Source organism: Megalops cyprinoides, chromosome 4 (assembly GCF_013368585.1).
Source record: "Megalops cyprinoides isolate fMegCyp1 chromosome 4, fMegCyp1.pri, whole genome shotgun sequence".
Classification (NCBI taxonomy): Eukaryota; Metazoa; Chordata; class Actinopteri; order Elopiformes; family Megalopidae; genus Megalops; species Megalops cyprinoides.
The window spans coordinates 15,104,388-15,246,721 of NC_050586.1; the positions used below are offsets into that span (position 1 = coordinate 15,104,388).

At 43.1% G+C, this 142,334-nt stretch overlaps 10 protein-coding genes across 13 annotated transcripts in view; 2 read left to right on the plus strand and 8 right to left on the minus strand.

Moving 5' to 3' along the window:
• LOC118776621 (metal transporter CNNM4) overlaps positions 1–17,516 on the minus strand; it is a 24,718-nt gene extending 7,202 nt beyond the window's left edge. For both annotated transcript variants that reach the window (XM_036527082.1, XM_036527081.1), the window contains exons 1-4: positions 16,114–17,516; positions 6,931–7,074; positions 6,554–6,688; positions 4,971–5,140 (exon numbers count right to left, since the gene is read on the minus strand). In XM_036527082.1, the coding sequence (XP_036382975.1) occupies positions 4,971–5,140; positions 6,554–6,688; positions 6,931–7,074; positions 16,114–17,506 (1,842 nt within the window). In that variant the 5' untranslated portion in view covers positions 17,507–17,516. The remainder of the gene's footprint in view (positions 1–4,970; positions 5,141–6,553; positions 6,689–6,930; positions 7,075–16,113) is intronic.
• A 5,950-nt stretch (positions 17,517–23,466) lies between these two features.
• LOC118776956 (SEC14-like protein 2) lies at positions 23,467–37,666 on the minus strand. Of its 2 annotated transcripts, XM_036527613.1 has the most exons (12): positions 37,558–37,666; positions 36,362–36,437; positions 33,171–33,214; positions 31,944–32,006; positions 31,590–31,778; positions 31,303–31,398; positions 30,970–31,030; positions 30,683–30,766; positions 30,477–30,583; positions 25,961–26,100; positions 25,688–25,857; positions 23,467–25,178 (listed from the first exon to the last, which is right to left on the minus strand). In XM_036527613.1, exons 1-12 carry the CDS (start codon positions 37,609–37,611, stop codon positions 25,027–25,029), a joined length of 1,236 nt encoding a protein of 411 aa, XP_036383506.1. In that variant the 5' UTR covers positions 37,612–37,666; the 3' UTR covers positions 23,467–25,026. The 2 variants fall into 2 exon arrangements, with proteins under 2 accessions (XP_036383506.1, XP_036383507.1); XM_036527614.1 differs by lacking the exon at positions 36,362–36,437 and having other exon boundaries at positions 37,558–37,622.
• Positions 37,667–38,773: 1,107 nt separating this feature from the next.
• On the plus strand, positions 38,774–45,692 carry rnf215 (ring finger protein 215). Its single transcript, XM_036527103.1, has 10 exons — positions 38,774–39,119; positions 39,513–39,650; positions 39,833–39,904; positions 40,047–40,132; positions 40,673–40,727; positions 40,962–41,066; positions 41,277–41,393; positions 41,483–41,626; positions 43,880–43,982; positions 44,326–45,692. Exons 1-10 carry the CDS (start codon positions 38,868–38,870, stop codon positions 44,346–44,348), a joined length of 1,095 nt encoding a protein of 364 aa, XP_036382996.1. The 5' UTR covers positions 38,774–38,867; the 3' UTR covers positions 44,349–45,692.
• A 2-nt stretch (positions 45,693–45,694) lies between these two features.
• ascc2 (activating signal cointegrator 1 complex subunit 2) lies at positions 45,695–52,731 on the minus strand. Its single transcript, XM_036527102.1, has 19 exons — positions 52,656–52,731; positions 51,891–51,996; positions 51,586–51,744; positions 51,257–51,430; positions 50,947–51,076; positions 50,685–50,752; positions 50,477–50,590; positions 50,172–50,284; positions 49,990–50,061; positions 49,797–49,901; positions 49,556–49,624; positions 49,303–49,377; positions 48,968–49,175; positions 48,389–48,585; positions 48,104–48,223; positions 47,634–47,870; positions 47,418–47,514; positions 47,228–47,322; positions 45,695–46,914 (listed from the first exon to the last, which is right to left on the minus strand). The coding sequence occupies exons 2-19, from the start codon at positions 51,975–51,977 to the stop codon at positions 46,743–46,745; spliced, it is 2,292 nt and encodes a 763-aa protein (XP_036382995.1). The 5' UTR covers positions 51,978–51,996; positions 52,656–52,731; the 3' UTR covers positions 45,695–46,742.
• A 1,112-nt stretch (positions 52,732–53,843) lies between these two features.
• vps37ba (VPS37B subunit of ESCRT-I a) lies at positions 53,844–72,359 on the minus strand. The gene is made up of 4 exons (XM_036527610.1): positions 72,165–72,359; positions 62,235–62,406; positions 58,297–58,379; positions 53,844–57,608 (listed from the first exon to the last, which is right to left on the minus strand). Exons 1-4 carry the CDS (start codon positions 72,267–72,269, stop codon positions 57,135–57,137), a joined length of 834 nt encoding a protein of 277 aa, XP_036383503.1. The 5' UTR covers positions 72,270–72,359; the 3' UTR covers positions 53,844–57,134.
• A 981-nt stretch (positions 72,360–73,340) lies between these two features.
• Positions 73,341–81,381, minus strand: abcb9 (ATP-binding cassette, sub-family B (MDR/TAP), member 9). Its single transcript, XM_036526708.1, has 12 exons — positions 81,019–81,381; positions 79,981–80,702; positions 79,181–79,295; positions 78,872–79,002; positions 78,445–78,650; positions 77,898–78,095; positions 77,573–77,701; positions 77,202–77,390; positions 76,737–76,910; positions 75,055–75,214; positions 74,543–74,679; positions 73,341–73,729 (listed from the first exon to the last, which is right to left on the minus strand). The coding sequence occupies exons 2-12, from the start codon at positions 80,639–80,641 to the stop codon at positions 73,421–73,423; spliced, it is 2,409 nt and encodes an 802-aa protein (XP_036382601.1). The 5' UTR covers positions 80,642–80,702; positions 81,019–81,381; the 3' UTR covers positions 73,341–73,420.
• Positions 81,382–82,755: 1,374 nt separating this feature from the next.
• Positions 82,756–86,747, minus strand: zgc:113436 (uncharacterized protein LOC503528 homolog). The gene is made up of 8 exons (XM_036526005.1): positions 86,446–86,747; positions 85,723–85,916; positions 85,414–85,525; positions 85,134–85,272; positions 84,872–84,926; positions 84,511–84,768; positions 84,078–84,194; positions 82,756–83,668 (listed from the first exon to the last, which is right to left on the minus strand). The coding sequence occupies exons 1-8, from the start codon at positions 86,612–86,614 to the stop codon at positions 83,417–83,419; spliced, it is 1,296 nt and encodes a 431-aa protein (XP_036381898.1). The 5' UTR covers positions 86,615–86,747; the 3' UTR covers positions 82,756–83,416.
• Positions 86,748–87,504: 757 nt separating this feature from the next.
• ogfod2 (2-oxoglutarate and iron-dependent oxygenase domain containing 2) lies at positions 87,505–90,837 on the plus strand. The gene is made up of 7 exons (XM_036526007.1): positions 87,505–87,947; positions 88,068–88,124; positions 88,221–88,331; positions 88,409–88,508; positions 89,275–89,399; positions 89,569–89,826; positions 90,353–90,837. The coding sequence occupies exons 1-7, from the start codon at positions 87,810–87,812 to the stop codon at positions 90,623–90,625; spliced, it is 1,062 nt and encodes a 353-aa protein (XP_036381900.1). The 5' UTR covers positions 87,505–87,809; the 3' UTR covers positions 90,626–90,837.
• A 1,782-nt stretch (positions 90,838–92,619) lies between these two features.
• On the minus strand, positions 92,620–113,684 carry slc4a5a (solute carrier family 4 member 5a). 2 transcript variants are annotated; one of them, XM_036526004.1, is made up of 26 exons: positions 113,618–113,684; positions 112,658–112,760; positions 112,113–112,234; positions 107,626–107,755; positions 106,110–106,270; positions 105,481–105,636; positions 105,048–105,137; positions 103,944–103,999; positions 101,894–102,051; positions 101,707–101,794; positions 101,331–101,485; positions 101,065–101,193; positions 100,577–100,751; positions 100,367–100,500; positions 99,650–99,921; positions 98,860–98,897; positions 98,207–98,398; positions 97,450–97,563; positions 97,106–97,267; positions 96,765–96,943; positions 96,536–96,608; positions 96,253–96,321; positions 94,623–94,796; positions 94,149–94,313; positions 93,299–93,351; positions 92,620–92,785 (listed from the first exon to the last, which is right to left on the minus strand). In XM_036526004.1, the coding sequence occupies exons 1-26, from the start codon at positions 113,682–113,684 to the stop codon at positions 92,620–92,622; spliced, it is 3,381 nt and encodes a 1,126-aa protein (XP_036381897.1). The 2 variants fall into 2 exon arrangements, with proteins under 2 accessions (XP_036381897.1, XP_036381896.1); XM_036526003.1 differs by having other exon boundaries at positions 93,299–93,354; positions 112,113–112,225; positions 112,631–112,760.
• An 11,325-nt stretch (positions 113,685–125,009) lies between these two features.
• zgc:110329 (uncharacterized protein LOC550500 homolog) lies at positions 125,010–137,914 on the minus strand. The gene is made up of 8 exons (XM_036527315.1): positions 137,161–137,914; positions 133,590–133,775; positions 132,836–132,910; positions 132,574–132,669; positions 131,586–131,702; positions 128,900–128,950; positions 128,088–128,204; positions 125,010–125,497 (listed from the first exon to the last, which is right to left on the minus strand). Exons 1-8 carry the CDS (start codon positions 137,245–137,247, stop codon positions 125,171–125,173), a joined length of 1,056 nt encoding a protein of 351 aa, XP_036383208.1. The 5' UTR covers positions 137,248–137,914; the 3' UTR covers positions 125,010–125,170.
• Positions 137,915–142,334: the final 4,420 nt, after the last annotated feature.

The following is a 142,334-nucleotide window of genomic DNA, read 5'->3' on the forward strand; positions in this document are numbered from 1 at the left end:
ATGTCAAAATTCCACCTACACCTGTAACTAAACCTACATTAAGGCACAATTACCATTCAGTGTTGACAGAACAGCATTTTTCTCATTTGTGAAATTTGGCTATACTGTGCTATTGGTCCCTAAGGCAATATATGAAGCATGAGTCCTATGATGACACGTGAAAGAGAAGATTTAGAGGGTAGAGACAATAAACGGGCAAAGTTCAACCTGAAAATGCTCCTAATGAGTGGCAGTAAAGTAGCATCTCTTGGGTGTTGGTGTCAACAGAAAACGGCTCTAGACTAGAGTTGGCTTAAAGTTCTAATACCTTTCAATGATCAACCGGATGTCCACATACACCACTCTCACATTCTACATCCTGTATGCTGATAATGCGCATACCCTTCACTAAACCACAGAGAAAGTTTGATACATTTAAGATCTCTGTCAGCTGTGGGAGGATGGGAACCAGACTGGTTGGTTTTAATTCAGGTTCAGTAAGTCCCCAATATATGTGTGAGTTACTTTCAGCAAATTGCTACATAACACAGGTTTTGTGTAACTCGGATTTTATTCTTGCGCCACATCCTTTACCAGCCTTACGTTCGTGACGGTTCATTCAGACCATGCAATTTTTTACATTGCCTATCTAATGAATACAGTAAGTAGTGCTTCCATATATTCTACACATCTCCGATTTTTAAAATAAAAAAAATATACTATTGCCTTTTAAGTGGGCTTACTTAAAGATGAGTTTACGTTCGACTGCTTTGTAACTTGGGGACTGCCTGTATTACGCTGGGATTATGGTGCCCCTCTTTTCTGGTGTCCATCTCACATTAGCCAGGCCAGCCACCTGACTTCTCCTAAATAATGCATCGTGGTTGAGGCTGTGGGGCCCAGGGGACAGCGTGACTTCAGCCTCACTGGAGGTGTCATCCGTTACCTGGTGGTTAATAACTCATCAGGGCTCACAGCAGGCACTGTCTCCAGCCCTCCCCACTCACTTTCCACTATACCTACTGTATCTGCTGCTATACCCACAGTATCTAGTGAGTGCGTCTGTGCCACTGTATCCATTGTATGACTGTGTGTGTGTGTGTGTGTGTGTGTGTGTGTGTGTGTGTGTGTGTGTATGCCTCTGTATCCACTGTGTGTGTGTATATGCCTCTGTATCCACTGTGTGTGTGTGTGTGTGTGTATATGCCTCTGTGTCCACTGTGTGTGTGTGTGTGTGTGTGTGTGTGTATATGCCTCTGTATCCACTGTGTGTGTGTATATGCCTCTGTATCCACTGTGTGTGTGTATATGCCTCTGTATCCACTGTGTGTGTGTGTGTGTGTATATGCCTCTGTATCCACTGTGTGTGTGTGTGTGTGTATATGCCTCTGTATCCACTGTGTGTGTGTGTGTGTGTGTGTGTGTGTGTGTGTGTGTGTGTGTATATGCCTCTGTATCCACTGTGTGTGTGTATATGCCTCTGTATCCACTGTGTGTGTGTGTGTGTGTGTATATGCCTCTGTGTCCACTGTGTGTATGTGTGCCTCTGTACCTACCGTATCTCCCACTGTATTCTCTCCAAGTCAAGTACTGAGTCCACTGCATATGTGCCCACAGTACCATATTCGCAGTGTTTTTCCCTATATTTTTTCCCCCTTGTGTTGTGTATGCCACAACACACAAATTTCAAAACGATATATCACCATTATCAAAGGGGTGGATATAATGGTAAAGCAATGCATTTATTCCCACAGCAGTAAGCACTGAATCATCCAAGATATGAGACTCACCAGGACGGGGAGTGCCCGTTTGACTACAGAACAGCCACAGTCTCGTGCACACATTCAGCTGACCCAAAGAGGAATGTGACGGGGAGTAAAAAAGACAGCCCGACCGAATGCCAGCGTCACCCAGGGGGGGGCTTGTGTTCAGGGACCGACTCGGGCCGTTGAGGAACACGGCTGTGCTTCCCCGCGCGGATGTTGCCTGAGCACAGTGACACATTCCACATTCCTTCCGTCCCCCGCGCTCCCACTCCCCAAGCCAAACGGAACGGAAGGACAAATATTTGTCTAATGATGACAGTGTTTTGGCTTGGGCAATTACAGTTAATGTTCATGCCTCCTCCGAGCGCGTTATCATTATCCTGCATTTTTCTGTCTAAATACGTAAGATGCACAAATAAATAGAGGGCTAACAATAACGTCAATTAAGAGGAAGTCGGCCCATGTTGCCATAATTGGAGAAAGATAGAGGCTGTAGCAGACGATACATTATCGGGATAAAGCCCCTATCTCTGCTGGATCGCTGCTAATCCTCCCACGCCTCTACATTCACAAACCATCATGCATGCGCACACACACACACACACACACAAACGCACATACAAACACACACCAAACGTCTATGCCACACAGACACACTACTGAACAGAGCCCCACACATACTCATAATGCCACACACAGACACCAGCACAAATATCAGACGCTCCCATATCTTGTACAACCAAAATTCTTTCCAAAGGGCGATTTCCAAAAGCAATGCAGAGTAAAAATTATCTAAAGACAGAGGGGCTGAATGGGGGGAAAACCCACAACGTGACAGAAACAAATATTATGAAAGTGTATCAACATTGACCTAATTAAATGGAGAAAGGAAGGAGTCCGAATGACGCAACACAAAGAAATTTCAAATTCCTCAAGGAACACCAGCTTGCTCAAGAGTCCCTGCTCAGTGACAGCACGCCCTGTTTACTGCTCACCACATCCTTACTCTAGCCACGTAGGAGGCGAGGTGAACCTGAGAGGTTCTGAGAGGCTGTGGTTGGAGGGAACCTGTGAGAGGCTGCAGTCGGAGTGAATGTGGGAGAGGGGAGGGGGAGCAGGCTGAGATTGCACTTAATGAGCCTGGGTTTGTTTCTCTATCTAATTACTGTTTAGGGGCCCACTCAAAAATGACATAATAGGCTTTTGGAAAATATAAAAACAGATATAATGGCATGTGTTAGCAGCTTTGCTCTGGCAAGCAACGTCTGAGAAACGTAGGGCGCACTGAGACATTACAGCTGCTTTGTAGATGGTGTTATCCACAGTGACTTGCATAGCTTAGAATTTTTCACATTATCCATTTATATAGCTGTACATTTACCGAGGCAATTATGGTTAAGTATGTTGCCCAAGGGTATAACAACAGTAACCCAACAGAGACTCAAACCAGCAACATAAGGGTTACAACCCATGTACCTTATCACTATACCACCAGTAAAATTAGATGTGGGGAAACGGCAGGTGAATTTTTGAGGGTCAGAAGCAGGAAACTGCAGCCCTGGTGGGAGAGGGATTTATGACGGACCAGCGGGATCAATGGACAACCAAACAGCCACACCTCCAGTTTGCTACCCTGATTTTATGTTTAACTTGTGACCTACAGCACTGCACAAGTTGCAGTAAAACAAGGCACAAACAGGGAGTAAAAACGGCCTGGCAGAAACTGTGTAGCTGCTGAAAAACATATATCAGAGATAATGATACTATTAAATATAACAGTACAGGACAAGAAGAACAGGTAACAAGATTGGATGCACACCTATATAGTGGGTGAGGACACATGTGCACCATGGTGTAATCCAGCATGCGTTTCTAAATGTCTGTGTGTGTGTTTGTGTGTAGGTGTGAGTGTTTCTGTCTGTTTCCATGTGCATGAGTGTGCATGTGTGTGTTTCCATATATGTGCATGCGTGTGTGTGTGTGTGTGCGCAAGTGTTTCCATATGTGCGTGCGTGTGTGAGTGTGTGTACAGCGTCCCTTGGTGGGCTAGTCCTGGGAGAGCTGGGATTAGCACGGTGAGCCACAGCTCAGTGGCAACATGCTGCTTCCCCTTCTTATATAAGTGGGATCAATTAGTGAAGGGCAGGCCTGCTGGTCGCAGCTGGGCTGCAGTCACCCCTCACTGAGGTCACAGCTGCTGTCCCCTCAACCACAATGACAGTCTCAGGTGAATCTGCCCTCATATTCTGTCCCCTGTAAACCTCTCCCTTCGAGTTTCGGTTCTGCGGCACCTTTTGGTGGAGAACGAAAAATGCCATACTCTTGCAGCAGTAGCAACTCGTGATGCAGCGAATTCAAACCATATGGGGTCATACCACTTTGTAGCCCTCCTCTGACAGGTCTCATGAGGCAGGCATGGGGAGTGGTCTGTGATTACAGCAGAAAACCAGTAGAAAAATCAAGGTCTTGCAGGAAGTGGAGAGGGTGACCCAGCAAAACACAGTGACAAAGATGCTGTGCTGTACAACATGCCCTCTATTGGATGAGGCGTGAAACTTGGGTCTTGACTCGACAGGATCACTTAAGATCCCACAGCACTTAACACTAAGAGTATAGGTGTTAACCCCAATTGCTTGGCTAAAGTCCAAACCTGGATTTCTGAAACTGGCCACCTAATCCATCCGTACAGTATTTAAACCCTTGTTTGTCCCCTCCTTGACTCCACAGGTTGCCTTTGAAAAACAAAACACCTTTCTCAATGATTTACCCTGCTTGGACAAGGGTAAAAAAATTTCCTCAGCTGACATTCTTTACACTGAGTAAGGTACAATGCTGTCAACATGCAAAGATTATATTAAACACCTCAAGGGCTGAGGAAGTGGTCTCTTCTTCAGCAACTCTACATCACCATTAAGCCAGAGCAAAGCCATACTGTCCACAAGCTAATGACTTTTAAACTGGCTCTCTTCTCTTAAAAGATGTGGCTAAAACATACTACAGTAAATCTCTCAAATTCAAACTCGTTCCAATCGATACAGGCTTTGAACTCCCCCACCGTGCCCCCCCCCCCCCCCCCAACCCCACTGCGGCATTCCAAAATAACCAACCAGACAAAGCCTCCATGAGAGAATGCGTTGGGAGTCTGACAGGAAATGAACTCACAAGATAGAGAATTGTCTGACCTATCCCATGGAGCTGGAAGTGACAGGGGCAGTGATGGGCTACCTGCAGGATGAGGATGAAGTAGTCCACGGCCTTGCCGCGCTGGTACACGTAGTGCTGCGGGGAGCGCTTGTCGCTCTCGTTGAACTTGATCTCCTGGATGACATCGGGGTGCCTGAGGATGCGCAGCAGGACCTTTTCGGAGATCTGGGCGGGGCTGAACAGGCTCACCTCTGTGCACAGCAGAGAACAAGGGCGGTCAGCCCCACACGCGGAGCACGAACACACGCGGGGAACAGGACAAGCAGGCATGCCGAGGCAGACACAAACATGCACAGAGCCACACAGCTGTTCACACAGGCAACGGCAGGCGATTCGCCACACTGTGCATGGCTCCTTTAAAAGAACAAAAGCGCGACGATATGTGGCAATGGCAGTGTAGTGTAGTGTTAAGGAGCAGGGCTTCTAATTAAAAGTTTGCGGGTTTGTTTCCCTGCTGCTGTACCCTTGGGCAAGGTACTTCACCCACGATTGCCTCAGTACAATATCCAGGCGTATAAATGAACAACATGTAAAAACTGTTACCTGTGTAAGTCACTCTGGATAAGAGTGTCTGCTAAATGACAGTATTGTAATATAGGGAGCCTTGGGTCATTGGTGTGTCACCACATAAGAAAAATGGTGTCTTTCAAAAAAGGTGATGGCCACAGGAGTGTTTACTATACTGGAAGGTAAAACAAGACTCTTCTTTTAAGGCAGTGGTGTGCCATCTTTCCAAAACATGCTCTAGACAGAAAGGTGAAGCGTGTGCTTGCTCTCCAGATGTAATCAGGTAGAAACCAACAGAGGCATGGGATTTAAGCTACTCAGGGTCTTAGGGAACTAGCTGAACCTGAGCCAGCCTGTCCATTAACCCGTTCCTCTTTCCATGTCCTCTTTCATAGTAATAGTTTTGACATTATCAAACCCTGAGAACATACACACCCCTAACCTGGGGGAATGAAGTCGGTTTGGTCCAATGCTGCAAGCTCTCATACAGTGTTGGCTGATGATACAGCTGCCTTAGAACCTTAGCTGAGTGAGCCACTCGAGAGCCCCATATACATATAATTATAAATAAATAAAGCTGGCCATTTGAATCTGATCCATTTTTACAGGAGGGGGAGAGTCTTCCTTTGATTGTGTTTGTTTGCTTAATGCTTTCACAGAGGGTAATTTGTGTGGCCCAAGACATCAATGCTTTTACATTTGCATCAGGAGTGAACAACAACCTCTCCATCTGTTCAGCACTTAACCACAGACATTAAGTCTTTCACTGAAGGCCTTCATAAAACTCATAAAACGTAAAGGAAGCCTTAGCCTAAACGATTGCACTGCCAGAAAACAGTATGTCACTAAACCAAATGGTATGCTTATAAACAACAGGTCTGGGATATTATACTATGCTACATCATCCTCTTATGCAGCAGACTGTGCAATAATGCTACGAGCTATGAAGCAGTCCAATGGGCTGTGACATAATGCCATCAAATATGATGTAATGCAGTGGACTGTGCTGAAAAGCTATGATGTAATGGAATTGGTAAATATGTAATATTGTGGTAGTGTGGTAGAAGGTGTTGTACCACGTTGCTCTAGTTTCTCACCAGTGGCCAGGAAGCGGTGTGCAGCCAGCAGCAGCTGGGGGGAGATCTTGACCTTGGATTCGCTCTCGTGTTTGAAGGCTGAAAAATCGCGCTTGTTCTTGTTGGGAGCCACTTTCTTCCTATTGCGATTGTCAGCTGGACAGACACACAAGGGCAGGCGATCAGACAGATATGCAGACAGAAACAGGTGCACCAAAATAAAATACGGCCTACGTGCACAATGACAGCGTGTTTATGGCTGTGTTGAAAGAGGTGCACTGCGGCCACTGTTCCGCGGCTGGCACATCTCGGGCATCAGCATTCGCACTGTGACAAAGTGACGTGAAGCACTCGGGTGTCTGATGACACAGCCGTGCCCTGTCGGTACGGAAACTCACTGTAGAGGTCAGACTCGTCCAGAATCTCCGACTTGATGATCTCCTCGATGACGTCCTCCAGGGTGACCAGACCCAGAACCTCATAGAAGGGGTCACCCTCCCCCTCATTGTTCACCTTCTGCACTATGGCCAGGTGGGATTTACCTGGAAGACACAGTTACATGTTGATGGAGTCAGACACTTACGTGTGAAGCCCATTCAGACACTGGATGCACACATATCTCAGCCACTTTCCACAAACACTGTGCTACACTCTAGTCGTTGAAACCATACAGCTCTCAGATATGTATAGTGCATACCTCTGTCATTTGATAGTGCCTTTTTCCACAGGCGATTACTAACCCTGACTGTTATAAATCATATTTACAATGACTATAACAATATTGCTGGGGTTGGAAACACAATATCGGATGCTAAGTGCCTGAGGGAGTCTTTACACCCAACTATATTGGCAGCTATATCTGCAGATCCAAGGACACATACACACAGATAAACACACAGTGTCCTTCGCGTCAACATTGAGCTATTGAGTTTATGTTTATAGAGCAGAGGTCAGGAGCAGAGATTCAAGTGAATTCCTAAATATAGAATGGAGAGCTACAAATAGTCTGTGTCTGTCTTAGTTACTGGTACATTTGCATTGTTGTACTTTTGAGCCTCTTTTGTCACAAGAATAAAGCAGATTTTAGTTTTATTGATATAAAAGAGATTGAAAAGGGAGGACAGAGTGTTATAAGAAGGAGAGGGAGATAAGGAAAATGAGGTAACCTAATCTATCTGCAATGCTAAGCCACACCTTTAAAAGGCCTGATTCTGTTGTTTTGGGCACGGACTGGAGCCTTACTGCCCTCTATATACTATAACAGCACTGATGAAAGGAGTGGCCATTCCGTTTCACTGTTAAAATCCCTCCAGTACAAAGGGTGGTGTGAAAAACAATCTAATTGGTCCCATTTGAAAATGATATTGTGAGTGTGGCAAAATAACTTCTGCATTTGATTCTTCCTTTGCTGAGCAGCAAAAAGCAAACCAGACTTAAAACAATGGGCTAGGCCTAAGATACGTAAAAGCTCAAATTCATTATCATTCTAAAATTACATCAATATCCGTTTTTTTAGTGAGTTGCCGTTGCTATTGGCTGCAGGGTGCGTCGTAATTGGTGCAAGGCTTGAAGGAAAGTAACTCAAGCCTTGGGGGACAGCAGTGAGAGAGGAGGCTGTACATGAGGTATCCACGGCAAGGCTAAATTACAGGGTAGGACAACAACACATGCACTGAACTGCAATTATATCCTCATGAGCATCTTCCCATCATCACTCTTCCTGCCAATTACTCCTACTGGGTCTCTTGGACACGTTCCATCACTGCCCCCAACCTCTCAACCAGCGCATCACAAGGTTCAGTCCTCGGCCCATTGCTGTCCATCTTAAACAGATTCCTCGGGCCTCTCAGCGCATCTCAGATGTTCTCATAGGTGTTCACAACTCTATAATGCACAAAGCACTCAGCCTCTTGGCCTCTGCTTTTAATATGCACGTCTCTCTGGATGCTGGCTAGCCAAGCTAGCTGACATCTCCTATTGGATGACTGCCCACCAGTTCAAGAGCAGCCTCTGAAGTCAGACAGGCTGCACCTCCCTGCCCAAAACCTTGTCCACTCAGGACCTCTCCATTTCCCTGGAAAGAATGCTTGCCCCCAGTTCCCAGAGTACCAAGAAATTTAGCCTGTGTTAGGCTACGGAGTGGGCGAAAACATTGCCTGCTTCTGGGACATTATGGCTTTGGCTCAGACAAACCAATTCTTCATGTCGTAAAGATCAGATTTATTAGCCCATTTCTTACCACCTACGCCACTGAGGTATTAGTCCAAGCCCCGGTGCTCCCCCATGGATTACAAGTCATTCTTGGCACGACTCTTTGCCAAGCCCTCAAAATCACCCCGAGCTCTGCTGATCATTTTCAGCCTCCTCTTCATTATCCTTTATTGGCAATAGATTGAAGACTCTGGTACTGGTTTACCCTGTCCTCAGCCAAACAGCACTTGCCACACCTGAAAGCCCTCATCTCTCCCTATTCTCCTGCCCACACCCTGGGGTCCTCTGACTGTCTGCCAACACCAATATGTTGGCCTGCGCTTCAACTGGAGATGCATCTGCTACCTACGCAGTGCTGACCCTGGAACACCTGTAGAGTTGAGCTTTTTTAGTTGCGCCTACTGGGAGATTGTTTTCTTTTTTCTAATAAATGAGCAGCCCAGTACTTTGCCAAATGACTTGTTTGTTTGTGGCATGTGTGTGAGGGACTAATTCTGATTCTGGTGCTTTTGTTATTGCCGTTCTGGAGAGACCACAACAAACAGTTCCAACAAATGGCGCTGATTATATGTGCATCTGGTGGACAAACTTCATAAGCAGCTAATATGCTAATATTCTAGCATAGCCACTGAATGAACAAAGTCTGTAAAAGAGAACAAGTCTGTGATTCCTAGCTAGTCATAAGCATTTGGGCTAACTGCAGCTGCAGTGGTTTAAACCACTAGACCACAGAATTCTATGACAGTGGCAACTACTTTTCCTATGTTCCTAATAGGATCAACATAGTCAAAATGGGCCAAGTGCAAAGTGGCAACCACCTCAGCAGGTTTAAAAGATGAAATTAAGGTGACTAGACCACTGAACTCCATGGGAACTGCAGTGGCTGTTTCTATTAGGTACCAGTGGTCTACTGGTTGAAACCTAAGGCCTTCTTGAGGTTGTTGCAAGTGGCTTTTAGACTATGGCATTTCACACTGGATAAGCATGCCTACTTCGGCCTGAGTCACCTGGGCTTGGGGTGAACCCATAAGGGTACCACTATGCTGTCAATCTGAAGTAATTTGCACTAGAACCGCTTTCAGCTCACGTCAGGTGCTGCCGGTTTACAGATAAACAGTGAGTCAGTGGAAATGCAGCTGAAGGGTTCAAAGTATGGAAGACTTGACAGTCATCGGTCCCACACTGCAGCCCGCTTCCACCATGTCAGCACACACTTCCTCAGGGAGGCAAGGAACAACAGCAGGTCACTAGGAGGAGTTTCCAGCGGTGTTTTATTGTGGCAGAAGCTGCTGTCAATGCATGGTCAGCGACTGTGCGCACATTTATGTAACTGTTCGCAAACCTATAGTTAAACAGTTAAAGATACTGTAGAACTGGGAAGCCTTTTTTATCCCAATATGTCTGTCTATAATCCTCTGTCAAACTGACTGTGTGAGGTCTACCACTGCTCTTTTCCTCTGGTGGTTAAGCTCATCAGCAATGGCAATAGACAGTAAGCATATGCCTGTGTGTATTCTCCTGATAACTACACTTCACCATCACCAAGAAAAAAAAATATATACCAGGAGTGTTAGCGGCATAAAAGGGAGGCTAAGGACTTAATTAAAGGTGTCCTATGAGCCTTTTTTCCAGTGCCATGAACTGTTGTGTGTAAACATGTGACGTGTTTGACCAGAAACACAAAAACACACTGAAGACAAGGCAGGTGAATGCACAGAGACACGGACACCAATGCATACACATGCGCACGCGTGCACACACACACGCTCGCACTCATACACACACACACACACACACACACACACACACACACACACAGAAAACACCAATGACCTCCCAGTGACTCAGGCAACCAAAAGTACATCATACACGTAGTTCATAACATTTTAAACAATGAGAAGATAATGAGCCAAATGTGTTTCTATGAGGAAGTAACTCAGGAGAAAATGTCTCCTTTTTCTCTTCCTCTTTGCGGAGTGTAGATTGGAAAGATTCTGATGGTGTCACATTAAATGGAGACAAAAGCCAAGAGCAGCCATCAGAATGATGCAGCAATCTGAGCAATCTTGACACAACCCTTTAGTATTTTCTACTTGCTCTCAAAATCATGGACTATTTTTTTTACATCTTGGAAGAGCAACATCTCCATTTCTGGATGAACAATTAAGGAAGTGGCACCACACGCATACACACACACACACATAAAGTATTGCAGCAATACAGGTCCACTTAGTCATCAACTTCCCACCAGACAATGTTGATACTGTAGCTTTCCAAACCTGGTCGAGACCTTTCCAAACAATTTACTCACAACTTAACTTCTTTACTCATATCCCCGAAATCACGTTTGTTTTCTGCACAGTGATGTCACACTGCACCAAACTTAGAACAGCCCAAAAAGGAAGTGCACCTACCATGACGAAATGACTGCAGCTCAGAAACTGGACCACTGACTAATGGCATTCCCGCTGCGTCCATCGTGTTTTTGCCCCACCACAACATTCCTCCTTAACCACGCAGCCTTCAAAATCCACCCTATCAAGGGATTGACTGAAGGACATGACCCCCCCCCCACCTCCTCCAAGGCTGGCCTCCAGTCTAAGCCCTTCTACTATGACAGTAGAGGCTCAGCAAACACAAACAACACACACAGACACAGATACACATCCGTGAGCAGTGACCACCAACCCTCAATCCAACGTTCATTAGACAATGATCATACCAGTTTTCAGACAGATTTTTGATTCTCAGCATCGTTATTCTCAAAAACAACACACTCCACAACAGCAAGTCTGACTCACATACCACACGTCACAGTACATCAGATAAAGACTCAACATTATGAACTGTAGTGCCCTGGAATGGACCCCAATAACAAATTACAACTGCAGCACCGTTAAGACACAGAACTGCCAACAAATGGCCTATTTTCTCTCAAATGCAACCGGTTGGAAGCAACAGACTACCGTTGTGCTCCCACACGGCAAGCACCTGTAAGATGTCAACATGAATATTGTCACTGGTTGCTGCCATTCACCAAAGTATCAAAACTCCGAGCAGCGTGCCATATGGCAGACGCACCGCCAGATATCATGACAAACAGTCAACGGCAGTGGGGAGGGAACACAACAGGGCAGTGTTCTGCCCCAGATCTGTGGAGCTGCAGCGTCAGCAGGCCTGCCACTGGAGCAAAAGACAGGAAGAGAAAAAGGGGAAGAGAGACTTAAAAGCACAGCAGAGACGAGGCTGCAGAGGAGAGACCGTTATCCCAACTCGAAGGGACTCGCGCTGAACCACGAGCCACCGCGTGAGGTTGCGTTTGTATGAACGCGGCACGAGAACAAGCACCGAAGGGCAGGTCGTTTTCTCTTGCTCCGAGGCGGCTTCTCCCTTCCCTGTTGCGTGAAGTGAATAACATGGGCACAAAATGTGTCTACATGAGCAGAGAGGACAGTGCAATCAGCCTGTTGTGGTGTTCACTTTGGAGACATCTTCCACTGTTTCTTGAGAAATCTCAGCAAAACACCTCTGGGGGTTACTTTATAAAGATTATCTCGTTCTGTACTAAAATTGACATGTGCTGGCTAGGGGAAAAAAAACCTGCTTTTGCAAAAATACTTGGCCACACCCAACTGCTCCCTCAATTAACACACAAATGGGGAAGGAAAAAAAAAACAGATCACCTGCTTTTGTGACTAGTCTTATCAGTTGGCGATTGAGAAACCTCTGCAGAGAGCAATGAACATACACAGGGCCAAGCTGCCAACAGACAGTGCAAGGAGTGGCTGCCCAACCTGCTGAGAGCAAAATGGAAATCTGAGCACGGGTGGGGTGTGCAGGGAGCAAAGGTCAAAGACTTAAGGCTGAGAATGCAGAATTTCTGGAGTAGAGAAAGCCCTTCAACAAAGCTAAACATGGAAAGCAAATGAAACAAATGCAGTTAGATGTATTTTTAAATTGCCTTACCCTAACAGACAAACACACAGGCCCTCTCACACACGTACACTTAGATACACATACACAAGCTCTTGGAAGAAGGGAAGCCACCCTAATAATTTACATGGGAGAGTAAATAGTGACAGCGAAAACCCTACATAATCCTACAGCACAGTATCGTCCTAGACACGATGCAAGTAAATCAACTTTGAAAAACTTGGTAAAGAGAGAGAAACCATATCTTTAAAGGTTTATTCAATCATAACACAACCATCAACACTCACAATCCAAAGTTCATGCCATTCCAATCCAGGGCCGTTGCCCATCTGCCTCTAACATTTCAGTGATGGATACGATTCTAGTTTCCATCTTTAGAAAGTGATAGTGAAGACTAATCTGAAACGAGCCTGAAGATCTCTGAAGATGGCAATCTTTCTAAAGACTGGCATCTTCAGAGAGAAAGCATCAGTCTCATTGTTAGTGCAGGGGATGCAGCCAATGTGCCTGGTGCGACATGAAATCAGAAGGCAAACTCACTCTTTTCCTCCTGAGAAAATCAAAGCGGACTGGCGTGAGAAAGGGACAGATTGTACAACAGCCTGCGCTGTCAGTGCTGTGGCAACTGGGCCATGAGGCATAGAGCGCGGCGCGGCGCGTGAGAGCAGCGGGGTCACGTGTTCCGCGGCTCCAGGACACGGCCAGCGCAGACATCAGCTCATCGATACGCACCGAGGGGGTCGCTGCAACCCGACGCCTGTACCCGATGCCTGTAGTGCTCCTGGCAGCAGAGAAGCTGATGCTGAGAGCATGCTTGGCATCCACTGTGCAGGGTGTCTCAGTGACTGCCCTCCCCAAGTGCCCATGCGAGTTTGTGTGTACTACGACCAAAAAAACCTAACGCTATCTTCACTGCGTGCAATACTGTCACAGATAATGTTCTTCTTTGTGCACTGCATTCATTCAAATTATCCATGGAGGCAGGTATCTACCAACCTATAGGCTACAGGTTAAAATGAGCTTTGTCTTTACTGTGTGGTAGAGATTTAAATCAATGTAGCACCGTGTGAGACACTGATACAGGCTGATGTTGTTTTGCACTGCTTGTGATATGGATTCAAATGAACTTCATCTTCACTGCGGGAGATAGCAGGCCATCAGCAATGAAACTCAGCATTTTACCCAGCCTCACAACGAGTGTATTTTAAAACCAAGGTTAAATTAACTGAAGATACTGCATATAAACTAATGATGTAGATCAATAAAGTTAGAACACATGAAAGGGGTGTAACGTGTTTTTGACAAAAATCTTGCAAAAGCTCCTCAACTCCTCAGCTTGCTCCACTATGGCATTACATGACATTACATTATTGTCATGTAGCAGATGTTCTCATCCAGAGCAACTTACACACAGTAGGTTACAATTCTATCCATCTACAGCTGAATATTTACTGAGGCAATCGTGGGCTAAGCACCTTGCCCAAAGGTACCACAGCAGTGGCCTAGTGATGAACTGAACCTGCAGCCTTTCGGTTACGAGCCCTGCTTCTTACCACTATGCTACAGTGCTGCTATGCTACACAGCAACATAGTATGATTCTGAGGCTGGAAAAAACAAGATCAACTCAAACTCAGTTTTACAGACTAATGTCTTACACTTCAAGAAACAAACTAAAAAAAGACCTTTGAACAAACGGGTCTGACAGCTGTTATCACTTTCATTGATGACCCTGAAAAGGTCAGCCAGAGCTGGGACCATGAAATTGCAGGCCCACAGGTGAGTGCCCTGTGAGATGGATCATTACCTGAGCAGGTTAAGTGAGAAACAGCCACGGGATGAGGGGACGAATCGCACACAGGAGCAGGCAGGTCCAAATGTGCGGGAGGAAAGAGGCCCGGGCCTAGCGTGTGTGGGGCTGTTGCATGGAATGGATTGGGGAAGCTGGATTTAGGCCAATCCTTGTTGTTTTGCGCACAGCCACTAAACTTCAGGAAAAATAGTCTGCAGTGATTTATCGTTGCTGGTGCTGGCGCTGCAAAGATGGGTGCTGATGTACGTGTGCAGTTGTTTGTATGCGTGTGGCAATGCTCGGCGTCAGAGACATCCGGGTAGATGATGGAGCTTTTACAGCGCAATAACGGCTACTTAAGCGCTCGCTATGGAGACAGCGCTATCTGCAACAACAACATACAAATTGATAAGATACACCCATTCAGCATACCTGTAATGGCTCAATAAATCAAAGATATACAGACATATGAAAGTCCACAGAATGGAAGATGTTTCACAATACCACAAGATCTATCCAATTTCAAGAACTGGCTGATACTGATGATAGAGAGAGAAAGCCTCAGGCTTCCAACAAAGCACAGCATTCACAGTTTCATTTAGCATAGGTCGGAGTTCAAAGGATAGCTGGCCCACATTAATACAAGATGTATTGTAAATGTTTTTCTATACTATCAAAGGTGTGGCTGTGTATGCCTCTCTGATATAACAGGCCCAACAAATAATCCCTACGACAAAGCCACTGGGTATGGGTTTACTGATAAATCTATCAACTCATCATTTCAAGACACAAGAACAAGGCAATTTAAGTACACTGGGTATGCAGTGTTGGTGCCATCATACCATGTGAACAATATGTGCTAGGCATGTTACACTAGATCATAGCCAATTATCATTGTAACTATCTTTAATACACAGCTGTCAGAAAGTTATACCCACAGCACTAGTGTCCTGATGGCTACATGCCGTTTGCCCTTGAGACAATTAAGGGCTGCCCTTACACAAGGGATGGCAGGATTTAGCCTACATTTTCAATTGTTTTCACATTTGTTTAATGTAGTTTTCCATTAATGGAGCCTAAAATTCTATTACCTTTACTTTGGTTACCCAGTTACAGGTTATAATATTTTTCTCATTCTGTCACTCTCAGATCCTCATTCATTCCTGTTTTCTGCCATTCAAACATTTTTCTGCTCTGTGATGCCATTCTTTTAGACTGTTTCTCTGGTTTTATTTGCCCCCACTTCCTCACTTTACTGCACTGCATTATTCCATTTCACCTGTTTGTATTAATAATACCACTGTACGTGACTCCCTGTAATCACTCACCTGCAACGCACATTCCACATTGCTGTGACACTCAAAATGGCAAGGTACTAGTCCAAAGTTTTGATCGATTCATCATAACCAGGTTTATGACATTGTAGCTGACCACCTTCCTAAATCTTTTTTCCGACAACAAATCAATGAACCATCAGTGACCTATTACTGATTGTAAACGTAAATGTCTATCACTGTATCACATTTAGTTACATTTTGTTTAAGTTCTAAAAAAAAACACTGCAACTTGATAGTAGAATGCAAACGACTGCACCTTCTTTATGCCTGAGAGGCCCTTCCCCAGAACTCCCCAACCCCGATGACTGACCTTTTTTGAACTCTTCCAGCATGGAATCCAACTTGGTGTCATGAAAGACAAAATGGACTGGGTGATTGTAGAACTTGGTGATGGTCTTCAGCGTGGTGCAGTCGTCAGGGTCCACGAAAGCCAGATCCTTGACGAAGAGAATATCTACGATGTTTGATCTTTCGGCCTCGAAGACCGGGATGCGCGTGTACCCGCTCTCCATAATCTCCGACATGGTGTTGAAATCCAGCACCGCATCGCTACTGATCATGAAGCAGTTGCTCAGCGGCGTCATCACGTCCTCCACAGTCTTGGTCCGGAGCTCCAATGCTCCCTGGATCATGTTGAGCTCCTCTTTAACCAAGTCGTTGTACGGCTCTGTCACCTTCAGCATCTCAACAAGCTTCTCCCGGTTGTACACAGTGCCGATCTCCTGGCCCAACACACAGTCTAACAGTTTGCTGATTGGATAGGATAGCGGAAAGGTGAGCAGCATGAAGAGTTTAGTTAAGAGGATGGTGTTGGCCCCCACCGCCAAACCATGGCGGGAGCACAGCGCCTGGGGCACGATCTCACCAAAGATTACGATACCAATGGTGGAAGCGACAACGGCACCAAGGCCTGAGCCAATAAGGTCGTCCAACAGGATTGTGAGGGTGGTGTTGACCAACACATTACCAAGCAGAAGCGAACACAACAGGTAGTTTCCTTTCTTTCGAATCGGCTCGATTTTGCGGGCATACTTCTTCTCCTTGTCGGTGCCACAGCTTTGCACAATACGTAGTTCCATTGGGTCAAGGGCCATCAGCCCCAAGTTTAGCCCGCTGAACATGCCGGACAGTACCAACAGAAAGGAGATGAGGATGACCTGCAGCCACATCGGCAGCAGCGACTTCTTCTCCTCCACCACCAGCAGCCTGCCGTCGTTCTCCCCCAGCAGGTACCACTTGCCTTCCGGGCTCTGCCTGACGCACAAGCCATACTCCTTCTGCAGCTCGCTCTTGCGGAGCGACTTAATGGTTACGGACAGCACTCCTGAAGTGCCCTGATTGCTGACGTTCATGAAATTGCTGATGGTGAGATCTTTTGTGAAATCGGCGCAAGTCCTGTTAATATTGTCATTGGTGTTACCCCCTTCTCCGCCGTCTCCGTGTTCCGTGAAGCTGATCTGTGACCAGGTCTCAGAGTTGATCTGCAGCCCGTAAAACCTGAGCAGGATTTCGCTCCCCTCAGTTACCTGGATGACCCCGTTATTAGTCGTCGAAGCCGGCTTGTTGCTTCTTTCCAGTCGCATGCCAAAGATCCGACTGTTGCTGACTCCCCCTGCCGCTGTCTCCGCTCGTCCAGCTACTACACTCCACAGAAAAATGATTAAAGTTAGAATATACCCCTGCCCACTCCAGTCTGTCGCCATGTTTGTTTCACTCTCAGCGAGACGGGAGCTGACGTCACCTACTCATTGCCCATAGCCCACCCCTTCATTAACATAGCACCTCCCCTCGGACGCCCACCAGAAACGTCAGATTGTGCCTTTTCACGTTTGTGTCATTTAAGGAGGACTGTTACTCGTTTTAAGGTGGAAAGGAGGGTATAGAGCATTGGTGTTTGCGACGTTCAGGTCTTTGAAATGTACATTAATTGAAAGTTCAGAGATATATATCCATTGTCTTTAAGATGCTATGTTTGTAGACATGCCAGTTTCCAAATTCTGTTGGTTGGCGATTTGAAATATTTAACCTGATTTCTTTTCGGGGGCGGAGGACAAAACGTCATATCTTAAAAACGTAATAAATACTATGTAGACAACAGGATATAAGGAGACAACTGGGGGTGCTGGGGTGTTGTTGTAAGCTCCCCCATGATTCATGTGCAGCGTCACCACTTGAGCTTCAAAATACTTCTTTAATAATTAGGTCGCTGACAAAGCTATCTTGCTTACGCATGCACCATCAATGTGGTAATTTTACAATCTCTGCAAATGTTATTTCAGATTACCACAGATTGTAGCCTGCACCTGTGAGTTCTCGCACATCGTTCTGCAGTCCTCTGAACTTGTTGGTAAACATTACATCATCAGACACTGGGTTTCCTCTGATTGGTTGGCGATGATATAATTGCAGTTCTGTGATGTAGTTGAATGAGCCCGGGTGGCTGACAGCTTGGGCAAAAAGGGGTGGCGGTGTGCTTTTTCCTCAAAATGTGGCGAGTTAGCCTAGTTCGTTGCAATTTCCTTTGAGGCGAAAGTAATATACCTCGAGCAACCATGAGTGACTTCACGACAAAACTTCACCATTCATTCTTTACACCAGCTGTCTGGAACTTTATTATCATAATGGTCATTCCGTTTGAGTCGCTGAAAATAAACAGCTAAACATCGTACATGAACATTTTACTACAAATATAACCACATTAATATTGACATTACAACTGACTTGATGGTGATCGGCGTTGTCGCAGCTTTTTTTTTCCAGGTGACAGTATGCATGTCCCTACTATCCCCGCTCCACTTATCAGATCCCGGCGCGTGTGCTGCAGCGAGAATGAGGAGCGCCTGAAAAAGACATTTCTTGGAACAGGGCCGTTTATTACCAGGCTGCCACTATGTCAAGTATCCGGTCACATAGAGCGATGATGCAATCTCAACGGGCGGGGTCTTTTGACATTGGTGCGGTGGTATGTTACTCATTGCCAATGCAGAGGGACTGCGGCGACACGCCGAACGAAGCTACATTGATTTAATAGAGAATCGTTTTTGGTGGAATCACAGTAAAGCTTTCCAGGGTATTAAGTTCACCATCAATCAGGAATAAAATCAAAATAATTATGTGATCACACAGGAAGCCAGTTGTGTCATACAAGAGTCAATTGCATATATGATAGCCTACTTCCAAACCAAAGTGAATCTACCATTTTCCCCTGTAAGGATTTTTTAAGTTTCTGATACTTTTTGATTTACTGCAGCAGCATGACACAGTAGTAATGAAATTCTCCTTGCTGGTCCTTTGAGCAGGATGCATAACTTTGTTTCAGCTAGCCAGTTGTATGAATGGTTAAAATATGTACGCTGTAGAAATCACAATGGATAAGGACGTCTGTGCAAATATGTAGAATGTTGTTATTTTCATCCGCGTAGGTGTACATGCAGATTTCAGTTGACACCAAGGGCAGCCTATGGACCGCTTTACTCTCTTTCACAAAGTGGTTGAAGTTGCACGGATTCGTTAAAGGTTTACATTTTAAAAATTAGTTAATCCTGGAGTCGTGCCGCTCCTGCTCTCTCCGCGCCCTCGTGTGTTTAAAACAGGAATTGCGCTTCAAATGATGCATACAGTTGAAAAAGATGTTAGAAGCCATGCTGCAGCGCAAAATTATGCGTAATTTAATTCTTAATCTGAATATATGGTCGGCGCAGTAACAAGAAAACCCCTGAAAAACCCGATTGTGTATAGGTATTCGTAAAACCCCGCCCACCACCAAATTTGGCGGATTACCTGTCTTCGTAATAACCAATGCGGATGATATTAAGGCAAGTGAAGCTACGCAGAATTTTGCCATGAAATATGATCACACACTTTGGTGTGGCGCGGTGGGGCATACCACACACTTATATGAGGTTTAGGCCCTTTTCGGGTGGTTCCTACTGAACAGCCACAATGCATCTGATGCATTGCAAACATTCACTTCTGTGCAGTCTAACCTCATTTGAACATATAGAATTTGTTTACAATTTCACATGGCTACATAATCAATGCCCAAACATGGAGCTTTTAACTTTCTCCCTTACCTTCCTCTGGTTTCTATCTTAATCTATAATGCTCCAGCCCCTCAATTAACACTTCTTACCATTTGCCTCTTCTTAGATTGCCAGGTGCTACATCTGCTCATTTTTGCCAATTGTCTATACATTGCTGCTCTTGGTAGAAAAATGATAGCCATCTTGGTTGTGCATGAAAGCTAGCTAGGTACCAACCTAGCTAACTTCACATCTGATTTAAAGTTTAGTAATAATGATACCACAGCAAAATAACCTCCATGGAAGGTCACTCAGTTTTGTACATTTTAATTGGTGAATTAAACCATATTCCTCACTCATGGTTGTACTTGTTACCCATGGCTGTAATAAATCTTGAAATGTTTTTTTCCTCATATAATACATATTCTTTCCCTACTTTATAATGTAAGGAATTATGTCAATTCTGTCTTCTTTCTGGAATTGCTTTTTGTTTTGTTCTCTTTGCCGGTTCCATGTCGCAACTTGTATTTGCTGTAAAACTCCTACTCCACCTCACTACTGTGTTAACCTGTCTGCTCCTCTTCTGTTCATTTAGTCATACCCTCTTTGGTGACCAAATCCCTGCGGGACTTTGAGGCTGAGGCATGAGTAGAGTAGAGAGAGGTCGCTCGAGTGGAGGAGAAAGGCCTGTGCCAGACTTGGCACTTCAATGGTTGGTGTAATGTCCCAGGCCAAACCTGTGCATAAGCTAACACTGCAAGCCTTCACATGCACATTTACTCCAACATCTGCCTAGCACTCCCTCTGTCCCCAGAACAAACAACGCTTAATCCATGGCAGGAGACCTGAGGCTATGTTTCTGCAGATTAGACAGAAGAGGGTGCTCTTGTGAAGTGCGCAATAAAGTAAAATAAAATCACAGAGGAGGGGAAAACAAAGAGGAATTGCACCGCCTGATAACTGTTACTGAGATCCCACTGCTTGGGTTCCAGCAGTGCAGCAGAAGGGAGCATACAACGCCTGAATACTGTATGCTCAAACTCAGGAGACAGAGTTATCCATAAGGAAGCATCACTAGAAAGGAGTACTTCTATTCTGTTGTCTGAACTCTACAACTGCTGTGAGTAGGGAGGTGCCAGATATGGGCAGGAAGGTGATGAGTGGAACTTCTACCTCAGGTTTCAAAAGAATGTTGTGCCAGGTCATTCACTGACAATGTCTAGTGTGCTGGCTGAGATTAGAGGGACTCAATACCTTTACCAGGACACTCACCACTGTGTTTGGAGAAGTAAAAAAGGATACTATTTAAAACTTATGGACTCCTTAGGGTAAAAAATAGTCTGATGGACTTCCTAAGTGGATGACTCCACATACAAGGTGCCAGCTTCACAGCTTCTCTTTAGAAACTGTCTGCAGTGTTCATCAACTACCAGATATTTATCTCCCAGGGAAAAATGTCTTATCAGCAAAAAGTGAGTACAACACTTTGTTGAAATCAAAAAGGCAGAGAACGCTGGGAGCATGTCAACAAAAGGTGCTGGACTGAGGTCAGTTTGGTCTGGAACAGTTTGGTCTTGAGCCCTCAGCCTCCATTACAGCAAAAATAAAGCAAAGAAATTAGCAGTAAGGTGAAGAACAAGGAGCACTGTAGACATAGTTCACTAGAAATTAGATAATTGCACCATAAGACTGACCTCTGTCCTCTCCAACTATACTGGCAATGACAGCGCTGCAGTTTTACATAGATGACGTAAACATTGGAACATGGAACAATATGACATGCAAATACTCACCTTCTGCATATCAGTGATGCACATAGCTACATTGCTGGTCCCAACATGGTCATTTTGTTTATTTAAATTATTTTCAATTCATCAATGTGTTCCATTAGCTTTTATAACACCAGTACCATAATCAACCTGTGCATTTGATAAATAATTAACCAGTTATACCAATAAATACATAAGTCTAGTTGATGACTGCCAAGCACCAGTGTGATTAAAGATCCTATTGTGCTATATACGACCCCTGTATTCTCAATGCAGATCACGTCCTGAAGGAGCTGTTTGAGAGAATTACTTACATCAGATTGCTTTACTGTCTTTGAATGGGGAAATTCTTTCCATTTTCTTAAAAATGGGACCATCCATGCCAAAAAGCATTGATTTTTATTGATTGAGCAAGGATTCCTTGTTTTATTGGCCGAAGTTCTGAGATTACATACATGACAATGGTGCATTCTGAGGGCTTTTAACTGTCTGATTATTATAATTGCAAGCTAAGACCACTGGATGGCAGCAACAGAATAGGGAACGAAGAGAGAAGGCGAGTCGACTCGAACAACATGAAAAAAAAATGAGCTAAAGTCAAGGGGGTATATGACATCATGTATACGTCAGTAAAAAAAGAACATGAAAAGACTGAATGATCATATCATCATGTTGTCACAATATAAAAGTCCCTAAAAATATCACAAAAATAAAGATATGAACATTGTTAATTGCATAAATATGAAGTGTCTTGTATTTAACTTACAAAAAAGTCTTTCAGTCTCACCAGTGTGGATCTCACCACGCTCTGATGTTGTAACACATTGTCACAGCATGCATTATGGTTATGGTTATTCTCTTACAATATTATGGTATGATGAACAAAGGTGGCCTGAGGAACACCCATTGTTCCAGTGCAGATAAATAGGTTTAAACATTGTGCAATATAACATTGTGACCCAGCTTACTAAGTGTATGTATAAAAGACAGAGAATTGTATGTTGTGTGTGATCTTCACATTAAGACACTGGAACTCCTATTGCCTGGCCTAACCAATTAAAATCTACATAATATGGAGGTTCCTCTCTGACATTTTAAGGAAACAGTAACAAAACATTATTGTAGGAATGATAGCTAATTGCAATGCTTAAATTAATGAAAAGGAAAAAACAAGCCAAAGTCTGAAGTGCATATGATTAAAGTGCTTCTGTGCAGATTAAAAACACCCTATTTTAATGACTACACTTTATTTCCAGCATCACACCAATGTATTCCAATATGTAGATGACTTTTATTCAATTATAAATGAATAATGATGTCGTGTAAACTATAACATGAACATGCTTTTATTACCATTTGCTGCACTCTTGTGAATAGTGAATGTTCCTGCATTAGAGGTGGCAGACAGAGGACGGAAGCTGTTATTACAAGATGCTTACTTGTACAAACATGCTCTTTAAACTCCCGGCGCTGACTAGCCAAAAAATGTAAACTGATGATTAACAAGCTGGTTCCCACAGGAATTTGACATCATTATATTGTTTATGATATTAAGTGGGCCTACATTTTTGTTTGAGGTACAATGACCTTATCCTGTCCCTTCATCTTCTCATCCTCCAGATACTGTTGTGGAACAGTTTTTGGAACAGAGAGGGTGTGGAAACTCCACAGCCCTCGGGGACTGCTTTGAGTGAATGACATAGCTATGATACTATGTCAGGAAAACATGACAGTTAAAAGGCATGCAGGCAATGAGTTCTATTTCAGGATGAGGGGAAGGAGCTCTAGGCACAGCTTTGCATTTTCTGTTCCTCATATGAATGAAAAATGCACTCAAGCAAGACAGACACATACACACGTTTGTCTGCACAGCTTATTGATATATTCAAGTATTGGTTTAATGATGCAATGTTAAGCTCACAAATTAGAAGTACACATAAAATCTGGTAAAGAAAAACTTCAGGTGAAACACTGACATGTTTTATGGTGAACTCAATTTTACCTTTTACTCCTTTTCTTTCCACCAGTTATTTCCTCAGTCTTGAGACAGGTGGTAGGGAAGTTTCCCCCTGGCAAGTTTTAATCACTGTGTGGATTTTTCTTAAATCCATGGCTTGGATAACCTTGATTGTGCCCATGTTCTGGCAACAGCAATTTTGTTGGGCCTTAGACATACACAGTCGATAATTATTTATAAAGAATTATTTTTAAAATTCATAAAATCAAAGTAACAAAGAAGTTTTCATTTCATTTACATTTATAAAAAAAAAAATCAAAATACAGACACCAGTTTGCCTCTTCACATGTATGCGAAGTATAAAATTTTCCATATTAAAACAAAAAAATTTGTTTCTGTTGAAGACATGACCCTGACATTATGTAAACTGTTTATGCCCATAATCAGGGCCCCACTGATTCTAAATACAATTTTACATTCCTACAGGGCAGTTAAATATACATTCACCAAACAATTCAAGTTTAAGACAAAATTACCAAGGCACATAACATGATAATACTGACACATTCATGTAATAAATCAGTTTTTGGATGTGCTACAACCCACATGAAGAACATCGTACACACAGCAGTTACATTTCAACAGTTACACTGGGCATGGCATGTCATTGTGTTACACTGATTCCAACAAACATTGATTTTTAATAATGTATGATTCCACTGCTCATTTTAAAGTAATATTATCACAGAAAGACATTTCAGAATGATTTTCATTAGAACAATAATGGTTGTATGGAATTATCAGTATGATACTCTTCACAATGAATCCAGCACATTATAAACAGGTATGGATAGTTAAATAACTGGACAGACTTTAATGACAAGCACTTATGTGTAGACAGTGAATGTATGGAAAATCCTAATTTAATGTATGGAAATGCCCATTTTGAATGTCTGACACTGTGGAGTGATAGAATGACAGAGTGGAACATGCACACTAAAACGAAGAGTATCAAATAAAGAATTATTAATGTCAGAGGTCACATGGCCAATGTGCTTACATCTGTATCACTGCAGGTGGACACTACAAAATAAATAGATCACTAATAAGACTGATCATTTGTTAAATCATTAAAATAAATATGCATTTGCAAAAGCATATTCTAATATGAATGCTTGATTCAAAAATTTTGTTTGCATCAACAAACTTTCAAGTAAACTAGCTGATACAGTACTCAATAGTCTGTGCCCTGCGCACTGTAGGCTTCTATCTGGTTACTCTTCTGTTGTCCGTGAGCAGCATTTGAAAAGGTTCATTTTAAAATAAAGTAGCTCTGTGTAGACAAGCAGCCTCTTGGGAACCTGCCATTGGGACTGAGAGGTCTCTGTGTGTGATTCGCCCTCACACAGCAGGGAGGCAGCACAAATTAACCAAGAGGCTGAGCAGCAGCATCTCATACCATCGTCCTCCTCCTGCTATTGGCCATGCGCGCCCAGCTCCGCCTCCGGCGCATCCCTGCCTTTGTCCTTCAGAGACTGTAACTGACTGTCAGGCAGCAGCACCTCCACAGTGAGGCTGATCCTCTTAGAATGCAGGATGCTGTAGGTGTTGTCGAATCGCAGCACGTCTGGAGAGTAACAAACAGCGCCATTTATTTCCGAGCCTCGTTTGTGCTTGTTTTGTTTCACTTAACGAACATACTCATCAACATTAACGCATAGAAAGATTCCTCTCATTCAAGTGAGAAAGTTAATAGTCTTGAAGGAATAGCGTAGTCCTCTGATAAAAGGCTATTTGTCACGCTACAGGTCCCACAGAAAAAACAGGAGATGCCAAATGGAGGATAGGCACATCTCCCTGACATCTCTGAGTAACTCACAGGTGCCTGAAAAGTTGCAGAGTGTGTGAGAGCGGCAAGACGAGGAGACGCTACCTACATATCCGTCCTGACTGAGCATCTTAACTAAACAAGCTGCATCTTAACTAAACGAGCATCTTAACTAAACAAGCCCCATAGCTACCTGCACACTGTTGTCAAGCTCCCAACTATGACTTATTCTTTCAAGCTGTGACTACAGGGAATTTACAGTGCTCCCCAGCTCTACCTCAACCCTCCATCACGACCCCTTTACTCACAGACACCCGGGTCTGCGCAGGTGAGGGAGCCTTCTTCAGGCACCAGATGGGCATTGTAGCGCTCGCTGGGCAACACCTCCCGCATTTCACCAGCTTTCTTCCTCTCGCCCATCTTGGTCTTCATGAAAACCCCAAAGCCGATGTCAGCTCCGTCGCTTGCAAAGTACCACCTGGGAAGAGGAGGACCACAGAAATTGTGCAAAGTGAGCTTTACTCCACTGCTTTGTACAGAGGAGTCTCTGGCGGAGAGAGATTACCCAGAAAGCCACTCACCGTAGCACGCAGCCGGGGAAGAGAATCTCGTACTCGAGCTGGTGTGAGGATCCGCGGCTGATGAAGATGCACTGCTCGTAGTGCACTTTGATGGACTCCCGCACATAGTAGGACCTGGGGACCACGCCTCCATATTTTATCTAGTACCAAAACAAAGAGTCACACCACGGCACAGCGGACCTCGTGTAAAATAATGAGTTTAATGAGAAGGAAAAGGAAAGAAGACTCACATCTGACAGCAGGCTGCACTGTGACATTTTTGAAGCCTGGCAAATTTAAGCACTTCTCTAGTTCCTGTGTAAGGCGCTTCTAATGACAAACATATTGACCTGAATTCAAACTCAGAGCTATCTAAACTGGTGCTTTCATGCCTCCAGGCATCAGACACTGTGATTATCTTATCAGCAGCTAACTGTGGCCTGTCGTGGGTGGAGCCACCTCTGAGGGAAACAGCTGTAAATGCTTGCAGTTTTTTGTTAGGCTTTGTGTTAAATATAATAGTTAAACAGTTATGATAATGGATCATCTGCTACATGACATGGATGTAAAATACATGAGGTATCTTACTGTATGCACACAGACCCTTGTGATATTATATCATGTGACTCAAAAGTTGAAAAAACATTGCAAACTTCCACTACTGAGAATTAAACACAATTAAATACAGTTAAGACATGGCCATGCGTGCGCACACACACCCATGCACATGCACAAAGCTGATTGTATGCTTGAATGGAGAGGGGCAAAGCAGGGCCCCCTATTGAAACATAAGCCCACTCCTTTCCCTTTTGAATTTGGACAGTGGTTGCATGCTGGCTGGTCCGGTACCATGGCAACTGTAAGCCTTGTAACGGTTTGTGCAAGTTCAGATATCAGCCTGAGGTTTCCTGCCTCCAAACCAAGGCGTCAAACCTCTGCCCCGTGCATTTAATAGCATACATAAGAAGATGGGGAAAAACTTTTACAGACAGAAAATGCAAGCTCCTGAGGAAGGCTGTGCCCAAAGAGACGGAACTAAGAGACATTGATACTGAGGCCAATATCAAAGTGCTATTCATTTCACTGAATGCCTTTCTGAAATGATTGCAATTTGGAGCTATTTTCAGATGATGTTCACAAGCAAGGAAGCCAGCGTATCAGAAAACTGCTGCAAGTTTTTGTGACTCACTTATTGCTTGAAGACCCTCCATTCTATGCATCTTAAAATAAGAGTCCACACATTTGGCCTGTTGAATCTGCACTTCTGTTTATTTGCAAACCAGCTGGGACCAACCACACAAAGTACTGCAACCTCCAGGAAAAGACTGACAGCAAGGCCATTAACCCAAAACATTAACAGACGCTGTTAATCACAAGCCCAACAGCAGAGGCCAAGGGACAAGACTCTTCTCCCTAGAGTGGGAGCGTGATGTTTAGTCTCAACCAGTGAGGATCTCACATGTGACCTTGAGATGTCTGGGATGCTTGTGTTCAGCCCCCCACATACCACTATGAAATGACCTGTCCTGCTCTCAATTCTCTTCCTTGGGAAGAAATACTATTGCTTTCTTTCTGATATGCATCTACACACACCACTACTCTTCCGAACCACATCCTATGCCTTTGCTCTTTCTGTACCACTGAAAGAAACACACAGCATGGAAGTAACAGAGGAACCACATGTGAGAGGGGGCAATGTTAGAATAGGTACAGTACAAAATAGAATGGGATGTAGATAAGATATAATGGTGGGCATGGTCATGGTTTTATTAAGATTTTTGCATGATATCATGATACTCTGAAAGCCAGGCTGCTATGTTATGATCCTAAAATCACAGTTATCATTTGAAGCTGAGCAGCCACTTCGGTGTGTTCAGTTTGACCTTGACTTTGTGCGTGACGCGGATGAACAGCATTCTAGCTGACATTCTAGGACGGAACTAGCAACACACAGATCTGTTACTGCCTAATTCTTACCTTTGTACATTATCTAATCTAATTCAAGAAACAATTGAACGGATACATTTTTGCACAGCAAGCAGTAACATTGCTACAAGTTTTTCGTGAGCCAAAAAAGGTACAGTCTGTATATTCAGAGACAATGAAGGCCTGTGTCAAGTGAGACACAAGTGTAGAGGCAGTGCATCTTAAGAAATTATGTTCCCTGTCAGAGCAAAATTCTATAATTCTAATTCTACTTCTACTTCTAAAAGTACGACTTTGCCACTGTAGAGGCAAATCAAGCAAGGAAGTCTGAGTAACTGGATTGAAATATGAAAACACAGTCCTTTGTTTAGTCCACCAGGAGATGTGCTTCCCATCGGGAAGGTCCAATGAGGTTTCCTTTGTCTCAAAGGACGAAAAAGAATACTTCTCCGCTCCATGTGGGATGCCTCTACCTATGTATCTATGGGCAGAAATACCAGGTTTGGAGTCACTTAACAGTACCATCTACTGAGGCAGTAACAGTAGGGGAGATCAACCATGCTTTGCACTCCACAGCACCAACAACTTTCCCTTCAGCTGCAAGTTAGAACGGAATGATACAGAATCTCTTTTCACATTCTGATTCAAGTCTATACATGTATGGCATTTAATTGATTTGAGGTTGCCCCTGACTTCAAGTTGCAAGGAAAAAAAGAAAGAAAACACTCAAAGGGGAAAAAAACCATTCAATTCAAGTCACAGTGACAGAGAAAGCTAGTTGTAGAAGATATTTCATTTTTTTGTTTTGTCTCATTCAAGCATATATCACAACTGCAGTGTATTAAACAATTACGAGAGGTAAAAACAGAACACAAGCAATCGATGTTCCTCGATGTTCCTTTATCTGGGCATAACTGTAGAATATGCCCAGATAAAGATTTTGCACTACTGAAGATGTTTTTCTCTCCATCTGCAAATGCAAATTTCTGATGTGAAAAAAGTTGTTTCTTTTTAAAATTTTTGCTTTATGTGCCTTATTTAGCCTGACACGAGGTCTGCCATTGTTCAATTAGAGGAGGGGGTAAAATGAAACCCCTCCCCTATTTAAACAAAGAAAATGGCAAGAAAGAACAAATCGGGGCCTAGTGAAATAAAAAAACCAAAACAAAAAAACAAAAAAAAAAAAAAAACCTGAAGTCAAAACTGAATTAAAAGTAATTAAAGTTGCTTCGGTTTCATTATAATTGTTCAAAATACATACTGAAAAACTGAATAACTGAAAAAAATAAGCACTGAATGCAAGTGTCACATCTGACTAAAAACTTTCCTTGAGATTCATTTTTAAATGCCCTTCTTATTCACTGTAGATCCTGTTAAATGATAATTGTAAATACTGTTTTTGTACAGAGAAGGTCACATACACTACAAGTCACAGAATTAAGTAGAGAAGTCATTTCCACTGTTAAAATGAAAAGGCGGAGGAGCTTGCTGATGCTGTAAGGTACAATGCATTTTGAGAATCCCCCAAGTCTTTCTAGAACTCCAGCAAATGTTTCTAGCCACTCAGTAAAAAAACGAAGCTAATATTCACTTGCATTGCATCTTGTCCTTTATCTGCATATGGTCTACTGAGCGCTACTACACACAGGTGCACCTTTCCCCCAAAAAACCGAACCAGGATCATATTTTCCAACCCAAATCCTGACACCAGCTATTGTGAGCTAAAAGATTGGAGTGATCCAGGGTCAGTGCTTGGAGGTACAATTTATCTATGTCCACTACTTCAGCATGGAGCCATGACTGCAGGAAGGGGACACAGACAGGAAGGAGAGAGGTGTAGAGGACCTTTGACCTTTAGACGTGGCAGCATGGGAAGGTGAAATCCAGGACACTGAAGACAGCACACAGTTCTACTCAAGGGAACCACAGACAGAACTCCGAACCCACTTACAAATCAGAACAACCAGTACATACACTGAAGGAGTACAAAGTCTACTGTCGTATATGAGGGTTTATAAGAATCTGTGACATGTTGGCGTGAAGTGAAACTATGAGTGCCCACGCTGGAAGGCACAGACTCAGATTTTCACTGTATATAACTGCACCTTTTCTGTACCAACCCAGGCAGACTTAAATTCCTGCTCCATTGTAAATCACTCCGCATAACAAGACAAACTCACATTATAACCTAAAACAAATAAGGCTGAGTAAGGCACACCCTTCATCTGCTTCAGTCATGGAAACAGCACTGACCACAGCTGCCACAGAAAGCATAATCTGGGGGTCTCGGTGATGCAGAAAAGCAAAGCGGACCTTACTGGTGCTGCCGTTAGAGATAGTGCAGCACACAGGATGCGAACGCACCACAGGCTTAATCTCATCGCACTAGCCAGCACGAAGCAAAAATACATCCCCTTTGCAGCTGTTACGTGCAGCTCTGGAGGGCTCTTATGACTGCCATTGCACAGCATGTACCCAGTAGGCCACGCATTAAAAAGCGCAAAAAAACTAATGTGCTTAAGAGCAACAGCGACGCCTACAGACTTTGCTGCTCTCATCCACGCCTCTGGCTCTACCTGCCGATCCGACTCCACCCCCCTCCTGGACTCACCCTAGTCCTGCAGCGCGGGTCTCCATCTGGGTCTGTGAGGGTGCCCCCATAGACAGCCGGCAGCTGCTCAGGGTCGATGTACTTCCTCAAAACCTCCTGCCAGTTGGCTGTGGAGAGGCAGACAGCAGGGGTGAGAACATGCCGCCCCTCCGCAACTGGTGTGAGTCACACGTACATGGCCGTGAGGCCAGATGCAGCCCTCTTACCTCCCAGGACGACGATCTTGCGGCGGGTGTCCTCACTCAGGAAGTGCTTGACGAGGTTGTAGGCCACAGGGAAGAGTTTGGGGGCTGCAGGGGAGCGAGAGAAAACTGTGAGGACAAAATCTGTGCTGTGAAACCACACCCCATAAAAGCACGACACCGACTGCCCTTTGCAGGTCCTTATCCAACATAGTGTTACAGTCACAAAGTCAGTTGATCACGGCACAGTATGGCTTGCACACTGGTATGGCATAATGTTTCTCTTTTGGACACAGGCAGGAGACACTTGCCTTTAATGACAAACAGCCTCTTCAGTCCCTCAGGATAGTTATCCTCGAACATTGTAAGAACCTACAGGAAAACAGTGAAGAGAATCCGAGTGGTTTTTACTAACACATCTTTCGTCTGAACTAAACAAAAAGTCCCTACAAATATTTTTAAACTTGAACTGAAATGGTGACACCAATGATGTCAAATGCAATTCCTAAAGTACTGAGTTATGAGTTAGAAACCCCTTAATTAAGACACAACTGCATAAATAGATACGAAAATCATATAAAGCTGAAACCCTTTGCTTATTTCCATGAGTAGCCACACTGGGATCTAGCACACAGTATCAGTACCTCTCCGTAAGTCTCAATGGCAGGCTTCCACAAGTGCTTCAGGCTCAGGCCCTCACAGTCATAGATCATAGTGATGGACTCCACATTCTTCCCCAGCTGTGGGAAAAACAGGGATGGGAGCAAGGCATTAGTGAGGCGCCAGGGGAGGGAGGTGATGTCTCATTAAGAACCGCTTCAAGAAATACAGGTTTGATTAGGTCCAGATGAGAAAGATTCAAGTCACACCTTGGTGCTGTCTGCAGGTTATTATTGGCATTGTCCCTAGATAACTGTGCGCCGAGGCATACCTTCTCTGACTGAAGATCACACTCCTTCTGCAGCATCTCGCAGTCTCGAACCTTAGACTTTATAAAGTCCTGCTTTGAAGCGGACAGGAGGAGTCCCTTGGGGTCTACCGGGCCAATGACATCGTACCAAATGGGGCTTCCCTCTCGGTCGTAACCACACATGCCCCCAGAGAGGTACTTTTCAATCGCCTGAACAGGAAGCACAGTGACAAAAAGCCACCCGGCCAGTGACATAACAAGATTTCCCGGAAGTAATCTAACAACTAGGGCAATTAGAGCACTGTATTTTTTCCTCATAAACAAACAATTCAAAAAGAATTATGCATATAAACGAAAGCACACAAACAACTACACCTCTGGTGGCTTCCAGTCAGTGGTTATTGTGTCGGCTTTCATGTGTTTCCGGAACTCCAGATGCTGAAATTAAAATGAAGAATACACAAAAACTACTGTCAGAAAAGTCTGCCAAAACACAAGCTGTGTCACAGCACAAACCACACCTTGTTTTGCAGAATGCGGAGTCTTTATTTATTTACAAACCAAGTCTATTTCTGTTCCCTAATTATGTGGCTTCCACTTGCACATGCAATTCAGCCAATTACTTTGTCATTTCCTAGGAAACAGCCCGAAAGATGAACTGGTGGACACTTGTACAATTGTTTTCTTATGAGGGCAATTTGCCTGATTATGAGGAGGCCCGGTGATTTACTGGCAAGAGCCAGGATCCCAAGGTGATAACGGGAAAGCACGGAAGCTGTTCTCTGTTACATCGCCGCTCGCAGGCTTTAGAAACATTCAGGACGTAGACGACATGTGCTTACACATGCAGCATGAGTCACCGACACAAGTCCCGTCTTGTGATTAAGAGTCTCTCTCTTGTTCCCATGGGTCGCGGGGAACACTGCGTGGCAGGGGTAAAGAAGATCAGGAGGCTTAGGCACCCTGAGGAGTTAATACCTGTCCAATCAGCAGTGGGGGGATAATGGACTGAGCACAAGCAGTGTGTGAGGGGGGGGGGGGGGGTATTTGACTTTCCCAAATGCTCCCTGCTGTGTCTAAAAAAATGATGGGGAAACATGTGGCAATGTTGGAGCTGTTGGGACAGCAGACACATATTCATTTGTCTGTGAAACTGTGTCTCATAAAATTTTTATTGTAATAGGCTTTAAACAATCTTGTAATATAGTCAGCCCCCTTCATGTGCAAATACAAAGCATGACTTCTCCCATAACCTTTATACAGATGTAACTATAGCCCCACATCACCAGGTTTGATCTTCTGCACTATTCTGATAATCCATCAAAGAAGAATGGGGGATTAATCATGATTATCTCAGCTGCATTTTTATATCTAACTGACCCTTTTCTAACAGTTGGTGTAAAAATAGAAATTAACATTCCAGCTTCCTTGATACACATGTAGAATTGTGCAATGGTACACTGGATTTGATGGGAGACTGCATTCAGTACATCGGTAATTAAGGGGGTTTGATTTTACTGTCTTACACCAGCTTATTTAAAAGCATTACCAATCCAAGATCAATCACATTTGGAGACATTTAAAAAGGAGGAAATATAGTACCTTGCGTAGCATTGCTTCTGCTTTCTGCACATTGAAGTTTCTTGCTGTAAACAGACAGGAAAAATAAATTAACACAGACCCATTAAAGCTGAGAGGAGCAGACAGGATGTAAGCACAGGACAACATGGCAGGATGTAAACACAGGACAACATGGCAACATGGCATTTCGGAGGAGCCATAATAAGGGGACAGCCTGCTGTTTTATACACTCAACAACAAGTCATGGTCTGGATATGGAGTCAAACTAACCTCATCCTCATGACCATCTAATAAACAGTCTTCTGGCTTTGAGGGGGATGAAACTCATCCTTTTTCAGAAACAACAGACTGGGCCTACATTCAAGGAATCCAAGTGGAAAATTCATGAATTTTCCAGTGCTAATCAGTAATGGCTCCAGGATGGATAAACAATGACAAATGTGCTTGTAAAGACGTGCTGATTTATGCAGCTTCTCAGCTGCTTCTGAAAACCACCCTTACCCAATATATCCAGCCCTCCAAAGAACAGTTAATGTTACAATTAAACAAATAGTGTTAAATTTATCATTGGTTTAAGGCAATGTTTAAGATTCTCTTCTCTGCCTCATGAATCATAAATAGTTGTGTTAGCTAGCTAGGCCTGAAAATATAAGCTAAAATATATCTGAAAGGTGACTCTCTTTAACAGTAACCCTTGAACTGAATAAACAAAGCGAAATGAGAGAGGGCTGGTTAGCTAGCTACAGAAACATGATGCATATAGACAGTTATAGCTTTAGCTAACTCACTACTTAAAGTACGGCTTATCCAGCACACTAACTGACATTACAGGTATTTATTAATCATAATAATTGCAAAAGGTATAATTTGAGAAAAAAGGACAGTTCAATCTGAGGTTTACAGAAACATGCAGCCATGATACTATCGTGCTTAACATTCATTTTGTACAGTATTCCACAATGAGAGCGTGCACATCCAGTGACAGAAGCAGGCTAATCGCTGGCAGGTGGCATTGCCAACAAGCATACTCCTGACATATCTTTTGCGATTCTAGCATGACTGACAGTAGATAACCTCAATTCCAGCTTCCTTGAAAGAAACCCGAAGAAACTGGAAAAAGCCATACACTGATAACTTTTGCTTTCACACCCACGCCTGGCTGCTGTTTCATAGTTTATCACTCAGTGCTCAGTTTGCAAGTATGAAAGAGATATTTCTTTCTATAGGTCCTCTATAAATTTGCTGTTATGTTATCGGATGATGATATCTGCAACAAGAACTGCCTGCCACCCCCCCCTCCACAGGGTATAATGTGGAGACTAAGCATCTAATACTCAGTAAAGGTGATTACCTGACAGCTGAATAGCGGTCACAGACACTGGCTACAATGTCGCACAGGCAAGGTCTCCCTTCTACATGAAACCAAATGCAGAGGAAGCTCTCCTCGCAGCTACAGACAACAGTGACGTAATCTGTGGATTGTCATGGTCACTGGCAAACAAAAGGCCACTCAACCCATTGAGGACTAACTGCCTGAAGCCTACCAAACCACTAGACAAACTACAAACCATCCAGATCTGTTCTACCCAGACTAAACATATTCGGGATTAGACCAGATTGTTTTAAATACAGCAGGGCACAAATCTGAAACTTCAACCATAATCATGTTTTTCAAAGAAGATGTATCTTCCAGTAAGGACTGGAGGTCCCAGAGTACGCAATAGGAGTCTCCCAGGCACTGACAGACCTCCACTCAACAGTTGCTGTTGGTGTGTATGAGTCTAGTGAGGGCAGTGGACTGGTCCAACAACTGTTTTTGATCCCCACTGTACCCCACTGCCCCTTGTTTCGTTGTTTCTTGTTTACCTTTGATAACCTTATCAAAAAGAACAGGGCAATCAGCTCTACATGAACCCAGCCCACCTGTAATATGGGACAAAGTCTACATAACCACATATCACTGAGAGAAGAACAGACACCCAAGTGTAACATCTTTGAATTTTTATTGCTCAGTTTGTTCTTGATTGTAGGAGGATCTTTGTGAACCACAGATTATCTTATTAAAATCTCAAGAAATATAATGTAAATAAAGGCTATCACTTAAAGGATAAGGCTTAATGTATTGCAATATTTATAATGGACTATTTCCATATTACTGGAGGCTTTATGCAGCAGATGCACACAATTTAATTCTTTTCCCATGATGTACATTTCTTTTAGCTCTGTAAGAATTCCTTTCTGGGAAATAAACATTTTAATGACCAAAAAGGGGCATGCACCACAACATTATGGATTTTAGGGAATCTGGAACATAGGATTTGCAAAACAAATGTTCATTGTCCAATGGAGAACAGTCATACTGATTCTTATGAAAGCAATGCGTAATCCATTCACTGTGACCACAGATAGATCTTGAATTGAAAAATATGCTCTTTGCCTTGTTTTCCCAGCAACTGAGCACTGCAAAAACTAATTTTCATCACTCTGTGTGCAAAATTTATTTCCAACCATTCACAAGTTGAACAAAGCAACATCCATCAGCTCTGCCTAAGGCAAACAGGAGTAGTGGGAAAAAAACAACCCAGAGCAAAGCACCTGGTGCTGGAAAGCATTAGCAAAGTATGACAAAGGATGCAAAGCAGTTGTGAAACCTTACTAGCAGCTTGCTGCATGGTAGACCTCCAGAGTTTTTACAATTGACCTTACTGAGGCATTGACTATTGTTTTACACATTTAATGAGATTACTCAAGGAATTATGCTGATTCCCACAGCTTGCCCCTACGTCAGTCCGAAACAAGGACTCCACTATGTTGCTTTCCTCTTACTTTGCATTTGAAATTCTGGATGCAGAGAGCAGGGTTGGGGGTCGATACCTGGGCGGTCAACTCCAAGTGACAACTACTCTTTCTGACTGAAAGAAGTCATTGTACTTAGGACTTTTTAAAGCAGTATATAAAACTGCTGAACTGTATTACCCTTGATTGCTGAGCAACCCCCCCTAGGGCAGCCATGGTGTGGCATATTAGACATAATGTGTATACAGCATGGATTATGTACCAGGCAAGGTAACAATCAGGGCGCTGTCTGACCATGTTTGCATATCTGTCCATCCATGTGGATTTGAATGAACAAAATTTGTGTTTCTGTTTGTCCACACACATGGACGCATTTTCTTGTCAGTCCTAGAGAGGACTCGTCCTGACTGTCTCACCTCTGAGCCAACGAAGCAGGAAGTGGTCACTCTGGTAAGGGAGCTGGGGAAGGATATCCTGAACTCTCTCTCGAAACTGGCCAACAGAAACACAGAGGACATGATGCTCCAGCAGACAGAGTGTACAGACACAGCATATTAAGGCCTCTGCAGTGCGGGACAGTATGATACTAAAATAACATGTCACACAGAGGATCTCAGCACACAGTAGGCAGTTCCCTGAAATATTTTACACAACAGTTAGAAATAACCGGCGTTCCGATGCCAAGTTTCACTTCAGAAACTAAGTTTAAAGGACTCAAAAAGCAAAGCTAGTTCCTCAATATGCTCTAACAAGGGGGAAGTTACATTAAAACAACGTGACACTATTCATGTGTGTCTTTTATTTATTCATGTGTTCAAAAATACAATGTATAGAACAATTTTTGTAAAATCGGGAGGTGCATGGGAGGCGATTCGATGAACTAATGAGAAAAGATCTGTTAATTGGTGAAGAACATTTTGCAAAACTTTTCCTGCTTTTTTTCTATGATTAGTCGGCTGAGTTATTCAAGTAACTCTGAACTACTGGACCGACCTTCCATACCTAGCTAATTGGCTAACCACCTACACTGCCGGCGACAAACCTGGTGAACCCACGTCGTGGTGTTCTTGACAGAATACTGAATTTCATGATAAACAGGGCTCGCGTTTAACAACAACTAACGTTAGTATCTAATTGTAATTACTAATGTTCTAACTCCATGAAGCGCAACAAACAGTATTTCATTATGTGAGGTCAGAACGTTTCACAGACTGAGTCTGTGCACCTGCTTGCCTATACACAAAACCGGCAGATTTAAAAATCGACTGCTATATCAGCAACTGATAACTAGATAACGCTACAGAGTTAGCTATTTCCGTCGATGTTCATGGCTAAATTCAGCTAAAACTTGTATTATGTATTCTGTGGGCTTTAGAACCGCTTATAACGCAAGAAAAACGGTACAATCGGCAATTAACGTTTCCCATTATTGGAACACAATTTCTTTCACAAACATGTTCGCTCACCTACGCAGCAGATAATACTGTAATGCACCGCTTGGAGCAAAGCTGGAGAAAATGCTAAAGGGTGTCAAAACCGAGGACAAACATCGCCTCTGTCCCGTGAAATGCATCTTTGGAAATGAAAATACAGATATAGATGAGTAATTCACCTGCGCCAAGGCTTCAGCCTGCTTCGGGCTTAGATCGCCCACCCGTCCGCTCATCCTGGCTGTCAAATCTAAAAAACGTCCTGTGCTTGGGGTTATCTCAAGACGTTTCTTCCTCCCTCCTCGTATAGTGCGTGTACATGCTCTTACTGTGTGGGGGCGCTGTTTTTTTTCATTTCTGCCAACTCAGAGGCAGTGAAAACACCGGGCATTTGTAAGTAGTAGTAAGTACTACTACTAATAAATATTTGAATTCTTCTCATTCTTATATGTTTTATTCATATTATAATAGAGTGAAAGTACCCCCTCTATTAGTCAAATTTTATTTTTATTCTTTTCATATCAAAAATGATTTCTTTTCCTCCCAGTCTTGAAATAAAGGCAGCATTTACAATTGTATAAAGACAATATCAGATCTCCTATATGTGATGAACATCTGAGAAGAGACATAAGAGAATCTCAGCGGGCTGCCAGTTTTCAGATGCAAAGTTTAATTTATCAGCCACAAACTCGACGGTATCGCGTTTGCGCACGTACGCACGCAGCTTTCATTTATCTTAACTAATACATTTTCGTCAAAACCCAGACTTTGTTAAATGACTTCACACACCACTGTGTTCGTATTATGTTATCACTCGTACTCAAAGAATAGTGAGCGTTTCATTTTGTAATCCCACAACTACGGATGTTCACAACGTTTCCGTCGGCTGGCCTGTGGCCTTAGGGAGACCACGTTTTCGAATACAAACTACTTTTACAGTCGAAGTATCATATTTGACTATTGCACATTCAAGCTCTAAATTCCTTCGTTATTACGTTTTTTAAAATTATATATATTATATAACCCGAATCCGTACACTCAATTACTAAATCTTCTGGCCTCCTTCCTAAAATACCAGCAGGTAAGTCTGTCCTGCAGAGGCATAAAATCCTAGGCAGGTTGGTAAAATAGCGTTTGAAATGTGCAATTAGAAGAGGCGCTTAACTTAACAATAGTTTTTTTTTTGTCTGTTGCAGCTGGCTGGCTAAGGGCTGCATGGAGTTGTCAAATATTGTAACATAAGCACTGAGTTTATACAACGGTTAAGGTTTGGTTCCTACGGTTGCCAAAAGTGCTCGGTAGGTGGCGAGCTAGGATGAACGGCCCGTCATTATTCTTCAACACGCCTTTTCCTGTGCGACCAGGAAGCAGTATTCTTGTTTACATTCTGTAGCTGTGGCTGGTTACTGGGGGGGTTGATCTAGGGAATTATGAGGGGCTGTTAATATGTCATTTACTTGCTAATATTTAACATTTTATGTATTGTTAAGCCATGGCTGTTGACGGCTGGTGGTGCTATATTTCTGTCATGTCGGTACTGTTGGCCCCTTCGTTTTGGTCGTGCCTGGTAGTTTCTGGTGAAAAGGTAGCCCGGATAGAGGTTTTCCGGAGGGAGAGACAGGGCGTCAGCAGCGTTCTGCAAGGAGAAGTTGTCGAGGGAAGCTGGGATACAAAATCTCAAGAAGACCGTGACGATAAGGACAATGAACTTCATCACGGTGCTGTCGAAGGCAGCCTGCGATTGGTGAGTACCTCCCCCTTTTTGTTCTCTTGACAGCAGCACAAGTTCACTTATTTCTTCACAAATTGCTTGATATCGTGTAGACTAGCAACGTCAAGAAGTTAGTTAGCATGTTAATCATATTAAAAGAACGTTGTAGTTAGCTCTCTATTGCAGATGATTGTGCGTCCGTTTTTTGTATTTTATGCTAGGTCAGTGTAACCTCTGTAAAGACTTGTTTATAGTTGGTCTTTATCGACAAGACTAATATGTTTTCTTTGGAATGATCCCCTTGTGCTGACAAATTTGACAATGTAATTAAAATAAAATGAAATCCAGAGGCTGCTGTCCTAACAGTCTGGAAGCATTTTTCACTAATTAGGTATGTTGTATTGTCTGCTCTTTGCAAACGTCAAGGTGCAGGATGACGAACTTGACCTCCAGGTGAAATCCGAGGACAATGAGCCATGGATAGGAGTGGTCCCTGTTAAGATGGAGGAGAGTGAACTTCCAAATGGGAACCAGGAATCCTTTGCAGCTGCAGTTGTGAACAAGGTCAGCTCAAAAAAAAAAAAAAGCACAGCCAAAAAGAGTTTGACATCAACTTAAGGTAAAGAAAAAAGAAGACCCAATTTCATTAACTGCTGCATCATTAGGATAGGTATGTATTCATATGGAAACTGCAGGTAAAATGTAGGGGTGGATTAAATGCAACATCACCTGTCTGTTGACTCTAGATGAAACGGGCCCTTGTGCTGGGAGCCTCTGCCCTAATTATCCTGGCCCTCAACCAGAACACTGTCAGAGAGGTAAGCCCTTAACACAGCATCCCTTCTGAGGAAGCTACCGGTGCCTTGAATGCCCTCCGGCTATATGAAGGGATTACTAGTCTTGTTCTAGTACAGCAAAATAAACTGTAGTTGATGGTGCAATAGTGTCTGTTCTTTCTAGATGGACCTCTCCCAAGTACTCTCCAAACCAGTCATAGTGATCCAGACATCAGAAAATGTCACCAAACTTATCGGAGCATTACTCAGGTATTGGTCTTAGAACACTCAAAACAAAGTGCTTATTATCTTACTTATTGCTCTCTGTAAATTAGAGTCATGAATCTACTCTCAAAAACTCAGTAATTTTTATGGATATGCACAAAGTCATACCCATTTGTCAAAACATTTCATTTCATAACAATATCCAGTACTGATGACCCCATAACATCAGTGCACTCACTGAGATTTGCTGGAAAAGATACAGAACACAACTCTTAATTTTCTCAGCACAAAGGTTTCTCATCACTTAAATATACTAATGTATTAAATCTGCCTCTCATAAGTATAGTGTAAGATTTGTGCATAGTTACAATTGTTTCATCACAATTCCGCATTTAACAAGACTATTCTTATTAACTTTTTCATCTCATTATCTCAATTAACTATTTGATAATTATCAAACTTATTTATCAAATATACCTTCGTCAAATGTACAGTTTTGATAATTATGAAATGTAAAAATTGCTATTTTGGACTAGAGCTAAAGCCTGTGTAAGATACAGTGACATGTGAGTTCATCCTTTTCAGGGGTCTTCATGCAACAGCAAGAATCACATACAAGACCATCCTACAGGACAATCTGGTACGCCTTAAATTGAAAACTTTCCGATTCTTTTAATACTAATTAATGCTGTAGGTAATATTAGTATTAATCTTGTTACTTACTGATCAGGTATGCAGAGATATGTCCAGTATCTCATTACACAGTAATTCTAATATGCACATTTAGGATGACTCCCACACTGCAGTCAGTCAGTTAGCTTTTGCTGGGTTTGCTGTTTGGGATTTAAAACTGAGCTGCCAACTTGCATTGTAGGGGGCCACCCTGACCCTGTGGTCCAGCTGCGGACGGTCGAGAGGGGGGCTGTATGGGGAGTGGCAGGGGGTCATCTGCACCGGAGAGACTAACTCCCAGGTTCAGGTGGGGACAACAAAGGAACCTGAAACACTGAGCTCTTATCGTGATCCATTTATTAAATATCACCCTTTATATATCCTGAACATTTTCAACCCATTCAGTCAGGTAGCAGACTGCAGGAGTAGGATTACTCTAGATTGTTTGTACAGAGCTGTACGTTTTGAGATTTTTGAATGAAAACGCGGAAATACTTACAGCCCATTGTGTTTTCAGAAGTACCTCCAGCAGCTGTGGAATACAGTGCTTCTGGTGGCTTTGATCCTGTGCACTGGAGTTATAGTTCAAGCACGCTGGCAATATCGGGACCGCCAACTCAATGATGACATAGAGGTATATCGGTCTCTGTACGCTGGGGGGAATCTTCAACGCGTGGCACAGGTTGAAATAAAGCCTGAATGATATCCCAACCATTTTTGCAGTTACTTCCAAAACAAGACATCTTGAAACGACTGGCTGCCCTGAAAACCAGAAAGTATCAGTCACCCAAGGCATGTAGTGACCCAGGACTGGCAGGGGAGGCGGATAACTGTGCCGTTTGCCTGGAGCAGTTCTACAATAATCAGGTAGGGACACCAATAACTACAGAAACCTCTCTACTAATCCTACCTACTGCCTCTTATGAATATGGCTTGGTATTCAAAATAAGCTTGTGTGAAATCAGTTGATGGGATTCATTTAGTATTGAGTACAAGAAGTAAATATCTTTTCCAGGGTTACTATTTAAATTAGCTGCTTTTTAAGGGCATTTTAAGAATAATGTTTTAATGATAAATACACAATTTTCAAAGATTATTCTTAGCAGTGTTCTTATTGCTTTCAAGATATAAGCCCAGGAGACATCCCTTCTGAGATACAATATATTTTGAAAATAATGCATCTATCCATCTTAAAGCATCTAATGCATCTTAACCCTCCTGTTATGTTCAAATTTACTAACATCCGTTATGTTTGGGGTCAATTTGACCCCAGCAATTTAAACCTCCAGAAAATGGTGGAAATTAAAATTGCTACCCAAATTTATGTGTCAGGTACTTTATGTTTCTTTGTTGACTATGTAAATAGGCTTTAAATAACCCCTCACCCCCCACCCCCCACCCCTATACATGTAGAATACCTATTATGCGACTATGGAAAAACATGGCAATCACCATAAAATCTCACTGATTAACCTAAAATCGAAGAGAAAGATCTTTTTGGTATGTTAAGGCCTTTATATTATTTCTAAGTACAGATTTTTGGTTATTACGAAATACATTCAGACATTCATCCACAGTCATGTGGGGGCCTGGGTTGTAAAGAAAAGGTCATCGCTGAACCCACTTGTCCCATACATCCCGTATTGCTGCGAGTTTGTCATGCTCTCGTCGGCCCTGCCTTGTTTCTCTGTCATCAAAGCGTATGACACAGGAGAAAAGATGAAATTTCTGTAGAGACATAGTGGCTGGAGATATTGCCCTTCCAGTGTCAGCATTCCAAAGGCTTGCTGTTGCTTCGCCTTTTGACTTGTAAATGCCAAAATGAGCAACCCAATATAGGCTTGCAAGTGGGTCACATCCAAGTCTTTCCAACTGCCCCCATACACATGCCTCCCCTCCCAGTTTCTCATCTCAAGTATATCCTTTTCAATTGATTATGAAGAGCTCAAATGCTGATTTTATGTCTTGGGCATGGCTGACAGCGTATCTGGTGGGGCCTGAAACCATCCTGATAACATTGGCAGCACTAAGTCTGCCCTGTTGTTCAAGTGGGGAGAGGGACCATAATAACTTTCCATTTTTTGAAGGTAACATGCCTTCTGGTGGTTGAGAAACAGGAGGATCAACACTTAGAGTCTCATTCTCATCAGAGGAGGATGTCTCATACTCATCAGAGGAGGATGTCTCATAATCAGGGACCTCCTCAACGTTATCCTCTGTCTCATATACAGTCTCCTCTATGTCACTCTCACTGGCAAAGAGCTGTGACAAAACCTCATTGGCAGAAAACCTTTACTTAGAGTTCATTTTCAACAGAGAGAGCAAGCACACAGAGCACCAAGAGGAATGGTTTTGAAGGATGCTGTGTAAGCTTTTATATGTTTGCTCCTCCCCTACTGTCATGCGCAGACACAGGTGTGGGAACCATAGTTCCTCTCCCCCACAGCGCAGGAAATATCAAAGTTCTCATGTCATGTGAACTGTCAGTGGTTCTCGCACTACTACAGGTAATATTATGTTAGGTTATGGCCCTAAAACAGAGGGAAGTCTTATATTATAAAATTATATTATAAAATTGCATGTTGCAGTGTCCTCAGTATCACCCAAAACAACCAAAACAAATGTGTGTAAAATGTTGATATTTCTTATATGTTTTGTACAGCTAAAACGGCCTGGGGTCAAATTGACCCCAAACAACACCAATGCGTACAACATGAGTACAGGGCATTAAAAACATATCATCATGTTAATTTTGTGTTTACCTAGTTGTCCCTATTAAATTAGGAAAAGTCATTAAATATGAAGCAAAAAAAATGATGTTGAGCATTTATTTAGAGACGTTAAACATTGAATGGGGTCAAATTGACCCCAAACATAACAGGAGGGTTAAAACCATTAGCTAGTTAGGTTTGGTCATACTGGTAATAAATTAACTGCTAGATGTAGTAATAAAAGGCTAGTTTAAGAAAATTAAAAAGTAAGACTATTTGACCTCTTTCCATGACTTTCCAGGATGAAATTTTGGTAATCAAGAACTGTAAGCCCATGTCAGCACTTGGTTGTGATTCAACCAAGCATGCAATGAGTGTTCAGTCACACTTGGATTTGTGTGTCTTGCAGTGTCTGCGAGTCTTGCCCTGTCTACATGAGTTCCACAGAGACTGTGTCGATCCCTGGCTGCTCCTCCAGCAGACCTGTCCTCTATGTAAACGGAGCATACTGGGTGAGTCACACTAATTCACTATTGCTCTGTGGTGCTGTTGAACACCTATGCAGTGTAATATAACCTGCATTTCATGCGGAGCTACTTTTTGAAATGCATGAACTGAAGATAACTCTTCCTCAGCAACCTGACCTCATGTCCACATTAATAAGGCAGAAGTAACTATTGGTATGTGTAAATGGATATTTGGAAGAAACTTTAAATGAGCCCTTTTAAATTACATTTTGTAACACCCTTTAATTTTTTTAAATTTCATTTTCCAGCACCACCATATAGCCATTTGGTGACCCCAGTGTATGGATGTCTTTTTTGTCTTTGATAATTTTAATATTTCTGCCTACAGCTAACCTCTGTAAAGACAGCTAATGGCAGTCCCTGGACCCTAACTGGAAGCAGACTGGGATCGACCTTTGTCCTTTCTCCGGTGACACTTTTACTACGGCATTTCAGACCTCACTGATTTCTTTGTACTGTAGGGTGAGGGTCTCAAGGTGACAGACCCTCTCCTGGGTTGGTGTGTATTCCGTGGAACCCCTGGCCTTGTGAAGACATGCAAACCTTGGGAAGACCCACTGCAAGTGCTGTGACTGTAGTTTCTAGTTCAGTCGGATCAGATACATTACTTGCATTCTTTTACAGTCGTGTCCTCTTTGGCATGTGACGTTTTATGTACTGTATGAAAGTATGAGCATAGAAACCATTGTCCTATCTGAGTAACTGTACCTCCCACCGTGGAGCAAAGGGAGAGGGCACATTCTTAAGGTCTTTTGATGTGCTGTGCTAATCTGTTCTGGAATTCCATGTGCATTCCCTGCGAAAAGGCCACATGGAGCCAATTGCTTTTAATCCATGTATTCTAAATATTAATTTGTTTTTATATGTTAGTGTAGGCATGGTTATTTAATGCTTTATGGAATTAAGCATGGCTTAACAGGTATATCTTCAAGGGCTTATTTGGGCAAATATCAAACATAACCCCCTGACTGATTTAACAGTGCCTGTATCTCTCATAGAATTTCTTCTCAGAAAGCATTTTAACAGAAACTGAGATCCTAGACAGCAAAACATAACAGAATTAGTTATGTTAAAACAATGTGCAATCAGGACTAGATTTCAACAGAGCATTCCTAAGAATTCCAAGTAAATTTTCTTAGTCTTGCTGTTGTTAGCACTATTTTAAATAAGCCCTTCAAAACTGAAAAATGGCTGCTCTTTGATTATAAAACTACATTAAAAGGAAGACCTGCTGATGCATTTTTTTCCAGCAAAAAGGTGTCATGTTTCACTTTAAAACTGGAAACTGAAGTAACACCCAACACACAGCCAGGAGGTAATGTTTGCTTAGTTGCCTGAAATGGCTGCTTGAAAAGCTCTTGAACAGACAGACTTCCTAGCAGCTTTATGCCTTAATTGCTGCCAGGGAAATTGCTCTGAGAAAGTCATGGTACAAAAATGCTTCATGGGCCATGCATTCTGCTGGAGTGGCATAGTGCAAGAATTGTTTTATCACCGTTTTATTTTCGTTGAACAGGCTCACAAAATGGCCACTACTTCTAGTAGCTGCACAGAGGCCACTTGAGAAGGCCAACCAATTATTAAGTGTTAGGAGGTGGTTGCAGCAATCAGCTAAGAAAGGGAAGGTCACAGGCCCAGTTCTACTAGAAATTAAACCACTCTTGCTCCTGGTCTCCACTTTTCAGGGGCAGCACATACTCAATCCAAGCTGTGGCTCTGTGTCTCCAAGACCACATTTGGTAAGCACGAAAACAGACAGCTCAAAAATAATTACGAACCTTAAAAGGTAAAAGTATTTACTAATATATTCTTTATTTAGTTTGACACAACCTCAATACAAAAGCAATCATAAATAAGCCTTTTGTTAGAAAAATGCTCTTTGATATTCTATTGTTGCTTCTTGTATAGTTGCAGTGCATGGTGAAATGGCACCGCTAGAATGTTTGCTTAAGAGACACCAGCCCTTTCATGCTTGTCCACACGCAAAGCTAACGGCAAGTGTTGCTGCTGCAGCAAACTTTGTTTAAGAGGGGTCAAGGTGAGGCATGTCCCTCTGTGTGCACTGCCTCACCTCTTTTCCCACCTGCCTTTTTGATTTTCCACACTCATCAGACACCACCTGTCTTTCCAAAGTGATGGGGATAGCTTCTCAGGTTGGACTCCCTGGATTCTGTTGTTCTAGAGTCGATTTACCCTAATGTTGATTTAATGTTACAGAACGTGTTTACATCCATTCTTTTAATAAATGGATTTGTTACATGGCAAAACACATGTCCACTGCGTGTCCATCAGCACTTTGGTTTACAGAGTACGTCAGTCTTCAGTGACCAAGCAGCTTTTTTTTCAGGTTAACAAAAAAGGAGCATTTAGGAGGTGGAGGGTCACTTAACAGTCCATCTCATTAAGAAACTTCAAACAAAATCTTGCTGAACTTAAAACTCAGGGTTGTAGTTATAAAATGGAAAAGAACTACTCACCATCAGCATTGCCGAACTAGGCTATGTGATGGAAAGACGTTCTGGTTTGTGTGAATTATACGAAAAATAGAGTTGGGTATGTAAGAAACTGATGAGGGAGACAAGATTAGCCTTAGAAGTCACAAAGAGAGGGAGGCCGGAACTGGATCCTGACGCAGGAAGTGACCACTTTTGCGGTCACCTGGGATACCTGAGCCTCGACTGTCTCTCTGGTCACTGCCCGTCTCCTCCAGCATCTGGCAAGAAGTGTCCATGGCAACGGTGTGCATCAGGATGGGATCATGCCTTTGTTCCTCTTGCGGTCAGCCATGGCCCTGCGGTTGTGGTTGGCACCTCGGCTCTTGTTGGCCTCCTTCTTGCGTCTGTCTAGCGTGGTCTCCGTGGTCTGGCCCTGGCCCTTGGGCCGCCCCACCACGTGGCTAACTGGCTCTGGCCTGTACCTGTAACAACCAACAACACATGTTTGAACACGACCAGGCAAGTCAAGTCCCTACTCTCCGCAGTAATCCGTCTTTAGAACCAAAAAAGTCCAACTTAAATAACAATTTAATACAGATGTCTGGATCCCAACCAAATAAGCTATAGATGGTCACTAAGAGAGATGACACCCATTTCTTTCATTCTGTTTTGCCTGACGGTGTGTTCCACAGTTTTATGTGGGACAGTGTGTGCCATTTCATAGAAAGGCAGTTTTTCGTACAGCTTTGCTTGTAAGAGGGTGTGTCGTTTCAGAGGAAAGCTGTGACTACGCACCCTCTTCTGCTCTGCATGGCCGCCCTTCTGGCCTCCGCTCTCTCTCGCAGCACCGCAGGGTCCTGGACAAAGTGGTCCCTCTTCACCTCATCATCCTTGGGGGGAGATTAGACAAAAGACTTTGTTAAAAACAGAGACGTGGACATTTAAAGAACCTGCTCCTATCTTTTCTCTCAGAGTGGGTCTGCACCTTTTCCTCTTCCTCTTCCTCTTCCTCCTCGTCTCCCTCTTGCTGCTTGCCCTGGACCTGTTTTCCAGCGCGCAGGATCTGGGGGGTGGTGAACGGCCTGTGGAGAGGTGGTCAGAGTCCATCAGAACACCCGAGATGAAGGAACCAGCTGCGTGTCACAGCGTAATATGTGGCGCGATACAAAACACGGCATGGTCAGTGCGCCCTGGGTCATACCTGCGGTTCAGCAGGTCGCTGTCCTCATCCAGGTCGTTTGCTCCCACTTGGTTGACATCGTAAGTGTCGTCGTATTCGTCGTCGTAGTCATCCGTGAAGTACGCGCCGCCTCCGGCCCCCTGCTCCCCCGGGGCTACAGGCACCTCATCCACCACGGTCTGGTAGGCCTGGTACCGCGCTCGCTGCTCCTCGATGTGCTGCTTGTCGTTCAGCATGTCGCGCAGGCTCTCCCCCTGCCTGCAGGCACCAGCCGCACACATTCCACTCATTGTCTTGTACCCATGGCGTTAGCCAAGGAGCACTGGGTAGGAAATACTGCTGTGGCATTCTATCGAGTGAATGTATAAAGTGTGAAATTCTGAAGTGGTTTTCTTTTTATACAGAAGCTTTGAAATGAGAGAAATTCCTGTGTCCAGATTATGACTGACTGGAGAGTACGGAGATAAGCTGTTATTTTGGCCTCCTCTCACCTTCTACCCTTCCAGATGCGAGACATATCCAGCTGATCCCGAGAGAAAACGTCAAACTCATCATCATCAAACACGTTGGACCTGGAGCTCAGGACAGATGGCAGCTCCTTTTTCACTGGCCTGAGAGGAGACAGACAGAGGAATTGGTGTCATTAACCCCACTTTTAATCACAGCACACGCCCTTATTCTCATGCTTCAGGTCCCTGAGCACATTTACATTGTCTAAAAAACAGTAACACCTTAAGGGAAGAGGAATGGAGAGAGGAGGTCCCAGGTGTCCTTACCTGGGCAGGGTTCGGTCCAGCTTGTCCAGAGCAGGTGCCAGCCTGTCCTCCAGGATGTTATTGATGACCACCTCAGAGTTGTAGCCGTACTCCTGCAGGCAGGCCAGGATGAAGCCCTCGCCCAGGTCTGGGAGCAGGTCTCTGATGTGGGACAAAAGGGACTCCAGCTCCCCTGCGCTCACTGTGCAGACAGCTCCCTACGGGAAACGGCCCCCACCATCAGAGGAACACCCTGGCCCATACAGGTGGCCTTCACTGTGGCCAAGAGCGTCACACATCTCACTGTGATGACCATCACCTGAAGACTAGATACGCTGATCTTGTATGTCTGCCTGTTTCTGTACAACAAAGTAAACGGCCATAATGAAAGTGCTAAATGAGAGTAACCAATTATCAGGAAAAGAAATCTACTGACCACATATTACCTCTATTTCTGCCATGGACCCTGAAGCATACTTCTGCAGAAATCAGTTTGAGGACTGTTATTTGCAACTGGCAATGTGAGGATATGTATGCTGTGTAATCAAAGTCTAAATTCAAACACAACAGATCATGAGTGTAAACTGCCTCCAAACTTACATTGTCCCCTTTCTGAGGGGAATCCACCTGGGCTTCTGCAGCACTCTGTACCCCGTTGGGCTGGTCCTGCTCTCTGTCAGCCAGAGCCCCATCCACGCTCTTCACTTCCTGTGGGGCTGCTGATGGGGCTGGCCTAAGCCTCTTCCTGCCCAAGCTCTCCCATGCAGACTCCACACCCTGCAACAGGTAGGATGTCCTGGTCTCGTCGCTGGCAGAGAAGTCAGGATCAAGGACAACACCCAACAGGAGAAAAGTACTTAGAAGAGATTACATTTTTCCATCTGTGGTGAAGCTAACACAATAAAATGCAAATGCTGGAGGAATGTAGAGGATACAGAGGAGGAAAGGCTTGCTGTAAGAGGCTGATGTCATCTGCCACAGGGAATTGCTCGTCGTAATCAGCCAAGAACCTAGGTAGAGAAACAACATTTTCATTGGCCCATAGAAAGAATTAACACCAAACATTCAGAGTGGCATGAATTTTTTTTATTATTAACATCCTAACACAGCATAAAAGAGAAGCTTTCACATTTCTACACCGAGGAAGACTCCTCAGAAAGAATGTAACTATTCTACACATGTTCATACCTCTTTTCCTGGAGAAGAGCACTGAAGATCTGTAGAAAGTCTTCCACAAAGGACTGTATGTTCTCTGAACTACAAACCACAGAGATAAAAAAAATTATAAACAAAACATCTCAGGAAGCTTAGTGCATGAGATAACATTTCAGATTCTCTACATAAACTGGGAATGATAATCTACAGTTCATCTGAACCTGAGGGTAAAACAACTCAGTATGAAGAGATGAGAATGCTGGTGGACTCTCACCCCTCCACAATGGGCTGCAAGCATGTGTGCTGTAGGAGCAGGTGAGCGATCTCCACCATCTTCCTACAGGAATGTGACACCCTTCTCCACAGGTCCTCCTGTAAACTGGGTTTGGGGAAGAGTCACCATGCTGTCCACTACTTTTTGCTCCAATTGCTGACCAGTACCGATGTGCGTAAGCAACAACACTTACCTCTTATCAAAGTTCCTCTTTTTCACAGCCTTCTCAATGTCAGGCACAGCCAGCTCATAGAATGAAGCCAGTCTAAGAAGTGCAGTAAGTGACTTATTACAACATATATTTCCTACATAAGGCACATATATCTCAGGCTTGACAGTTGCACGTTGAAGGTGGGGGTGTCCTCGCAACCTTACCTGCTGAGGAAACCATGTGAGTGGAAGGTGCGGCAGGCAGTGGGGAAGATGTCAAGGAAGGAGTAAATGGTGGTGCAGGAGTCACACAGGTACAAGACCAGGTCCGCCAGATCCTGCGGGTGGCAAATCAATAAGGTAGTGATATCTCTGTGATCTGGTGCATAATGGCTGCCATAGTTTACTGATAATTACATATTCATAAGTAAACTAGACTTTAACTCAAGGTAAGTGTTGAACCACAAAAATGACTAAATGTCTTAGATGTCCGTCCTTGGGTGATGCGTTTCTAAATGTGTCCAAGTCACCTTCTGACTCATGGTCATGGCAGTGGGTCTTCCCTGGGCTCCCAGCTTGAGGGGTTCACGCGCAGTGGCTCCCTCCACCTGCAGGCCACACTTCTCCAGGATGGTGTCCAGCACCTGGGGAAGGAAGACCGCATCCAGATCAGTTACAGTGTAACTGTAACAAATGACCGGTCTACTGAGTGTGGGAGTACATATAAGCGCCTCATACCTGTATAACTGTAGGCACCGCCTCCTCCAGGTCACTATAGTAACTGGGCTGCTGAGTGAAGATGTTTTCTGAAAGAGACAGACATTCAAATTAGGTCATTAGCAGATTACACATAAGTGTCAATCATAATCAGGTAACATTCCTTATTGGAAAAAAAAGATGTTACAGATAAAAAGCAGCAAACAGCAAACACTGAAATGTCAAACTTGAAATGTCTGTGCTTTTAGAAACTCTAAATTAGGAAAGGGAGAAACAAGTGCACCGATCATTTTGTGAAGTAGCTGTGAATTTCCTTTTCCATATAACACACACAGGTCCAGGATCTTGGGAATGTCAAACAGGAAGTTGTTGTAAATAATCTCTCCAAACACAGCTGGAGTAATGAAGTTCTCCTGAGAGAAAAGACAGGCACTAATCAAACTTGTATTCAATGTTGAAGAGAAACAATGACTCTTAAAAACACATGAATTACACATATTGGTAGCTGAAGATCTTGTTTCCTGAGCCTAATCCTCTGCCTCTGCTGAAATTCTATGTGACGTGAAAGAGGCCATCATGAGCAGCACACCCACCTTGGATTCCTTGTGTGTTGCCATCCTCAGGAAGGTCATGAAGACTGAACGGTGTAGTCGCCGTTGCATATCAACCACAGCAGGGGAGGTGGGCAGTGCATCTGGGTCCAGCCCCCTGGGAGCATGACGCAGGTATGAATCTAGGCACTTCTGAAGGGACTCATCAAACACCACCTACAGGAACAGCAGACAGCATACCCTGAGCCACAGCCACAAAACAGGGACAGGAGGAACTGCCGAGTCTCAGTGGAGGCACCCATCACACAGCTAATGACGAAGCTCTTCAGTTACAGAGATCTAATATATCAAAACATAGTGCAGTCACTGACCTGGCACCAGAACTTGTCATGCGGCAGAGACAGCAGCCAGTCCAGGTCGTCGGCAATAAACTGAGCATGCTCCAGGAACTCCTCCAGCTGTGCTGAAGAAGCTTCCAGCGGCGGGGGCCTATATGCCACAAAACATCGGTCCTCCATTCGGTCAGGGTGCTGTCATTCACAATAAAAAAGAGTTTTTGTATTATAACGCAAGTTCTTCCTCCAGCTATGTCAGTATGGAGTACAGAAAAGGGTAGCTATAGCTTCCCACGTTAAATTACTAAGTGGCATAATGTCGGACAATCATAATAACTTGCCAGCGCTGGTAGGGTACGATCTCTACCCATAGGCCCCCCGGGTTCCGTCACATGCTGTTCGTCCAAAGGCATTCGCGCACTCGCCATCGCTTCCGTTTACAAGTACCTGTGTGACAAATGTTCAGACATATTATTAAAGTAAGCGAGTGAACACAGATCCTAGCAATCTGTTTTAAGTTCGGTTAAGTTTGAGCTGAGGCTAAGTGTTACAATCAGTTAGCTAGCACCTGGTTGGCAAACCAGTCAATAAACAATAGTTAACGTTACGATACATATTCCAATCGCAGATTCGTGTATATCGCACTTTAGAAAAGTTAAGGATTCAATGGAATAACTATGTAACGCAAGCTACTAGCTAGCTAATCTGTTTTGTAGTCAGAAAACCTTTCTAGCCACGTCTCGAAAGCCAGACAACTTAGCTAACGTCAGCTATCGAGACATACCAATGAGTAAAATCATCTGCAAGTTGTCTTACTAGCCATTACAGAAGGTGGAAGACAGCTTCGCCGGTGACATATTTATAACTACCAATTGGCTATGGCTAAATGTAATTTAGCTGCGACATGCCAGCCAGCTAAAAGCTATGTTAGTTAGCAAGCTAGCCAACTGGCTAGTTTTTTTGCTAACTCCATACATGTCACTGGTAACAAACTGTCGCCAGGCAGCAAACCAGCAAGTACGACAGTGATCCTTAGGTGCATTAGCTAAACAAAAATATCAAGACTTTAAAAGCTGAGATTCACCGACATAACACTAGGTAGTTACCTGACACGTAATCCTCTTCACACTTTCTATATGCTCTTCCTCCTGCCATTAGCTAGTTACACGAGTGCGTCAAACGTCACATTCACTTCCTGCGTCACCTGCGTTGAAACCGTGACGTAACTTTACGCAACGACTCCAGAGACACTCCCACGCTATTTTTGTATAGTTCTGAAGGGAGCCGCTCTACATTGAGTGTACTAAAGCTGGGGACACACAGGGAATTCACCTCAGTGCAAAATGAGTTTTAGTGAACATCTAAATTGCTACCGAAACAACCGAAATTGCTTTAATATGAAGCAATGTGGCTGAAAGCATTGTCGCCCTTTTCCTCAGACCCTAATTTACACACAAGAATCAAATAAAATTACTTTCACACACTCCCAATTTACAAGGACAAAACGCACTCATATGTTTATTCAATGATTGCTTGTGTTAATTCCAAAAGGTTTTGATAGCTTGGTAAAGTTTTAAGTCATATCTTATAGACTACCTAACAGAAATGCTTTTAAAGCTTACAGAGAGGTCAAGAGACTGACATATACAAAATGACCTATTTTAACATGGTCGAAACTTGGCCACTTATTTGTGGGCATAAGACATGTCTTATTTGTTTGGTCATATTAGCTTAGATAAAGAATGAAGGATTTAAACTTCAGCATCATAATTGTTATTTTTGCAGAACATCCCCAAAAGGGTTACACAAGTATGGTACCTATACATTCATTTGGTAGATGGCATATTGTATGTTCAACCCCAGTTTCAAAAAGTAGGCTTGGCAGTGCAGCATAGTGGTAAGGAGCTGGGTTTATAACAAAAAGGTTGCTTGCTAAATTCCCTGGTGGAGGACTGCTGCTGTATGTATGTAACCCAGAATTGCCTCAGTAAATGTCCATCTGTGTAAATGGATAAAACTGTAACCTATGTAAGTCGCTCTGGATAAGAGCATCTGCTAAATGACAATAATGTAATTCAGTTGATTACTGATGAAGATATCCAGCAGGGGGAGACATCATCCAGAGGAAAACATCAGCATGCTTACAGCAACCATACAGGAGACATGAGACAGATATAAAAACATTTTTATTTATTAGCATTAAAAATAGACAGAGGTAACTTCTGCAGTCCACCACTACAATCTTCATTAGTCATACAACACAGTATTACAATAACAATCAACATATTTTACATTAGGAGTGTAAAAGATAATATTTTACATTATAAAACAGCTATTTCTGAGGGATTTACAATTTTACCCAGGCCCTTGTGTCACAGACCTGTCCTAAATGTTTACAGCAGACAGGAGTGCCAAATCTTGCAAATTCTGATAAAAATAAAATGAACACAGAAAGGGATGGCTATAGCTACATTTATGGTAAATAACATGCTAGGTCTTTGTCAGTTAGTTTGGCAATTTTTTTTTTCTTTGTGACGACATTGGCAAATGGCTTTTCTGCACCTACAGTTGTGGATGACTCAGCCTGGCTTCTCACTAGAATGTACAACTAAAAATAGTAAGGAGAATGAGGCTTTATGAACTCCATAATGGGTAGAGCTACCATGTACTGTCAATGCCTTACTGATTTAAACCAAACATAGTATTTTTCGGTGAAGAGTCAAGTATTTTGATTGGTTCTAACAAGTCAGCACATAACAGCTTCAGCCATTATATCCATTCTGAAGCCTCAATGTCCCACCACTGCTCACCAAGCTGTACCAGTTATTTCCCCACATTGTTGCTGACATTTGATATGTGGTGCAACACACACAAACGTCCACTGATTTCAACAGTAACTCAAAAAATGAATATCTTTGCTAAATGCAGCCAAACTCCCTCAGGCCGATGAACCAAAAGATGTGCACAAGAACAATACCGCTTCCTTCCCAGACAATGCCAGTGGAGTGTGTCTGTGGAAAGAGTATTGCCAGCAGCAGACCAGCACCCTGAGGAGGTCGTCATTCACATGCGACCTGGCTGCAGCGCAGTAGCACCAGTTGTAAGAGTGGGACCCCGACAGAGGGACTCCTCCCTCCCGCTGAAACCGTGCCCTGAGCTGCTCTGCACTCGGGAGGAGCTGGGACCTAGCCAGTGCCTGCTGCCAAAGCTCTGTGGTCAACAAGGACTCACAGAACCGAAGGGGACAGGAAGACCCACACCTGATGGAGTTAAGTGGGCAACGAGGACAAGTTCGACTCCGGCCCTCTGCTCAGTACAGGCACACAGTGGCTTTGCGTCAGTGTTTTCAATCTGTAGAGAGGGATAATATGGCAGACTTAAGTACGAGCATCCCAAACACCACCGGGAATTCCCCTCTGCTGTAGTGCTAATCTAAGTTAGGTTACTTCAGATGTTCACATAATGACAGACACATAATTACTTTTTATGCTACTGAATTATTTTCTCACACCTCCTGATTATGAGGGACATATCATATCGATGTGCACCAGCTCAGCGAAATGAAACCATACTGTTCCATCAAGTCTGGGTGGAAGTGCAACCTACTAGGCCCAAAAACCTTGCACACTGGATTTAACCATGGAGGTGGTTATCTAAATACGTGAAAATAAAAGTGACATCCAGCAGGCAAATATCTGACAAGAAAAACTAAACCACAATGTGACCTGAAGAGATATGACATAATGTATGTAATAAAACGAGGGCCCTACAACCTGGTAATTGTAGTTACATAAATTCTGATCCCACCGAGACACAGCACATCTCTGAAACCCAGTTCAACACGCCAACGTACCTTTATACTGCAACTGCAGCCGTGCGTGCTGGTGTATCCTCTCAGGTGGTTATAGTAGTTGCAATAATAATAATGATCATTATATCCACTATTTACTGGGGGCAGGAGGCTGGGGAGAATTGGTGCAAAATAATCCAAAGAAGTCGGAAATGTTGATACTCAAACACTGAGAAATATGTTACTAGACAGGTAGAAATGTCAAGTTTCCATAGAGCAGCTCTTTGATTTAAGATCGACTCCCTTAAACATATACGTATATACAAATGGTCACATTTTATATGCATATTGGTTTTATGTGAAGAAAGACATCTCAGTTGGCGTTTCAAGGAGTAAGTGAGAAGGAGTATAATTGCCAGGTGAGGCATACTATAGGCTTACTATAGAATGAAAGGCTATACTATAGTATAAAATACACACACACACACACACACACACACACACACACACACACACACACACACACACACACTCCTGTAGTGCACACACACATTCCTGGAGAGGAGCACCATGCTTGGTGGCCTTTATTGCTGCTTACAGGGTGACAGCTGGCACAGTCGTGACTGCAGACGCAAATGAAACGGATGGCTTGTCAACGCTCTGCACCCCTGAGCCACAACTTACATGGGTCCTATATACCCCCACAGTGCACTCTGCTGGGGACAATGGGAGGGGCCTGGGTACTAGGCTTCACCCCCTAAACCACACACAAACAACATGCCCAGCTGAGACTGAAGGGGGGAACTTTCGCTTACAGCATTCCTTTCCTCCCTAAGCTGCACCTGAAGCAAGCTTATCAACCATTAGGGGAACTGTGAGAGGACATCTGTATCTCTGCTGTAACTTCCTAACGTTGTAGATATGCAGTTTAGAATCCTTACAGATGGGAAATAAGTTTGGCAAAATGTGAATTGCCATAATGCATACACAGAAGGAGTTACTTTTCTGATGGATTCCTGGTAATTCACTCCATCCAGAAACTTTGAACATATGTAATCCAGTTTTCAATTAGTTGGAAGTACTGTAAGTCCTATCTAATTGATTTATCTAATCTAACAGGAAAACGGCACAGTAAAGTAAAAACATCTTTGGTTGCCGGTTTGTAAAATGAACCTGGTCATCAAAAATGTTCAATTCTTTCCAATAGGATGGCAAAAACAAGTTATTTGCTTTTCACATGTATAAAACAGCACAGTAAGGTCTGTTTGCATCTAGATTTACTCCTGCCTTTCCAGCTTCTAATCAAGTATCCACTGTCTCCTGTGGTCTGAACCGATGTAAAGCTTTCTTCAGTCAAAACATGGGAATTTAAAAAAATGAACACAACCTGTTTGTTTTTCTCTTTTGACACATATAGTACGGGTAACCAAAATCAACAGAAGTAATGGGGAAGGATACCTTGACATGACAGTATGTAAAATGCTTGATCTACCAAGTCTTTTTCAGCTAAAAAAAAAACATGAAATCAACTATGGATAAAGACATTGTAATCAACCCCCCCTCCCCTCCTGATTGGATTCAAACATGGAAGAGTGCAGAATCACTCCTCCACAAATATGCTCAGATTCACAGCTTTGCTGTAAGTGCTGCCATGGTTGTTGAGATATCCAGACAGACAAAGGACGATGTACTCCCCTGCACGTTCCTCTGCCACGCCGGTGAAGAGAGAGACCCCAGGAACACACACGCCGTACCTCAGATGCAGCAGGCCGAGCTCTGCAGGGCGGAGGCCCCGTCACTGCATGATGAAGCCAGGCTGTGGAGCCATGCGGTGGGGTGGCCTCTGAGGCAGTGCCGGGGGGTACTGGGGGACGAAGGGCACTGGGGCGTGGGGGTAGCCCTGGGTGTGATTCGGCAGCGGGTTGCTCACCCTGGGGGGGATGGGGGGGTAGGGAGTGGCGGGGTAGAAGAGGGGGGCGGGCTGCGGGGCGGCCGCCGGGGCCATCTGAGCGGGCGGAGGGGGAGGTGCTCTCCTGGGCTGAGGCACCGGAGAGCTGCTGGAGTCTTTGCGGAAAGAGGCGGGCGCGGCGGGGACCTCCTGGCGGGCGGACGGAGCTGCGGCCTGCGGCAGCCGGTGACCCTTCAGCACCATCTCCTGCAGCTTGTCGATCTTCACTCTCCGCAGGTGGGCCAGCTTCCTCTTGCTCTGGTACTCATCGATGAAGGTGTCCAGGGACACCTCCCCCTCCAGGAAGGAGTCTGCCATGTTCTGCTCGAGGGGAGGAGAGGAGAGGGAACAAGAAGGCTGATGTAAAGCACACATGTGGCTGATCAAGCATCCTCTACAGTGCATGCTCTAATCATTACAGGCTCCATTTAAAGCAGACTGCACACAGAGTGACTGTTACTCAGAGGTCAAATCCAGTTTCCACAACCATTAATTGGAGTATATCTCTAGAGCACTGTAATGGAGGACCAAGACCAACACTCTATGAATACTGTGAATACTTGTATGTGTGTCTAAGAGCCTTCTGCAGGTTCAGCTGCAGAGGGCAGCCTTCTAAACATGCACCAGTGTTCGACCAAACTCCCAGGTGCACTGCCACTGAGAGACTTCACAGCAGGTGGCTGACCGGGGTTTCCTGCACTATATCCAGGCATTACATTTACATGCATTAGACAACACTCCTGGGTTGAGAGTGTTTGCTGAGAAGCTGAGACTGCAATGTCGGCCAGGAGTACATATGCTATTAACAGTGTGATGGTAGGTTCTTTCGTTGTGCAGAAGAAGAAGAACAAAATCACATGCTCACAAAATCACAAAGTTACTTCCCAGTTGTGGGATGTGAAAACAGGAAGGCTTGCTGGAGCATGAGCAGGCAAGACCGCACTCAAAGCAGCATCTCTTTGGCAAGTGGGTACACAAGAGAGGCTGAGTGCAAGGGAGGTGTGCTTACTTCTGTCTCCTCCTCGATTTTGGCTCCTTCCGCCTGCAGCAGGGCCAGCAGGGTGTCCAGTGAGCCGTTCCCAGAACTCTGATCTGTGAACAAAAAAGGAGGCTTCATGTTACAACAGCCTGCACTCGGAAGGGAAGTGGTTCTGCCTCCTGTCCCCTATACTGTAGATGCATCAGTCTACTACTACAGAAGCCATCAGACTGAAAGTGCATAAACTGTCCCACATAATACGGCGAGCACTTGTGTCCCCCTGACCGCAATGTTCTTGTAACACTGTTTATACAAAGGAGGCCCCCCGAGTCCTACACTAATGCAGAATATAATTCGCATTATAACCAGAGGTGAGCGTGATGGATAAACCTTCATGACCAGCTACACTGATGAGAACTGTGCTTTGCCTGGCAGGTAGCCGACATGGCCTCATGCTTCTTCGGGGAACTGACTGGAAGACACAATGCTGTCCTGATTAAAACCCAATCAAAAAGCTGCAGACACGACAGGCTGTTTCAGCAACTCCTGTGTGAGTATAACAGCTATGAGCAGAGGGATCAATCTGGCAAGTGGATGGAACAAGACTACATCTAAGCCCATTTCTGTGACAGACCCTGCCAGCACCAGATCAAATCAATCCACCAGTACAGCATCATATAAAACATGCACATACACGCACCTGTACTTGTAATTCAATATGTTCCAATTTATCCACTTTCCTATTACTAAAATTCACAGTTTTGATTAATGTGTCACTACACTTTCTGGATGTACATAATTATGAGTTGTGAACAGAGGTAACAAACTTTTGCACTGTTCCACCTTTCCACTGTTAGGAGTTGTTTGTGTTTTGGAAGCAAGGATTGAAATCTGAGGGATGATAGAATTTTTTTCACCTGAGAGCTGAACTGCAAAAACCAAGTAAAGCAAGTCACCTGATATGAAGATCAAGTGAAGCATGATGGGAAACGTAAGTGGCGCAAGATACAATTTGGCCAGGTTGTTGTGCATGTCTTTCTATGACTGCTATGTAGCCCCAGGATTTTAGTCACTTTCAGTCACAATGAACTAATAACTCAGCTCCCAGCTAAGTGCAGAACAGTGTCATGAAGGGCCTCCAGCATGTAAATCAGTCTGCTGGCATCCCAGGCATGAATCCTGAGCCAGACCCTCTACCTGCGGGCCACATAGGCGCACTTGCTCCACCAGAGATCCAAACAGAGCATGTAGCCTGTGCGGTTTGGCTCAGAACATCCCCCCAAGTCCTGTGTTCTCTGATGCCAGAGGGTTAATGGTCTCACGCTTTTTAATGAGGAGAATGTATGAGGAGGCTGTCTGCCAGTCAGTGTGCTGGGTACAGTTGGCACCACGGCAAACAATGAGACAGAGCTGGAAACACCGAACTCCAAGAGGAACGGCAGAGGAAGAGGAGGAAGAAGAAAAAAAAAGGTCACGTCTCCACAAAGCCCGCGCTCTCCCCCCCCCCGCATGATGCTAGATAAAAGGCTTAATTTAACCAGCTTTCCCGGGGCATGACGCAGGGCATTTCACAGCTGTCTGAATCAATGTGCCCGGTCACGGGGAATTACATCTCTACAGCAGGACCGGGACTCGCACAGGGGAAAACAAAAACAACGCTCCGTCATCAGCGCTGCCATAGTAACGCACAAGGGGAAAGAGGAAGAAAAACATACTAAAATGTCAGGAAGTTGAAAACAAGAAAAAGAAAAGCACAGCAGAGTCAGCGTCAGGTCTCCATCGTGGCGTTTGCAGCGGGAAGCCTCATACAGACAGGATTTGCTCTGGCTGAAATGGAGGGATCAGGTTTACCGAGCTGTGCACGCTGCTGGCTGCTCATGGTGAGGGTCTGACCGCAGTGCTGTGGTGAGACTGGCGTTTCCTCCTGGGGGCCCCTGTGGAGTGAGTCCTTGCCTTCAGGCAGCCCCACCAAGCAGCCTGCTTGTCCTCCACCCGGCCTCCACCATGAGTCACATACACACACTCTCACCGCCGCCGCTGCTGCTCAGGTTTCGAGCCTGTCGGAGATCCTGATCCGGGATATCACGAGACAGCGGGCTGCTAATTGATACGGGGCTGCTTGCAATCTGCTGAAAGGTTGAGTCTGGCCATCTTTGCCGTCCTCCTCCTCCCCCTCCCTCCCTCCACCGGCCGCGTCTGTCTCAGCCTTCACGCGCCCCCGAGCACAAAGAGGCACTGTTGGGCGGGGGGGGAGCCCGGGGGCAAAGGGGGGCACTGTATGCTGTGGTACCCGCGCCCGCCACAATGTGGGCTTCACATGGGGCGCCTGTTGCCATGGCGGGGATTTAAGGGGAGAGGCGCGGAGATGAGTCACGGCAAACAATGCTCCCTTTGCCAGCAGACGGGCTTTCCATGTGGGTCAAACGCGCGCGGCTCTGCGCTGAGCTCCACTGCAGCTGAGCGGCTACGAATCCTGCTTGCTGCAAATCCATAACTAGGGCAGCCTGCCTGGGGGGGAAACTGGGTTACCTACATCTGACACAAAGCCCCCTCTTTCTACACACGCATATGACTGGTGGCTGATTTTGTTTACTTCCTCAATTAAAAATAAAACAAAAAAAAAGCACTCGAGTTGTGTAGGACATTTCAGGGAGCCAGGCCAGATCAAATTAAGCTAAAGCAGAGATGACAAGGGGGGAGGAAAAAAACTGAACTCAGAACAGCTGTGAGAGCAGATTACAGATAAAAAATTAGGACAACAGTGCCGCTCTAACTGTGGAAACACAGTAGTCCTGATATGGAGTTTATGAGAAAACCAACCAAGCGACACATGGAGAAGTCAACAGGAGACTGAGTGGACAGTGACACTTAACCTCAGTTTGACACCGGTCTGACTAATGCCGCACCATTCAGTTAAAAGTAAACTTTTGCCCAGGAACAGGGAACAAAATTGTGTGCCTTGGGGGAAAAGCTCTTGGTTGCGTCTGCGTGCGACGCAAGAAAAATGAAGTCAAACTCCATCAGCGTCAGAGCTCCGGAGGTGCAGAGAAGAGGGAGCATTGTTGGCTCGCTGTTTTGAGCAGGTTGCCTGGCGACTGCTGCGTCACCTCGGCCCCCGGCAACACCTGTTTACTCACGGCATGCGCAGCGCTGGGGAGGTGTGGCCACGGCGCTGTGGAGCAGGGTGCGCTCCTCACAGACCCCATTCACAGAGAAAGGACAGGGCAAGTGAAATAAAGGTGGCGCAGGGCAGCTCAGCAGCGGTACGCTTCCTCTGGATCTGCCCAGCGTTCGCCTCATGACAGGTCATAAGTGGGGTTACGGGCTGAGAGACGGGGGGCAGCCGGGTGAATAGCACGAGGTGAGATCTAGCCAAACCGGTGAGGCCGGTGCACCGCGAACACGCACGCACCCGAAGCACCTACGGGAGGTGACAGGGAGCGCAGACATGACTCCCACTCGGTTCCAACGCTGCCTCCAGCTGCCCCACTTTGCATAGCAGTCTCACATTTCATGCCTCCCACACCAACAAGGACTAAAAAAAAATACAGCCACATTCCAACATAGTCAACGGTATCATCTACACCCCACTCCTTCCCCCCCACCAACTGTTGCCATGCAACTTTGTCCATTTCTTTCCATAATTACCCAGCTGGGTGTGATTTCTGTCACATGGCTTGGCGATACCCATCCAGGAAACCATCTATAGCCTTTCAGACTTGTCCCAAAATTACGAGCACACCACAATTATAGTGTGGAAGCAATACGACAACCACGACTACTGCCTTTGGTTTGGAAGATAATCGAGGCATCGCAATACAAACAGTCCCAGTGAAAAGTAATTAATGCCCCAGTGTAAAATCATGCTCAAAGAAGCTACTCAGAGCACACCAGATGCCAAATAAAAGCACAGGGTTTCTGTTATGTGTGTTAGAGCCCTCCAAGTCCCATGTACAGGAAGGCTTTACCTAAAGTGGACTTGCGCAGCTGGTAGGCCTCAAACAGCTCCTGTAGGCAGCGGTAGCGTTTGGTGAGCTCATTCTTCTGAGAGTCCAGTCTGGGCTGGAGCCCCAGGTTCTGCTCTGCCAGGCTGCGGTTACTGGCCAGGGTCATCTCCTTGGTCTGCTGCACCTCCCGGATCTGTACAGGACACACACCAACGCTGTTACACCCTACAGTCATCCTGGTTCCACATGAAACGCTAAAAGGAACTGTTTGCAGTCACATCAGAACTACAGGCACTGGAACAGGAATGCTCTAGCCGACATTCACATCAAAGGTACCTTCCATCCACACAATTCACAAATTATGCAAGTCCCAGTCTGAGCAACAGAAACAAAGGCCTGTCATCAGTGTTGTAAATGCAGACACAGCTTTGTGGTTGAGGAAATGCAGAAGACAAGCTGAGGAGCTCAAGACCTGGGTAAAATATATGAAGATTTGGTCAGTGACGTCAAAGCAGAAGTAAGAATTATTACTCACTGGCCCGCAATGCTGAGGAAACAAGGACAGTTTCTCCCATCATCCCTGTCTTTTCACAAAGTTTTGGTTACTACACATCAGAAACGTCTGGCTAGCTAAGCAATGTTCATTACAGTATTTTTCATTCTCTAATGACGATAAACAGTGAGATATTCAGCTAAATGCGGACAGTTTATTGTCATTACAGAGGACAGACAGAAACATATGTTGGCTAGCTAAGGAAGGACAGAATACCAATAACACTGCACACACAACTGATAATAGAGGGCTTGTTATAACATCATATCCATACATAACGTGGCACTCTTCATTTCAGTAGCTGTATTTCGCCGAGTTTTTGGTCAGTGTTTATATTTGGCTTTGCCGTGTTGCGTGCCAGTGAGGAATATCACTTCAACATCTTCGTTTTCTTGTGATAACAACACTTATCATGGACCAAACCTTGATATTTTTGTCCTAGATCAAGACTTATTATTTCCACAAAACATTAGTCTTTCCCTCTCTCTTACTGTTGTGACTGAGCTTAATTATGGAACTTCAATAAAAACCTGTTTCAGCCCGCTGGCTAGCTGCCTATGTTCCAGCTGATTTGTCACTTACTGTCCAGATATTACTGTAAATAAATATGGTTGTGTAAACATTTTACGACTACGCATTACACATTTATTTTGACCATTTCTCCAGGCTTTCACAGCTTTCCAAACAAGCAGGCACACAGAGACAGAGACAGAGTCTGGAGGCTGTGGTCACACACATGCCATTTAGTCACCACATGTCTGTGGGTACACTACCACTCCCTTTTTCAGTTTCCTTTCCTAGAACCAATGCCCAGTGTATATATTATATATGTACTATATATATGTGTATTATATATGGTATACACAGACACACACGCACATGCAGGCGCGCACGTACGCACACACACAGATACACTATCAACAATTACTATGAAAAACAGGTACAGCAATATTTATCATTCATTACTGATTTATGTATTGATGCAAGGTGCGTTCTATGCTGTGCTAGTGTACAGAAGCCAGCTAGAGTATATCAAGTATTGTGCTTGCTGGAGCTTGCTGTGTCTTTGTGCAGTAATGTACAGACAACTATGACAATGACAACCATGATGTTTTATCATTACAATACTACATGAATGCTATGAAAAACATACTAACATTAACATTTCTGGTGTTCAACTAAAACCGCCCCGTCTCAGGTGACAATGTGGCTGCTCTAATGTTATTCCACTGCGCGCACAATCGGACACTAACTCTTTGTGAGTTAGAAGAGCTGTGGCTCTCCCTCACAATGGCGCGGCTCTCATATTCCCACCCTCATCGCTCGGCTCCCCGTCTCTCTGTGAACAGCGGCCAGGGGCAGGACGCGTCCTCTGTGCCCTGTATTTAAGCTGCTCTCAGCCAAGCACACCGTATCAGCCGTGGCCCTGCGCTTCTGTAGCGGGTAGCCAAGCGCAGGTCCTGTAGATCAGGCCCACCAGATTCACACCCACTTTTCCAAGGGGCAGAGACTCGGCTGGGGCCTCGCCTGTGTCCTACGGGAGGCAGCAGCCTGGGAGTCTACAGAGGAAAAAGGGGGGGATGGCACAGCTCCCAGACCAAAGTTCACCTTCAATGGTTCATTTATGATTGCTGTGACCGCCACGTCATATGTTCACACCCGGACTGCGTGGCACAAGGGGCAAGAAGAATGGAATTGCTCTGCAGAGAGGCAGCTGTGCTGCACCAGCAGCGGGTGGTGTGGAATACATCATTGGCTATAATGCAATGCATCTTCATTTTGAGCCCAGTAAAGTGCTGGCGTGGGAAGCAAGCAAGGCTGGACTCAGCCCGGGACACAGCCATGCCAAGAGCCCTGGGACAAGGAGGGTTCTGGGAGACAGCAAGGCGACTGTGGTCCCACTATCTGAGCATCTGAGATCTAGTGGCACGTAGTTACACACAGCCCTTGGCCTGTCATAAAGAGACACTTCAGCGCTTGCACCACCCTGTCCTCACTGTTATGTCTTTTGCTAATTACTGTGCTTCGCAGCACCACGTCTCTAATTTGCCACCCCACCACTCAGCCTCCGCGAAAGTGCCTAAAAAAATCCCAGCTAACTGCCAGCCTCCCTCAAACCCAGGCACTGATTTTGTTGTCCAAAAAAAAAAAACACCCCCTGAGTTTCTACTTTTACTCTTTGCTTGAAAACGCCCCCCTGAGTTTCCACTTTTACTCCCTGCCTGTGTGGGACAACCCCTCCACACGTATGTATGTCCTCACAGTAGGGGACTGTAGTGCAAATTGTCTGGGCTGTCAATCATAGGATCACAAAGTGCCAACACATTTATTCCTGCAGTTTGGGAGACACCTGCCTCCAGGAAACAGCAGGGAAATTGAGCAGAGCAGTGGGAGGCCATTACAGGAGGTCATAATTTGAAATATTTTTCCAAAAAAAGCCACTTCTATGGCAGCACAGTGCACAAACATGCGTTAAGGTCACTCGAAAGGCACTGGAATTTCACCCTCTCCTTACCTGTTGAGAAAGGAGGACCTGCAATACAGTACAGAGCTGAAGGCTGGACTGTAAGCTATTGTTGCCGTTTCCACTTCTGAAGGGAATCTCACCAGTTCAGCTGACCTATGATAACCTGCAACAGCCTGGCAAAATACTTCAGTCAAAGGCACGGCACCTCTGCATTCATTTATTCCACGGCGATTACCCCCAGTTACCCATCACCACAGGGTGAAACGGGCATCTACCAGCAAGAGATGAGCCTTTCATTTAAAGAGTGGGGTATACTCGCCTCAGACTGTCTGATGGAATCCTGGCCATGCTGCTTCACTGCCTGCACTGTCTTAGAAATACGAGATGCTGTATTCTTATCTGCCTTATGCCTGATAACATTACATTATTGGCAAGATGAAACACAAGGATGATTATTCTCAGCCCCGATTTAGCTATTTTAATCATCCTTGGAAATCTGCTACGTGTTTGCCGAGATTCTTGGTGAAATTTGCTGTGTGCATGCTGAAATTGTACCTTGCTTCACACCTTAGAATTGGATCCTATCAGTTCCTGCGAATGACGATAAAGGCTCCTGCCTTACGAGTTGCGAATGGATATAAAGCAGCCTTTTTTTAACCAACGAAAAGTTAACCAACCGCTGCCCAGAGTCCATTAATGAAATAAAAAGGCAATGAAAACAACCACTCAATAACACTGTCTTGCCACCAAAATCAGTACCTTTGTGGAAGCTTTAAGAGCTTCCTACAGAAATACAGCAAGAAGCAGTGAGAGAATAAGTGATTCGGAACAATACCACGTAACAGCTGTGAGCACCGAGTCACCAAGGAAGTTACTGAGCTGTAGCAAGACCATGAGCGTTTATTTAATCTGTCTGCAAACAGCTACTTCTACAAACAACATTAGTATGATAAGTGGAAAGGAAAGGCCAGGTAACAGAAACCGTTGATGACTTTGTGTGTCCTTGAGTTACAGCAAGTGCTTTTTAGGACAGTGACCAGTGAGTGGCTATGACAGGCTTACAAATTGTTACCAAATACTGAGGTAGTGACAAACAGCAAGATTTCCTGACTTCAAAACTCATGTGGCATGGCAGCCCTGATTCAGCAATAAATAACCCAGTCATAATGTCAGTTTCACTCACAGTGTGCTTGCTTGAGGTTTTCAAGAACTGCAGCTTTATTCTAATGATTCGTATGAGAGTAGCTTTTGAGAATTCACAGGTAACCAAACCAGACACCAATAAAACACAGACATATTTTCACAATATGATCGCTGGTAAATTACTTTGAAAACGTCAGCTGTACTTTTGTCAGGGTTCCTGAAGCAGAACTGAAGAATTCAGTAAAATTTGAAACTGACATTAACTTTCCTGCCTGAGTGTGTCTGGATGCAGCATGTAATACCCTGGGGGAAGTGAGACAGGTTTGATCATTTGAAAATTCAATCTTTGGAGCTGAAAAAATTTTCAGACAGCAAATGATACAAAGCCACACGCTTAATATGTACCAATTATCACTGCTGTGTAATTACAAACCTCACAATCAATAAGTAATTTTAATCAGCAACCCAATTCTGCAATGTTGAAAAACTAGGCCACCCTAGCTGGCTAAGATGTTCCCTTTGACAGCTTATCAAACTATTCTATTCTTAGTCAGCTGCGCAGTGACTGAAGACGAGCATTGAGCAGTTGTTGGGAGTTGCTCAGACAGAGACCCCCTCACAGCTGTGAGCCTGGTGCATGCACAGCACAGGCATTGGGGATAAAGGCCAGAGACTTGTGGATGCCCTTCATGAGTCAGTGCTCACAGGATCAGCCCTGTTTCAGTCCCGGAGAAAGGAATCCGGCTCACGCAGTGAACGGGCTTGTTTTTCTCGAGACAATGCGCTGGGCTGGCCGTCTATCGTCATTATGTACTCGTTTCAATCGCACAAAAAGTATTTCGAGTCGCAGCGGACAAAGGCACCCTTCCCCATTCCTTTCTCCTTCCCTCCCCCCTCTCTCAGACAATGGGGATTGAGCAATGGGGTCAAACTCCACTCACAGCTGGCTTGTGTGTGAGTGACTGATGCACAGTTGTTTTGCTTTGCCATCACTGCTTTTCACACAAGGGTGCAACACACAAATCTGTGTATCCACTCAGACTTAAACTTAAACAGAGGATCCTGTCAGTCAACAGCCCCTCTACCTTAAGATGATGAATCATGACGATGGCAACTTTCCTGAGAGTAAAAATAAATATTTGGACATGAGACATAACACCAGCGAGCTCTTGTTCACTCCTGACCATAGCAGCGGCTGCATCAAAGCGCTAGCTCTGTCTGGCTGCTTGAATGTTGAGTCTGGGAATCATCTCGCCTCTCATGAGGGGCTTGTAGAGGAGACATGTGGCATAGCAATGCCATTTCATCATCCTCTCTTCCGCTACAGTGACTTTTCCAGCATCAGAACCCGACGCAAAGGGGGAACTACAACCGCAAACCGCGAACTAAAGCCTACAACCTGGCAGCATTCCCATACGCGTTTCTTTTTTTTGCAAAACCGCTGCTGGGCACCTACACCCACTCCCAGACAGAGCCATTCAGAAAATAATACGGTAAAAGGGAACAGGCTGGTTATTCTTGGTGAAATGTCTACCCTGGAGATGCTTAAAGCATGAAGCATTTATCTTTGACCTGTCCTGAGATTAGCCAGCTAAAATATGTGCTCATAACTTGTGAAGACAATTCAAATGGCCTTTGACTAAAACACTCATTATGGTCATGTCTTACTGTAGACATCAACAGAAGACGTTCCACTGTGTTTCTATCAGTACTATTATTTAAACTGCTTCCATTTTCCAGTGACATGAAGCCTTTTGCCATGCTGGCAAATTATGACAAGCTAAAACAGTTTAAACCCTGCCGTTTTTACTGGTGATAAAAATGATCAATATTTCAATCAACCTAAGAACAGGTTTCTCCAAAAGCGGATTCACACTGAAGTAGCATGGTTTCGTTTTCTGTGGTTTCCGTTTGGCCTGACAAAAACAACACTAGAAAAGCAGAACCAGACCTGCATATTTCCACCTTGCTCCAGTTCTGACCGTGAACTAGTGGCTTATGAAACTGTCTGCACCGCTCAGGAGTCATTCCCTTTCACATGGAAATGGATATCTACGGACACCATGCTCATATCTCACCGACTCCACAAGCACAGAGGAATCATTCATCCCAGGAGTCCCATGAATACACATCTGCCCCACTGCAGCAGTGCTGAATGTCCACTGGATGACAGACTATTTCCCACCTGATCAATACCTGACATCCTATTACCGACCACAATATGCACGCCACAAACACCACAAGCTGTGCAAAACCAGTGAGCCTCCCCAATCTCCACCGCGTGTGCATCTTACTAGAAACACCGAGGGACCTTTCCGAGAAATGAGCCAGGCAACGAAAGAGAACAAACACCGCAGCAGACCACACTGAAAAGAGTTTCATGGTGAGTAAGAGGTTGGCCCTCTGCTGATTTATAGGATCGGCCCTCTGTTGATTTATAGGATCAGCCCTCCAACCCCCCTTCTCATTCAGGCTTCAGGGACAGGTGCCTCTGCAAGGTGTCCCTCAAAAGCCTGTGAAACATAGAGGTGCTGCTTCTGCTTGAGGCAATGATGCAGGTCCTCCTGCCAGACTCAAGACTCTCTTTGAAGAGTGGTATAGGGAGAGCTGCGGTTGTAGGTGTCAGGACTGGATGACATTTGACCTGGCAGTGGACATGCACTCCATTGAGATCTCTCACTAAGTGCCAATACAGTCAAGACCCACTAGGCATCCAGACTATAGGTGGTCAGACCCTACAAAGCCACCCTGCCTGGCAACCTGCAGCTGACGAACTAATGGAGTGTGAAACTGTCTCCACCAATTCAACAGCCCTCGGAAAACTTAATTTAACTGCTAAGCCACTCAGAGAGCAGGAGGGTGTGACTTGTGGACCATTTGAGCTTATGTTTGAAATAAACATTGTAACAGAAATAGTACTTGCAGTGCTTTCACTATTCAAAAATGAACAAAAGCAATGGTGAATTATCTGGGGAAAAAAAAGACAAAGCAAACAAAATTTGCCAAGGATATACAAAGATACTCAAATGCAAATAGCAGCACATAGTTAGGGTCATGTTTTAAATTATGCTTGAACTGACCCAAGAAACCCTAGTTCAAAAAAAAAAAACACACAATGTACCACTTTACCATCCCTGCTATCATGCTATCTACTATCACTCCTGGGACTGAATTTTGACCAAATGTGTTCAAATTGTTAAGATCAGAGTTTAGAGTCATCACCCCTTTGTGAAGAATTTATTCCGTTGTCCTTGCACACAATCAGAGTGGGCTCCTGAAAGGATGCACTGTTCCTTTCTGTCCTGGCACGTCTCGCACTGTAACAGAATGATAATAAGTCCCCCAGAATCGCCCTCAGTGGGGGACCATCAGTATTTAGTCAGAAGCTTTCAGGCACAAACCCAAGCCGCTTTATATCTGAGCTGCAGGTGCCCCTGGTGCTCCTGACCTGCAACAAGCCGAAGAAGCCAAACTATCCAACAGCTACTGCTGTGCATGTGACAATAATTCTAAGTCTAGGAGGTCGGCTTGAAAGGAGTTAAAACTAACAAAGCAAATGTCAGTGCATAAAAACTTATCTAAAAGCCCCCAAAGCTGCACAGGTATCCATCTTATCGACTTGGCAATCGCTAAACTCGTAACCACCACCGGTCGGATCCAGCCAAGCAAGTGCACACAGCTTCCTCTCTCATGCTGTCTTTTTCCATATGGTGTTAAGTCTGAGCAAATGCTCACTTTGAGGAATACCTAACTGACAGTCTTTTATTTCATTTCTTCCTGATCAAAGTGATTTCTAAGCAGAAAAGCACCTGGCTCAGTACAGGCCACCATTCGGCATCCAGCCGCAACACTGGGTCAATCTAAATAGTTGCAAATGTGCCTGCTGGCATTGTGGGCGATGCTTAACAGGCTTAACGGACAAGCCCTGGTTTCCTGCTGACCTCAACGGGGGTCAATATCATTCTCTCGTGTTTAGTCTTCACTGTTCCTCAATACAGAGCTGGGATCACACTGCTGCAAGGGATAATGGCAACACATAAAAATGTTACCAAGCAGCCATAAACAGTATAGCAAACACCACAGCTCCAAAAAACACCTATGAAATGTACTCTAATAATTAATGAATTTGCTCTGGAGTTTCATTCGGTCTCGATTTAGGATTCTCAAAGTGAATTTTAACCATATTATGAAATTAAATTTCTTTTTAATACGGACAACAACTGAAAGCATAGAAAGACAGACTGCATGCGAACGACACCTGCATTGGCCCTTATGAAATGGGCGGACGAGGCTTGTAACACTTACAAGACTACGGTAGTGCAAGTCTGTGAAACGGTTTATGCCTAGGAAGTTTGTTAAAAATGCAATAGCCAAAACACCAGGCCAACATAATGAAGTAGTCTAAATATGAATCCATTAATTTTTCGTAGGTAGGAGGTGAATTCAGCACGATTATTAGGAGGGTTAAGACAAAAGAAATTTGGAGTCCCAAAACGTTAATCCGGTGACTCCAACTTCAGACGCGCTTTGCGGCTTGGGACCAACTTTTTGAAGATTACGACTGAATTTTAAGAACATGTTATATAACTATTCGCGCACTTGAAATAAGAACCGTGATCACTTTTTGAGAGAATGAACTCAACAGAAAATCACTCCAACCTGACGTTACGCGCTGAGAACACTCGGCATTCAAATTGAAAGAAGCATTGGCTAGCAAGTACAAGGGAGAAATGCTGACGGTTTTTAAAACGTGCAATATAGCCGACTAAGGACAGGACACGTGCAGCGTAAATACATAATAAAAAGACAAAAATCTACCTAATTTACAAACCCCTCACCACTGAGTGACATACAGACGGGACACTGCTCTTTTGCGCCGCAAGCAATATTAAACTACTACCATCATCCTCAGACAGAAAATACAAAGACAGCGAACGTTGTTTATGTGGCCAAATCTCTATTTAGTGATGGCGACACTTGTAAAGAAAAAAAAAAACGTGTAAAATCACGATCACAACTAACGTTATTAAAAATTACAATGTCCTAAATAGACATTATGTATTTAGTTAACGTCACCTATCTGATATTGTTGGCAAGACTATTTTGGTGCCGTAATTTAACACTCGAGCAAGATAGCTGGCTAGCTACTAATCACAAGCTGTTGTTTAACCAAAATACATTGTTAACGTTTAACGTTAGAATGCGGTGGTATTTAACCAGTCAAACAAAAAAATACACATTACACACTATACAATATCTAGATTAACACCAGAAATGTGTGTCGTTTCGTTAGGACCAAGGCAGGCGACTAGATCACATAACATTTCATTACGAGTCAAATGTTGACTACTTGATAACTAACTAGACCAGCTAGTTAAGCACCATCCTATCGTTAGCTATACACCTTGCTGTTCTCTCATCTTAATCAAAGGCTCAATAAATAGCTATCCAGCAAGTAAGTTAGAAATCGTCTAAAGGGAAGCTATTCTGTTCTCTGGGTAACTTATCCAGATAAAAGAAAAAGTCAGTAAACCCTTTGAATAACTAGATCACCAGGCTCTAGCTATCTAGCTAAATCATTTCATAATTATAGCCAGCTAGCTGTGAAGTTGCAAAACAGAAGAATCTTTGAAAGCCAAGGCCTTCGTGTCTGGGACAAATCTCATGACTAACTCAAGGCTGGCTGACAACTGCTTTTGCAGGTTGCTAGCTAGCTGGCTAACGTAACGTTCAGATTCCAGTAACGTTGACAAATTCCAGTCATAACGACATTCATAATAACGCCTACCTCATCCATTTCTTGAACAATTTTGTTGAGCTTTTCATCGTCTTCAAGTAATTCGTTTAACTGCGTCAAAGAATAAGAACTGAATTTGTTCCCGAAGCCGGACATTTCTACTACGGGCGGTGGAGTGTTTGCTAACAAACTAATCCTGATCGAGGTCTCCCCTCTGGCTCAGAGCACTGAGAGAATAAACAGCCCAATTTTTCAAACCGGAAGTCTGTAGGCTTCTTGTCCAGGAAAAGTGTCAAATCAGAAAGCAGGAATACCGACGTCATTCATTGTTTCACAAAACATACTGTATGACATCTCAGATATGACAGAAAAAAATACTGGCTAGTGTAGGTTACTCAGACTTCTTACATAAAATTTTCATTGATGAACAGAAGACAGAACTCAGACACCTTCTCAAGATTCCTTTTTATTATGCACTTTGTTATGGGAACCGTGTACGAGTACTTCACAGCTCCCAACATTTTATGGATATCGTGATCACGCTGAGAAATAGCGGTGTTTGTATTCACACAATATCACCAAACTGTGACCAAACTCCTACTTGCGAAACTCAGCAGTAATTTGACTGTTACACCTTGGACTGGAAATTTTAAAAAATAAAAGAAAGGCGGGTCTCTATGTTGACCCAGTGATGATGCCTACCCTATCCACCACTTGCTAGTGCACTAAGGTGGTCTTCTGCGTGTCCCCTTTTCTTAGTTTGGTAGATTTGGTTGGTTCATTTTTGGAAGTTAATCAAATCTCAACAGTCCTGCAGAAAATACAGTCCTACCTGCTCCCCAGAAACCGTAAAACAGAATTAAACATTGTGCCCTGTACACTTATTGTTACCAAAATCTTCTTTCTAACAAAATAAATATTTAAAATGACACACTGATCAATGTAAATCTTTCCCAGTAATCAAAGATTTACATTTTATTTTGCTGATATTCCTTTTTAAACACAGAACATATTCATTTTCAACATGAAGTACATCAGATAACTTCAACTTTCATCAATTTACTTTTAACAGTTGCATAGCCATCACGCAAGTAAATATAAAACTGTTCCAGCTTTTCACTTTCACTGATACACATGATAGTTATTCATAGTTTAGTTTATCAGCTGAATCTGCTCCCTTCAGCCTCTATATAATGCTTTCCTTTTTTATCACAGTATGCTGCTCCATTCAAAAAGCTAAGGCCTTATCTGAGTACATCTTAGCATATCACGGTCCATTAGAGCCAGAATCCGGACCCAAATTTATTTCAATATTGCGGGGTGCCCTCTGACTCACTGCTGTCCCGTCTAGACTGCACCTTGCACCTCTCCGGGTGCCAGACAGGTTCCTTTGAGGGGTTTAGCACATCAGCCCCAGTCTCTATGCCTAGGACCTGCCTCTGCACCAGCTTATAGTAGAGACCCCCCCTGGCCATGAGCTCCTTGTGAGGCCCCTGCTCCACCACATGGCCGCGGTCAATCACAATGATGTTGTTGGCCCTCTCCACGGTACTCAGGCGGTGGGCAATTATCAGCACTGTGTGATCCCGCATGATATCATTCAAGGCCTGCTGAACCTAGGGGGAGGGGCACAGGAGACACTATTGTGAGTCTGGACATCTCTGCTCATAATAAAATTATAAGCATTTGTGCAATGGCTCTGATAAGACTTGAAACTGAGGTTGGATATATTCAGCACTTTGAATAAATGGGAAAGTGAATGCAGGGTCAAATGTGAACAGTGTACTATACAAAATTGTGAGCATTATGTAGAGATTCTAGTTTTCCTTTGCATTCTGATGTCTTGTTTTACCTGCAAAGTTGCTGCCTCTAAGAACAACAGAAATTCTTGCTCTATTTCACTGCAATTTGCATTTTCTGGACCTTGGATTTTTACAATAGTTTGCATATCTTGTGCCAAAGGAAAAAAAATCTGCACAGACAGCAGGGGAAGCTATCGACCGCCTTCACAGCACAGATATTAAAAGATTATTGACTGCAGTCCTCTTCCACTGTAATTTTGCCCTTTCAATGCCACCACACTCAGGCAGTATTCTGTAACTAGTCAGTAAATTCATTAATAATGCATTAAGCCAAACCCTTGACTGCAGCAATGCCCCTGACCTAAGCAGGTAAATGTCTACTGAGCAGATTTGTATGAAAATGAAAATCCAAAAAAGTCAAATAATATAAAACAAGAACTATATTGGCAGTATGGATTTTGCTGTTCCTTAGGAAATGGTGGAACTGCTCTGAAAATTGTGACCCTGTGAAGTCATGATGGGGTCTAATCAGTGATAGTGAAAGCCTGCATTATTAAAGGTGGCAGAAGGGTGATGTGGTTTGGTCTGTTCTGTGCTGGGCTCCCCTGCTTGTATCTGCTCACTCACAATGTGTTCACTCTCAGCATCCAGGGCACTGGTGGCTTCGTCCAGGATGAGCACGTGAGGGTTTCGGATGAGGGCACGGGCAATGGCTACTCTCTGTTTCTGTCCCCCTGACAGCTGAGTCCCCTTCTCACCGACCCCTGTCACAGCAAGTGAACAAACCCATGGAGGGTGTGCCAACATGTTACAAATGGATTGTTAAATATTACCTATCAAATCACTAAAATATCAAGGGGTAGTCACATAAACCACAATTTGCTCTTGATCTATAGCAGTTCCCTAGTGTGACGCCTCATCTATAAAATTAATCACGCTGGCTAGTAATGTGAAGAGCATATGAATTTTATATATTTCTCTGACATACTCTGAAAATTATCAGGATAATTACATGTATAATACCTAAGAAAACCATAGCATTACTAATTATAAAACACAATTTTGTGTAGCTTATATTCCCTCCTGTCATTCTTATAGTATTCTCTCTACCAGAGCTGGTCCTCTGGTGGTGAGGTCACCTGTGTCATAGCCTCTGGCAAGGCGGGTGACGAAGTCATGCGCGTTAGCCTTCGTGGCAGCCTGTACCACTGCCTCCATGGGGGCATCTTTCAGGCCGTAGGTAATGTTCTTGACAACTGAGCGTGCAAACAGAATAGGCTCCTGACCCACCAGAGCAATCTGCAAAAAACAGTAAATAAATACAACAAAATAAACAACTGAAAACACTTTGTTACATGCTTCAAGAATGGATGCATGTAGAAAGAAGACAACAGTGCCCTCTTGTGATTCAACTGCTTATAGCATGATTAACACACTGGTGCTATACAGGAGGCTTGAGGCAGGGTTTGTCCATGCCAGGGATTGGGAAGGGGAGGCATGAGACTTTAGTACATTTATAGTACTGACTTTTGAAACAAACTAATTCATTGCAACAAATATTCTGTGTTTAGGCTGCACAAAAATAATACATATTCATTTTAATTGTGGTGCCATTTGCCATGCTGACTGAGATTATTGGTTGCTTTATTTAAAAACTGTATGCTAAGACAAGGACACCATATTAACCATACCAAATTAACCATCAATGTCAGAAAAGTACCCATCAACAAATTTAAAATAACCGATGCAACAAATTTAAAATAACTTAAAAGCACTGCGCAGGTGGATAGCTAAACAACTGTTAGAAACAAAACTTGACCTTGCCTCGACATTAATCCTGTTGCTTTATTGAGGGACTCACTGACGAAACGTGGCCCAAGTGTGTAATTTGTGGAGAGATGCTGGCAAAAGACAGCATAATCTAATTAAAAAGGTACCAAAGAACAAAGTACCCTAAAACATTTAACAAAGCTCGTAAGTACTTTGCTAGAAAAACAGAACTTGCAGAAATCCTTTTGCAAAATTTGGAAACAGTACACAGATGGCCATGGAAGCCTGCTTCTGGTGTCTAAAAGATTGGAAAAGAGGTGGCTAAACCAGCTTGCACTTAAATAGTCAAGACTCTATGTGATCCTCATTTTGCAGCTTAATTAAGAACTCTTCCACCGTCAAACAATATAGCGAAGGATGGAACTAAATAGAGGAAGTGTACTTGTGAAAAAAGACTGATTGAAAATTTGAAAACAGGTCCTTGTCCCATTCAGTTAGATGAGGCAATAATTTTATGTGCAACTCATTCATGAGATAGAACAGGATGTACTGATGCCTATGAACCTTTTCACAACCATTACATGGGGGGACATATTTCAATGAGTGAGTTGCTACAATGCAAAGTCTGCCATTTGAAAACACTGTTTCACGTGCTAGCTTGGGAATCCACTATAATGGGTAAAAATATGGTAAAAGCAACCCAACTGCACAAGAAATAATTGCATGATTCATTGTTAAGCACTGGCAAAACAGAGGGAACTACCAGAAATTGTATCATATTGTGTGTGTTAAGCCCTGCATATAATGAGAACTACCAGAAATTGTATGGTATTGTGTGTGCATGGGGGGGGGGGGTGTTTTATCACAGGTTCAGTAGAGAATAGTTCATGGTCAGTGACAGGCCTGCTGAGGTTGAAACAAGAGAAATGCAAGAGCTAGAGCTGTGGAATTTGAATAGGACAAAACCATACAGGAGAGATTTGCATCTTGTGAGGGTGTGCATTAGACAGATCAGAGGCACACGGCCCGGGCTCTGCTCTCCCACACTGACCTTGGAGTGAAGGTAGGAGTGCTGGTAGGCTTGCACGGGCCGCCCATCAAGCAGCACCTGCCCCTGCTGTGGCGTGTAGAAGTTCTCCAGCAGGCACACACAGGAGCTCTTTCCACTTCCTGAAGGGCCCACCAGAGCAGTCACCTCTCCAGGTCGCACCACAAAGGACACACTCTGCACACACAGACACACACACACACACAAGCCATCACCACTGTACCCAGTATGCTCTGCGCCTGGGCACAAATGTACCATCATATCACTACCCAGAGAGAGTGCCATTTCCTGTCTGGCTGCAGGTTTGTAATGGTGACAGGGGTAACTGTGAGGCTGAACATGACGAGGATTTCTTATGCAGACACTGCTTGATCCTGACAGCAGTGAGGAATTACAGCCACCAATCTGTCATTCAATCCGACTCAAGTATTCAACATCAGCTCAGGTAACAGGTGACAGGTGCAGTACCTTTAGTATCTCTGTGTCCGGACGTGTGGGGTAAGCGAATGTCACATTCTTGAACTCAACCAGGCCCTTGCATGTGTCTGGGGCATCCTGCCCATCGTGTGGCATTGTGGGTTTCCGGTCAATGTACTCGAAGACCTTCTCAGCTGCACCCACTCCCTGCATAAGCCCTGTGTATACAGATGCTATGCTCTGGAACGCATTTCAAACATAAAAAAACAGTTGACCATTTTCACAGTCAGAAAATGAGCTGTTGCATAAAACACACTAACCCCATACAATATCCTCATTCATCAGCATGGCTTAAGAAAATGACACAGCAGCAAACAGTTCAGTCATTGTACGGAATTAAAATATGATTTGGTGAAACTTGCCTCCAAGCACTCCCCCAGCTCCAGCTCGTAGATAACAAAGGAGATAAGGGTGCCCCCACTCATCTGACCCGAAATAACCAGGTGACCACCATAGAAGAGAATGGCAACCTGCAGAGCCAGCTCTGAGATCTGGGATGACAAGAGGGAAGCGCTCAACATCCTACAATCGAAGAAAAACACCCTAGGGGTTGGGTCACATTTCACAATTAACCATCACTGACAAGATGAAATACATGTAGGGGTCTCAATTCAACAGCCATACAGCAAATAGCTTTTTCAGTGAAGTTTGAGAAGGTATGGTAGGCACTGGCATGGTGATACATACACAGCTGGACCACATATAGCAGGCATAGGCCAGAGCTTGCTTCTTGTTTAGCTTGAACATGTCTTGCAGAGTCTCATAGTAGGCCTCAGCCTCCTGTTCCTCGGTGGCAAAGCTACGGACCGTCTTCATAGCTGATATGGTCTCCTCTGCCAGCTTATTGGCCTCTGCCAGAGAGCTCTGCACTGCCTTGGTCAGTTTCTATGGCACATAAGGAATGAGCAGTAGTTTTTAGAGGACTGCAGTGCTAATAGCATTAACTAGGTCTTGCTAAGTACTAGCCACACAAAATGCCAACAAAATGCTTATCCTCGGTTTAATGTTTCATTACTACATTTTCTTGGCAGAACTGTGAACACTTTCAATACAACATGTAGGTTTAAAGATCACAGTCTGAAACAATTTCACACACATGAATACGATAAAAAATGAAATACATCTGTAGACAGGAAGGTCAGAGCTGAACCATCAAAAAGCAGAAGGTTTTGCTAGGCCCAACCAGCAGGGACTGGGAGAAGGAGACAGGAGACAGGGTAGTGGGTGTTCTTGCCTTGTAGTACTCTCCGTAGACCTTAGAGATGACCGCTATGAAGGGGAAGCCCATGATGGTGATGAGCGTTAGCTTCCAGGACATGCCGAACATGAAGAACAGGAAGCCCACACCCTTGACCAGACTGCGCAGGAACAGGTTGACATTCTCCGAGATCAGGTCGCTCACCTGTGTGGTGTCAGCGGTCAGCCGTGAGGTGATGTCACCTGCAGGGTGATCCACAGTAAAGAAAAGCTGTACCACCAAGTAACCCAATCTCATCCAATTCTTACACACCACCACATCAGTGTGTTTAGCATTGTAATAACAAACAACCACTTCAAGAGCCTGAAAACATTTCACTGTATCATTTCAACCAATATTAAAGAAACCCTTGTAAACTCAATCATTTTTTGGGGTAATTATACACTTGTAAGCTTGAAAACACCTGTGTGGTTGGCGTCAAAGAAGCCAATCTCCTGACGCATTAGCGATCTGAAGAGAAGGTTCCGCAGACGGATGTTTAACCTGGCAAAGGTGATGGAGAAAACACCTCCTCGCACTCCAATCGCAATTGAGCTGCAAAAAGCCAAATTGGTTAATGTGGCAGTCAAAAAATTGTGTAAGATGTCAGCTGTTATAACCTACATCTCTTTTTGACATGAAAAGGTAAAGAATGCAAAAGTTGGGAAAGGATTACGATTTGAACAATGGGATGCCCTTATAAGTGAGGGAGCTGAATGCATTAAATAGTCACCTGACTAGGGCAAGAACTGTGAGGGTAACCATGGGCTTGATGAAGTATTCCATGCTCTTGTGAATCACAATGCCATCTATTGCTTGTCCAGTGTAATATGGAATAAAGGCCTCGCCTAAAAAATAAAGAAGAGATCACTATGCCACATTGCTCTGATAACAGAAATTAATATTTTCTTGATGAGACGACACAGTTTATTTAACAGTGTCTGATTAAGCATTTTGTGAATCATTAAGTAAGAACAGGTGCCTAGCTATATGTTTTGAAGATGTGTCAACTCTGTATCAACTAACAGACAACTTTATGACTTAACACAATATGCGTTACTGCACAATAAAGACATGTACTATATGTGCACATACCTATACACTATATGCATAGCGGTGCACAAGATTACACAGATGATTGCAGTATTTGAGTGCTGTCAATTACCCTGTTATTACATTGAACTTCAAATGAAACAATTACAAAACAAAATCAATGTCAACCCTATGAAAATTCTTTTCTATATTTAATACTACAGATATAAGCAACCGGAATCCAGCTTCTTGTGACTCCCCTTGACAGGCAGTATGGATGAATTAAGATTTGCCACCACTGGTTCCATTGAATAAAGCCCATTATTCAAGCTTTCCCTTTCACATAGAACAAAGGGTTATTTTACAAAGCTGTGCAGCAACATTTTAAACATAACATTTTAAACACCTCATGATGAAAGCCCAGCCAAGAGCCAAGCAGGAGTATTCTTTGTTGCGCTTGTTAACTTGTGCAAAGCCACTATGGTGCTGGGAGAGACTCACAGATGGCAGAGAGAAGTAGAAAGAAGAAGGCAATTCCGAGCAGCCCAGCATCACTCCTACAGTAGGACAGAAGGCGGCCAACTGTCGCCCCCGAGTGGGGCTCCTCCTTTCCCCTTTTCTTTCCCCTCCTCCTCTTCTTTTCACCAATTTCCTCTTCCTCGTCTTCTCCGCTGTGCTCGGCAACTTGGTCCACCAACCTCTCCACCTCCTCAGAGCCCCCTCCATTCACCACCGTGCTGGGTGAACGTGCTAACAGCTTCCACAGAAACATTGTCACCATGGCCGACCCACATGTCCAGGAGAACAAGCTAAGGAACCAGGGGTCATACATGGCGGCCCCCTGCTCTGAGAATAACAGCAGCTTGACCAGGGCATAGGTGACGACCACAAGGCATAAGAGGTCGCTTAGCGTCTCCAGGGTCGAAACCCTGCGGGGTCCGTCTGCACTGTTCCTCGACACCCCGATGGAGGCTCCTAGCAGCAGGCATGACCTGACCAGCAGGGTCCCCCACAGGTCAAACACAGACCGAAAGATGTCAAAGTTCTGCAGATCCTCCACAAACACAACCGGCTGGCATCCATGTGTGTAGAGAACAGTGGTGATCACAACGTCCACCAGGATGAACAGCAGGTTACACCCCACTGCTGCCCCAGTCCTCATTCTCTGTCACTGCTCTCAGGTGTGCTGCAGTCTGGGGCCACGGTGCTAGCGCAGTTAGGAACTGGGGTGCAAGAGTACAGCACAACGTTTAATACTGTAATAATCTCTGCGTTAACATTACATCTTCTGTTAGATTATAATATCATGCATTGGAATGGTAAAGCAATCATAATTAATCAAGATTAAAAAAGGGATGCCATTTTTAAGTCAACTTACTTCAAACACATCTAACCTGACATATTTTGACAAGGTGGCTGTAACTATGTCCACTGTTTTGCATTTCAAGTGTTAAAGGCACTCACAGACTTCTAAACTACAAAGACCATTTCCATCGAACTGGCTGGGTAAGGAATGAAATGTCTAAACATTGTACTTACTTAAATGTTGCTACACATAAAGACATGACTGAAGACTTCGCGTTTACCACCAGGCACGATGTCTCTGTCCTGTCGTTGCTGAAGTCCCGTGGGAACTGCATTGGAACATCTACCGCAAGAACGATCTATGAATTCTGCAGTGTGTGTGCAGTACGGAAACCGGCGTTCGGAAGCTCCTCCTTCAGATTATCGGCCTGTCCAATGCACGAAGGACAGGAGTAACCTCCTAGCATTCCCGAAAATTCAAGAACTACACCTAAGTATTTCTTCTTACGTAGCGATGCGTTTATTTTATAACGTGCCATTCGTTGCTTTCCACCATAATAAACAGCTTGGCTAGAACGATTGCGACTGAATTGGCAGTTCCTCATACCACTGCATGAAGGTTATTAGCTACAGTGTAAATGTTGGTTGTCGCCCCACACAGCATGACAGTATCCCGGATATTTTCGTCACCTAAGAGCTAATCAGAAGGAAGCATACTCCGGGCAGGGTTTGCCACCATGTGCTGGTATGGGACCAGTATTGCCGTTAAATTTGTAATAAATGTATGACGTATGGATTATATGGTTCAAATCTGGTTCTAGATCAGTACTAGTGGCGTCGTTAGGTCCGATCATTCGGGGCTATAGCCCCGAATATTTTCGCCCTTAAAGAGGAGGTGTTTACAGCAAAACAACAGACACACAGTGGAACTTGACTTGCAGCGTCCGAAGGTGTGATGATATTTACTTATTATAAAGGTAGATATAACCTCCCCAACCCCCCGATGCCGCTCTCCCTTCAAAAAAAAAGAAGCCCCAGGCAAACTTGACTTAGCCCGGATCTTTCCGATAGCTAGAAACGTCCCTGAGCAGTACTCATGGGCGCCCTTTACAAAAACAGAATTTCTTTAAGGATATTGTTGGTTCTCGCGAGTGTAGCTGCCTGTAGCTCATGCAATAGATCCACTCTTTCGTAAACTGGAAGAAATACGTAATGTAAATTGTGTACAGTATGCTAAACTATAGTAGGAAGAAAAACGTTGGGAAATTGTGGGAAAAGAACAGCATCACACGTCACAGAACCATGCCCTTCTCTATAAATGTAAGCGCAAAGTATCTCCCGTAGCAAATCGTGTAAATAAAGATATTTTACCAGCCGTATTTAGTACAGTTTGCACCAGACCTTACCTGTGTATTGCTTCATGCAATTACAACTTTAACCCCTATAGGGGGTTATAACTGAAAGGGTTTTTTCAGGGTAATGCAGGAACTGTGATGTAACGTCTTAACCCTCGCACTGTCTGGAAACATTACAAAACCATTACCACAAACGTTTTTCTCGATTATTTCAGCTGTAGGTCATCTCGCAACAAAATCTTCCGTTGCTGTTACTATGCTGTTTGCAAGCATTAGAAGATTTCTCTTCCTTTCTCTGTTTGAGGAAGGAGGTTTATCTTGGCTTGAGTCACTAAAACGCAGCTAAAATTTCACAAAGTAACCCTTGTTACTGCTGACAACTAGTCTGTCCATATTATAGAAATAAACGAAGAATCATTAAATGGGAAAGTTAATCATGGTTACAAACTTAAGTAACATGCAGCACAATATACTGCCGCCATAAATGATGGCAGAGTAAGTAAAAAACACCCAGAAAACACATCACCATTTATTGCCATACAACCAGTCCCTACAAGGGTAAAATATGCAAATCTATAAAACACTTCAATGAACCAAGTGCAGAAGGTGGTCGCTCTTGGAGCAGTGCTGCTGAGGATAAGTCTACACTGGCCAGATGTCCAAGACTTGACTTTCACATTTCGGACTCCACTCACATAGGAACACAGTTCAACAAAATGAAGCTAACAAAATCAGTCCAGTCAGATTTATGCTGGTAAATTGCAGTAACAAAAGTAAACATAAACAGGACCTGTTCAGCACCTACAGACAAAAATGTTTCATGTCAGCTCTTGTCCAAGTACAAATATTTCAGTAAAGTATAGAGAGGTTCAGGTATACAAGTGGATTGTGCATCTCTCACAGGTAGTATGTGTCTTTGCTGTTAGTTCCACCAGTCTCTTCCACAAGAAACAAATTATATATAGCCACATTCTGGGGCATCATAGACAGCACTTCAACAAATATCTCCAAACAGCTCATAAGCCAGTAAGGTAATGACCAAATAATGTATTGGACATTCTACCAAACTGCACTCAGAGAGCAATGTCTTGGGAAGCAATGTCTCCTTGAAGTGCGCTTGTCTGTCTGAAGTGTTAGAGTATGATAAGAGCTGGACACATGCAGGTGTCTCCCAAACACAGAGCTCAAAGGCATCAACAGTCCACCAAAACAGTCAGCATGGCGTGTCTATCCACCCCATGACACCATTGTCACGTTCTCCAGCCTGACAACTGTCATTAAACCTGAGAAACTGGCAAGGTGTACTCCAAGTCACTTTTCTTATCATCAGTGCTGCTTTGCTCTGTGGACAGGACCGTTTCCACTGGGAAAGATAGGTATAGGCTCTCTCTCAGTTTTTTCAGTGGTGGTGACTCTCCTGTGCTTAACAAAGGGTCTGCAACATTGAATGTGATGGAAGGCATACTCCGTGCCCTCCGCTTGGCATTCTTCTTTTGCTGTTTGTAAGCTGCGTTCATGTTGGCTATGACCTGCAAGCAAACAGATATCCACCTATAAAAACACCACCACCACCAAAACAAAAACTAGAAATTGATGTTCCTTCTTGCCTTAAATGTAGTCTATTCTTTCTCTCATGCTTCAGGTAGACCTGATCCCTCAGAACCAAATGCAAATCTCTTCAGCACCTCAGATGATACCAATGGAACATTTAATTGTTTTCTAAATGCTCGATGGAAGCTTGGGTCAACTTGGCTTTGTAGTGCAATGTACTTTTAACTGAGGAAGCGGGTAAAATGTAAACTATGGTATAGGCAGTGACAATCCACTACTGAAAGAGGATAACTCTGCCGTTCAGAAAGACACAGTGCCCTCATAATTATGGATACTATGTTGACTTAATCTCATTGATCTAATTCAAGATCGTGGGAGGATACTCACCAGCTGTTTGACTGTGTTCTGTTGTTCCTGCATTGCCGCCACAAAGTTGGTGACACTCTCCTCTTTTACAGGGCACACATCCTGTACTTGGTGATACTTGAGTAGGTCAACGTCCATCTTTGGCAGGAGATAGGATAGGTGCAAAAGCAAAAAAGTATCCTGAATAAGGCCCAGCCTTGTTTGCTTGGATATATTTGAATCACTTTAATTGATAAAAGTGATAAAAGGTGTCAGTCTTGTACACTAGGGTCATCTAGCCAAACAAATAATTCATAACATACATACATTATTTTTGTAGGTGATGATACATAGTAATAATGAATCTAAGAATGCTATGATTTCATTTCATTTAATCAAGAACACATTGACCCCATCCAGTTCCACTGCACGTGCTGCACAGAGTGACTGGTTTTGCCCAAAGCAAATCTCTCACCTCACCGGGCAGGCTGGCCTCTCTGTTAAACATCAGGTAGTATGGTGTGAACTTGGTGGTTGGGTTGGCGGAGGTGCGGAACACAAACAGGACAGGGTCCAGGAAGTCGTCCCATTCGGCTTGCTTCTCTGTCACTACCTGCCTGACCGCCTCTCTGAGCAAGCTGCTGCTGCGGTCGTATAGGGCATTGAGCTGAGGCTGATCCACAGGCGACACCTTCTGTACTATGTTCCACCGATCGCATAGGTGTTTTGTGACCTGAAAAAAGTGAGGACACCTGTCTCACATTTCACAGCACTCAACACAATACATCATGTGTAAAGATATGTTGCAAGGTAAATGCAGAGTGTAAACGTTTTACCTCATCACAAAAGTCCACACTTTGAGAACAGTACACTGTTTTTACTGATCCAAACCTAGCAAACAAAGGCAAGTGTTTGGTCTGGTGTCAGTTTATTATTTAAAAAGACAGATATGTTGTTATATAGTTTTGCTATTCTTTGCTGCCATCTTACAAATGCAATTTTCTAAATTCCTGGAAGCAGTAAAAAAGTTCACAAACTTCAAAATGGATTGGGTCTATATCTGAAAAAAAAATCACATCCAACTTGCATATCAATTACCTGTAAATTGCTGTAGAAATACATCTTGCAACAGACAGAGAGTCTCTCTTTGGTATAGGGGTAGCCTCCACCCACTTACTCAAATAATCAGTTATTATGACCACGTTCGTGTTGCCTTGCCTGGTCTCTGGAAAGGGCCCTGGTCACAAAAACCAAATAGAACATCCACACTCAACATAATAAAACATGTAAATGGAAAAGTGACATTATGCGTTTATTAGTGTACATGAGCGTAGCAATTCTACAGTGTTAGATGCCTGTAAAATGACTGTAAAATTACCTAAAATGTCAATTCCCAGAATTTCCCAAGGAGCTTCCACCTTAATTGGGCGGATTGTTCTGGTCATATTTTTATTCCGCTCTGTGTGCTGGCAGGTTTCACACAGTTTAATCTACAGAGACACAGACATACAGTAAGTGTTTTTAAGGACAACACACTCTTTGTGCGTTGTAACAAACTGAAGATTGATGTGCACTGCACTAAACAACAATTTTAAGATTCCAAAATTCAGTGATTGTCAGACTGTGTTATGAAAAAAACACAACAACCACACACTGGCTATTTCATGCCATGTGGAACAGCACGTACCCAGTCCACCACATCCTTCACAATTCCCAGCCAGTAGTATTTAGTCTGAATTCGGTGCACAGTCTTCTTCTGCCCTAAGTGATGACCAATATCATTAAAGTGACACTCCAGGAAGATCTGCCGCTTCCTCTCCGCATCAATCACTACTTCTCTCTTCTCCTCCTTCTTTGGCCCCACATAGAACAGTCGCCCCTCTGTGAGAGAACAACAAAGTCATCAATTCCATATCATCTTTTGATCATCAATTTGAACCAACTTAAACAAGTACAGGTCTCTTTTTTGTTACTTTGCACAATCAAAACCCCACAGACTGAGGAATCTGTACCATAAATACTTAGGGCAGCATTATGGTGGATGCACTTTTTAGTCGCTAATGTAACTACCCAGCGGTTTACTATTCCAGTAAGTTTGTCACGTTGTTTAGGTACCTAGCTGCCTAGGTGCTGTCGCTAGCCCTCTGTTTCGCATCACCATTCGGAATCGAACCAAGTAGTTCTACAGTTCTACAGATTGAGAACACACTAATTTAATGCGCTCTTATCAAAAATACGTAACCCGGTTATAACTGGCAGCCATAAGTGAAAAATGATTTGATGACTTAGTTACACCTACCTTTTTAAAGTGTCTTTTAGCTAGCTAGCCATTAAGCTAAGGTGACTAGTGATATAAATGCACTTTTTGCTTCAGCTGGATGCTACAGTATATATGAGCCACCTGTCCTACCTTCTATAATGAATTTCTGAGCGTATCGTTTCAGATTTTTCTTCCGTATTGGGTTCATAGACGGGGGATAGGTCCCTTCATCCAAAAAGGTGTAAATATCCTCCAGCCGGTTAGAGGTAGACTCCACTACCTCTTCCTCAGCCACTTGCAACGAGTCCATGCTCAACATTTGTGCTCTGTCTTACAAGTACCTCCCAACTCAACGACATAGGCGAAACTGACTCTTAAATTGAGAGGTCTCCAAAACTCCAGATAAAAATGAGGACACGGGACTGTAGCGAGACATTAGCTACCTCTGTTTTGTAAATAATGATCCAGTGTGTGGAGTGCCGGAAGATATTTAATGAAGGACAAGGAAGTAGTGTTTTATCGATATAGCAGATTCAAGCCGGTTAGCTATCTATCTGTCGGTGAATGGGCTGAGTGAATAATCCTATCTAAACTTAGTACAATTCAATGAAACGGCGTAGCACGGTGTTTGTCTTTCAGATCAATGACATGTAGAATGAGTGTTTAAATAATTATATATTAAAGCATTTGATATATGTTGATCGCCTCATTTATCACCAGGTACGACGAATCGTCCAAAAAACAAGCGTTTCAAAAATGTGAACGTGTATTTCTGGCCATCACTTTAAAGCAAGCGTTGCGCAGTTCCACTCTTATTTATATTCTTTGCACGCGATAATGTATAATAATAGTGTATCCACTATCAGCCCATCCTGAGTTACAAAGAAACAATTACTTGATCTGCTCGGTGTCAGCTCTAAACTGTTCATGGATATCAGGTTGCCAGATACCACAGTCTTCCAATGCTGGTGATGTGAGACCTACTTATCGAGCTAGTGAGCAACGTACTGAACCGTTATGTTGATTAAAATCGTCAACGAGAATAAACTGGATGGTAAACTATAAGCCTCAGTAAACAAACTGCACATTCTAATGGGATAATATCCCCTTCTCTTTCGTTCTTCTGTCGTTTTTGTGTTCTGGAAGTAGCTTCCAGTGAGGTGCAAGGGAGGAACATCGCTATAGCAATCAAAATAATTGCGGTTGATACCAACCAGGCTTTCCATGCCTCAAATGTTGTAGCTTAAAAAGTCTCATTAGATCAGTGCTCACTGCCATCACTCTTTGCGGTCACAAGTAGCAACAGATGCTGTTCCACCCGGACATATTTATGGTTGTACACAAACAAAGCGGCACTATCGCTCGCGTCGGGCATTGAACTCTTTTGCGTTTGAAATGCATTTGCTTGACGTAGCTAGCTACAATTCCTCATATACCAAGAATAACATTGTAGCCTGATTAAAACCAAACCGAATAATTCCTTATGGCAAGAATATAGCTATTGAACATTAGCCATGCAATGCAACAAAGACAGTGCTAAGATTAAATTCTACACCTGCAGTTGTTTTTGCACGGACAATATTTTTCTGGAGGAATACAAACTTCATGTTCGATTTATCTCTGAGCAGCAGTTCAGAACAGATTACCAGGCGGTTAGTCACCCGCATATTCATAGTGAACAGAAACAGCAGACGCATGTAGCTAAACTGCACGATTCATTTGACCCTCAAGTCAATGTGTTGTTTTAAAACTTTTTATTTATAAAATTTCAGGTCTTATCAACTCTCGGGTGTTCAACTGACGTGCAATTCGGCATTATCTTAAAGAAGGTAACGATGTATTGGGTTGTGTGCATAAAATGTATCAGGGATTTGTGTATATTATTTTTATTATTGTTGTGTTTATTGGTTGATTTTCTATGAAAGATTGAGACAGAAATTGACAGGCGTCGACAGCTCGGTGTGAAATCAGCAGAGAGAGCTGCTTCCATAAAGAAGATTTATAAACCATTACACAAAGAGGTGTACTTCTTACAGGTAAGATAAAGCATCTGATGGGAAAGTAAGTTTCACAGCAAACATGAAAATGGGTTTAACATCTGACATTCCCACAGCAATCCTACTTGGCCCCTGAATTTTTGCAAATTGTGAACTACAGTCGTTCAGATAAGGCAAGCAAAGAGGGCCTGCTGGATTTCATCTTGCCATTGGCAGGTGAGTGGTACAGTTGGACATCGTAGACTCAGTCCTCAGAGATTCCTGCTTATGCTGTTATTTGTTCCAGCTGAAACTGCAATCCTCTTAGTTTAATTGGCTGTAGATTGATCTCTACAGTAGATGCTTTCATTTATTTGGCCTCTCATGCCACATAATGTAAGAAATGGGATATGTGTACTATATCATAAATATCTCATCTTTGTTTAAGGACTTACTAATCAGTCATATCAGTTCTCAATAAATGCATTCATCTTCTGTAAAATGGACCTTGGCAAATGGATTTCAAAAGAGATTAACTTTGTTTGGTCGACTGATTGTCAGACAAAGGGAATCACATCAGGGTCCTAAATGCTGAAATTATGGAGTAGTGATTGCAGAAACTACCTGTTTACAAACGACCTGTTGGGGCAAAAAAAGATTGAAAGACATTGTAGGTGATAGTGAGCCAAATGTACTTTCAGTTAGTATGTGTAAAATGACATTGTGGAAGTGCCTAAATGCGTAACTTCAGCAAGAGTGTTGGCTAGGCCCAAAGGTGAGGAAATGAATATGAACAGTATGTATTTTCATATGCTAGGCCACAGAACTGAGCCCGAGAAGTGCTTAACTATCAGATAACTCCTGATAATGCTTTGAAATTTGTTATGCCAGTGTGCATGTGTACATTATTCACATATCATTCAAAAAGGCTGTATTTGGTCTGTATAGTGAACAACACGTGAAAGACTACATTGCAAAAATTATTGTTTCTTTGTGTTTGAAGCACCAAGAGTGTATCGTTTCCCAGTCTTCACTAAGAAATTCTGTGATGAGTTGATTGAAGAGCTGGAGCATTTTGAGCAGTCTGATGCACCCAAGGGCAGGCCCAACACCATGAACAACTATGGGGTATGATGACCTGCATGATACAAACTGGATATATCTTATGGAATAGGCATTATTGACAAAAAAGGATGAAGAAATGTGCATTCTTCAAATGCATTTGCAAGTACAGAGATACATTGCCAAACTATATTTCCCTTCTTTCCTCCCAAATGTGGTTATGAACCCCAAACAGATCCTTCTGAATGAGCTGGGATTTGATGAAGGATTTATTACCCCTCTGCGTGAGAACTACCTTCGGCCTGTGGCAGCATTGCTATACCCTGATTGTGGAGGCCACTGCCTGGATAGCCACAAGGCTTTTGTGGTGAAGTACGCCATGAATGAGGATCTGGATCTCAGTTACCACTATGACAATGCTGAGGTCACTCTCAATGTCTGTCTGGGCAAAGAGTTCACAGAAGGAAATCTGTACTTTGGAGACATGAGACAGGTATGTAAAATGAGAACAATGAAACAGAACCAGTTCCAGCTTTGGTGAATCAGAGGTGAAGACTGCATCAGAAAGCATTCCGTCAATAATCGCTAACTCAGATCAGCCATTCTAGTAGAACTGCTACCATGTGACCAGACCTGAACTTGGTTTCTTTACACTAGTGACACTCAATTCAGCTTAAAGTGGAGTTACTACTCACTCAATTCAGTTTAAAGTGGAGTTACTACTCAGTCCAGAAGAATGCTTTACCAAACATCTAATTTAGCTGCCGCTGCAAGAATTATATTCCTTCTTCAGTTCTCGACTCCCAAGTGTTTTATTGTTGGCCTTTTATGGTGTTAAATTCTTGCATTTCTGTTACATGGGATTTTAGGGGGATGTTTTGAATAATGGTGCATTTGCCATGGTAATATGTTTTTTTGTTGTTTAGACAGACATCATGGACATGTATGGCAGCTATTAAGGTGATGGTAATTCTAACATGTAATGCGTAATGTGTTTGTCCGTGTGTGTTCCCCTGCAGGTCCTTCTGAGCGATTCTGAGTGTGTGGAAGTGGAGCACCATGTGGCGGAGGGTCTGCTCCACCGGGGGCAGCAGATGCACGGCGCCCTGCGCATCTCCTCTGGCCAGCGCTGGAACCTCATTGTGTGGATGCGGGCCTCGCGTGAGCGCAACAGACTCTGCCCGATGTGCAGCAAGACGCCCCGCCTCGTTGAAGGCGAGGGATTCGCAGACGGGTTCACTGACGAGGCGCAGAGTGGTGCTTCTCAGAACACATCCTGTGTCTTAAATTAGTGCTGCTGTTTGTTTGAGCAGTAATGGGAAATATGTTTATGTGCCATGTGTGGTTACCCTGTGTTAATTGTATGTGTTGAGTGTAGTGTGTAATTGATGGTACTTGAGTACCATCTGTGGCATCTACAAAGTTTTGACACAAGAGTTTTGATTCTTCTGTGACCACAGTATGCCAGCTGGATCCCTATGAGGGCTTTGTTGTTATGAGTGAGCATAAGCCGCTAAGTCCTCAGAACCGCAAAAATAATGCTGATTTGTCATTAAATTTGCTGTACTGGGCAGCTGGTTGTGCTATAACATAATGGAGAATTATGTTTTTAAATATTAATGTTTATAATATTTAATATTATAAACATTAATGTTTGAAACTTAATATTTTAAAACTGGTATAATAATATTAGTTTTTAATTGAATATATATACTCTTTCCTAAGAATTTATATAAGTGCATACCATGTCAGAAAGTAATAGCTTTCCCAGACTAATAACCTTAGTGAACTGATTAAAGTGCTTCTAACTGCATTGTGGCACCAATGAAAATGTAACAGCAATATGTGTAAATTGAATTGGAAATGAGATATTTCATCCAGAACATTCAATTGTCTGGATTCATGACAAAACACTTGTAAAGCTACTGTATTTAATTGAAGTAAAATGTTATCATTTTGCCTCTGGTTTACATTTCTTAGAGAGTAATTAGACTAGGCTGTGCATTTCTCTATTTTTGCAAAAATGACTAGCCTAAATGGAACATACTCTGAAGGAAGTCAAAGAACAGAAGAATTGTTACAAATCCAGCATAAATGTCATATAATAATTTGGCATTTTAATTTCTTTAAGTTTATTTACAAATACAGTTTTAGGGACGCGCTAAAAGGAAGCTCTGGATGACTGACTGTTATTATTCCCCTAAACTGCACATTGCAGTAAAAGTAGAAGAAAGCAATGGTTGTATGTCCTGTCACAAACAATAGCACAACTTGTCTTAAGTGCCAGCGAGCTATAATATTCCAGCCAATCACCCCAGCTGTCTCCTAGTGCAGTACATCCCGGTAGCCCAGTCAAACACAGTAATTCCACACACATTCACACACAAGATGTATGTAGGCAAAAAACATAGAATAAAAATGTTAGTACTGTATATTAATTGTGTTTTGACAAGTACTGCAAAATGAAAAACCAGACTTTTTGTCCTTTGTCCTTTAAGATTCCATTGGTTATATTTCTCCCTTGTGCTGAACAACACAGGTGTCAGTGTGGAATGTAGCAAGAGTAGAGAGTCTGCTGGAGAAGAGAAGGAAGCCTTGACAGAAGATGGGTAACACACACACACACACACACACACACACACACACACATACATTCAACAGAGGAAGGAGGTAGCCATTCAGAGGAAAAAATGGACAAAAAGGCTCTTTTGCAGTAATTCCTGGAATTCCTGAGTTCCTCATGTGACTGGACCTTATAATCAACACTTACATGTTAATGCGGTACTCACAAACAGCCTTGGAAAGAACCGTGCAAAATTAGCCAATGTGCCACATTTATAAATATAGATATACACAAATTTTCTATGCAAATACATACAGAGTGAAGTAGACCCTCCCCTTTCTCATCTCCTTATCTGTGCTCTGTTGTATAATAGTTTACATGTTTTTGTGTATTATGAATATGAATTCATAATGACCCTACTGATTTTAAAGCAGGAGACAGAGCAAGTTATTGAAACTAATGAGCAAAAACAATTCATATCTAAACAGTGTATCAGTCTGTGTGAATCACTGATAATCTAGGCAGGATCAGTCTGTGTGTGTGCAAGTAGTATATTTTGTGCAGCTTGTCAAGTACTACTGAGGATGTGGTCTGTCACAGTACCACAGACCATGCTGTTTTTCTGCCCTTAAGATCCCAAGATAGGTATCTTAGTGTGTCAGTGCTCTGTCAGTATCTACAGTGTCTGTGTCAGGTGAGACTATCAGTGCTCTGTTGTTGCCCCTAGAGAGTGGTCTCACTGCTCATGTCCCGGTGGCGGTGGTCAGTATCGGTGTCATCGTAATCAGACTCCATCTCAATCTTGACCTGGGGCACAGGGCAGGACATTCCTCGGGTCAGGGCCATGGCTGGAGACGCAGGGCAGGAGATCTTAAGGTGCAGAGTGATACTGGGGAACAGCAAGATCTGATTAGAGATGTATAGAAGACACAGAAACAGAATATAGGAAAATTCTAACTGGAGACTAACTAAATTAATGGGACTTATTTGTAGGCTTTTAATAACCTCACATGTGCAATAGCATTCACACACATTCCTACAACAATGTAATCAAAATCTCTTTACTTTAAACTTTAGTAGAATAATTCCTTCATTCATTCTTAATACTCAAATTATTTGCATACGTTGGCAAATACAATCAATCTTTTTTTACTCCAGTATACATGAGGTACAGCAGAACAACAAAACAAAACAGTCAAACAAAAGAATGCACATTTCAGGATCCAAATAAAAAATACTGAAATTAAGTGCACATGTGCATGTGTTTGTCTGTGTGTGTGTGTGTGTGTGTGTATGTATATGTCTATGTACACGTGTGTAAGCGACAGTAGTTAACAGTGTGCAGCCATGTTAGTGCATCGATCCTGTGATTTCAAGGCACACACAATGTAGCACGCAGTACCTTCTGTCCAGGTCTGACTCACTGGGAGAGCAGTTGGAGTAGGGGTGGTACCTCTCCTGCGCACACACACAGCAAAGAAAAACAAGGAGAAGAATGTAAGAGGGGGAGGCAAGATGGAGAAGAATGATGGAGAATAGTGGCAGGAGTGAAGGATGGAAAAAATGTAGAATGTATGGAAGGAGAGTGGTAAAAAGATGTCATAGATGGGTGAGGAGAGAAAAACACAAGATAAATAAAATAAAATGAAGTACAGTGTGTTACACTCCAGCTGGGGGCAGCAGAAGCATTCATAAATAAGCTTTGCTCCATCCTACCTTACAATATGTAACATGCAAATCTTACCACAAAGTACAATAATAAATGTAAAAATGTATGAAAAAAGGCTGTATTGCTCCCCTGTGTGACACATACATATATATGTCCATATCTTGCTGTCTCCATGGTGTACCTTTAATGTTCAATGTGGGTTAAGAGAGTGTATAGCTGTGTTGGGAATGTCTCTGTCTTTGAGGAGGAAATACTCATGGTTGGAAGCTCAGAGCTCAGGGGTAAGCCCAGGGCCATGGATAATGTCTGTTTTGCTAGAGTGGCTAATATGCCCCATAGGAAACTTCACTTTAAATGTAAGCTCAGATCAATGTGCACAGAGGGACCTGCAGAATTGAACCTCTCAGCCTGTGGAATAAAACACACTGAACCTATAGACATGTTAGAGGATTGACAAGTTTAGAAAGAGACTGTAGGAAATAAAGGTACATTCAAACTGCCTAAGAGAAACTGAGACTGTTCTCCGTGCATGAGCATAGCGTTCTTCTGATGATGTAAGTGCTCGTGCTCTGTTATCTCTCACTTCATTGTCACTGTCCTCTTCAGCTCTGGGCTTTTTCTTCTCCTTTTTCTTCTTTTCGTCGTCTTTCTTTTTGTCCTTCTCAGGCAGGATGTCGTCCAGCCAGGCTAGGTCATGTTGGGAAAACACCATGTCCAGCATCTTCCGCACTACTATCAGTCCCAGAATCTGAGAGGGAGGGAGAGAGAGAGATGCAGAAGGCAGCAAATACAGGTAGGGAATTACATGTGCCATCTATCTCCCTGATGGAGCACAAACAAATGTAATTCATTACATATTAGATATAATGTTGGTACATTTCTACCTACAAGATGAATGAATATATCTACAAGCTTTATATTAAAAACCCTCAATACTGGTCTGCATTGGAAGAGAGCACAACCCCTTTGAAACAGAGAGGAGAAGTGAATTCTTGAAGCTTTGAAGAGAACCACCACAAGCTGGCTACTTCCTGAGACCTAGGCCAAAATCTCCTACCATGATAGGGAAGATGATGGCAGCCACAGTTGACTTAAGGATCCAGAGCACTGCCAGACAGACAATCTGCACAAGGGTGAAGAGGTGGACCCGCCGCAAGGGCACGTGACGTAAGTAGGAGTAATCCGGCTGGTGCTTGGACGGCATCATGTACAACTTAATCCTGTCCCAAAACTGCAGAAACAGATACAGGAACACAGACAGGTATGCAGACTGAAACATATACCTTTACGTTTGTGTCATCCTTTTCACAGCCAGTGTTTGAGTTTTTTTTTTTTAAGGTGATGGTTGGTTGCCTTGGGCAAGTCTGAAACTGAATCTTCGCCAAGACAAGATTGTACTCCCTGTAGAGTATCCAGCTGTCTAGCGGAATACCTGTCTCATGCAGCAGCTATTCTGTATTCAAGATGGCACTAGTCCTTATAGTGCTGTGTGACAGACTGACAAGTTCAAATGTGGCCTGTCTATGTTCTGTTCTTTAAGTGGCCTTATTATATGTACTTTTTTAACCATTCTGGGTAAGAGCGTCTGTCAAATATCTAAATGTAGATGCAAGTGATGTGTTTTATGAAAATGAGTAAATTATTCTGGTCTACCTTTAACCTTATCTTAAATAACTTCTGAATTTTACCAGTCAGACACCTTATGTTGATCGAGGGCATTGCACTTCTAAACCTCATTCGATCTCATTAATCTGTTCTTAATCTCATCTGCAATCTCGTTAATCGAATGGAGGTTTGCTAGTGAACAGGCCTCCGATGCCCCTCCGCTCTCCATGCGGCTCAGCCGCAGACATCTGTTGTAGGGAGCTGACGCTGGCTGTCTCTCTGGCTGGATGTGCTTCCTCTAAATGTTTTGTGACTATCGCCATGACCAGGGATCAGCCCTGGAACCGCTATGTTCTTTCAGTGGACCCTATCAGAGATCAGATAAGGGACCCAGAGCTGTTGTTTTTGCTGTCTGAGCTGAAAGTAGTCCCCCGCGTATAATCCTCGCTCAAAGCCATTCTCACAGCCTATTATGATGCCTTCACTCTGCGGTGTATTTCCAGTGTCCTTCTGCTGCTCAGCCAGTGGCCACAGCAGCCTGTTGATACGGTACATTGGTAACACTTTCTCTCCAATAACAATTACAAAGAAACTTCATGAACCTCATGAGTCTATAATCAGGATATCTAGCAAAGCAATGCTGTTCTCCATTCACTCTGATTGTTTCCTCACCCCTCACCTATCCATGAATATTTGTTATGAATGACTTCTATTACCACAGTGGAATCTAGTAATGAGCTAGTGCATCCAGCCATAGGCAAGGCAAAACAAAACTGAATGTCACTGATACATTGTTTGGTAAGTTTTGTTACCATTTCAGTATCACTGAAGAACCAGCCATAGGTAATCATGTGGCAACATTCACTAGAGGGAGGAACAATATGTGTAGCTCCTGCATTACTCTTACTAGACGATATGGATGCTAGCTTATATTTTAATAGCTTGGTTGCCTCTTAGCAATAATGCTAAAGAACGCTTTCTGATTTGGAACCTGAGCCATAAAGACATCTGTAAATCTCCATGCGCTCATTCCCACAGACACCAACTACCCTGCCCTGTCCAGCAAGCAATATAACATGTACCTGAATGCCACTAAGGGAGGCCACACCCATGTAGAGGAATACCCCATACAGAACCGGCATGGGGATAAACTGTGGGAGTAAGATGAGTGAAACGCCAGTGAGCTTTCATTTCAGCCTCAACACATAACCTTACAAACACATGCTGTTACAAACAACCATTACCACAACAACATAGCTGCAAAAAATGTAATCTATAATTACTATAATTATATAATGCCTATTTTTAGTATTATCCACTTTGTGGTGTTGTTACATTATTTCTGTCAGTTTCTCAGTGTCTCACCTGCAATATGGGAGCAAGGAAGATGGAGAGTCCAGTTAGTAGAAACACTATGATCCCTGTCACTCTCTGCTCCCTGTATATTATACACAGAGACACACATGCAGCATTGCAGAGAGAGAGAGAGTGAGAAGAGAACACCACACCTTCAGTCTATTTTGTAAACACCTCTCCCTTTTTACACTCCATGTTCATTCACCCCCGCCCCTTCCCCATCTTTGCCCTCTCTCACCGCACTCCCAGGAACTGTGGCTGCTCTCCGGGCGCGCTCGACTCACTTTCCATCTTGAGAGAGTCTATGTGTGCAATGGAGATGACAGTAGCTGCCACATACCAGGGTAACCCCATGAAGGAGCAGATGGCCATCAGGATCCCCACCCAGAACAGGTCAAGGTGGTAGCCACACCCTTTCTGATACAGAGAAACAGCCACTGTAGCATACCGGGGGGGGGGGGGGGGGGGGGGGGGGGGATGACATTGCATTGGGGGCCTTATGCAAAACATTAATGGCTATGACTCTGCAACAGTAGAATCACTGTTATAACCACTGCTGATAAGAGCAGCTCCAGGCACCTTGAGTTTGTTCTCCTTGCGATTGACAATGACAGCGGTGATCTGCTGGTCCATAAAGATGAGGATGGTGACGAGGAGGGCAGGAATGAAGCTGGCGAGGTATATCCACCAAGGATTCTTCCCAAATGGTGCCACCGCCCAGCCCCGGTCAGAACGTGTTGGCTGCAGGGGCAATGTTGGGAAGTGGAACAGTATAGTGTCACGAGGATGATGGAAACACAGAAACACACTTGCATATTTATGCTCAGACAGACAGAGACAAACAGGTATGTATTTAGCAGCACTGACAGGGACTCATGCACGAGCAGACACTTAATCAGGCCAGAGCAAAAACACAGACATACCGTAAACTGTGTTGGCACAATGAGTTTTGGGGTTTTGAGTCCAATTATCATGTCAAGACCCACAAACATCAAGATAGACACGAAGATGGAGAAGTCGCTGATGAGTTTTCGTAGCTGGACACACAAAAAACATATGCAGATTTGCAGGGACAGTCAAAAATACAGGGAACAGAGAATTAGACCAAAACCAAGAAAAAACAAGAAAATGTGGAATAAAGGTAATATATTATAACATAGCTTTAAAATTTATATACACATATTCAATATTTTAAGTAAATTACAGAAGTGTAGATTTATGGTTTCAGTTCTGTATAATTACAATTCTCCTGGCTAAAATCTAATAGAAAAAAAATGAGGGCAGAGAGGGCAAAATCTTCATTTCTGTGGGTAAATGCAGTTTTGGGGTGTCCTGGGACAAGCCCAGTACACAAAAGACAAAGCTTGAAATTTGTTGGAAAAGACACAGATTAATGTGCAGCATTAGAGGGGGTGGACACAGGGGGGTGGTGAAAGACAGATAAGAAATTGGGTGACAACACTTATCTCATTAGAACTGAGTTAACATAAACCATCTTTACTGTATGTGCAACCAAAAATGCTTTTTTGTTAGATCTTTTGTTTTAGACCCCTATCTGGGACATACGAGGCAGGTGCTCACCACTGGTCTCAAGTATTTTTTTCTCTTGGTCTGTTGCCTGCCACAAAATTGCTAGATTTGTCAACCCACCAGCACACCTATCTCTTCCGTTGATCTCACCTTGGTGGGGAAATATCGGCTGAACTTGAACTTCTTGAGTGAGACAGTCATGGAGTAGGTGCCGAAGAAGAGGATCAAGGACATGAGTGCCAGGTCTGGGACAAAGTTGCAGGACTGGCCCACGAGGGAGCCACCATACCTCAGGCAGTCTTGTTTACTGAGCTGGCTCCAGTCCAGGGCTGTGACATTGAACTGGTGAGAGAAAGTGAGCATAGCGTGGAGAGTTTTTGAGGAGCGTATGGAGAAAAAGAGATGTTGCGGAAAGAGAAACGGCAAAGATGGAGGTGAGGGAAGGCTTCAGAAGACAGACAAATGGAGAGAGTGGGAGAGAGAGAGAAAAAAAACACCAGAAAAAAGAGAACGAGGAGCCAACAGCATAGCTCAGAATGAGAGATCAACCTCCACCATAATGCCTCATTTTGAAATCACAGACCTAACACTCATTACCTGTTTCCCTTTTATTGAAGCACACATGTACCCATTGTGTTTGCTGTGGGCAGAGGTATCATCAGTTGTCCAGATAGATATCAGCAATGGAGAGTGTGACAGCCCACCATTCAACTGATCATAGATCAGTTGAGAGAGAGAGAGGTGACCAGACAGGCACATAGCCACATAGCCTGGCACATAGCCAGGCACAAACCTCTACTTACTACAGAAAGATTAGTGCTGTTGTCTGGAGCTACCGGAGCTGAAACATTGAAGATGATGGAATCCACTGTACAAATACAGAAAAGACGGGAGAGGGAAGGAAGGAAAGAAAACAGCAGGAAGGGAAATCAGTTGAAAGGTAAAATAAAGGCAGGGAGTAGAGAGGGAAGGTCATGAAGAAAGAAGAGGAGAAGAGTGTAAAACAGAATTTTATCCTAAAATTTGAATTCAAACTCTACTACAGGAAATGCATGAAATACCCTGAGCACAAAACATACAATGTTAATTTTCAGGTGCACAAATAAAAAGCAATACTCACTCAGATCAGACAGCAGCAAAATTTTGCGTTTGCAGTAAAAACAAATGATGCAATTCAGTTAGAACAGTTAAATGTTTAGATACAATGTAATACTCACATGTTGTCAAAACATGCATATCCTGTAAATTAATATTAACTAGGCTGTACAGTATGGTACAGCTACCATATCTTGGGTCAGATATTCATAATATATATTGATTGTTTTCAGATACTCTGGAATGGCATTGGAATAATCCTGGTTGGTATGGAAATTATTTGAGTTACATACACAAGTGACCCCATAATAACCCAGCCCTATCCTGTGTAAAGCATTTACCCCAACCCAGTTCCCTAATACCCAAGTACTCTAATCAAGCTCTGGACTTGCCCATCACCCCCAGCTTCAATTACTCTCACTCTCAAATTCTCCTAATCCCCACCTCTGGAACCTCGAAACACACTGTGTCACGCTGCTGTGTTTCGGACTGACTCACCTGGGTCGGGAGCAAGGCACTCACACTTGTAAACCGTGACATAGTCAGGTACGAAGTCGGTGTTGACGGGGTAGTAATTGAAGGAGCCCACCATTTTCTTGATGGCGTCAGAGATGAAGATGAAGGAGATGAGGCTGGAGAAGCCCTCCTCTGTGAACCGCGTGATGTACTTGATGATGTAGCTGGCATCCGTGGCAACCAGAAGCAAGCACTGGAGACAGGAGTGCAGCCCAATCCAGAGGCGCAGCTCCATGTAATCAATGCCATTGTTCCTGGGGAGGGAGGACACCATGACACACAGAAAGAGATATGTGGAAAGAGACAGGGACATCAATGGATAAATTAATTAAATTAATAATGCTTGATGGATTAATTAAATTAATAATGCTTGATAAAGCCATTATAGAATGAGAAGTTTTTTTTTTAATGAACACAAGAAGTTTAATGATTGGATCAGGGTAATCAGCTTATTTAGGCTCATCTGCTAAAAAAAAACTCATGAAGCCCTGCTAAGCATGTCAGCCCAACTAGGCTAATCCAGCTCATCTAGGCTCGTCACTGATGACTGGTCCTCCTTTTGCAGTGAAACTAAAGCAACCCTTGAAGTGTCTATCCTTCTAAGGCCCATGTGAGAAAACATCTGTGTTTCTGTCTATACCTACTTTGGCTACTCCTGCCCCTTGAACCTCCCCATCTATCTGCATATGTGATGCTCACTTGCTGAAATCGAAGAGCAGCTTCTCAAAGATGAGAATGGGTCCCGTGGAGCTGAGGATGATGAGTGGCTGGCCGCCCAGCAAGCAGTACACTGTCCCCGCAATGGATGTGCCCAGGAAACTCTCTATAACACCCTGGGAAAGAGACAGGGGAAGCTGAGCCGTTGTTATACATGCCATTTAAGGTGGACGGTGAGGGGGCGGGATTTACCTGGTAGTTTTCAGTGGCGTCTCCCAGAAGCCCCCCAAACGTAATAGCATTGGTGATGCAGCCCAGGTAGATGAAGAGCACTGCAGATATGGACTGGATGTGAAGGCCCTCATAGAAGTCGCTCGCCAGCCAGGGTAGCTTCCGCTTGATGTCCAGGATCAGTCCACCACAGAATCTGCAGCGAACAGTTCATCTCAATGCATTATGGGAAAGTTTTAAATCAAGGGTGACCCAAGAGGTGAGGCCTAAGAACTGCTGTAATTGATCAGGGTCTGTAAAAAAATGAGCTCATTGCTGTTGGGTATGTGTTAAACTTAAGTGTCTATTTTTCCAAAATTGGCATTAATACAATATCCTCAAACAATAATAGGTATTAAAAACACATTAGTGAGAGAACTGAAAAGAATGCAATGCAGCAGACCTTAGATATCTTAGAATTCAATCTTCACCATCACTTTATCACATATAATTTTACATTCATTTTCAACCTTCCAGTGAATGCCAGCTCCTCTCCCATTTCATGCATCACAGGCATCTCTTCATCCTCAGCTGCAGGCCCACCTCCTCCTGCTGCCCCATTCATCTGCCCCAGCTCGTTCAAAGAGAAGACCGACTTCCTGTACAGAGAGATGAACACCAATATGCGCCTATAATAAACCATGTCTTATATTTTAGAGTAACCCAGCTGTTTTATCCAGGCCATAAGCTTATGGTGAGTGTTTTCCTCATGTGTGCCCTGTGCTGGCAGTCATACCTCTTATCTGCAGAGGGGACTTTTTTGGGGGGCTCAATTCGGATTTTAGGATCCCACTCCCCTGGTGGCAGCACTATCACCTCATCCAGAAACTCATCGATTCCGGCAATCAAGTCCTCCCGGTCCCGAGCCTTGTACGCTACATCACTGAAGAGCTGGAGTCAGAGAGAGAGAGAGAGGAAAAAAAAGCATGGAGAGAGAGACGGAGAGGAAGACCAGGGTGGGGACAAATAGAGACGAGAGGACTGTTCAAAGAGACTCTACATGGTAAATAATTGCAGCATTTTAAGCACTATGTTTATAACCTTCCAGTGTGCTGGATGGCAGGTATGGTCAGTTGTCTATCCGCAGGGAAAGACAACAGACAGACACTTACATCATCCACCATGAGCGTGGCAATGGCCCGGCCAATCTCGTTGTAAGACTTAGCTTTACCAGGGGGGCCCAACAGCAAAAATAAAAACCTGTTTGGAGAAGGAAAGTTTTCAGTTTCAGCAGTATTCAGTCTATCACATGGGCATTAACACAGTCTCATGATAGGGCATGCAAACAAAGACAGCTACCTGGTTGGCACAGGGACCTCAGTCAACCCCCCCAGTGTGGTGGCCTGGGCCAGTCGCACAAAGGCCACAAAGGGCTTGTCCAGGAAGTCCACCTCCCCCACCAGCACATTGGATGCCTCCGCATCACGAGGAATCTTCTTCATGAACTTGTTTTTTAACTGGCAAAAGGAAGGAGAGAGAAATTGGAGCAGGTCATGAATAATAAGTAACAAAGAAAAAAATAGGACATATGTATGCAGTGGTGATACTTCATCCTTCAGCCTCTGAAGGTTCAAGTGCTACAAAGTATCTGAAGGAAAATTGACGTAGGCTTAAAGGAATCATAATAATAGCCAAGGCTGCTGTTGACTGACAATTCAAATGATGTTCAAAAAAGCAAAGTGGTTACCTATTCAATAGATGATCACAATGAATAACTGTGTATTGAGTTTTTTAGCAGAAAAGGCCGCAAAGTCATTTCAGTAAACTGAATTTTCAAATTGCAGAGTGAGTTTTTGGCACAATGGAGGTTACATTGTGTTCTCAACCTTCAGGTGAATGATTACATTCTGAAAACAGCAACTGTTTTACTGACCCAGAGTATGATTTACCTATTTGTTAGAATATACTTGTTTGATATGCCTTCACTCCAGTGTGACTCTCACAGCCATTAACCTCCCTAAACAGGTGTATGTTAGGTCTGGCTCTCACAGACAGCCGTATTATATTTGCAAATGCAGGCTGGTAAGTGAGGTCACAGCCATATACAATAGGCAATGTCTACACACACTCAATGCTGAGAGACTACAAATATGTTTTATATCAGTGCTTTCAAATGGAATTGACCGAATCTCAATACACCCACTGTGCTCAGCTCAAAGCAATGGTGGTTGGAGACAAATAACTCATTAAAACTTTATCAGCCATTATCTGATCATCGAATTGTTGTATTCTACTTGTTGGAAGCTTGGGTTAGGACAGACATTGTATGGCAGCCTTTCACTAACATGGTACTGGACACCCACTGTGTAAGATCATTTTTGTTCCAGCTGAGCTCACAAAAAATTTTGATTAAGTTCAGCAGGAAATGCTAATCTGTATTTAAAACTCACATTCGATCTGCTTTTAATTCTTTACAAAAGAAATAATCTCTTTGAGGTGTGCTTGGGCTAAGACAAAGATAAAGATGTTTATTTCACATATTTTGTACCTACTCTGTCAACAGATCTGGAGCAGCTGTATGAATTAAGCTCAATTAGTTTTTCAATTACTTGTTCTAGGACCCAGTAGACAACTAATTATTCTCAATAAAGCTGAATACCTGTGCCCACACACATGTTGACATACACACACACACACACACACACACACACACACACATAAATACAGACACACAATCTGCATGCTTGGATAACCAAGGCAGTGTTGTAGTAATTACCACTCTTAATTCATCACTAAAACAAAAGATTGATTACCAAAGTAATCAAACTTTTAAACCTGGTAACAATAGGAAAAGCAATGGGAAACATAATGTAAGTGGAAAACATTCATTTTTCATTTGTCTTTTTGTTATCCCTTTATGTATTTTGTAGCACTAGCACTAAGACAGTATTGTAGTAAGTATTAGTTGGACCAAGGAGAAACCAATGGGCATTACAATACATCAACCGTTATAGCTGCTAATTGCAGCAGTAGCTCTCCAAATACCGGCACAAAAATGACCATGCTCATTCCACTTTCTGTTCCACTGCTCTTTGTGTACACTAAAACTCTCCCCGGCAGCATGTAAATGACAACTGCTTAGAGCGGCGATCAAAATTCACGCCATATTCATTTAAAGTCAATTTACTTTGCCTCACCTACATACAATCAGGCTTTCTTTCCTACAGAGACTGAGAGTTTCAAAGGTACACCCTGAAGCTACCAGACAATCTGTTGTACCATACCGAATTGTGGCTGACCGTGCTGATACCCTTCCCCTCAACGTACTGCCCCAGGCATCTTGATAAAATAGATTTGAGTCACAGAAAAGAGCCACACATGACAGGGGGAGGAAGCAGTGTTAGGTTACCTGGTCTGTGCTGGGTGTGTCGGCAATGTCATTCATACTGCGGCTTTGGGCGTGACCTGAAATGCAACACAGCACACAACTCTAATCAGTGGACCACATTCCATAGGATTTTAATCTCAAGCAAATGTGATGTGTGCCCTCATGCGCTATGGTATGGACTATGGGCTTGGACTAATTTTCCTCTAGCTCAATATGCATCTCTCAAGCCATTTAAAAATTTCCCGTAGGAAATCTACCAATATGAATTTGAATTTATTATAAATAGCAATACACACAAGTGCACAGCGCATAATCAAAATGACCCCAGCTATGCGTAATGCACCAATACAATCAGAGAGTGGGGATCCTGCCAAAGGGAGAGGTGTACATAGTACTATGATGTTTGAACAAATTATCTTAAGCTTTCATGTCCTGAATTAAAATTATGCACAGATGGTCTTTTGCTCTGGGGGTTTCTTTCTCACTGTATCCTAAGTGCTGTGGTGCATTTCTGTATTTCAAAAAGAATATTGTGATCATAAACAATAGATATAGCTCACACACATGCACACAGGCAAACGTGTGCAGGCTATCTCAGTGAAAACATGACATTATTGCTGTATTACTTCTATACGGAATATAGTAGTATATAATAGTAAACAAGTAGGCTTCCCGAAGTTTTAAAAAATTTTGAGATAATCGACAACTTGAGAAAAGAAGTAAGAATATATAATAGACATACATGGAAATTACCTGAAGCAGAATTAATAAAAAGAATAGAATTTTGTTTTTGCAAAAACAAGTAAGTATGCACAAGCTGTCAGAAATGCACAGGGAATAAGAAAGTTAGAGGTGAATAACGATAATTAAATCACTGTGGCATTATTGTTTGACCTTTTAATATGAAGCTGACACAGTTCTGGGGAACTGTGAGGGTAATGTTTATGTCATTTAATTAAAATCCATACAGAATTGGTCCAGAAATCTAGAAATCATTATACGCATTTGTGACCTTGAACAGTTTCTGGTCCTCAGCGACATCTGCACGTGTGTTTGAGGGATACAGAGACAGACAGACACGGAAAGAGAGAAGAGGGAGGGAGAAAGAGAGAGATGCAGACTTACGCAAACGGCCATAGCTGCCTGCCTGCTTCATGCGCAGGTCCTCTGTGGAGCGATGGTAACCTCCACTGGGGCTACAGCTCGGACTGCGGTCTGAGAAAGGGAAAGGGAGGGCAAAACATGAGCAAACGTTAGCAAAAGTCTGCAAAAAGAGCGTATGGGAGAAGATTAGTGTCATGATGTGTCTGATGTCATTAAAATGACTGTTAACTGGGCCGACTGTAAGGCGCTGTCTGCTTCCCGCAGTGTCCATACTGGTAACTGAATATAACAACTGAGACAAAAGGACTGAATTATCGCCTCTAAAACTGTACCTGTAATTACTGTCCTGTCAGAATTAGTTATAGAAATAATTCAGTATATGAATGTTATATGCAGTTTATGATCGTTTCCACCCAGTGGCATGTTGACGACACATATGGAGGAAGAGGCAGACACTCACTGGCAGAGGAGGACTTCCCTATGTCAGCCAGGGAGCGGTGGATGGGCTTCTTGGTCTGATGCCGGTGTTTTCTTAGGAGAACGTAGGCGATCTTCTCTCTCAGCTCAGGCACAATCAGGCCCTGCTCTACCTGCTGCTCGATGATATCATCTGGGGGCGCAGACAATTGCCACAATTGCACACTTCTGCCTGCCACTGTAAACACTGTCTGTTTATTGTCTTGTTGTGTTTATTGTACCTATTGTCTTGTTATTTATTGATTTTATGCTTTGTATGTTATGTAGTCTGTTGTCTTTCACACCATGGGTCCCAGGGAAATGTAATTTCAACCCTACTGTATACTTGTATATGGATGGACTGACAATAAAGCTCTCTTGACTTGACTTGACTTTAGTTGAGACAGGGCACTGAGTTATAAACAAGTGTCCCCTCCTGCCTCTTTTCTCTGCACCTTCACACTCTTGATCAGTGCCAACTGCTGCTACGGTGGCATGGTCATAACAGCACAGATATTATCAAGGAACACAACGCTCTTCCCCATTCCTTATCTTAACATGAGGGAGATGACACAGTCCTGGCTGTAGTCCTTTCCAGCGTCATGAAACAGATGTCATGTGACTCACCCACGATCTGGGACAGGGAGTAGCCCTCCAGGTCCAGCAGCACAGTGCCGGTCTGCAGACAGGTGCGCAGCTCGAACAGGCTGTGCAGGGACAGAGTGGACACGTGGGGCTTGCTCCACCTCTCCCCGCCTTCCTCCACCTTCTCCTCAAACTTGACCCACCTAGAGGAAGGGGCAGGGAGTCACAAAATGAAATTCGGCATTGGGGAGGGGGGAAGACAACATTAACACAACAATTTTGGTTGCTTTAAGCTGTATCGTGTTTCCTCAGTTGTCTGGGGCATTTATGATTGAAGGTATGTGTGTGTTGTTTAGGTATGCTGAAATATTTGTTTCCTATACAGCTGTTGAGTATCAGGCTTAATTAGTTTGTCAGTACTATGCATGATGTATGAAAGCAATGCTTTTCGCAGGAATGTTGATAAAAGCAGAGGCATATTATTCAATATCATGGAAACATTTCATTGTTCAAAGGACTGTTGGATACTGGGATTTAGTACACCACTCTCTGACCAGTCCAGACCACAGGCATTCAGAACCCTGCATTTATGTGAGTATAGTGTGTGTGTGTGTGTGCGTGTGTGTGTGTGTGTGTATGTGTGTGTGTGTGTGTGTGTGTGTGTGTGTGTGCACGTGTGTGTGTATGTGTGTGTGTGCATGCGTGCATGCCCGAGGTGAGATGTATTGAGTGGGTCTGAGAGTGAGGGCACGGTGCAGCAGTCTGAGTGAGTCCTGGCATTCCTCCAGCATGCCACAGCTCTTTTTCGGTATGCTTTTCCCCTTTATGCAGGCCTGTTTTGGAATCACATTAGTGAGCACACTGAGATGTGCTTGTCTCACCACGACAACCGCTGATGCAAAAACAACAAAAGTGAGACAGATGCAATCCTCCAGTACACTTGTACACAGCTATGGCCATGTTTCCCATTGAAGTCACATTGCAGCAGCACAGTGAAGCAGCACAGTGAAGTGGCACCAATAGGAGGGAAGGTGCCACTCCACTGATGTAATTCAAGCAATTTGCTGGCACCTGAGGGGTATGAGATGCAGAAACCTTGGCTGATGAAACCACCCCTATCCCCAGTGAACTGAAACCAGTTTGTCTCGCTGCTATACACTCCCAGTGATTGTCAGCAGATGACATCGCCAGTATAAAATGCAATCCATAGGCCTCAGTCTGCATTCAGCATGGACATTGGAGACTGAGACACTAAGGATCCCCCAGTAATGGCTCTCTAATTAAAGCATCATCTCTTACAAACACCCATCATTGTCTGAGTGATGCTGGCATTCCTCCAGCATGCAAAAACATTAATGCATTGCTAATAAGACACCTCTTAAGGCACATTTGCGCTCCCTGTAAAATCCCAAACTAATGCAGACTTATATCACTATACTGCATTAACCCCAAATCACTGTGAGTGTATGTGTGTGTGTGCTTATGTGTATGTGTGTGTGTGTGTGTGTGTGTGTGTGTGTGTGTGTGTGTATGTATATGTGTGTGTAGGTGCCAGTACCTGGCAGACTCCTTCCACTCCAGCTCTTCTCCCTCATGCTGCAGTGTGTCCATTTCAGTGAAGAGAGTAGGGTTGGGTATGTCGTCATCGTCACAAAGAATGTAGCGTAACCTCTCTGCTGCTGGGGACACTAGGAGACAGACAGACAGACAGACAGACGCATATGCAGTCAGCTGACACACTCACATAAACATTTACACAGGAGGTTTCATCTGTCATATACACAGCCTACGAAACCTCTATGAAACCTATACTAGCATAGCCACATCCAATTTTTAAATACAGTGGATGCTATAAGCTCAATACAAGACTAATGCCCCTACTACTCTCCAACAGGCCTTTTGGTAAGTCAGCCAGTCATGTCCAATGGAATAACAAGGCTTTTGCTGACTAGATGGCTGCTCATAATAGTTGATTAAAAGCTGGCAGTGCAGGCAACATTTGCTGACATAAATCTATAAAAAGTGTTTCTTTAAGTACAGTGTATCATCTTTAATGTAAATTTCTCTTTATGCTAAGGTGTTGCGATCTTCAAATGACTCCTTGCTTAAACTCTCTGTAGTAGGGGAATGGATGGAAAAACAATCCTCATTAGAATTCTCCAAGCCTGAGGGATGTTCCCCTCTCCCACTGTAACGATCCACAGGCTACAAGAGGCACCACACATGAATCCAAAAAACAAGAACTCCTCCTAACATTTTCTGCCAATCACAGTAGCCTCACAGATTACCCCTTTTTGCAGTATAAGGAGCAGGACTCATAACCAAAAGCTTGCTGGTTTGATTCCCCACTGGGGCACTGCTGCTGTACCCTTGGGCAAGGCACTTAACCCACAATTGCCTCAGTAAATATCCAGCTGTATAAATGGATGAAATTGTTAAAAAAAAAAAAAACTGTAACTGATGTAAGTCCCTCTGGATGACAGCATCTGCTAAATGCCAATAATGTAATGTAATGTTACTGAATTATGTCACTGAATGAAATCATATCTAGGCACATTGTCATTGCTGGCAGTGCTTAGCTGTTATAAAGTGTGCATACTGACTTTTAGATATAACTTTGTATTTTGCTCTGAATACTTATCAATTTTAGTATCTTCTCTAAGGTATCTTAGCAGGTGTAGGAAAAAAACCCTACAAAATATCAATTTAACATTTCAATTGCAAACCCTCCTGTGATTTATGATGAAGGAAATATCAAAATATCAAAAACATCAAAACACACCCACACACTCTCTCTCTACCTCATTCATGCACTCAGCCTCCCTCAGATACACAAGTTCACTGACTCACTCACTCAGCCTCACCCTCGGTCTGAAACAGTGGGAGACAGTTCATGACTGTGACTTATACACGAGAGCTCACACACAAGAGGGTAGGATTCCATTCAGACAGTCAAAGCAGTCTGATATATTACATTACATTACATTACATGCATTTAGTAGATGCTCTTATCCAGAACTACTTCCAGTACATTAGTATGTAAGTGAATCCATTCAAGTTAAATGAGAAACAGTGTCAGACCAGGCTAATAACACTCCCAGACCACCATAAATGACTGCTGTACCGATCAAAAAGGGCATGAGCAATCAGCGGCATTGATTTACTGCATCGATGTGCACCAGGAATATGGAGGCCTTACATTTTATTGACTGTTTATATACATTGTTTGCAGAGGGCCTGGTGGTCAATTGGTAAATGATTCCCCCATACAGAAGGGCAGTGATAATGAATTTGAGTTACTTAAAGGGTGCTGAGTCTAGGACAAGGACTTCAAGAATTCATTGTGTGAGAGACTTAACACCAAAGGCAAGCAAAAATATTCAGTATCTCTGCGCCTCCCATGTGCAAACTGTCATTTCACATGTCCTCTGTTGAGGTGTCACTGCATAGTATGTCAGTTACCTTGGAAACAGCTGAGCACTATTTTTATTATATTTCTGCCATAATTTGTAAATATTGCTGTCTGACATCTTGTGGCATAAGTCATGTAAATGTTTGGTGCTATACAAATATCTGAAAAATATTGAACAGAATACTTCAAAACAGAAGCTTACAATTTATGTTCATGGTCCTCACTGTAAGATAAAAATCAAATCCATTTTATTCAGAATTTTCACACTTTTCTCCTTCAGCCTCATTAAAGAGGGTGGTTCTTAACTTGCTTGAATTTTGTACTGTAATTATCCATTTATCTAGTATTAGTGTCTCATAATGACAGCTATTGTTGTGTCATGGCTTTTTGCACACTATTGACTACTGACTTCACTTTTTATGTCGATAAATATATTTGGACATATTTGATAGTAGCATGGAGTTAAACTGGTGTAATCCATAGTGAAGCTAAGACTTCTGTTAAAACCCAGAAGGCCTCCAGTAACAGAGCGGACACACAGAAATACTCACTGTTGTCACTCACTCAGTCCGAGAGAAAGGGAGAGATTTCCCTGTCTGGGGAAAAAGGTTCATGACACACATTGACCTCGTCACAGAGGTACATGTGGAAATGGCCCATTAAGCATTGAACACTCAGCATCAATTAGAACAATTAGTCCGTGAGCTGTCTGGCTTCACAAACACATTCCTGAACTCATGCAGAAGGTAATCTGCCATACCTTACTTATTCTTCCTCAGTTGTCAAGAGCAGGTTCTTAACATGCACTTAAACATCCAAGGCGCAAGTTTGCATTCCCACTGACCTCAATCCGGCACCACAACAAACTGCAGCTGCCTGAACCACCCAGCATCCTCTCAGATCTGCCATGTCAGAAATGCCTTGGGTGCTCCATATTGATCAATACACCCCGCTGCCATGATGTGACACAACTGTGTGCACATATCATGACTTGTGACATTGACATATTGACATATGACTTTGGAATCAAAATTGACATGGGGAGCAGGTAAAAGCTGTACAGAGTGGGGTGAGGGATCTCTTGAGAGATCAGCGAGGCTGTCAACAATGGAATGACAAGCGAATATCGTTTTCATTCTGCCTGACTCAAATCAGCATCACGTCCTCCAACAGTGGGGTTGTGCCTCATTTTCATTAAAATATTCACATAACTGAAAATGCATTACTCATTTTATATGCAACAACATCATTTTTAATGTAAATTTCTTTTTGTTATTTGCTATATCAATACATATTGCCCCCAAATTGGTCAAAATGTCAACATTCTTCCAACAATGTCTATCTGTTCAAAATTTTCCAATTACCTCTTGAAATTCGCAATTTGAATTTTAATTGATGATCACTGAGTGCAATTGTCATTTTTTCCTTATTGAATTCCTAGTTTATATTAAAAGGAGCAACCTGTTTCAGTATATTTCAGTGTGTTTTGTGTGGGAAAGCAAAACCTGGAGGTTGTTTCCAAAATTGTGCTTTAAGGCTGATGCATGCACAAAACAGGTGATTGGATTAATTTCCCTATAATTTCCTTCCTTAATTATAAATCCAATTGAACACATTATACTACTGATAACAAGTATTTATGTCACTCATAATCTCTGTCAGACAGACCTTCATCCCTCTCTCCTGTTGAGTCTCTTCTGTTTTCCTTCTTTTCTTCTTCAAATCTTATCTGTCTCCCCTGCTGCTGCCCTTCTCCCTCCTACAACTTTGTCTTTGTCTTCATCTGTCTTTCCTGCACCCACTCATCTTTGTCCTCTCCTCCCATACCCCTGGTTACACGCTTCACCTGTCCGATACGCTCTCATCCTTGTAAATGAGCCGACTCAGACTACACAAGGTCCCCCCCAGTGCAATGACTGACTGAGCAAACGCTGATTCTCCACATCCACACTGCTATCCACACTCCCCCCACTACCCGCTCTTCTGTTCCCTCCGTCTACTGCTCCCCTCTTCAAGTCTCTCGTCTGACTCTCAATTGATTCAAAGTGATAACGTGCCGTGTGCATCCTGGCTAATTCAAAAACTGCAGCAACATAATCAATAATAGTGATATTGACATTGAGTATTATGGTAATCTCAATTCTGTGTGGAACATTATGTGTTGTTGTATTTCTTTTAATCAGTAACGACATAGACAGTAGTATTTATATAGTTGGAAGTGTTACATTGTACAAATGTACTGCTACGCATTAACACGTATTCAGTGTCTGAAATATTCTAGATAAAGATGGAGATTAGGGTCCATATCAGAAAGCAGTTGGACCAGGTTTAGAAGTTTATTCAGATCCAATCAGTTTACAGAATTCACAGGGCCCATGCACCCAGGGTTGAACCGCCATCCACTCAGGGAGCTAGAATTGAGACCTTTACAGTACTGTTTATCTACAGTGCTAGACAGCCTGTAGACTACAGGCAAAATGTTAGTTGGGCTGAATGGCTCCATCCACATTATCTAATGTCTTATATCCTCATTTTCTTAGAATATCTCCCAGAATTTAATGACATTATTGTGTGTGTGAGTATATTTTTGTGTGTTGTGTGTCCCTGTGTGTGAGGTGTACAGAGTGACTCACTGGTGCGGCTGATGTCAGAGGGAAGATTCTGGTCCTGTGGATTCAATGCTCCATCGTCTGAGAGGAACCTCTCCTGCTCGTCTGTGTCCTGTGTTCTGTGGTGCTCATAGTGCCTCTCCTGATCCTGATTCTGTTCCCGTTCTCGTTCTCGTTCTCGATCTCGATCCCGCTCCCGTTCCTGTTCTTGTTCCTGTTCCCGATCCCATTCCCGTTCTCTGTCCCGATCCCGTTGCCGTTCCCTCTCCCGCTTCCGTTGCCGTATTCTGTTCCGATTATGTTCTCGATCCCGTTCCCGATCTCTGTCCCTTTCCTGATCTCTGTCCCAATCCCGTTCCCGATCTCTGTCCCTTTCCCGTTCCCGATCTCTGTCCCTTTCCCGTTCCTGTTCCCGATCCCGTTCCCGATCTCTGTCCCGATCCCGATCCTGTTCCCGATCTCTGTCCCGATCCCTGTCCCTGATGCGTTCCTGTTCATGATCCCATCCCTGATCCCGTTCCCGATCTCTCTCCCTATCCCGCTCCCAATCTCTCTCCCTATTCCGCTCCCGATCCCCGTTTCCTGTGTCCCGGCTTGACATGGAGCGTCGGTGCCGCCGCTTGCGTCTGTAGCCCCGTGGTACGGGCACACCAATGTAGATGGACTTATGGTCTAAGAGAGAGACAACAGGACACACAGCGAGGGGCACAGACTATCACAGTCTACCAAATACTACAAAGAGAAACACAGGAACACATAAGTCAATAGTCCACCTACCTAACAGAGGGAGACTCAGGGATATTCTATCACAATGTAGTCTACGTATGTGAAAGAGGGAAAAACAGGTCTAGAGTCTAATATAGCATATTCTGCCTTCATCACATCTCAGCTATGCAATTGCTATAGATGATGCTATATTTAATTTCACCTTCCATGAAGCAGATTACATGTGACAGTTAAATTATGATACAGCCTTTTTATATGAATAACTACTCTTTAAGGATGATGTGATTGGTTTGAACTTAATCTCAGGCACATAAAACTCATCTGTCTGTTCTTTGTTTCCAAGTCATCATTATGAAGGTTTAATGAAAACACCAGTTACTAAATGAATGGGAGGAAAAAAGGTTTTATGGAGTCTGTGGAGTTTCAGAGGACTTCATGACCTGGGATGTGTGGGCTACTTTAGGCTGTTTGTTCTTTGCCACAGGGAATACTGTGGCCTGGTTCCATGGATTAGACACCTTCTGCTGATAGAAGTACAACTGAGAATAACTTGTAACCTTTTCTCTCAGCTCCAGGACGTCTTTTTTTTCTAAAGTCATGCTCTTCAAAAGTAAGATAAAATTCATATAGCTGCTGAACCAAATGTCTATCTGTATAAGAACAGGCAATATCAACCAGCCTATTATCTGCACATTATCAACATGATCTCCATCATATCCTCAAACTTAACATAGTTATTGCTCTGACCCATGACCCCTCCAACACAGAATGCCAACACCCACAGCATCCTCTCTCTGACTCACCCTCTTCTTCCTCATACCGCTGGCGGCCGCTCCCAACGCCTCTGTCTCCCAGCTCCTCATGGTCCATCCTGGGAGACATTTTGATGGACAGAGGGAGGGAGAAATAGAATGCATGGGGACAAAAAAAAACAATCAGTGAATGTGGAGGGAAACTGTAGAGAGAAACAGAAACTCTGCAGCATGGAACTGCTTCAGGAACAGGTAAGCCCTTATCTCTCTTGAATATTAACGTGAGGGAGTCATAACTCTGTGTGGCAGACTGCAGCACTGCAAGAGTCATCTTTGTTTGACATTAATGCAATAGTAACATGGATCATAATTTAAACAGTTGCCATAACAACACAGCCATGGTAACAGCGAGCCAAAAATCATGTGAACAGAGTACGCTCTGCAAATCGACCTGCATGTTGAGCTCCTGCCACCACAGATCAATGGCCAAATAATTAGGCAGGGGGGCAGACTCAATGGAAAGATGTATAATTACAAGAGAAAAGGAGAGTGCCTTGGATGAATGACACACCCTAACTAACATTTATCTTACTGTCACATTCAGTGGAATGCTGGTAATTGCCCAGAATCCTTCGCAATGATCCCACTTTATTCTGTGGCATCACACCCATGCACTCATTACTTGCATTGTGGATACCACACAATGTCTATCTGCCTATGTATTGTCACATTTACTGTTTAAGTAAATAAACATCATCAAATCTGCTCTGACCTTAGCGCTACACTCAGCCATGCAATTAGTCTCCACTTACCCAACCTTCAGCACTAAACATTACCCAAACCAGGCCCTTTATGGACATTACACAATCACTTAATTTACATACGACCACAGTGTATTTTTGTAGTACTCAACAAAACCAGATATCTGGACAGACCTAAAGTGTCTCCCCATTGCACAGTGCTCACAGCATTATGCTGTGTACCATTAGGCTCATGGCTACATATTAATGTGCATGTAAACAGCGTTGTATTATACTGTACAGAGCAAGCAACTGCTCACTTACAATACATATATACTAAACTGTCCGTAACACTAACCAACACCAATCAGAAGAAATTTGGGAAAGGTTTAGATGAATCTGTTTTGAGGACAGTGTGATATGTGGTGAGCTGTCGTGGATCCTGTTAGTGCGTGTTTCCTGTGTGTGTAATTAGGGCTGTCACTTCAGTGTCCTTCACACCCAGTGGCTACGTGGGGGGGGGGCATACATGCTAGCCATCAGGGAAGGCAATGTGATCGATGGGTCTGTAAAAGGCACTTTGACCCAGAACAGGCACACTGATAGCAGTACTGAATTACACACACATACACGTATGCTCTCTCTCTCTCACACACACACACACACGCCCACACACACATGCATATGCACACACACACACACACACACACACATACGCATATGCACACACATACATACACATGCCCACACATATATGCATATGCACATACATGCGCACACACATATACACACACGTGAATACATATACACAGATACACAAATGCTCATACACCAGGATACATACAACTGCTCAGACATACACACACGTTAACCCACCTGTCCATTCAAAACAATATACTCAAAGAAATATGCACGCAAATACATGCTATACACAATCAATCACACCCACTACACACAAACACATACATTAACATCTCTCACACATAGACACTTGAGTGTGCACACTTACACACTATACAAACATGTACACGCACGCACGCGCACACACACACACACACACACATTGCAGTACGTTAAGCCTTGAAAATTAGCATTAAGCAAACGCCCACATACCTCATATTTTCAAAAGTCCCCTGCTGCTTCCAGCAGTATACTATAATTAAGACTTTAATTTCCGTGCTAACAATTGCCACATGTAGCTCATAATAATGTTCATGTTTTATTTCAATTTCTTACTGGCTTTATTGGAAATCCTCCAGCAGTTAGATGAATAGGGTTTTGTACAAAGTCTCAATCAATCAGTGAGCAAATCCAATTCCAGAGAAAAAATGGTTTAAAAATTGCATAGCCTGCCGTTACATGGTGTTTATGAGAACTTCTAATATTCTGTACATGAAAAGGGTCCAATATCCATCCATAATACTGGCTTCAAAATGATAATCACATTTCATGCATATTCTCATGGCAGATTGGTTTTCAATCCACTCATTCACTTGGCATGTTTCACTTTTACTGAATGACCGAGTCATCAACTTCTCTCTGTTTAGTTCAGTTACCTCATTACAAATGTTAGCTATACTGACTCGACTTTCAAAGCCTACATGGCAAAGGACTGACTGACCCACAAAAAAAGGCATGAAAACAATTGACCAGACACAACGCACCAGCAATGACAAGCGGCGGAGACACCACCGAGGCAGCACAGAAAGCTGTGGAGATTTCCTACCTTCTCTATGAGTGCTGTGAGCTGAGATGAGCGAGAGGACAGAGCACTTCTGCTAACTTCCAGTGTTCATCTACGGCAACCCTACCAACGCTCTGAACAGAGGGGTGTTGATGGAACCCAATTGTGCGATGGGCAAAAGTGGAGTCAGTGGGTGCCTGTGTCCAACTCTCTGCTTGTGATGGGTATTGGGTTTGTGAATGACTTGTTAATAGGACACTGGGACCCAGGTTGGGGGGGGGGGGGGGGGGGGGGGGGGGGGGGCTAAACAAACACAGCCAATAAATTGCACTGAGCACACTTAACTCACCCAATAACCAATAACACAGAGTTCCCAGAATGAAGTCATAGCAATTTGTTCAGTTGTGAATACAAGACCAGATCATTCCATTAGAGGTCTGTTCTCTGTTGAGTTGGAAAGGGTTGTCATCTCCAGTACTCCGGAGGGCATTTGCACTGCACAGAGCTTATAGGTAATTAGCACCTGATTTGTGAAATGCTATTGTGAGTCACCAGTAAGAAAAATGTAAACCTCAAGCCACAGTAAGGTCCATTGAGGGGACGAGCTCCTTACTGATCTATTTCTCTGACCTGTTACAGATTTCATGTAGTAATTCAATTTGTGAGATATGTTTACCAGTTGTGCATGAATCAAAGTTGGGAAGTGCAATTTGATTTAGGCCACTTAACCTTCCATCAGAATTAATAATATTGATCTATGCTAATAAAAGTGGATCAAAATTGAAAGCAGAAACACATAAGTTGTGGACAATTTTCTGACAGCATCTAGAGCTGAGTTTAATATCTGATAGAACTGACAAAAATGCAGGCAATTTGCATGAAGCTATCTTTTCACTGTTTAAATCTTAGTTTGTGTAGTTCCCTTTACAATGACATTACATCAGAGTGCTTCATAGAAACACAATAGTGTAAGAACATGTAAGATAAATTAAATGTGCAAAATGTATGATTAAGTTCTAAATTCAAAATCAAAAATAAAAAATAAGACAAAATAACAAAATGTACTTAAAATTATCTTTGAAAAAGTGTTACTTTTACATTAGATATTGAGGAGGATTGATTTCTGCACTTGAGTTGAAACAGGTATGAATTGCCATATTACTTATGAAGTATCAGGGTGGCAGTGTAGCATAGTGGTAAGGAGCAGGGCTTGTAAACCAAAAGGTTGGTTGCTTGATTCCCTGCTGGGGCACTGCTGCTGTACCCTTGGGCAAGGTTTGTTACTCAGAATTGCATCAGTATAACTGAATAACATATAAAAATTGTAATCTAGTTAAGAGTGTCAACTAAATGACAATAATGTAATGTAAATGTAATCTATCATCCATCTAAAATGCTCAGCTTCACAAGATGGTGTATTGCTTTCCTGGGATCAAAATCTAGAATCATCTTCACTCATAAAAAAGACATGGTGCTTAGTGTAAAATGATTTCCTTGCATTTCAAATATTCAGCAATGAGCACGGCACCACTGTACAAGGCCTTTTAGCTAAATTGGCCTCATATAAAAAGGATGCACTTTATTCAATATGAATCAAAATTAAAATGTATTTTATGGTGAATATTTAATTGTGGTTCTCAGCTACTCTTAAATTCTTCCCGCTCCGTTAATTTGCAAATTCAAACCAACAGCATATTCTCAAGGTTGCCTGTTATTGACCGCTTACTAATAAGACAGAGAGAGTAGCAGCAGCCTGGACTGTAATGAAAATTGACAGTTAAAAAGGGAAGGAACAGAGAATGCTTTAAGTGGACATATGGTTCAATCATACTTACCCATCTACAGGGAGACGCACTGATATCACCACCTCTGAGTTGAGAGGACAGGGCGGTAAGCCCGATAAGCCTAAATGTATGATTAAACAAACAATGCAATGATAAAAATGGTGTAGAGGGGAAATTGAATGATGTATTTAGTGTAAAATGATATTCAGGCTTTTTGAGTAACATGCACATGCTTTATACAATGCGCTGGTGGGGTGTAGTGGCAAGAAGCAAGGCTTGTAACTGAAAGGTGATGTTGTACCCTTCTAGGGTACAGTAAGTACGCCTACTTATCCTGAACAGCCACAGTAAAACTGCTAAGCAAATGGAACAATGTTTGATGTAATATTAACACCAAATACGGCATGGAGGACAGTAACTGTGAATTGAGTGAGGAAAATGGTAACTTTGGCTACATTTCGGTATCAGACAGAAAATAGTCAGCAATCGGACGGGCTGTTGAAGCGTATCCGCTTGATGACAGTCACTGACCGAGGTGCAATGCGTGTTGCCAGGGAACGCAGACTCAGGGGTGGCAGGGAGGAGAGGAAGCTGGCTGTGACAGCAGAAGGGCAGATGAGGTCACAGTCCAGCCAGGTGGTCCAGATGACAGGTACTCGGGGCTGTACTGAGCGAGCAGCAGGGGGGGCTGCTTCAGAGAGGCGAGTTCAGAAGTTCAGAAGGAAACCGAGACAGAAAGCCTGGTTGGATATGCATATTAAGTTATGCTTGTACTTTACATATATTTTTTTCCTTTAATGATAACGTAGATTTGTTTACCAGAAACCACTACTTAGAAATTACTTTGCAAAATTATTGCTGTATCAACAGTTAACATTCTTAAAGAGATCCCTGATCTGAGTATGATGCCTTTGCTCACAAGTGTCTGAGATTGAAAAGATCAGTCACTGGGTCTTAAAGTTGCGTTGCCATGGCATACATTTCCACAAGATGTCCTCACTGACCCATTGAACAGACACTGCACCACAAATTACTGCGCTCCGCCGCCGCACTAATTGTGCGATGCATGATCCATCCAAAAAAAGTCTGTTGGAGTATTTAATTATGTTTATTAGAACAATACTTCCAAATGAAATTTTTGGGTATAAATGTGCCATACAAATTGCTCTAATTACGTTGGTGGGTAAGCTGATAAAGTAATCTAATATTTGCTGTGCACTCTGAGGCATGTCTCCCGAACGGAGTGCTGTCAGATACCATCTGAGCGCACAGACAAAGCAGGCATGCGAGGGGCACGTATGAGAGTTGGGGACAGAAATTGTGCTTTGATCGAAGGGGCCGCAGGTTGTCATTCGCGCAGTTTTGTATTATATTCAGACCACGTTAGGATCAAGGATCTTTGTCTAGTCAGAGTACAATGATGCTATTTACATGAGTGGCATCTGCAGTTACCCGTGACTTGAAGTATTCTTCTTTAGCTCATTCAGACCTCAGGTCCTCCTTGCAGATTGCCAAACTTTCCCTGCGAGCAGTAGTAGAATTACATCACTGCTATCTTTTCCTCTCCATAACTCATGTGTTTACCTTCCAGCTGTCTCACAATGACATTTGTCATCACTTCATGACATTAGGCTTAGTTTCTCTCCCTCTCAGCACTGATATTTGGCATGCACCCACAGTTTGAATAATGCACGCCACCAAAAGCGGATCTGAATTCATATCAGCAGTATAGCATTTTTATTTGGCCTATTAGTTTGATTGACAGCTCTAGGTAGAACAGTTTTCTCACATCGCTCTAGGCTCATCTATACCAATAATCAATGATATTCATGGTAAATATTTCATCCATCAAAGATTTTAAAAAGTCATTGAGAGACTTTTTCATTCTTGCTTTTTATATCAATAAATCAATACAGAATATCATTAAAGAGGTGCGGATATTGAATGTAATTGTCTGTTCCAGGATGTCCATACTGAACTGGTCTCAGTCTATAGGATCTGGGAAAAAAAAACTTTTCATGTAATTTGGAAAAAAAGGATAGTTCCTATCCTAACTGTTTTGATATCCATCGCACTATGTCTCAGGGTGGATATGTTGACATGTTCATGCGCTATCTATGTCTCAAAGCTCACAGTGTCCTTGCCAATCCACAAACACAAACACAGGCACGCACACACACTCGCACAAACCACACAAACACATACACACACAAGGCCATTCGTGCGTGTAGCCAACTACTTCTCAATCTGTCTTTTATTGCATCCTCCCTTCATCTGTTTCTATTACATATTGCCTCGCTGCGTCTTCTTTTCAGATAGAAGCTACTGTAGCTGTGATTGTGTAGGGACTACTGATGTGTACATAATGCTGAAAGGGCAATGAGTCAGAACTAATAAAATGTCACCTCTTGTGGGGGGGTCTTTTATCTACAATATATGCTCTCAGCAACCTCAGAGAAGTCACAGAAGCAGAAGGGCCCGTGTCTGTAGGCCTTACCCTGTGCACAGTAGCTGAATAGGACAGGAACACAAAAAGGAGATAGAATGAGAGTGTTCACATATGATCTACCCAGCCACGACTGGTTACAGTTTTGTATTAGTGTCATGCTGATTGAGCAGGTGCCAAGGCTTGCATTTCGCCATAGACACAATATTAAAAAAATGAATGACAAAGAGGGACTGCGTTTGTCACGTGTGATGCTCCATAACATTTAGCTTAACATTTAGCATAACATTTTGCACTCGGGGAAAAAAAAAAAAAAAAGCATTTCAAAGTAAAAAAGCAACACAACCGCAGGACAACGCACGCTGGCTGGAGGCAGTGCATTTCCACTCTGACATTTCCTGGGTTTTCTTCAGGCAAACGCACAGGGGAGCAACAGAAACTGCATGGCGCATCACACACTGATCCCATTCCAATCGAACAGTGGTTGTGTTTGCATGCATGATCAACATCAAGTAAAAACACAGCACAGCGGCTTATCTTTCCAAAGACAGCTGTGAATGGGGATGGAAATTGAAAAAAAAAAAAAACAGGTGAAAGTGTGTGAGAAAGACATTTAAGTGAGAGAAAAGGTTTACTTTGAAAAAGAAATCTTGAACAAAGCATGTAAAACACGAATGGGAAATAAGGGAACTGAATGGAAATGGATGAATGATGCAGGAACAGCTGCGAAAAGGTAGTAAAAGAGGAAGTGAGAAAGAGCGATGAATTATATTTTGCGGGCACGTGAATGGAAAGAAACTGAAAAGAGAACAAGCGTTGCCAATTAGCGGGTTATGAGTGATTTGTATGATAGCATGATCAGTTCATCAGTAATGAGTAGCTCTCCCTCCTCTGGTCAAGGCAACAGTCCAGCTTCCATACATGAAGATGTTTCCACAGCCATACCAATCATAGTATGGCTTAACTCTTGCCTCTTGCTATTCGCCACTGGGAAATAACTCAAGTCGCACCTTTAGCCCGTGGCCAAGGAACGTCATCCGTGAAATTATGCCTTTGAAGAAGACGGGGTTGCCGGGCTGAGCTGCATGCCAGCTGCCAAGAGCACAGAGGGACAATCTAATCAGGAAATGACAGACACAGACAGACACACCTGCTGGCTTTCCAATTTCACTTTGCTGGGGATGGCCAAGGCCGGAGAAAATCGCACTGAAGCAATCGGTAAATATACAAGCGAAGTTAAACTCCCCCTCTTGTGTTCTTACCCAGGGCCTTAAATTGCTCAGTTCATTGAATTTTGGACAGCTCTCAGTTAAGGGGGTCATAAATTGTGCTTTTAAGTACCACATTTAGAGAGCTTGTCTGAAGAGTGGGGCCAAGTGTCTTATTATCTAAAAAGGTAGATTTCTGAGGGAGCCTCTTTCGGAGAACATCCATCAAAACCTCCTTTGACCCTGATCAAGAAGGTGTAGACTACAGTCCTGGGGGAAGGAAAGGTACCCTGACTCAACTTCAACAGAAACCGTGTCTGTGAATAAATGAACTCCTTTAAAACACTTTGTTCAAACTTCCCACACCCAACAGATGACAAACATGTCAATTTCCTCCAGGGTCAAACCAAATGCCATCTTCCACACACACAGGAAAGAAAAAAATTTCCATCAGAGCCTGGTTTTCACGTTACAGCAAGCGTGTCCTGATATATTACCAGTCTTGCTGCTGTGTGTCTCTCTTCTCATTGTGCCCTTTCATCATTCCATCAATCTGCAAATACGCCTCCCACACCCTGATTAGTCCCTCTCCCTGTACTCTTGGGTGCCTTTTCATCTCCCTCTCAGCCACAAATCCACCATCTAAACCTCACTTCCTTTCTTCCCACTGCTCAATTTATCTATCCATCAATCTGACAACAGCAAAATAGTGTAGCGTTTGGGCTGCTCGAGAGTGTGAACTCTGTCATTATAAATAGCATGAGCAATGTTATTAGCAATTACAAAAATCAGTCATGTTTAGATGCACCCAGTTTCAGGTCTCTGCCTGGGGGCGTTATATGTAGTGCAATTCATTTCCTCCCATGGAGGCAGTGTGTAATTATTCTGCAAACTGAGTCTTAATCACCATCACCCCTGTGGTGAAGACAGCAAGAGGCTTACATGAGGAGGGAGAGGAGGGGAGGGGGCATCATCTGGGTGATTTCCTTCCTGCACATGAATGAATTTGTGCATTTAAGAGACTGTGGAAAAACAACACTCCACAGTACATCACACAAATTAAACTGTTAAAATATTTTAACAAATATGATGGAGATAATTTCATGCATTTTAAATGGCATGCTATCTACAGTATTACAAATCTACCAATTGTTTGCTGCTGACATATGTGTGGCAAGTAAATGCACATATCTGCATGCATACATAGCAAGATTTCACCATGAAACATATTTGTATGCATTTAATTACACACACAAAGGCCACAATAACTAACACATTTGCAATGTGACATGTTTGTTTCTGTGTTTTTAAAATCTGTTCATAATAGTTGTGCTCCCCATTTCAACAAACAATATTTATTCATCATGAGGGTGGCAGTGTGAAATACTGCAGAGCCCTGCATAAGGAGCAATATAATAAAACACACGAGGCTGAACACAGGTGGCACACCCAGCACAGTGAAGCACAGCACAGCACTCCACGGTGAGGCCCTACAAAGAGAAGATGCTGCCTCCGTGTATCAGTCACAACATAAGTTATGATGAGTGAAACCATCAAACATAAACCACACCCGTATCAATGTATTCACTTTTATTTAGTGCAAGGCCATGAGATCATTTTCATTATCTGAAAAGCACTGAACGTAAAAAAAAAACTCCCATTTCTAAATGTAGTCAACTCTAGAATTATTGGCACTCTTCATGAAAATGAGCTAAAATTAATGTATAAAAAGAACCACACATGCAATGAGTGATATGTTGGGTTTAAACAAATGACCATCTGACCTCATCATCTGACCACAACAAACGATTCCAGTTGTAACTCCAATGTTGCTTGGCAAAGTTCAGAAGCTGGGATTTGTGTCTTGTTCTCAGCAAGGCCTTCTTTCGTGGAACTTGTCCAAAAAGCTTCTGGTCATGGAGGTGACGTCTCACTGTTGATTTTGAAAGGGTGAAACCCCAAGATGCTAGATGCAGTTGTGAAACTGTGATCTGTGGGCTCCTCTTTGCCTCTCTTATCATCCTCCTCACTGTGCGTGGGGGCAATATGCAGATGCGTCCCCTTCCTGGCAAATTTTAAACAGTTCCACGCTTTTCAAACTTCTTTACTATGGCCCTGATTGTGCTTACTCGTAATTTCAACTGAATACCTATTTTTTTGTAGCCATTCCCCAATCTATGCAGCCCAACAGCTTTTTTTCTCATTTGAGTTGAGAGCTCTTTGGTTTTACCCATGTTGATGGATGACAAAAGGATTTTACCTGTGTGTTACCTCATATTTATACCCCAGTGAAACAGGAAATGGTCATAGACAACAATAAAGTTCCTAGACACTAAACGCAAAATCAAGAGACATTTTTTCCCGAAGACGCAAACTCCTTTGGTTTTTATTTATAGTATACTTCGGGTGCTAATAATTCTGCCACATGTTTTTGACAGAATAAACTATTCCGAAGATAAAACAACACTTTTGCAGGAATGCTTTTTATTAAATGAATAGTCAGCAATTTCTCCAAACATTTGAGGAAAATTAGAATCATTATATGTATTATCTATATTATATTAATGTTTTTGCTCACTTTCTTGAGGGGTGCCATATTTCTGGAGTTGACTGCAATATGCTTATAAATTACAGCCAGTCTATATGCTTATGAATTACAGCCAGTCTATCACACAATGGCAGCCCTAAATGACAATGCAAGGTGAAAAAAAATCAGCAAAGATACAAAAACAGCTCAAATCCAAATACCATTTATTGGCAATGACAGCAGTGTTCATCTAATGCTAGAGCTTTGAGGTAAAGCTCCCAGTGCCAAGCTATCATATTATCAACTAAAGTCCTCTAAGACCTGCTTTTACTCTCATCTCCCATAAACAAAGTATGTATTTTTTTAATTCCCAATTCAAAAAAGTAAAAACAGCAGTAAAAACAGCTTAAAAAAATGTTGGAGTAACTTCTGATAAGTCTCCTGTAAACTGGAAATGGGGTCAGTTTCTTCATAAAAAATGCACAAAATCCCTGTTTATTCAGCACAAATAAACTAATGACATTCACAAACAAACTGGAAACACTACATCTAAAACTATTCTATACCACGAGCATGACTCTTTGCGCAGTATTTACATTAGACTTGGAACCAAATAACATGCAGGATGATTACTTTGAACAAAATTAAAAAAAAACATGAATTCAATGATCTACGGGAACAACAGTACCTGGAAATTCATTGGGCCATTTCAGCATAGCCTGAGGTATAGGATTTTAAGGACTTGTTTTCAATAGAAAAATAAAACAATTTAATCACAAAATTAAAAGATCATTTATATTGACATAATTTAAAATATTATGACATTTTTTGATATGCAGATTCTGGTTTTTAACTAAGGTAAAATGAACTACAAGAGGAAAATAACTTAACATTGTCTAAAAGACCAGAATAAAACTGAATTCTGTTCCACAATACCATACAGGAAGATGTCAGATTTCCAAATTCTCCACACCAACTAAAGAAACTAGCCTTCATAAATCAAGATCAATAGTTGAACTTCCATTGATGAAGTTCTCAAATATCTCTTCACCCTTCCCCTCATGATTGACAAATATCTCTTTCATTAATGTTTTTGTCTGTGGACCACCTTTTAGTGCAATATAACTAACACAAAAAAATGACTTAAATAAAAAAAATTGATGCAAACAAGAAAAAAAAGGAAGACATAACTGACTCCCCTTTCTGCTTCTGATTCTAGACCCGATTGTCTACTTCATCCACTCCGGCCAGAGGTCCAGACTCTGGTGGCTTGGATGTGGATTGGGAGAGGGCCTGCTGTGTCAGGACTTGATGGGGAGCAGACTGGATCGGCTCCGGGTCCCATGACTCTGGTTCTGAGGCGGGGACGGGCAGGTAGCCTCCATCGCGGGGCAGGCAGAGGCACCAGCCAGCGCCCGACAGGTCGAGCTCGCTGTACTCGAACCCTGCCCGCTTCAGAATTCGGAAGTCCACCATGTCGGCCGACTCGCTCATCTCTACCAGCATGTTCCAGAAGACGCAGCTGAGGATGATGCCCAGCAACTGCAGGGACAGACCAGTGGGTGAGAACACACTTCAGCAGGCTAGACTGAAGCATACTGACACAGGGCTTGGCAGCACCATAGGGCCACGTAACCAATGCAGTGTGATAATGCTGACTTTCCCCTACAGAGAAGTATGTGAGGAAACGAGCATTATCGAGAAAAATCGCTTGACAAAAGTAAAACAAAATAGTTAAAAGTATAGTTAAATAGTTAAAATAATCCTAAAACGTCACAGAAAGCTGTGGCAACATTAGCTGTGGTAACATTAGCTGTACAGGGGTAACAGGGTACAGTATCGCAATGACAGTCCAGTTAAGATCGCTGCACAGGAGGATAGACAACAGCACCTTTACATTTCAGCAGATACTACTTTCCATACAACCAAAAGCTGAAGGTAGCATGTGATGTAGTTATAGAGGTATTTGCTTTCAGTCCGACATAAGGATTACACCTGGCCGTGAGCCAAGGTCAACATCAAAGACAGAGAGAAGAAAGGGGGAAGATAGGGAGGGATGCTGTGAAGAGCTAATGTGGAAAAGAAAGTGGGATTTCTATAATCGTGGACGGGACTGGTTTGTCTTGTTTTGGTTACTTGTGTAGGGATTGACTGAAATTCTCCTTCCGGAATCTTTGTTACAAACTTTGGAACAATTCTTTACCATGCAACACAAAACGGTTAAGATCAGCAGTGTCAATGTAATGTCAATAATAATGCACATCATGATGGAACCCACAGAAAAGGCATACATAATCACACAGTACAGAAAATGTACATAAGGCATCTATGATTTCATCCTCTAAATGATAAAATATGTAGTTCCAACTGAGTACATAGTTTGCCTCAGTGATCCAACATGAGGCCACCTAGTCTCTACCACCTAGCTTGTACCTTGTCTGGCCGACTATTGAAACTTGGTCATTCAGCACTTCTTTTACCCTTGTATGGCTTTTGCTTGTGTTGTACTCTGGCTCACTTGTAAGTCGCTTCGGATAAAAGCATCTGCCATATGAATAAATGTAAATGTAAATGTAAGGGGCTATTGAAACGGATACAGAGAGATGAAGGGTTACAGTAAACCTGGGTCGTCCATCAGCTCATCTCCAGGAATGACACATACAGCCCTGTGGGTCACACATGGCTCTGTCTGCATCCTCCATGTCCCTGATTCCCCAAACAGGTAATAATTTGGCAAATTATCTAATTGAGGGGGTTTGATTTAGCAAAATGTCCACTCGGGGCAGTGCCGATGATTAAGAGTCGCCGTGTGGCCTAATTACTCAGTGCCTTAATGGGGGGAAATTAGCTGCACCGTCAATAACGCTGAAAAGCTAAGAGGAGACAGAGCTGCTCATGGCCGGGGGGGGGGACTGGGGGGGGGGGGGGGGGGGGGGGGGGGGGGGGACTGATTGCAGAGGACAAACAACAATGGGGCTTGACTGGGTACCTGCTCCTGAGTAAAAACAGAGCGGCAACGAGCACACTGCCAAAGAGCGAGAGAGAGGCGGAGTGGTTATGTCATATGGGACTGGAGTGCTGTCTGGTCAGGGGTGGCCCCGCACCACATTCAGACACATTACAGCCCTCTGTGGCAAAACACAACGGCTCTTAGAGCTGTGTGGTTTCAAACAAAAATAAATCTTCATCCTCGCAGCGCAGAATAATCCGGTTGGCGATGATACACAATAATTGCTTTATTATCAGTGATTGTAAATCATTTGCACGATGATGACAGCCTGCAATGGAGAGGGACACTCCATACAAAAAGGCCTTCTGGACCATTCAGAGGCGAGTCAGAATGCATAAACGGCAGGTTCTAAAGGGAGCAGTCGAGTGGGGACACAGATGTGTGATGGGCACCACATTATGCTGACCATAAAGGGCAGAGAGAGCGAAATGACTGAGATTCGCCGCTCCACGGGGGGAAATACCGCTAATGTGTCCACATGCTACAGATGTTGTTTTCTTTGTTCCACAAGGCAGGGGGAAATATTAATAAATGAAAAAACAAACAGATGGGACTGAAGACAATTAAAATGTAAATGTGTTTGGGAGTGAAACAGCCCCCCTGATGGGGACTGTACCGGCACACATGTCTGCTGCACCCACTGAGGGGCCAGAACTCTTCAGGATGGGACATCACTCCAACAGGAAGGGTTCTGCACCTCCTACCGCCTCTTCCCACACAGTCATGCCCTACCTCAGGGGCAGGACCTCAATTCAGCTTCTAACCTTGGAATATCCCTTTTAATTGAGTGGGTGAAGATGGGAGGGTCCAGCAAGTTTGCGTGTGTGGCAAGTGCCACAGTGTCACAGAAAAAGTATGTCTTTCTGTCTCCTTCTGCAATTACATGCCATAGAACAGCTGTTCAAGTCCTTGACTGTAAGTATGTTGTAGTATCTGCATGTATATGTGTGTGGGTGCACGAGTACCCATTTTTATGGAGAAGAGTCTACCAAGTGAGTGTGTGTGTGTGTGTGTGTGTGTGTGTGTGTGTGTGTGTGTGTGTGTGTGTGTGTGTGCGTGCGTGTTAAAGTATAAGAACGTGTGTACCAGTGGACCTGTGGATCATAGCTGGGTGTGACTAACCTGTGGAAGCCCCACTGCAAAGCAGATTCCCACGGTGGCCCCTACGTGGTCTCCCATCCACAGGTTGACTGCATGGATACAGCCCCGCACATGGATCACTCCAGCCACATCCACACGCTGCAGAGAGAGAGAGAGAGAGGGAGAGAGAGAGACTACATCATAATCAAGGTAACAAAAACAGCAAGAGCAACAAAAACCTCAATGAAAATATCTTCTGTTTCTTGATACAACAGTAAGAATGAGCTAATTATACAAACATTACAGCTGCATAAACTGCATAAACATTTTTTGTTATACAGCCTGTTGAGTGTTCACAGAATAAATATTCATCACAATACTCCTTAGTCTATGACTTATTTTGCACAGGAAAATTGTAACACAAACACACACTGACACCTGAAACAAGCAAAAGACTGAAAAAATGTCGGCCTGGCATGCTGAACTGACAAGTTAAATAACTTGAGTGAAAGCCCAAAAATCCAAAATCCAATCACCAAAACGAATGTTGAATCAAACCAACAAAGCGAAATAAATGATCTGTTCTGTTTGTCTTCGCCACACCCTCAGAGCTGTGTGCACCTCATACAATACACCTCCAGGACCACAGGAAAAAAAAAAAACAAGAGCTACAGTTTTTATAACACAAAGCAAACTCAGTTTCTGCTAACCAGAGGGCCATCATTTCCGTATTGGTAACATTAACACTTGCCAAAGGAAACTTATGTTTGATGTGGAATGTTGACAACACTTCACGCCTTGTTTAACAGCTATTGATTGGCCTGGACCCGGATAACAAGGCACAGGATTCTTACCTCCCGGTTCAGGGTCTGGTAGCCACAGAGTGTATTGATCACCTCTCCCACCTGGGTACAAGACATGGAAACAGTGGAGTGGCTGAGGGATGGAGGTGCTAGAGGCTGTGGACATCAAAGGCTTCTAATCAAAGGCTGCTTTATGCACCAACCACAAGGGCACACGTTTTCCCTTGCATATGAAAAAAAAAGATTATTTTAGGAAAGCATATGCAAAATGAGGTTACGTGGGGGAGCATTAAGGAGCAATGGCTTTTAACCCCATTAATGCATATTCATCACATGCAGTACAGCCACTGCCCCATGTGACTCAGTGTGCTTGAATTCATAAGTGGTGTGACATTATGAAAATATCTGCAAAGTATGAGGGTTAAAGCAGTGTCAAATCAGGAAGAAAGATAACCTAAGAGAAAGCAACCGCCCCCCCCCCTCCTCTCCCACCCACCAATGAACCAACATAATGCATGCTTGCCATACACAATATGGCAACCTAGGCCGGTGACTTGCCTACGGTGGGACATGTTTTTATTCACACAGCATGTGAAATTACAAACTTCTTAGCAAGAACTTGATGTGTGAAGAGAAGGATCAGGAGAAATGCCTGTGAGCACATTATACTCAATGCGCCATTTATACCATGTGCCAAGCCACATGAATAACTACCAAACCATGTGACCCAGCTAACCTTATCTAATTGACAGATCGGTCTGTCATATAACCACTATGTATACTATTATCAGGGTTTTGCGATGAATAGCCTGGGAGAAAGGCTTGCTTTAATATGCATGAACATACATTTACCATGCACTATAATAATATGGTACACTATGTTATGCACTATAATGATAATGTGGTCTCAGATAATCAAATAATGCAGCCACCATTCCATCACAGTGTAGTTTCAGTATTATCTATATACAAAGCAAATACCATATGCCTATGCTAAATGGACTAGGAAGCTGACAAATTCAAGAAAAGTATCCAGGACATTAAGAATTATGGTCTGAGAAATGTCTAAGAGCCTTTTGTGCCAAACTTCACATTCCGTTACAGTTCAAGTAGTCCCATATCTCTGTCTCAAGTACACACACAAGAAATCTCAAAATCCTTCAAAGAACACAGTAGGAGGCTTACATTTACCAGCAAAGCATGAAAAAACAATGGGTTTTTAGGCGCCTGGTGGTGCGGCAATTTTTTTGTAATAACAACCATTCCTTCACAATTGACATCCCTCGGTACCCAGGGGACTATGCGCAACATATTACAGTTCTACAAAGTTGCCTTGGTACGAGTACATTTTTTTTCTGAAAAACAAACTTTTTCTGTTACCTTGGGTGCAATCAAAGGCCAACCACTCTGACAATGATGTCACATGCATCTCCACTGTACAGGAGATAAGCCTGCCAGTCTAGGTGTGCAGCTCAGGCCACAGTCTGTGATTAAAGCTGAGAGATAACGGCCAGCACAGAGGTCTGAACCAGCCACAGCATTCGCAGTTAAGGATGTCAGTGACCACCTGGTGGTCACAACATGCACATTCTCTCACACACAGGCACAGACACAGACACAGACACAGACACAGACACACACACACACACACAAACATAAACGCATACACAAACACACACACAAGCAAACACACACATGCTTCATCCCTCAGGCAGCACAGGTGGTGGGCTGGCAGCTCCTCCCAGATGCACAAGAAATTTTACCCTTTAACTAGCTGCACAAAAGGCAAGAGCCCTAACAAGAAGTGACCAGCAGTGGCACATGAGAGAAATCCATTTATTCAGTAATAATTTCTCTGGGGCAATGACATTTCACTTAATTTGTAGGTCTGTTTTACAAAGAAGTCCCACTGCAATAAAAATACAGTAAACAACAGCAGCTGAGTATTTTGGGATGAGAGGATATTGTGCAGGGACACGAGGCGAAGGACTTCCATTTCATTTCATTTTCAAAGAGAGTAATGAGTGTCTAACCTTCCTGCCAATTCCTTCTCGCTGAGAGAAAAACCAACATTAAAAATCAGCTGTGAGGTGAATTCTCATGATTGATAACGGACTAAGAATATGTCTCTGCTTTAAACACTCCTCCCACCCTCTCTCTAATGTGTGGAGGAAATAACAATGATAGAAATTGCCTGCAATATGCTAAATATATTCATTGTTGTCTGCAAAAATGAATCACCTCCTATTTATTGTACTGAGTCAAATTTAAAACACTTGCTAGATGTGAAATGGTTGTCTACCATGTGGCAGTCCAACATAATACAGACGTAACAGGGAGGTCATTATAAAGCAAGGAAAACTCCATCTGAGCATCTGTCATTCACTTCCCTTGTTACCATTCTCTGTTAGTCTCTTTATCTTGCCCATCCAGCGATGACCCATTCAATGAGATACTAAGTGCATTATAAACCGATTAGCTTCATCAGCGCAGGCAATGTGCAGGCACTGAAGTACTCAATAACAGGCAAGGGCCTTACCTTTAGTCAAGAGTGGGAGCTAATTAAACACTGACCTCCATTAATCCATTTACTAAGCTACCAACTCACTCTCCCTTCCTCTGCTAAACACCCACACCTGCTGGGCATTTGTAAAGCACCATACCGTATGAAAAACAAAAACCCAGACTACATTAGAGTCCTATCAGGGGAGCCAGATTTTTCACGCTGCAGACTTACCTTGTGCCCCACGCAGCAGGTGTAGGGGACTCCACAGGCGAGTGGGCCGCTGCCATTGCAGAAGTGGTACTGATTGACGCCCCAGTCCTTGTACTCATCCCCGCCACAGCAAGAAAACTGAGGGGCAACAGACGGGGGCATCAATGCGAGACAAATGGATACAGTGCTTCCTGCCAAGCCCGTCTCAGTCACCCCCACTTTCGAGCACTCCCCGCCAATTTCTGAAGACTCTGAAAGTGACTTCGCCAAATTGAGGCTGAGCCTTGCAGTGCTTCCCGATCGCATCTCCTCTCTCCCTCCACTATCCGAAATTACACTCATGCATGGACTCCAATTTCACTTCTATTTCCACTGGACTCCCGCAGTAAATAGATATTGATGGGGAGATTGCTAAAGAGTGAGGCAGGCTCAGAGTGGGGCTTTCTAACACTCAATTAAAATCTCCACTTTAAACTCCACTGTTGAAAACAAAATCAATACATGCCATCGCCAAAATGGGACCTGTAACAAAACAAACTTCTGTATCATCTTTTGGAAGTGTCGGACCTGACTGTTCCTCTCTTTTTGTTATTGTGATGTTCTGTCTGCACCACAGGTAAATTGCTGCCACCGTTCTTCATGAATAAATACATTAATGTACACCAGCAACCTCTGTGTCCCCTGAGGTCTGTGGCCAGCTATCACCAATTGATTTACAAGACAGACAGAGAGAGAGAGACAGTGTGTGTGTGTCTGTGTGTGTGTGTGAGTGTGTGTGTGTGAGTGAGTGAGAGAGAGAGAGAGAGAGAGAGAGATTTATAAACTGACATGTTTAGAGTCCATTCAGTTTCATTGTGCTGTGCTCATCATTAACAGCACCTCTTTAAATCACCAGGCATTCTCATGCCTCAACCACCTGCCACCATGACACCCCTTTCTCACACGTGCGCAAGCCATCTATAACAGTGCAATCTGTTTATTACTGGATGATAAAAAGCAGTTCCCCTACCTTCTTTTGTACAAAGTCCAGGATATTTTTGAAGTCTAAGTCGTCATAGTAGTGTTTGATTCCCTCACGAATACTGCTCTGGAACAAGGCTGATGTCTGCACCAACATCAAGACAGAGGATGCACAACAGTTTATTAAATAACAATTGGTGTTACACTCAAAGCTTATCTGAGACAACTTATCTTATGAAATATGCAGAGCCTTAAACATCTGTATTACACTCCAGTGAGAGTAAGTGATGAATGGGTTGTGGAGACTCTACCTTCTTTTCAAATATGAGAGCCACAATGAGAGCCAGGGCCTGGAGGGCCAGCAGGACACAGAGCACACACAGGAACTGCAGAGGAAAAAAAAAACGTTAATATATGTTAAACACACACAAACACGCACAGGAACTGCAGAGAAAAGAAGTGAATATATGTTAAACACACACAAACATGCACAGGAACTGCAGAGAAAAGAAGTGAATATATGTTAAACACACACAAACATGCGCAGACGCTGTAGAGAAAAAATGTGAATATATTTTAAACACATACTAACATGCAGAGGAACTGTAGAGAAAAAATGTGAATATATTTTAAACACATACTAACATGCAGAGGAACTGTAGAGAAAAAAATGTGAATATATTTTAAACACATACTAACATGCACAGGAACTACAGAAAAAAGAAGAATGTGAATATATGTTAAACACAAACAAATGCGCAAGAGAACAGCAGAGAAAGAATGTGAATATATGTTAAATGCATATACACATGTACATACACACACACATACACAGACACACAGGAACTGTAGAGAAAGAGAAAAGAATGTTAGTATGTGTTACAGGAACAGCAACTGCAGAAAACGTTAAAAATACATGTTAAAGACACACACACAGAAACTCAAGAGAAGGTGGATACATGCTTACATGCGTAACATACGTAACCTGCTCACACACACACACATACACACGTGAGGCATAGCAGAAAAGACGTGCCAACACGTCCCGCAATCACTTGCACTCACCATGTGCAGCAGGGTCTTGTTGTCTCTGAGGGAGCCCACCATGCCTACCACAGACACAGTGAACATCACCAGGCCCAGCAGAATGAGGACCACAGCAGGGGCCAGGAACAGCCCCTCCAGAGTGCGGTTCTTCTGTCGCTCAACCTCTGCATAAATGCCCACACACAGCACACACAGGCCCAGGAGCTGCAGCACAAACAGGGCAACGGTAAGTGGGGGCACCGCTGACATCGGTGAGCTGCTTCAGTAGCATCATGGTCTAAACAGCACCACCACTGACTCAGGCACTGAGTGAAACTGAAATGAATCTGCCATTCACACATGGTGGAAAAATCCTAACAGGAGTAGGGCTGAAAAACTCAAAGCTCACCGCACAACTTGACCGCTATGGGCCAACCTACATTTGCACCTTTGAGAAACAGACTCACTTGCAGAACACTTGCAGAACACTTGCAGAAAAGTGCATCACTCCACCATTCCCGGCACCAGAGTAAATGTGATGCTGTTTCAGTTTTATCCTGGAAAAATCTTTACAAGGGGTATTCAGCATTTATGATATAAACTAGCCCTCCCCAACACCCCATTGATTTTCTATTATTAAAGAGCCACAATTTACATTACAATTATCCCCATCATCTTTCATACCCTCTTCCTTTCTTTCAAAGGTGCCAAATGCCTAACCTCCTGCTCCTCATGATAGATATATATATTAATCAGCCAAATGGTCAGCCTTCTAAAAATGCTGACTTTGCTATAATAAAAAACTGTGTGAAGACACAGCGAGTGAGTAACAGAGAGAGAGAGGGGAGAGACAGACAGAGAGACAGAGAAGGACAGTAACCCAAAAGGTCCATTAAACTGAGAAAGTATAAACAAAAGTGTCATCCTTTCATAATGCTGAAGACTGAGGTAAACACACACAACCAGATCAGCCATTTGTAAACACAGCATTTGTACTCCTCTTCTCTTCTTCATGCAGCATGCAAGTTCACTTGCTCACACATGTACCCGCACGCACACACAGACACACACAGACACACACAGACACACACAGACACACACAGACACACACACGCATAAACTCCTTCCAACAACATTCCTTCTGAGATAACATTAAATAAATTGAATGACGACAAAAAAAATTAGTTTTCATTAATTCTAAAAGCCTCTGCATTGCCGGCTTACTGCCAAAAGAACACCTGCAGGCCCAGAAGAGTGGAGGATAAAACATAACACCAAAGAGGGAGAGGAAATGAAGAAAGAGCATTGATAGGTAGTGGGGATGTAGAGCAGAACAACATCTGATACTTCTGAGGGAATTTCACGTTCCTACTGGAACTACAGAGGATGATGTTGATTATGAGTTAGTACCCTTTATGTGAATACTGTGCTTTGTATATACCACAGCAAAAAAAGGCTAAAAAGACAAAGAGAAAACACTGCATTTGGGAAGAGTGGTAAAAGTGTGTGCCTCTTATAATATAACTGCAGTCATATTCAGTATGAGTTAACTGTATTAAATATGTGATCACTACTTTAATTTGTTACAAATCCAGCTGCTCCTGAAAGGAAGAAAGGTTCAAATTACTTGCTGTCAGGCAACAAACTCAACTGAAGGATTCGGAATACAGAGGGTGAGGGGGGAGTGAGAAAGCCAGAGACAGGGGTGTAAATAGAACATTAAAGTGACTGCAATTTCCTGTGAGGTGAAAGTCAGCAATGGAGAGAGAAAGAGAGAGAGAGAGTGCGTAGGAGAGAGCAAAGAGGAAAGAGAAGATTCATTATTCCTACTGTGTGATTCTAGGATGGTACATTCATGGAAAAATACCTCTCAAACCAAGTGAAGGTGAGGAAAGAGACAGAGGGCAGGATTAAATCAAACAAGACAAACCATGAGAAGAAAATATACATTCTCACACTTTTCAGCCCAAAGCTTCCCCTCAACAAAGCATACGCATCTCCACATTCAATTCAACAATTCCCCCACAAATACATAGTCTCATATCTCTAATTTAGTTCCATATCCATCATCATTATAACTCGAATTTACATAGCTCTTACTGCCTATGGATGACACAGCATGATAGTGGAGGAGTACAACCTCAGCCGCCACCACCATCCACATTATTACAGATGAAAACCTCTTAAGACCATTTTTAATTAGACAGACAAAGAGATGATTCTATGGGTAGACTGAGAATTTGGCCAATCTGCCATGGTTGGGATGTGCCCTCTGTAATTAGTAATTACCACCCCATCTGAAAGAGGATTCATAATGCAATGTCCTGGCCTACTTTCTGCAGAAACCTTTTCCAAATTTCGCCACAGAAGGAATTAACCAAGCCGAGACCTGTGTACTCAGCTGCTTGATCGTTCTCCTCTGGATTCCAGAAGGATGGAATATAGGAAACCCAAAGTGCCCTTGGGTGCCAGGAGTTATTTAGCTCATTTATTTAAGTAACCATTTATTTAAATAACAAATTGCATTAAACCTGGGACTTTGAACTGTGATAATAATTTACCCAGCCCAACGAAGTGAAATGTACTTGGTACAGCAATTCATTGGGCTTGCAATTCCTAGCCGCTGTCATATATTGATACAATTTCTCGATAAATACACCCCCCCCCCCCCCCCCCCCCCCCCCAAAAAAAAAAAAAAAAAAATTAAATACATACATATGTACATACACACATATACATAAATGAAGCACGACCCTGCACTGCTGTAGTGTGCTGCAAAAGCTAGGACCATTGCCAATCCGGTACTACATTTCAAATCTGATTTATTAGCCATCGAAGTCCGTGATTAAAAAATGAAGACGTAATAGTTAACTTTTAATGTCTGTATACGGTTCACACTCCCATACCATGTGGGAGGTATTGTGACAAGAGATGAAGACGAAACCTTCTTGGATATAGACGGGTATTCTGTGCAATGTAAATAATTAATACATGGTGGCACAGACATCGCACGGAAAGAATGGCAATTTGAAAAAGGTATCGAGAGATTTTGAATGATCAATAGTTACAACATACAGTTTCTGCTGGCGACCAAAACAAATGGAACAACAAAACCCGACCACGTCCCTTTTAAATGAGCCAGACTGTCCCACACCCTTCTCCAGTTTAGCCAAATCACTATGTAGCCACAACCATCATTGTAATGTAACAGTGTTACAAAATATCCGCGAATTACTGGCTATGCCTGTAATGTTAAATGAGATGATTTACTGATATGATTTATCTTCAACAACCCTCATGATAGCTTTTACATTTGCGTGGGGAACGTTGTTGACAATGTCAGATAGCTACCTAGCTAGCTAATATCATCCAAAACGCCATAGCAAGCAATGGAGATTTTAGCTAGCTGGTAAGGCTACCTAGATTGCAGCCACATTTCTGACGTAGCTATCTGAAATTGACCGCCGAAATTGAGAACCGCAGTTTAGGCAACCAGCTAGTCACAAGGATTCGTAACATTTTCCCCAGATGCAACCAGTAGTACACCAGCTAGCAAGGTATCTGTCCTCTACCAGCAAACAGGTAATGTAAACGATGACAGTTCACTTACCGAAAAAAGCATTGAATAAACATTGAGGGTGAACTTAATGCAGTAATAGAAGTGGTTGCTGTTTCTCCACTCCGAATACGAAGGCATTTTGCTAATGATTACCGAATGAAATGAAAGTATTTAGCCAATTAGCATGCTAGTGTATTCATATATCCATTGTTACTGATGTTATCAGATAGCTAGCACGATTGATATTTCTGGCTAGCCAAATAGCTAGTTAGCCAAATGCAACAGAAAGAGTAGATAGCACAGTAAACTACACAGCTGCAGTTGTTGTCTTTCATAGTAAATTGCTAATTTTGCTGCTTTTTTCCAGGAACCAATTCAGAGAGCACATTTGTGCATTAACAACCCATTTAACTTTTTTTCTGAGAATGAATAAATAAACTTCCGCTCCACCGTCGGCGCTTCAGTTGTCTATTTTAAAGGGCCAGTCCGAATACAGCCCAGTGAAAACTAACCAGCTGTTGGAAACTGAACTTTATGATTTGCATGGCTAGCTATCAACAGAGAATGTCGTCAGCCAGTAAATAATTATCCTCTTAAGGTAGAAAGGCTGGCGATTTCCAAGGGCAAAATGCTTGCGCTGTTCTCAGACAAAGACGTGGGAGACAAAGACGAGGCAGAAAACGGCCGGCATGGAGACAGGCGTCGGTTTGAGAGGGTGTGTAAGAAAATAGGTCAAATCACAGGCTGTCCATCTTAGCTGCTAAATCAAACATAGCAACATCATGTGTTTCCTTTATATCCCACAGAAAAGCACAGTTAGTCAGACAAAAATAACCAAGGCCGTCCATTGCATTGTATTGCATCATCATAGCTTTCCTAGACAGGATTAAGTGTATTTTGGTCACATTACCTTACAGGGACCAGAAATCACATCCCATTTGAGTTGACATAAATTGAAACTGTCTTTAATCCATTCATGAAAATCACTGTAAAGTTCCTTTTGTGTATTTGTTTCTGCCTCCCTCTCTCACTGTGTACTCCAGCACAACACATTTATGTCCACCTCTATGCCTAGTTCATTGTGGAATTTCTTACCGTTCCCAACCAGTCAACCAATTGGTTGAATTTGCTGTGGTTATGCTCTATATTTCAATTAAAATTTTTAGGGACTGCTTAGAAGTCTTCAGATGTCCTGCTAAGGCAAGTTTGGCAGTTGACAGCTATGGCACCAGACGCAAAGCCCATTACTTACACAATCTTTTTAATTTATATTTTATAATATCTGGAGTGTCATTCTCCTGTATTGATCCCTTTAACTTTTTTTTTTTTAACTGTTCTCACGCTTCACTGAATAACTACACTGAGAAAAAAAGTTAAATGAAATCCATTAATATTTGGCAGGGGCGTAACCCTAATCCATCTCTTTAATGCAGGGTACCATTTTAAATTCCTTTGCAGAACACAGCTCAGGACCAAAGAAAAAACTACAAGCTTCCAACAGCAGGGTCCATTTTACTGATCATAAACCAATGTTTCTGAAATGGACTGGCATTCTGTCTAGAACGTGTATTTGAATGTCAAGTTAAAGTGTTTTGCGCCAAAGCCATGGTAAAATGGTCCCACCCTATGAAGCATGTAGTCTCAAGCACAGCTCCAAGCACAGCAAATGAAGCAAATGAAAGACCAAAGGTGAAGTGGATGGACCAGATGGAACACATACAACGCTGCAACATAAAAAACTAGAGTCACTCAAGCTGCCGTGTGATAAAACCATTCTTCCTTTCCCTAAGGGTAGAGTCAGATCCAATCTAAACAAAAGAGAGGGTACTGAAAAAGTCCATTTCCAGCTTGATGGGGGTTTGCTGAAATACTGAGTTTCAGTTTGGCATCTGTTTTTAAGAATATAGAAATAAGGTTTTTTTTGTTGTTGTTGTTGGTGTTGTTATGCAAGTAATACATCTGTCTCTTTCAGTTTTGGTGACCACATTTTCCCCTGAAAAGTTCACCACATGGTCCTGTTCAGATGATTAATTTTGTGCTTCAATGTCTCAATTTATGCACAATTGAAAATAGCAATTTCTGGTTTCTTTGTGTGAAAATTAAATGTGATCTTACTTCTCAAACACATCAACACAAAGTAAATAATATATGCACTTTATGTTATTTTGTTATCACGCAGCTTTAGGTTACCTTACCTCAGAGCCCAGTCCACTTTCCTTTGGCTAATGGTTGATATCACATATTTTAATAGCTCTTCTCCGTGCACCCCTTTTTGTCCAAGGTATTTCAACACTCTGCTGCCAGTCTCACTTATACAAATGTGTGCAGAGTATCGGGAACCCTTTTATCTTAAATATGCAATAATATATCATCATAAATAATGGATTATTTTACTGAACACCCTGGGTTACTTAAACTGCAAATGCACAGAGAGGTCATTGGTGAATGGAAACTGAAAGCACAGACGTTGCCAAAGACAGATAAAAGGACAGCCGTGTCAGCCATGTACAGGATAATGGTCTGACCTTTATCAAGGGAGCGTGCGTTATTTCAGGTGAGACAGAAAGCTAATAGCATCCTAAAACAATTTTGTCAATCCTTTACCTGCAGTACAAAATTTTGGCTGAAAATCTATGTTAGAAATCTGTCAAAAACACATAAGATGTCGATTTGGTTGTCGTCTTTATTTAAATTATTCAAAGCAATACACAATGATTCATTTAATTGTGTCAGGGTCCATACTAGATCAGAACACAGAATACATAATTTAACAGCAGTGCTTTCTTTAAAAATGCATGGGTCACATTTGCATGTCTGTTTTTCGATTATTTGATTTCATCCTTAATGTATAAAATGTCTGGACCAGGGTCAGTCAGATATTAAGGATTAAAAACTTTTCTTCAGTGGAGCAACGTGTTCTCTCCTGTGAATTTAATTGATTCCACATTCTTCTTCACAGAAAAGTATTGGTATTAAGCAGGCTACTATTTTCTTGGTGTTGTCATAAATGTGTACATACAGCAGTTCTTGCTGGCAACAGAGAAGATAAAAAATGTATGTGACAAATGAGACACATTGCAATTACACAGGACAGCCAAAGGCTCAGGAAACACTCCATGTCAAAAGCAATTAGATTGAGAAGGAAAGGGACAATAATTAAAAGAGAGAAGGGGAGGGAATGTAGGCATAACAAGAAAAATGGAGGCAAAAATTTGGAAGGAAAAAGTGAATGACAGGGCAAGAGAGAAACAGGTGGTGAGGAGACAGGGACACACTTGATTTGATCTTTCATGCATGAGTGATAGACAGATAGGCGAGAGGAACTGTGACTGACACCATGTGGGATGTGATAAGGTGGTAGAGAAACTGGAGAGTGCCCGTAATACATTTATTTCCTGAGTGACAAAGAGGAAGAGGGATTAATTAAACCAGCCCATTTCCCAGGGTGCACTTCTCCACGCTGACCTGGACCTGAGCTTATAATCACATGTCATTATTCAACATTCTCTCTGTCTCCTTTTTTTTCTTTTCTTCTGCCACCCTCCCCCGCCCCATCAGCTCTGTGATATCAACCAATTAATTTTCTTGAATAAAAAGCAACATGTCAAATACTGAGACAAGAGAATGTAATTAGGAAGTCAAGACAATTTATTCTCTGAGTGATTATTGTTGATTAACCTTAAAACTTTAATTCTGAAGACAAGTACATTTTGCATTGCCACACAACTAATTTCAATGTTAAACACTTTGCCACTCCAGCCACTGTTGCTTCAAGAAGGCTCGCTTTTGTTTAATTCCAAAGATTAGATTTCAATTAATCTTGGAAAAAGTAATTAAAGAATCAATCAGTTGTACAATGAGGCAAAGTGAATTACCAAGTCGCGTATGAGTCATCTACTCAGCGGCTATATATTGGCTCAATTCCTTTGAAAACTGATTTTCTATTCATCCCCAGTTGGACTGGGGATTCTATCCTTACAGGTACGTTTGCTAACGAACCCTTTTATCCATTACTACAGTACGTCCCCCACTACAACCTATTGCTGTTGTTTACAGTGATAGTGAGGTGGATGACGGTAGAGGCCGATCAATGCTGAGCTTGATGCTCTGGAAGTGGTGACATCTTGTCTCCATCTCCCAGCATTCCCTCACAAAGCTATTTCACTGATGTGATGTGAGACAGCTGGAGCACCATTTATTCCCCTCTTTTCATAACTCCTCACAGCCAGGGCTAATGATTCACAGACATAATATCTGGTCTACCACAGCTCCGAAGGTTTTACAAGGCTTTTCAGCACTTCTCTCATTTTAAACCTTTATCCAATGTTCGACGGCCATAAAATAAGCGAACCACTGATCCACTGACAAATAGCAGTGGCACTGTAACTGTGACAAGTAACAGTGGCACTATTACAGTATATTAGCTACAGTTCATCAAACAGCAATATATATGCCCTGTGGAGCCATAGTTACTCACAAACTGATCGATCCAGAGGTGTTTTATAAGACATCTCCAGTGGACCTTTATCGATGTTATGTTTTTGTCACCACAAAATGCACCAGAGACTTTATTATGAAATTGGGCTATGATGCACTTTTCTTGGCAAGAACGATTTTCAGTCTCTGAACAGATTGGTAATTATCTTCTGCCTGTAGCAGATGACGATTTGTACTGTATGAGGGAACCATTCAGAGGCACTGACAATCACTAGCACCATCACTCTGTAGTCACTCCAACCACAAGTATACATACATGAAGAGGCACGTGAACAAACATACAAGATAAATCCACACAGAAGCAGAGAACATTGCATGGATTACATCCTTATATACACACATGCACTTGCTACATGCTACACATGTGAGTTTAAGCATGCATGTGAGCAACAGGGAACAGTGTTATATCAGCCTTCTGGGGGTAATCTAATGTATACTTAAATATTTATAATATAAGGAGGACTAATTAGATCATTTAAAACATTATTCCAGCAAATCTGTTGTTTCCTGTTGTTCATAAACAAAATAAACCCTTGTTTTAACCTATAGCTACAGCATTGGTTCAGTGGTGTACCATTCACGTCAGTACAGAAAACTTTTCTTGTTCCTTCTCAATTGACATTTTCAGCAGCATTTGGCACTGCAAACAGAAAAGACACTGAATGTCCTCTCTAAGCATGAGGAGGGCCGTTGAATCAGTCCTCCTGTGAACACATCCGCAGGATTCT

What these genes read in the sequence shown, in the direction of transcription:
- LOC118776956 (XM_036527613.1), bottom strand. Translation starts at nt 37,611, where the DNA reads ATGAGCGGACGGGTGGGCGATCTAAGCCCGAAGCAGGCTGAAGCCTTG. An exon ending in CTGACTGGAAGCCACCAGAG is followed by an intron (nt 31,779 to 31,943) that starts GTGTAGTTGTTT and finishes CTTCCTGTTCAG; the next exon opens with GCGATTGAAAAGTACCTCTC. An exon ending in GTGATCTTCAGTCAGAGAAG is followed by an intron (nt 31,399 to 31,589) that starts GTATGCCTCGGC and finishes TTTTTCCCACAG; the next exon opens with CTGGGGAAGAATGTGGAGTC.
- rnf215 (XM_036527103.1), top strand. Translation starts at nt 38,868, where the DNA reads ATGGCTGTTGACGGCTGGTGGTGCTATATTTCTGTCATGTCGGTACTG. An exon ending in ACCAGAACACTGTCAGAGAG is followed by an intron (nt 39,905 to 40,046) that starts GTAAGCCCTTAA and finishes TGTTCTTTCTAG; the next exon opens with ATGGACCTCTCCCAAGTACT. An exon ending in AGCAGTTCTACAATAATCAG is followed by an intron (nt 41,627 to 43,879) that starts GTAGGGACACCA and finishes TGTGTCTTGCAG; the next exon opens with TGTCTGCGAGTCTTGCCCTG.
- ascc2 (XM_036527102.1), bottom strand. Translation starts at nt 51,977, where the DNA reads ATGGCGAGTGCGCGAATGCCTTTGGACGAACAGCATGTGACGGAACCC. An exon ending in TCACATGGTTTCCTCAGCAG is followed by an intron (nt 50,062 to 50,171) that starts GTAAGGTTGCGA and finishes TGCACTTCTTAG; the next exon opens with ACTGGCTTCATTCTATGAGC. An exon ending in CCCCTCAGAAAGGGGACAAT is followed by an intron (nt 48,586 to 48,967) that starts GTAAGTTTGGAG and finishes CGTTTCCCGTAG; the next exon opens with GGAGCTGTCTGCACAGTGAG.
- vps37ba (XM_036527610.1), bottom strand. Translation starts at nt 72,269, where the DNA reads ATGTCCGGCTTCGGGAACAAATTCAGTTCTTATTCTTTGACGCAGTTA. An exon ending in TTGTTCAAGAAATGGATGAG is followed by an intron (nt 62,407 to 72,164) that starts GTAGGCGTTATT and finishes TGTCCTGTACAG; the next exon opens with ATCCGGGAGGTGCAGCAGAC. An exon ending in GCTGCGCAAGTCCACTTTAG is followed by an intron (nt 58,380 to 62,234) that starts GTAAAGCCTTCC and finishes TTTTGTTCACAG; the next exon opens with ATCAGAGTTCTGGGAACGGC.
- abcb9 (XM_036526708.1), bottom strand. Translation starts at nt 80,641, where the DNA reads ATGAGGACTGGGGCAGCAGTGGGGTGTAACCTGCTGTTCATCCTGGTG. An exon ending in TCTACGGAGAGTACTACAAG is followed by an intron (nt 78,096 to 78,444) that starts GCAAGAACACCC and finishes TATGTGCCATAG; the next exon opens with AAACTGACCAAGGCAGTGCA. An exon ending in ACTCCTACCTTCACTCCAAG is followed by an intron (nt 75,215 to 76,736) that starts GTCAGTGTGGGA and finishes TGTTTTTTGCAG; the next exon opens with ATTGCTCTGGTGGGTCAGGA.
- zgc:113436 (XM_036526005.1), bottom strand. Translation starts at nt 86,614, where the DNA reads ATGTTGAGCATGGACTCGTTGCAAGTGGCTGAGGAAGAGGTAGTGGAG. An exon ending in TCTGGGAATTGACATTTTAG is followed by an intron (nt 85,273 to 85,413) that starts GTAATTTTACAG and finishes TTTTGTGACCAG; the next exon opens with GGCCCTTTCCAGAGACCAGG. An exon ending in ATTTCTACAGCAATTTACAG is followed by an intron (nt 84,927 to 85,133) that starts GTAATTGATATG and finishes TTTGTTTGCTAG; the next exon opens with GTTTGGATCAGTAAAAACAG.
- ogfod2 (XM_036526007.1), top strand. Translation starts at nt 87,810, where the DNA reads ATGCAATGCAACAAAGACAGTGCTAAGATTAAATTCTACACCTGCAGT. An exon ending in TCAGAACAGATTACCAGGCG is followed by an intron (nt 87,948 to 88,067) that starts GTTAGTCACCCG and finishes ATAAAATTTCAG; the next exon opens with GTCTTATCAACTCTCGGGTG. An exon ending in TTTCATCTTGCCATTGGCAG is followed by an intron (nt 88,509 to 89,274) that starts GTGAGTGGTACA and finishes TTGTGTTTGAAG; the next exon opens with CACCAAGAGTGTATCGTTTC.
- slc4a5a (XM_036526003.1), bottom strand. Translation starts at nt 113,684, where the DNA reads ATGGACCATGAGGAGCTGGGAGACAGAGGCGTTGGGAGCGGCCGCCAG. An exon ending in GTCCTCCTCTGCCAGTGAGT is followed by an intron (nt 105,138 to 105,480) that starts GTCTGCCTCTTC and finishes TCCCTTTCTCAG; the next exon opens with ACCGCAGTCCGAGCTGTAGC. An exon ending in GAGCTGGCATTCACTGGAAG is followed by an intron (nt 100,752 to 101,064) that starts GTTGAAAATGAA and finishes TGTTCGCTGCAG; the next exon opens with ATTCTGTGGTGGACTGATCC.
- zgc:110329 (XM_036527315.1), bottom strand. Translation starts at nt 137,247, where the DNA reads ATGCCTTCGTATTCGGAGTGGAGAAACAGCAACCACTTCTATTACTGC. An exon ending in TTTATTCAATGCTTTTTTCG is followed by an intron (nt 133,776 to 137,160) that starts GTAAGTGAACTG and finishes TTTGTGCTGCAG; the next exon opens with CTCCTGGGCCTGTGTGTGCT. An exon ending in CCTGCTGCGTGGGGCACAAG is followed by an intron (nt 128,951 to 131,585) that starts GTAAGTCTGCAG and finishes TCTTGTACCCAG; the next exon opens with GTGGGAGAGGTGATCAATAC.